Below are 132168 nucleotides of genomic sequence, written 5' to 3' on the forward strand. Positions count from 1 at the left end.
CGAAACCTGAAGAGCCAATCAAGAGGCCAGCAGGAAAACTCCATTGGAACCATATCGATTGAGAAGGTTGGATAGAACCTTAATGGTGGGAAAGTCATGAGAGTCGACACGGCTAAAGCTCAAGACAAGAAGAAGCGAGCAGACCGCTACCTAATGGCTTTGCAACTCTGCAGAGGAATCACGGGTGCAAGGGACCCGACAAGCACACCAACGGTGGGGTCTTGTAAAAAGCAGGGAGAGTGGAGAGACGGGAAGAGCAATACGACATCTGCACTCGGGGCGGGTTCTTGCAAAAAGAAGGGAGAAGGGAGAGACGGGAAGAGCAATAGAGACATCTGTACCCAAGGCGTGGTCTTGCGAAAAGCAGGGAGAGTGGAGAGACGGGAAGAGCAATGCAGACATCTGCGCCAAGGGCGGGGTCTTGCTTAAAGCAGGGAGAGTGGAGAGACGGGAAGAACAATGCAGACATCTGCGCCAAGGGCGGGGTCTTGCTTAAAGCAGGGAGAGTGGAGAGACGGGAAGAGAAATGCAGACATCTGCGCCAAGGGCGGGGTCTTGCTTAAAGCAGGGAGAGTGGAGAGACGGGAAGAGAAATGCAGACATCTGCGCCAAGGGCGGGGTCTTGCTTAAAGCAGGGAGAGTGGAGAGACGGGAAGAGAAATGCAGACATCTGCGCCAAGGGCGGGGTCTTGCTTAAAGCAGGGAGAGTGGAGAGACGGGAAGAGCAATGCAGACATCTGCACCAAGGGCGGGGTCTTGCTTAAAGCAGGGAGAGTGGAGAGACGGGAAGAGCAATGCAGACATCTGCGCCAAGGGCAGGGTCTTGCTTAAAGCAGGGAGAGTGGAGAGACGGGAAGAGAAATGCAGACATCTGCGCCAAGGGCAGGGTCTTGCTTAAAGCAGGGAGAGTGGAGAGACGGGAAGAGCAATGCAGACATCTGCGCCAAGGGCAGGGTCTTGCTTAAAGCAGGGAGAGTGGAGAGACGGGAAGAGCAATGCAGACATCTGCGCCAAGGGCGGGGTCTTGCTTAAAGCAGGGAGAGTGGAGAGACGGGAAGAGAAATGCAGACATCTGCACCCAGGGTGTGGTCTTGCCAAAAGGAGGGAGAGTGGAGAGACGGGAAGAGCAATGCAGACATCGGCCTGCCACAGTACTTATGTTCCAAGAATTGTGTATTTGCCTACTTGAATTCCAAGAGTATTGTATGTGTGTGTGTGTGTACATATTTCAAACTCATTCTTCTGTGGGATATGTGTGTACAGAGACATGTTTAGCATGTGTGTATAAATACTCTGGCCAGAGTGAACAGGTTCCTTGTCGTTTCCTGACATTTCCTTACAAGCATTGTAGGTGCATGTGGTACTTGCTTTTTATTTCAAGCATATTACTGGTGGGGCGTTTGGAAATACAACAACACAAAAAATGCAAAACACAAACAAAAAAACAAAAAAAACAACCAAAACAAAAAACACTAAAAAGATAGAAAAAAGCAAACGTTTGTATCCTGGAATCCAAGGTACATATTCCTACAAAAGACTATAAGTGTCCTTTAGAGTGGGTGCCTCAACCCGAGTCTGGATAAGGGATCGAAGGAGGAAATGTACCCTCTCTGAACTACTCAACATGATTTTGTGAAATTAAAATAAATTAAAAAACTGAAAAATACCTGCATGAAAAGTGTGTATGGACTAGTACCAAGTAGGCATTTTATAGTATCTACTGTCCATGCACCCTCCATAAAAACTCTAGGCAGGGTGTGTGATTATATATTGTACTAGACTCTAGGACAGACTGTTTTCTGTTTTTTCTCGGAAAGCGTCCACCATAAATGGGTCCTAATGTTGGCCGTGTCTGATCTGGGAGGATAGCTCAGCGGGCGCGCGCTCGCCTTGGAAGCAAGAAGACACGGAGCCACACAGGTTCAGATCACTGGTCCGCACTTAGAAACCTCTGGGTATTAAGTGCGTTATAAGTTACCAATTACACTTGTTTCCACAGTCTGGCAAGAGGATATACATTGAGTGAAAGACTTCTTTTAACCCCCAAATGAATGTGTGTGTTCATTTTGTTTGGGGGGAGGGTGATTCTCTTTAGCACGTCCACATTTGTCGACCGGTTTCAGTGTGAATTGTATATTTTTACGCTTTCTTCAGGACGGACGGTCAAGGGTCACTTCCGAACCTCCTTGTTATTCATTCTGTTGCCAGAAGGATGTGCAGTCTTTGTGAATGTGTGCTGTTGTCAGCCCACTATTGGTAGGGACACAGGAGAAGAGAGACACACATGGGTGCGCTGGTAACATTCAATGTCTAAGGCCACGCGGGCATCTTGATCTTCTTAAAGTACATCCATCATGCTAGCGATACTGCGGGGTGTGCAATGATGGCCTGCACGCACGTCACACGCCTTCTACTGTGATGCAAGCCGCGATTCTGCCGCAAAGAACACTGGACCTGCTCACAAGCAGTCTCTTATTCTGATGCCTGTACGGTTTCGGAGAAAGAACAAAGCAGGCTGGTTTTAGGGTCGTTTAACTATTGTCCATAGCATGGCTATTAGTTTTGATAATGTTTTTTTAAAAAATTTTTATTTCACAAAATCCTTTGTGTGTGAATTGTATGACTGGCAGGCACGTGCGACCATCTCCATTTCTCTGCACCCTGGACCTATGACTGGCAGGCACGTGCGACCATCTGCATTTCTCTGCACCCTGGACTTATGACTGGCAGGCACGTGCGACCATCTGCATTTCTCTGCACCCTGGACCTATGACTGGCAGGCACGTGCGACCATCTCCATTTCTCTGCACCCTGGACCTATGACTGGCAGGCACGTGCGACCATCTGCATTTCTCTGCACCCTGGACCTATGACTGGCAGGCACGTGCGACCATCTGCATTTCTCCGCACCCTGGACCTATGACTGGCAGGCACGTGCGACCATCTCCATTTCTCCGCACCCTGGACCTATGACTGGCAGGCACGTGCGACCATCTCCATTTCTCCGCACCCTGGACCTATGACTGGCAGGCACGTGCGACCATCTGCATTTCTCCGCACCCTGGACCTAGACTGGCAGGCACGTGCCACCATCTGCATTTCTCCGCACCCTGGACCTATGACTGGCAGGCACGTGCCACCATCTGCATTTCTTCCCACCCTGGACCTATGACTGGCAGGCACGTGCGACCATCTGCATTTCTCCGCACCCTGGACCTATGACTGGCAGGCACGTGCGACCATCTCCATTTCTCCGCACCCTGGACCTATGACTGGCAGGCACGTGCGACCATCTGCATTTCTCCGCACCCTGGACCTATGACTGGCAGGCACGTGCGACCATCTCCATTTCTCCGCACCCTGGACCTATGACTGGCAGGCACGTGCGACCCTCTGCATTTCTCCGCACCCTGGACCTATGACTGGCAGGCACGTGCGACCCTCTGCATTTCTCCGTACCCTGGACCTACTCTGTAGACCCGAAACATGGACACCCTTTTTCAGCTTTTAAGAAGTTAGTTTGAGTTTTAAGGTGATGATTTGGATGAGTTTTAAGGAATTGATAAAAGTTGGCAAGAAACTATGTATTACAATAAAAATCTATCAATAGATAAGTAAAAACTGAGTTTCTCGATCTTGACTGGCCTGAATTTCATACTTTTTGTGGTAGGCACCAGTTTCAGGCAAGGGCGAGGCGTGTAGGAAAAATCCCATACCTGCAAGTGGAACCTTCCATGAGATGGGCCCCGTCTTTGGAGAACTACAGAAAACCCAGACCAAAAAACGAAATTTTCCTGTGTAAAAAGCCGGTCATGTGGCTCGCTTTGACATCCGTGCAGAGCCTGTAACGCAGGTCCGAATCCCGGCAGAGGCCAAACTCCGCCTTTCATCCCTCCGAGCTCGATAAATGAGCACCACACACCGTGGGTAATGATAAGCAGCGCTCAGATACCTGAGGGTTCCTAGCGCTATATAAACGTGAAATTAGTATTACATTGTTTTTTTACATGACGACGTTGATTAAATTGAACCGAGATTGCACAAAGAAGTGAGCAGCCTATTTTATTTTCCACGCTTGCTGCATTTAAATGGACGAGGTCAAAAATGACCGAGGAAACAGGTTGCATGAAGCCTTGACTACAGGGCCCCTGCTGCCCCACTAGGCTTCCTTTTTCACGTTCTAGCAGTGGCACTTTTACAGATGTTGACTTCTTTACATATGGCGCACTTTCTGTACACGTGTGCATTTTGTTCATCTACTGGCAGCATGCACCGATGCTGGCCCGGCTCCCTCTACACGAGGGGCATTCTGCACCTGGGGAATTCTGTGGTGGGCTGCTGTTCTTGCCAGATGTGGCCTTTCCAGACAGATGCTGCTATTCTCCACAGCTGTTCCTGTTCTGGCGATCAGAATACCTAAAAAAGACACAGGGAAGTTAACGGCTGCAGGGTTCACCCCCACACACGTTTTAAGTGTGGACTAGAAGGCAAAAGAACCCCACTGCCTTTGGACTGTCTCTTCTTGACCCCAATAGTTAACAGTGACCATTCACTAAATATAACGTGTGTCAGCCACAACATCACAAAACCTATACATAAACGATTGTCATATTTTATTCTTAAGCTTTTGCAAATAGATTAAAACCATATAAAACATGTAAACATCATACACATTACATTCATAGCACACAAAAGTGACAAGTGCAGTACAATGTAAAAAGTGCAAATATTGTAAAGAAAAAATCCAGAAGAAAATCTGGATACATTTAGCTACTTGGAGCCAGTCTGCTGTGCTTCACGAGAACATCGTTAGGAAAACAATAGAAGGCCAATACAAATGAAGGCTACTCTAACCCATCAATCACATATTGATCCTTCTTGAAAGTTCCTAAACCAATGTAATAAGCTGACATAGGACACTGTTAGATGTTACAGCGTCATCGGCAACCCAACATGTTTCGTTCTGATATCAATAACATGAATCCACTAGAACTTCATCAGGGAACCCACCGTTGTATACAAAAGTCAGCACAACCTTCAGCTACAGTACTCTGCTTCAACAAGCAATTGGCTGAAACAGATTCTCAAGTGTTCTGTTCGATACGTGAGAGTAATCCATTGCTGCATGTGACGGTCCCGTTAAAGCGTCTCATAAATAGACTGTAATCTAACGGCCTTTCACTTTTATGTGTACGTGACGTCGCCACTCGTGTTTGTCTTCAAGGGCTGCATCCGCCTCACAACTGGAGCTGCATCCTTACTATGTGATCATCAAGGACTGTGACTCGAAACACGGCAAGACTAACTCAGTCGCAGTCCGATATTTTCTACGAGCGATGTGGAACCTCGCAATGAACGGAACCTGATTGTCAAATACTGGCGATTACTGGTCAGGGCTTTTTGGTTTTTATCACTTGCCACCCTTTCCATAGAGCCACGGAGGTCATCCATCTGTCAGCCGACCTTCTTAGCACCCTGAGGTCTGTGTTTTTTTGTAACCGCTCTTACACGGTTATAAGAAGCAGCCACTGGCAAATGGGTGTCACCCAATGCACCGCATGCGATATTTGTGGAAAAACAATAGCCCCTAGGTAAATAAAAGTTGAACGTTTACATACAAACCAACTGAAATGTGTTAAATGGCTAGCAGTAAATAAGCACAGGGTGATTTAGCAGTGGGGTTTTCAGACCCCCCCCCAACCTTGGTCTGTTTTGGAGAAGTCGGACAGAAAAATTGGGATGATTTAAGAATTGGGGATTTCAGACCTCCTCACTTAGAGGCATGTGTTGGAGAAGCTGGATGGTAAACATTGGGATGATCTGAGAATGTTGTATTTCAGACCCCCTCCACTTAAAAGCCTGCGTTGGGTAAGCTGGGTGGTAAAAATTGAGATGATTTTAGAATTTCAGATTTCAGACCCCCTCCACTTAACGGCCTGTGTTGGGTAAGCTGAACACAAAGATTGTCCAATTAAATTACAGACTATAGTTTTCAGTACACCCTAGTAATGAGCTTTGTTAATTCAGAATTTTAACAAAAATCACCCGTCGTGTTCAGCCAAGAGGAATTCATTAAATGTATATTTTTGTAGTTAAATAGGCTAAGGATCTACACAGTCCCCCCCCCCTCCCCAGCCCACACCGCCGACTATAAAGGGAAAGGATTTAAGGCCAGCAGATTCCCCCACCTTTTGATTGCAGATGGTTCAATCAACTTACATAGAAAATCTCTGTTTAAAGTCCTGGAAAGCCAGCTGCATGTCAGCATCTTCTGGAAGGACAGGTCAAGCATCTGGTCACTTCAGTCTCAAGGGTGTCCCCTGCTCCCCACCGTAGGACCCAAGCAGCTTTTAGGCCTTCCCAAAAAAAGACAGCTCCACCCACATCCAGTCTCAGCCAAATGTCCTTTTGATGTTTCCTTGTGGCTGTCAGATGATAAGTTTGAGCAGCTCTCTTGATGGCAATATTAACAGCTTTTTCTCCTCTCTCATAGTGCATCCACTTTATATACAAGTGATGGCACCATCCCTTTTACAACATTGGGCAGTACCCTGCAAGAGTTCTCACAATGAGGATTGGCCAGTTACCCCTTCTCTCTCCTCCCAAATCCAGCCTCTCTCTACGGGTTGGTTTAAGAGTCTGGAACAGACATATGGCAACTTTGCTTTGAAATCACCTTTTGTTTTCATGTCAATGTTTGGGAAATGCTTAGTTGTGTAGCAAAACTTCATAATTTACCAGTAACTGCCATAATATACATATATTCCGCTTCAGCTACTCATGGGAAATTAGATAAAATGACCACCAGGTCCACACCATGTTGCACAGCTGTGTGGCAATTTTCCGTCGTTTACACAAAAAGCATAATATTTATGAACATGGAATTTACTCTCAAATACCTAATTTTACCTCCCACTCACAGTTCGCAAACTCTTAAATCTGGGACATGTTCATAGAAGCAAGAACACCTTTTACCTCGCCATTACAATTCCCTAAATCGCAGGTGGATGAATTTTATTTCAATAAAATCGCCTGGAAATTACCTTAAAAAAGGAGACATGAATCAAGGTTGTACGACCTATGGTTGCTGAGAAAAATGCTTAAATGATAAGAGTATTTTAAATTAATAGGAGATCTTTAGGTTACGCAAATTAGAGTCCATCTGTCCCCAGTGCCATTTGACTCTCTGGGACAGCCTGTGACTAGAGTTTATTTTTAATAGTCTCTTTGTTGTTTGAAGTTTGTAGCTGCTGGTCGTAAACACTTGGGTGGTCTTGGCAACTCAGAGATCCCCCCTCCCCACTTTCAGTCATGGACCGACTTGAGCCATTTGCTCTGCACAGAAATTAGCTTTCATAGACACCAAGTCTGGGGAAAGTCTGTTTTCAACACCTCTTAGCAGCCTCACTTTATTGCAGTTGTAAACAGCTGGGATGCCAGGCAATCTTTCATTGGTGGAGTACTTTGTGAAGTGTGCCCAACCACAAGCAAACGGGTCTGCCTCGGGCCTACAGGAACTTTTCATGGAAACTAAGTAGCGTTGTCTTTTCAAATGCTTGCCGGTTTGTTGCATGTGAAGCATAATATACATTACTTTTTGTCAACATACACCATGTCTTTTCCCTGACCTCTTTATGTTGGCAGGGGAAAATGTTTCTCTTGTCTTGCTTTAAACTGCAAATGCCCATGCATAGTCGCTTTGGTGTCAGTGTTTGAAAATCCTGCTCATCATGTGAAAGGGGCCTTTGGATTTCTTCTGCCACTGTGAATTAAAAAGGCTGCTTTTCCTTTTGTAATGACAGGTAAGCCTTTTCACATAGTGAATCCTTGTGTTACATGCAGAAACCCCCACAGTCTGCCTTAATAGGCCTGGTTTCTGTGTGAAGGTGTTTCTTATTTTCTTTGATGAAAGCTGGCAGGCATGCTTCCTGAGGCCCTTCAGTTTTGTTTATTTGGGGCTTTGATTAATCCCCACACAAAGAAAGCTCTGCTAGTAAAATGGGAAAGTGATGCTGATAGATAATTAATGTAGTCTTTTTGATCTTTGTCAGACAGGAGAGGGGGAAGTATAGAGGACCCCAGGAGAGGATCTGAGCCCAGAAGAAGGGTGCTATTATCTTGGAAATGCCAGTGCTACTCTTCCTTCCGGTGACATCTCCTAACTTGCTGACACCAGAAGGCAAAACCATTGTTAAAGCAGTGAGGATTGGCTCTTTAAAGAACGCTTGGAATGGACCAATCTGCTGTGGAAATGTAGGGTTAAATATAGCCCCTGAGGCCAGAGATAAAGAGGCCAGAGTCATTTGTGGATGCTCACCAAAATGTAAGGCCGGCACAGAAATGATGCCAGACATAAGGTCTATTGAACCTAAATCTAAAGGAAAGATAGTGGGCCGAAAATTAAAAATGCGAAGATATGTGCAATGCCTTTCAGGAAGGAACAGACAGACATGTGGCTGACAAATCCATGGAGAGCTGCATTCACACATAAAGAAACAGCAATGCACACAGTAAATTCAGTGGAATACAAGATTGTGCTCCAAGCAGCTAAAGTGAGACCTTTGCATGTAAAATAAATAAAAGAATGTCATTTTTGTTTTTTCCTCGTCCAAATTAACAGCATGAAAAGAGAAATGCTTGCTGGATCTCCAAAGCTTGAATATAGTGTTCTCATATAACTGCCTTATACACATGGACAATCCAGAAGTGATAGTCATGTATTTGGAAACTGTGTGCCTTATAAGATGTCATTTAAAATTGCAATTGCATGTGAGTTTAAAAGGCCATGTGCTTTGAGGGTAAATAAACAGTCACTTCTCCCAACATGAAACTAACCTTGGGGCCCTTCCCTCTGCTGCCCTGCAGACATAGGCCTGGTTGTCACCATCAATCAGAGCCATTATTTAAATAAATATGAAAGAAATACACTGTTTTAGATCGAAACACACAGTGAAGACCCGATACGCCCATGTCTGTTCTGGCAGCAGGAGTGACCTTGAGTATAAAATGTCCATTAAGAGTTGCTATCAGGTCTCACATGCCTTGAAGGAAGAAGCAAACATAAACACAGGCTAAGCTCTGCTTAGTCACGTGTCCAAGGAGAAATGAAACTGAAAGAGCAAGGGTGGGGGAGGCAGTGAAGGAGTGTGAAAATTCAGTTTGATTAAAATAGGAGAAATACATTTTATCGCATAAATGGTGCAGTGTACATGTCACAACGGTAATGCCAGGCTTTTATTAAAGGTGACAGTCAACCCTTTCAAACATGCGGAAACGATTTTGGTGTGATAAACATAACTAAAGTCATTATTAAAAATGAGATTTAGGCCTTCCTTTGGTTCCGAGAGATGTGAAAGTTGGTATAAGCGTGCAGGTCATAATTACAGTCGGGACTGTATAGTGGCATACCTTTCACTAATATGGCTTGAGTAAATGAAGAAGAACTGTATCTCTGCATAGGAAGGGTGTGCTGACTTCAGACTGGCCTTATCTGATTCACCTCAAAATGTAGTTCTGAAAAATATATAAATATATGTAAAGATTTGAAAATGAAGGGTACTTGTCATGTTGAGAGATTTTGAGTTTAAAACATGACCGAGCCCACCTGTCAAAGTGGGATGGTCAAGCTCTCTCTTCCTACCGCTATCCCAGATCACTCTCCCATCCCCCTGTCCTATTAGCACACAGGTGGGAGGTGGGTAGTGAAAACCAGCCAATCCCTTTTGCGAGAATCATGACAAGTTTGTGATGTCATTTTCCATATAAGTAAATCAGTTTGCATTAGAACTGGACTTCTTCCACTAATTCCAAGAGGCAACCTGCTGCTAAAATCTGGCAAGAAACATCCCTGCAGATGGGCCTAAATCTGGCATTGGAGACAGGAACCAGGCGACATAGAAGCTTATTGGGACCCCTTTGAGGAGTCAGACGAGTGTCTTGACTGACCCCTTTGCTGCCCCAGCAGTGCCCTGCTGTTCCCTGATGCCCAGTTCCAGGCCTGTCCTGTAATCAAAACTATCCCAAAGCCATAGATTGTGTACGCCCTAGATTTTACCAGCATTGTTTTAGTTATTTCCTGATAGACAAATATTCTGTTTGTCTGTGCAGATCCCTAGCATTTTTAATCAAAGTAAATCAATTAATTTCCCTATTGAAATCACAGGATCTGTATTGTTGGCATTCGAAACCAACAATCTTTTCACAGTGTGTTTTAAGCCAGTATAGACATAAAGATTTGCCCAAAAGAATTAACCCCAAAACCCTGTGCCCACGTGAGTGCGTAGGGGGCAAAGCGAAATACCCAATTGATCCCTTTCATTTTAAACCAGAAGAGTGAAGTCTAGTAGTGCCTTTGCATGTGCAAAACGAAATGGACCCTTTGCATGCATTATGCTCTGACCAAAACCCCAAAGCCCTGCCTGTCTTTGTTAGATGTGGCAAAAACAAATGTCCCCATATGCTTTTCTTTCTCACATTGTATATGTGCTAAAAATCCCAAAACTATTTTCCCATTGTGCTCTGACCAAAACCACAAAGCCCTGCCTGTCCTTGTTAGGTGTGGCAAAACTAATTTCCCATTGCTTTTCTTTCTTTCATATTGTCTCTGTGATTCAAACCCCAAATCCGATATTCTTACTGTGTTCCCACTCTCTGCCACTGCCTTCCATTCAGAGGAGTCAAATCGAATTGATGTTTGGACGGTGAGGGTTGCTGGGAGAACAGAATTCACCGGCCTGGTTCCTAGTCGATTGTGGCACAGGGTACTTGTTGGGGATTGGTATGAGACGGGTTGGAGGCCTTACCACAGTGAACCAAACAAAAACTAAAAGTGCTGTATTGTGTGCCATATCATTGTGGGGAAAGCTACTGCATGAGTTGAGTGTGATCGCATAACAGTCTGCAACAACAGTTCACTGTATAAGGGCGTAAGACGCAGCCTTTATTGAATCACCTTGAAGATGCATCTTGAACAGCCTTGAAGAAGATTTCTCTGAACTTTTGGGGGGAATGTTTGCCCAAAGTCCCCAGCCATTGGGATGGAGATATAGATTTCCTTGGATGGAGAAATGCCCTCCCCTTTCCCACTCCAAGGCAATATTGGAAGTGACCGGTTATTAGAAAATAGACGCTGTTATCCAAGACTGCTTGCTGAAGTGGAAAACCCTGCAAGTGTCACTGGTAACCTTCCTTGCTGGGAAGGGCAGAGAAGGACTCATCTTTCCTCAGAGACCCTGGACAGGGCCTCAGAGCACCCAAGAAAAAATATCTGCCTTTGGCGCCTTCTGCAATTTGGAACTGCTTTGAGCGGTTGCGAGCTACGATGAGGTAAACATCCCTTGCCTGATCGAAGCTTCTTCAAGAACAGTGCCCTTCCTGCTTATTAAATTGTACAATGTTGCTGAATCCTGTCCCACTACCTTGGCCACCTCGAACAAACCTGATTAGAAGCCCCAGAAAGCACTCAGATGCCTGGCTGGATGCTGTTGACCACCAGAAAGAAGCTAATTTCTTTACATTTTATAGTCACATATTTATTTGAAATCCACACAATACAATTAACATGCGATATTACAATTCTAAATCTTATTTTCACAAACACAGATAGATAAGTTCACATGTGTGGTTAAAATATCAGCTCAGTATAATCTAGAAAATAATAATCCATTAATGTAAAAAATATCACAGCTCCAGAAGTCTACCCAGATATCTTCATATACGTCTCTTTTTTGTTTCTGCCCAAGATTAACCTTTCCAATGTTGACATTTGCTCCAAATCTCTCATCCATTCTGAAACAGAGGGAGTTTGTGCACTCTTCCAGTTCCTAAGAATAATTTTCTTAGCAGATAGCGAAGCTCTAAAAACCAACATCTCTGTGGATATGATACATCCTCTAACAGGTTTCCTTCTCCTAGAATGATACTCTCAAAATCATAATCCGCATCCAACATTAAAACTTGATTCATTGTCAGTGTTACCTCCCTCAAGAAGTCCCTCACAGAACCACATTCCCATATCATGTGCTCAAATAAACCCACCCTCACACATTAACAAGCCCCTCTTAAATCATTTCTGTGGAGTCCAATACACCCTATTCCGGATTTTAATGTGTCTTACTCTTTACCCTAGATTCAACGAGGTAAAAGACACATTCCTGCAAATATTGTTCCACCTACCCTCAGACACCTCTGAATTTATTGCCTCAGACCATTTTACTAGAAGATTTTCATTGGGAGCCTCAACTGTTCTAGGAGTTCATACACCTTGGAGGTGATGTGTCCATTCTTCTTGAACTCCAGGAGCCAATCCATCCAATCTTTGAAGACTTCCGGGATCTTATTTCCCACTGCTTTCTTTAGTTAGAATCATACTGAGGACGTAGTTAATTCGGGGGGATGACATCATCTCGATAGCGTTTACTCTACCCCAAAGGCTCAACTTCAATTCATTCCATCTACGCAGGTCCTTTTCTAAAAACTCGATAATTTGGCGCTTATTAACCTCCATCATTTGATCCGCATCCTTTATCAGCCAAATGCCCAAGTATCGCAGTTTCTCAGGACACCATTTGAAGCCAAATTTGGTCACTGTTGGGCAGTACAAGTCTTTGACGGAGGCATTGCTTCAGATTTGGACTAAAATATTTTAGATCCAGAATGCTCATGAAAGACGTTGATTTGGTTCATAGTCGCTTTGACTGATGTCTTGATTCCTTGTAGCATCAGCAACATATCATCCGCGTAAAGCCATCATTTTTACGAGGCTTCCCCAAATTGTACTCTTTGAATCAGCTCATCCCCTCTGATATTTCCTGCCAGAGGTTCCATTGCGAGAGCAAAGAGCAACGGGGATAGAGGGCACCCTTGTCGTATCCCTCTGCCCAATTCAAAACTTTCTGGGCAATAACCATTAGTAGATATAGTCGCTTTTGGTTTGGAATACAGTAGTTTGATCCATCCTAGCAGATGGTCTCCCACACCTAAGCCCTCTAAAGTAGCCATCAAATAGTCCCATTCAATGCGGTCGAACGCCTTCTCTGCATCTAACGAGAGTACTGCCACTTCACTATTTAAATGCTTACTTTCAGATAGGGTCAAAATCGGTCTGCGCATGTTTTCAGAAGCATATCTCCCTTTTACAAAACCTGCTTGTTCTTGTCCAATGATCTCTGGTAGCACATTTTCAAGTCTCATCGTGATGGCTTTGGCTAATATTTTATTGTCTGTGTTGATAAGACTTATGGGCCTATAACTGCTCATATTCAGCTTAGACTTTCCTGGTTTTAGAAATAATGAGATAGTTGCATGCCGAGTGGATGGAGGGAGCGTACCTTTCTTCTGAGAGGCTTCTAACATTGTCAATAGCAAAGTGACCACTTCATCCAGCATAACCTTGTAAAATTCAGCTGGCAATCCATCAGGCCCTGGACATTTCCCTGTGTTTAGCTGGCATGATGCTCTTTTAAGTTCTTCGATATCTAGATTCTTAGTCAAAATTGAACTAGCTTCGTGGTCTATCTTCTTAAGGTTACAGCTGCTTATATAATCTTTCAAGCGTTTCATCCCCTTTTTCCCTTCAGATGTGTACTACCTTTGGTAGTATTCTTTAAATTCTTCATTAATCCTTGACGGTTCAACAGTTATTTCCCCCCGACTGGCATTCAATGGCATTGATTGATTTTTCATTCTCCATAACCTCCTTAAGACGATGAGCTAAGAGGCGATAACATTACTCTCCCCCTTCATAGTAGCTACTTCTTGTTCTGAACAATTGTACTTCTGTTTTTTCTGTCAGAATCCTCTCTAGTTTCCTTTTTATGATGGTTAGTGCTGAGCAAGATTACGGCAAATGTTTTAACATAGTGCTTTTTTCAATTTCTTCCGTACGTTTCTTCACTTGTTGACCCCTATCCTTTCTCTTTTTACTAGAAAGACCAATTAACATGCCTCGCATGTAGCATTTGAACGCTTCCTAAACACTTTCCACCTCTACTTCTGCCGTCCCGTTTTTTCCCACAAAGAACTTCGCCTCAGTCACTGTCTTCTCCACTAATTCCACGTCCTCTAGGAAGGTAATGTTCATTTTCCAATAACACTTCTTCGGCATTGGGTACGTCAAAGACAAATCTATTGATAGCGGCGCATGTTCTGACATTAATATAGCATTCATTTTGCTCTTGGCACAGTTTTGTGTGCAAATCCCAGATGTTGGGAGCATGTCTATGCGTGGGAATGTTTTATGACGCCCAAATAGATTGTGTATCTGTCTGTCCTGTGGGTGTTGAATTCTCCACATATCTTCTCGGCCACATTCTTCCATAAAGTATATCATGGCATCCACTTCATTTTGCTTTCATTGCTGACCGTCACCATACCTCTGTCTAACAAGGAATCCAGTGTGATATTGAAATCTCCTCCCACCACAAGATTTGGTTGATTCAGATTCTGTATAAACTGTGTTCATGATACAAAAAACTTTCCATCCCCTGTATTCGGCGCATACACATTGCAGATACTGTATGTGATCATTTGCACTTCCAGATTAATACAAAGTATTCTTGATAATGATATGATATGGCATTTATAACACACCTATAGACAAGTGTTTCAAGGCACAACGAGGCAAGGGAGGGGGACAAAGGGAAGACAGAGACAACAGTCTTACTCTGCCAAGTGACATTGAGATCGCGCGTTTGTCAGTACAAACCCGCCAGCAGCACCCTCCTGTGTTATTAAAAAGAAAGATCTGACCCGCGCACTCCCCAAAGAATCTACATTTTCACTACACATCTTAGACTAATGTTTGAATACCCAAGTTTCTTAAAATCCAATCCCCCAGTTCTATTGGTCCCAATTTTATAATTACACTTAGATTCATCAATGCCATAAAACACCTCTGTAGTCCAATGTAATTTAGAGTGTTATCAATTAGACCCTCAATGAGCCTAAACAGTATCTTCTCCCATGTTTAACCAGTATTAAATCCCCCCTAAAGACTTCTGGCATCCTGAATCTGTTGGACTCTGCAAACCATTCCATTAACTAACTTGTCATTGGAACCCCAAACCTTCAAGTAGAATACAAGTAACATACGTTTAACCTCACACTCCCTTCATTCCACCCACCGCACTATATGCTATACTACCACTAACCGCAGCATAGCCATTAACTTCATTATAATGATTCTCGCTGCTTCATCGCATCGGGTACCACTGAACACATACCATCCGTGACGTTCTAATGGCCCTCTGAAAGTCCACACTTAGTGTTTGACACAAGCTCCAACTGTGTCCTATTGTGCTTCTTTATGTTCATCAATACTTCTAAGCACACATGCACGTGCTACAGCGTACTCTCGTACATGAGTTTCTCCATCAATAGGAGGCCTTACGTAACAAAGTACTGGCATGGCTCAGTTTAAGAACTGGCCCTGGTGTAGTTAGAAGCTCTGATCTTTAGTTTCTGCGCAGAGTAAAAATTGGTGACTGGTGTACTGTGAAACAGAGGGACTGTATTCTGGTGGGTTGTGGAACTAGTAATCTTCCAGAGTTTTTAAGCCGGTGTAAATATCTGCCAATGGGCTTCTCAAATTTAAGACTAATAGTGTGAATCCTTATTTTTTTTTCTGCATATGTTTGCTGTTTATAGATCTTCCACTGATGCTTGTTTTGTTGTCTGTTATTTATTTTGCTTTGTGTATATGTGTGTTTTATATATTGTATGTTTGTTCTATTTCTTTTGTGTAGCAGTCTGAGGCCTATGGGCGTGTAGCGCTTTACAAGAACTAACTAACTAACTAACTAACTAACTAACTAACCAAATAAATAAATAAATAAATAACGACTTTATCTGGACGCATGCTCTAAAATGCCCTGCATGTACAGGGTCCTTCACGCCCGCGGAGACACGTAAGAACCCATTTAAACACTGTCCTTAAGTCAGTCATACTGCACCCAATTTCTGTGCATATCTGTAGTGATTGAGGCCCAGGAAATTGAGCAGTGTTGCACTGTCAATAGAACCGGAGCGCCCACTACGACGCACTACAATGCAACTAACCAATTCATTCACTATTACTCATGTATTCCATCCCTGCACAGCCCGTCCCTAAGCAAGCCGGCCACCAAGCTTAGTCACATTAAAGCATTATATGGGGAATACCTGCTTTCCACTTTACAGTAGGCATCACACTAGGTGCCCTTTAAGCAGAGAGAGAGCTGCCTCTACAGTCACAGTCAGTCACAATCAGTCACAGTGTCCGTCACAGGCCAACACATACACACCACTAGCACATTTTCCACCCTTAGCAGCTCAACGAGAGCCCAAATGCAGGCTAAGCCTCGAAGAACCTATCAAAGAAAATGAGGTGTGCTTTAGCTGCAAAAAACGGTGCTGCACGGAATAGCCCCTGGTTTCCACTCACTGCAACCCCGGAGCAGCGCCTTGTAGTGATCTGGTGACCACATGGGTGGGTCTTCAATTGCAGTCAGCTACGGCTTTGCCCAACCTTGACCAGCAATTCAGGCGAAAAGGCGCCCTCTGCAGAGAGAAATACCAGCGATACATTTTGAAAGCCCTTTTCAAGCCGTTGGAATACTTCAATATCAGTCCCCAGCAGTGATAAGCATATATCCGCAAGTTACTTTACTTGCATAAATGTAGAGTGGAATCTAACACGCCCTGTAGGAATAATCCAGTCGCCAGAGGACACCATTTCCTTGCCCAGCACCTCTTCAAAAGGACCCCAAGGACTCGAGAATCCAAATCCTTATCCAAGTCATTTTCCGGTGCTCCCAGCAAGCGTAGATTCAAGTTCCTGCATTCAATTTCCAGGGATAAAATCTTATTTCTTAAGACAGACCTCTCAGACCTTAAGTCTTCATAGGCGCAGTGGCTTCCTGCCACTTCAGATGCCAAAGCAGAGTTACCAGATCCGACTTTTGTAACTCTGATCCCCAGATGGTTCACCTTTGAGGTCAATTCATTTAAAGAGCATTACATCTCGTCCACGCTCTGAGAGACCTTCAGGAAAAGGGAGTAGATATCACTACGCGGGGTGTCTCCTCCATCTCGCCCCCTTGCTTTGGAGTTTTGGGGATAGGATTCTCAGGAACATCAATCCTCTTCTTATTCTTTCATTCCTCAGGTTAAGTGTCCACAGGCAGGAGAGGGAGCAGGAGCTTAAGCTGCTGCTAGGTCGGCCAACATTCCAGAATCCTCCAGAAAGAAGCAATTACGGTATCTACAGTGGTTCTGCCTCCGGGCCCTTGCTCTATGGACCCTGGTGACAATGAAAACAACCCTCTTTGGCTTTTGAAATTACATATTTTACTTTCCTTTACTTTAATTAATTTGTATTGCGCAGCATTGGGCCCTGAGGCATAAGGGCGCGGACAAGACGAACAAACGAAAAAACAGACAGGACAGAGTCCCAGAAGGTCAGACTAAGCAGCGTAAGCAGGTCCCAAACAGAGGAGATCAGTAGAACAACCAGGTCTTCAGTTCCTTCTTGAAGGCCATCAGGGAGGACTGTACTCTTAGGTTCGGCGGTAGCGAGTTCCACAGCTTAGGGGCAACGAAGAAGAAGGCCCCATCTCGACCTTCTTCAATTGACAGCCTGGAAGAACCAAAAGGTTTTGATTACCAGACCTTAAAGACCCACTACTGACCTTCTCAATGATAGGATCTTGCAAGTAAAGAGCCATTAGGCCAAGTCTACATTTAAAACGAATATTTAATAATCTAAGCTTGGCTCGGGCCTCTACTGGGAGCCAGTGTAGGGCACGCCTGGCATCAAAGACATGATGGAGGCGGGCTAAACCAGCGACCACACTTACTGCTCCATTCTGTAGCACTTGCAGTCTATTAGTATCAACCTTGCAGAGACCGACCAGAAGGCTACTGCAATAGTCGATCTTTGCCCCGATGATAGCTCTGGCTATGGGTTCCGCGTTAGCCTGAGAGATAAAGGCTCTCAAGTGGGAAAGAAGTCTCACGTAGTAAACAGCCGCCGAAATATACCTAACATTGAAAGTTGCTGATATGATATATATTATGATATTTATAAGGCGCTTAATACCCAGAGGTTTCTAAGCGCGGACCCGGCGATCAAACCTATGTTGCTCTGAGCACGTTGCCGCTGAGCTATCCTCCCGAAGGCTGCTGAAAAGAAAATTGCCTCTAAACACCTGTTTTTATACCCAGAGTAGCCCTTTGAACCAAAAGTCTGCATACTCTGCGTGTTTGATTGCAGGGCTGGGTTGATACAATTTTTACTAGTTTGATTTAAATCTTGTATATTTATAGAATCGCGATTGGCCATTTCCTCTATATTAGTACGTACCGTACTATTGTTGTTTGGGCGCTCGCACACTCTTGAAGATAGTAGCGCCGCCTTGGTCCCACACTACTGTCGGGGGGGGGAAATTCTGCCGGGGTCGGCCGGGCCATCCGCAGACCTCCGAGCAGGGAGGCCCCAACTCCTCCCGTATATCCCAGAAGAGATAGAGTATGAGACACACGCAAGAAGCAAGGTGACTCTGCTGTTTATTAGACAAAAACGGCAGGGATGGGTCAAGGATCGTACGCGTCCGTCCTGACACACACACAATTGGGGGCTCGCAGGCCCTTTTTACCTTAGTATGACGCGCTACTTGCGTCACCTTAGAAAGTTAGCAAAAAACCTATCGCCACTCTTAATTGGTTGCTCGAGTGGTAGGGTTAGTATAGCATACGTATAGAGAACAATATTAGTGGACAAGGGTTAGTCAGGTGATATATCTGGGTTGTCCCTACAATTAGATACATGAGAATTGGTACATGAAGACTCCTGATGATTGGTTAATGTTAATGGCGTCAGTGATAAGAGCCCCATGTTCTGATTGGGGCGCCCGCGAGCTTCCCAGCCTGGGACCATCGCTGTTCCCAGCTCTCGGTGTACCTCTCATTTGCAACAATGTTTCACTATGAGTATGTGCAGACAATGTGAGGACTTATTCATGAGCTGGAAGGCCGACTACTCCCACTGTCGCAGATGTCCATTGAGCCTTTTAAGTGTATCTGCCTGTGTCTTGTAACGAGGGATCCAGACGCCTTCTTCCTCCTGGGCTTGGCATCCTGTCAGGTTCGGCTTTGTCACGTGAGGTGGGACCGTGTTTGAGGCAGAATTCTACACAATTAATATTGTTTTTCCACTGTGTGCCTGGTTTAATTTTCAGGTGTGATTTTAACGTTGGTGCGCGGCGTGCGAGGTTGCAACATCGTGCCCTTGATGGTCTGCTTTCGGAATGTGGGTTTGCAACATTACGACCTTGGCTGTCTGCTTTTCGCCAGGCTCATTCTGCAGGATCAGCAACCTGACTCTTGTTCTTTTAACGTCCATGGGAGCTCTTGCTTGTGGCCTACTTAGGCCTAGTGTATAGGTGGAACCGTTTGGTGCACAGGCGCTTTAGGTTATAGTATCATATTGTCTTATGACCAGTATCGTGTCTTCGTTATATTTCTCATTATGGCACCTGGGTTTAGGAGAAGCGTAAGCAAGCTCTTTAGATGAGTTCATGATGCGTCTTGCGTTTCTGCATTTTGAGAGCCTATTTGGAAAATAATAAAGATGCACGTCCGTGAGTATGTCTGTCGCCTACGTCATAGCACTGAGTATATTCTTCGTGTAGATTGGTGCGGGAGTGTCCAGTGTGTATATTTGCACAGGTGTGCTGACCGTTGGCTAGGTCGTCATGGCATCTCTAACGACGTGTAGGTTTTAGTCTAGTTGATCCGGGCCGCAGGTGTCCGCATGGGCAGGGCGGGCTGCTGGGCAGGCAGATGGACACATCTGTATGTTCCTGTACCAGGGTATTTGGTCGTCTGGTAGATAGGCAAACTCTTATCGTGGCGGGTGCCTGGGCCGTGATCCTTTAGGCCAGGCGCGAGAGGGGAAGGACGGGAGCCTGTTTTTCCATTCCACTTGTCGACCACAAACATATCCTTTTCGTTATCTCCTCTTACTCTCCATATCTTAGTTATTCCTCCTAAATGTCCATAGTGGTTAACATGATCTTCAAATGACCAATACATATATTCACAGGTTCCTCCAGGAGTACAGTATACCCATTTCCCTATGTAACTCCTGGGGTTTCTTGGGTTCTCGATCTTCACCGATGGTGGGTCCAGGTGGTTGGTGATGATCTGGTTGTGCAATTTCTCTCTCTCTTGTATGATTATGCCTGTGTGTTGGCCGTCATCTGCTGGCATCAAGGGGTGCATACTGACCATTTCAAGCAACTCGTCAGTGGTGCGTGCCTTCCGTGCCTTCCAAAATCTTATTATGATCAGTGTAGCTCCAGCCAAAATAGTACAACCAACTATAATTTTCAGTCCATCTGACAGCCAAGATGGCATCCATGACCATAATAGCGAAAACCAGCTCTCATCCTTTTTCAAACCTTTACTTTCATCCATCATTTTGGAGTGCATCTGGGCCAATTGTGAAACTGCTTCTGTCAGTGTACCGTTGTCAGCATCGTTGGCAGGAATGAACGTGCAGCATGATTGTCCTATCTTTGCGCATACTCCTCCTTCCATGGCTGTGAGGAGGTCCAATACATATCTGTTCTGAAGTGCTAACATCCGTATAGCTCGCAGCTCTTCTTTTATTGCGCTGAATCCATTTACTGTAGAATTGATGGTCATCATTAGTTCCAATCTAGTTATCTGGAGCCATTTTGCGTTTGCGTAAGCCTGCAGTCCCGGATGGATTATTGAGGAGAAGAACATTGCTGCTCTGCTGAATAGTCTGTGTTCTGGCGGAATTGAAGTGAGTGCTGTTTCCGACCTTCCCCATAGGTAATTTCCTGTCAGAGGTTCTCCTTGTCTTTTCCTTCTATTTAGGACAGTATTATTGCCGTTGGTCCTGTTTCCTGGCTCCTCCTGAGGTGGTGCAGATCTCTTCTTTCTCTTGTCCCCTTCATCCATTTTGGGAAAGTTCGCCACATTCACATGCTTCTGGGGTACCACTAGTGATGGTACATTGACGTGCACCATCGTGCATACACCATTCCACAGAGGGGGCAGTGTGTGGTATGCCTTTTCTCCACAGGCCCAGTAATGGTCCATTATCACTGCTGTTCCTGCTCCCCCCTCAGGTAACTCCATCACGCTTGCACAGTTGGTGTTGTATCCTACGTCCACCTCTCCTTTATGTTGGTAGCATACCTTAGGCGCAGTCAGCGGCAGTATTGTTATTGGTTCTTCATCCGTTTCTATCCACGTGAGCATGGGCACGTACTTGATCCAAGTCATCCAACATCTGTGGTTGTGTGCATCGATAGTTGAAATAGTTTCTTTTGTTACCATGTTGCTGCCAATCACTCCTATCTCCCATTTGTTGTCCAAGTACACCTTCCCCGTTATCGTCACCAGTGGCCTCTCCCAGCATCCTGGTTTACCAGGAACTTCAGTGGCGTACCAATCACATGGTAAATACTGCAGTGTTACTTTCTTTGTTTCCCCTTTTGCAGGACCACTTGTTATGTATCTGAATGCTTCAGCATGTAAACTGCTCTTGTGGTAACTCAAATAAGTCTTGAGGAAGTTGTTTGCGTATGGGTATGAGTCTCGTGTTTTCCACACCATATGCACCCCTGTCCCTTGAAATCTTCCTTTCGTTTGGAACAGTGCCAAGTATATTATGCATCGTGCTGTCTTTTCATCTATTTCTGTGGCAACAAATGTTCGAGAAGCGCTCATGGCGTATGGTATTAATGAGCAAACGTAGCAGCTGTCTTCTGTTGTCTGCTTACCAATGCGGGTCATGTGTTGGTACAATATGTTGTTTGAGACGTGTGCTGAATCTTGTATATAATTGTCAATACCTTTATTATCTGAGTATGTGCTGCGTTGAACTCTATTTTGTTTGTGCGCAATTTTACTAGTATCACCTGACGTAACACCTGTTGCAGCTGAGGATGGGGGTGGATTAGGTTTGGGTACAGCAATAATATTGATAGCATAGCTGTACTGCCATACAGAGGCAGCCAAGAACCCGGTGATCATCAAAATCCCTATTATTTTTATTACACATGCTAATTTCACCGGCATTTTGCTCTTACCTTGCTGCAGTCCGGCAGCGTATTCTTGTGACGTTAGAGTTGCCCGCCTGAAAATTCTCAATATGCTGGTTATTAAATGTTAGTTGTTGTTTTTTAAGCTCTCCCTATCAAATAGTCATTCAGTGCCCAGGCGAAGAGCTGTTCCCATGCTAATCTAAGCGATCTATCTCTTAGGGCAGGTAAGTATGGGTGGAGGTGGGGCATTGAATGTTCTATGGCCAAGAGGAATGCTGTGTAGTAGACATGTACCCTTCTCCTTTTCAGGTACGTTGGCCTTTTTATTTCATATACAAATTGGTGTGACAATTCTTCTGGGTAGTTATCGTCTGAGGGTACCATCTACTCCTGGGCAGTGAATTTGTTAGTTATCTATTTTCTTAGCAGTACAATAATACGCAGTTCCTGCATGTACGAGAGAAAAGAAAAGAGAGCATTCACGTGTGCAAAACAATATCCTTCAGTTCAGTTATTACTGCAGTGGGGGTAGGGGTCAGTGGGTGGTGGGCAGGGGGTTTGGGCTCAACTGGTGGAAGTATCTTTACTCCTTGAGCGCGTGACCATGGGGTGGGCTGTATGGGGATCACCCCTTTCTTCTTCAGTTATTGTCTCTGGGGAGTCTGGGGAGTGACAGGGTATGGGAACACTTGGGCCGTTGGCGGTGATAGAACTTTCTTCCTCCGTTGGTGATGTTGTTGCTGTTCTTCCAATGGACCTGTCGGTGGCGCTGGGGCGGGTCTGGAGTTTGTAGATCTTTACATCGTGTAGGTGGTTCCAGGCACGCTTGTCCTGTAGCTTTACTGCTCTCGTTGATACCTCCTCTACCAGATGGGGGCCAGTGAATCGTGGACTATTCCACTTCCTGTTGAAATTGCGAAGTAGTACGTGGTCACCTTTAGCAATTTTACACAGTCTTTCCTTTTCCAGTTCTTTATCCGCGTCTTCTTGTTGATTGCTGTTAGACCCGCCCCGTGTGCGCTCGAGCTGTTGAGACACAAACACTACACTAGTAATCAAAGAAGACACATATTGGTACATTTCATCACCAAGAACACTCGCAGTACTTTCGTGGTCGGTAAATGCTCTTGACGTTGGCGTTAGGGGAAGGTGCATTTGACGTCCGGTAACCACCTCGTGAGGGGTGAGGTGGTGGTCGGACCCTGGTCTATTCCTTAGCTCAAATAGGGCTAATGGAAGGCAATATAACCAACTCTTCTTTGTTGTTTGCTGTATCTTTGCAATTGCCTCCTTTAATAGGCCATTCAGGCGTTCACATACACCGTTGGCCTGTGGGTGGTATGCACATGCAAATTTATGCTTGATGTTCAGCAAGGATGTGATGTGCTGGAACATTTCGTTTGCGAAATGTGGGCCATTGTCTGACCTTAACACCTCACACACTCCCCACCTGGGGAAGACCTCCCTCACTAGGAATTTAGCCGCTCTAAATGCATCTGCGTGTGAACAGGGCCCTGCCTCAATCCACCTAGAGAATGGGCATACTACTACAATCATATACCTATTTCCTTGACATATGTTGATCATATCATCATAGTCAATATGGAGATGCCGGAAAGGTCCCTCTGGCCGGGTATAGTACCTCTTATCACCTTTAGAGTATGCCCGGCCGTAAACTGTTGACATGTGAGACAATTACTGATAAAATTTGACACATGAGAATTTAACTCGGGGCAGAACCAGTCTTCCCTAATTCGTGCTGCAATTACTTCCTTGCCTGTGTGGGCTGGATGATGTAGTTGGCTCAGGGCGGTGTTCAAAAGTGCCAATGGTATTACAACCTTTCCAGTGCCACCCTGGCGCCATAGTGCGTCGGTTGGTGACTTGTGCATCCTCTTTTTACCCATATTTCTTTTTCGGCCATTGGTGCAGCCGCTTGTAGCTCCATAATCTGTGTGGCTGGGAGATGGGTGTACCCTTCTCTTATCAACATCTCCTTAGCCATTCCCCTCCCTCTCCCTCTCTGTGACTCTGGGGGGTTCCATATCTCACCAAAGTATGCAGCATACTTCGCATGTGCGTCTGCTGCTGCATTCCCCTTCGAGACGTGGTCTTCACCATTGGTGTGTGCGGTGCATTTTACTAAAGCTAATTCTTGGGGGTCATTTATTACTTCAATTAGTTCAGCCAATAAGAGAGCATGTTGCACTGGAGTGCCATCAGCTCTCCTAAACCCTCTTCTTCTCCATTTCGACAACCCTGAGTGGACGGTGGATGTAACATATGCGCTGTCGGAGTATATGGTCACCCGTTTGTCAAAGCTTTCCTTCAACGCCAAGATCAGTGCAACTAATTCCGCTGCTTGGGCGGAGTAATGCTGTGGTAATTGTACACATTTCATTGCCACACACACCGGTACCTCCATCATTTTTACCACTGCTGCCCCAGTCCTCCTTATCCCATCCCTTTGATCGATAGTTGATGACCCATCAATAAACAAGAGCTCACCTCCCTCTAGTGCGTTTTCTTCAACCTTTCTAGTACATGAGTACATTTCAGTTATTTGCGTACAGTCATGGGCATAATCTCCCTCCTCAATTACTTCTGCTAGGAACCTTGCAGGGTTGACCGTGCTACATCTAACAATTGATAGTTCAGCTCTGGATAAAATGATCTCATAACTTGATGCTCTTTGCATGGTAAGGGTGGATTTAGGTTTATTCAATATTGCAAATAGTGCGTGTTCCACAAACAGTGTAGTTGGGCACCCCATGGTGATTGCTGATGCTTTTTCCACCGCAAAAGCAGCTGCGGCGAGACCTTGTTCGCAAGGGAAGTGACCTAACATCACAGGATCTAAGTGGCCGCTGTATAATGCTACTGGTTTGTAGCCCATGCTTGTTTTTTGAGCCAACATTGCTTTCATTACTGCTGAGTCGCAATGTGAAAATATAAAAAATTGTCGCTCATAGTCTGGGGATGCCAGTACCGGAGCAGTTGATATCGCATCTTTCAATTCATCAAAAGCCTCTTTCATTTCCATCGTCCACCCCAGCTTTTTCTCCCCTTTATTAGCTTCCCTTAACGCTTCAAGTAGGGGTCCTATGTACGAACTGTAATCAAATACCCATGCTCTACAGTAGTTGCACAGCCTCAGGAACTGCTGCAGTTCCCTCACAGTATGTGGCATTGGAGTTGTTTGAAATGGCCTGTGCTCTTTGTGGTGCAATCTTTCTTCCATGTTGGGATATAAGTTGGCCAATGTAAAGTACCTGTTCTTGACAGTACTGTATCTTTTCCATGTCTACCTTGTAACCTTTTTCAGCCAATATTGTCAACATCTTTAAGGAGTCCTCTCTGCATGTTCTTTCGTTTGTACTGCAAATTATTATGTCATCCACATACTGCAACACTGTGCTTTCCACTTCAATGTTACCCAAATCCATCTGTATTACTCTATTGAAAATCGAGGGTGATTCGCAATACCCTTGTGGCAATCTAGTGTGCTTCCACTTTGTGTTTCTGTAAGTGAAGCTCGTCAGATCTTGTGAGTCTGGGTGTAATGGTATTGAGAAAAAAGAATTTTTAAGGTCGATCACTGTAAATCGTGATGCTTATGCTGGAATGCCACACAGTATTGTGGCCGGGTTTGCTGCTACGGGATATTCTGCTTCTACTTTGTTGTTCAATGGCCTGAGATCCTGTATGAAGCGCCAAGACCCCCCTTTAGCCTTGCGCACTGGGTACACAGCCGTGTTACATGGTGATTCTGAGGGGACCAATATGCCATTATTTATAAGGGCTGTTATGGTTTCATATATGCCCTCATCTGCCTCTTTTGATAGTGGGTACTGTTTTACTCTGGGGAGTATTGCACCTTTTTTCGATTTTATTCTTACTCCCCCTATACTTTTTATGCACCCCACGTCATAGGGGCCAGTAGTCCACAATGATTTGGGTACCTTTGACATATCCTCCTTAAAGAAGGGGACTGGTGTGCATGCGGGTGCCTCAAGTGCCATTGCAATTTTCTGTGCTACTTGTTTGTAAGCCACTCTTAGCCATATTTCCACACTCATCATAAACACCATTTCACCTTCCTCCTTTTCATCTGAGAACAGCTCCTCATCTGACACTTGGGTGAGCCTACATCCTTCTGCTAATGCTATCACGGCCCTCCATGCTCTTCCTTCTCTGTCTTGGGCATGTACAGCAATGTAATCAGCTGTTGCAATAATGCTCTCAATGTCCATTAGAACCACCTTTCCTTCTGGTTCATTAACAGGTGTTTCTGGTCTGAACAAATAGGCTGCTGGCCTCCTCCATATTTTCCCTTCTATCCCTGGCATCCATGCAATTGCCATATCTGTTCCATACTGGAATAGTTTGCCATCTACTGGCTCCGCCCTAATCGCTGTCTGTCCGCCGTATGCTTGCATAATCTGTCGTGCTGTGAGCATGTTAATCCCTGGAGTAGAGCAAATTATCCCGTCCTCAGTAAAGGAGATCGTCATATTCAACCTGTTCATTATGTCTCTCCCCAGTATATTTACTGGTGAGGCACTATAATATAGAGGTGGAACTGACAGATCATAATCTCCAATAGATAAGGGAATGTTATCAGTAAAGGGAACCAACCCTCTAGCCCCAGAGAATCCTTGGGTGTTCATGGCTTCGCCTGACATCTTGAATTTACCTTCCCTTATGCAAGACCGGGTCGCCCAAGTGTCAACAAGAATGATAATTTTTTGTCACCTATCGTTACCTCTATGCGTGGTTCCTCCGCACTATTAGGTGTTACTGACAGGATGGGACACACCAAGGCCGTCTGTGGGCTGTCCTATTGAGGGTACAACGACTGGCCATTTCCAGTGTAAGGGTTGTGTCCCAAAACCGTCACCCTACCTAGTTGTGTTTGTTGTGCTTGGGGTTGTTGTGTCATCGCTACCTGTTGTTGTGGCAGTGAATATGTTTGTGGCTGTTGTTGTGTTATTTGTTGTTGTTCATTTCCTTGTTGCAACGTCTGCTGTTGTTGTAGGCCCTGCTGTTCCTGTGAGGGCCTTGGTTGTCCCTGTTCACTCCATGATGATGTTCCTGGTCTAGCTCTACACGTGCGTGACATGTGCCCTAATAGTCCACAAATCCAACACACCGGTGGTTCCCTACTCTGCCATGGAAAGCTCCCTGTGTTGTCCTGGTATACTGGTTGCCCTGTGGGGTAGGAATTTCTAAGTCCTCCCACCTGCTGTTGGGTGTTATATCCATATCCTCTCCCTCTCATAATTCCTCCTCTCCCCCTGTTATAATTATAATACCCAGCTCCTGCCATTGGATGTCCTCCTCCCATGTTATTCGTGTATGGTTCGATTGGCGGCGCCTGTTGTGTTATAGTCTGTGAAGGTGGTATTTGGGAGCAATCCTGTGCAGCCACTACTTGTGTGGGGCTTTGGGTCATTGTTGTAGGCGTAGTTATTAGTGCCCCTTCCATTGTGTATTTAGTAAGCTTTTTCTGTACTAGTTTAGCCTCTTCCGTTTTCCTGTCCTCTTCCTTTTGTTTCATTTTCCCTTGCCATGTCCTGCAATGATGTACTATAGTCAGTTGTATTTCTGGCCATGGTTTTGCTTCCATTCCCACTACTTTCTTTAGTTGTTTCTGAACTCCTTCTGGGAGCCCTTGTACTAGTATATGGTAAAATATTGCTGGTGTTTTATCCCATTGTTCTCTAGTTTCCATGCGCCACTTCTCTTGGATTTCCTGGATATAATCAACAGGATCTTCATTCTCACGCATTTTGCGGGAGGTAATGGCACCTATGTCTGATGTGTCTGGGTACTGTACCCTCAGTGCCTGCCATAGTGCATGTCTGCAGTTTGCGAATGGTGCCCCATCAATTGATGTGTTTGTTATTGTTACCCCATGGAATCCCGCTCTCTTCCAAATGTCATCCGCTCTATCCCCTAATATTGATATTAAAAGGCCCTTTACATCTCCTACTGCCAGTTTCTGTCCTGCGGTGTGTTTTTCCATTTCATATATCCACTTACCCGCACCTCCACTTAATGATGGGAGCCTGCATTTTATATTTTCTTTATCGGTATGCTTCCAAGGGACATACTGTGGTCTAACCCCTCCTCTCTCCAAAAGTGGCATTAAGTTATGTCTCATTTCACCCTTTGTGTTCCATAATATCGAGTCCTCACACCCTTCCTCCTCTTCCCTTTCTTCTACATCTTCAATTTCGTCCGTATTTCCCCTGCTCGTAACTCTTTCTTCTCCATCTTTTCCCCTTCTTCATTCATTTCCTGTATTTAATGTGGGCATGTGTATTCGTCTTTCCTGCCTGCGACTAGGGAGGTCTCTAAGCCGACATGCATAGGGTGTCAGTTCGTCTGTGAAGGGCGCGAGTTTTATTTTGCGTAACGAGCGTGAGGTGGTTGAGCATGTAGGGTGCGATGGGGAGGGCGTGATGGGGATGGGGATGGTGCGGCCTCATGTGTCTGTCTTTCCGCTATTCCTTGCTCTCCCTCCTCACTTCTCTCCAGCTCATCCTTTCTCCTACTGATCCATGGTGAGTCTGTGTTGGTCCGGGTGATGTACAGTTTATTTAAGCTTTCCCTTTCACTGTTTCTTCCTTCCTTCTCCACTCCTTCTTCTTCCTCACTACAAAAGCCAGTCATAAACGACACCCCCCACTCGGTCTTTTTCCCCTTGATCGTTACTGTTTGTAAGTCTATTAGGTCCAGTTCTCCTTTTTCTCCTTTAATAACCGCTCCCCTTTGTGCTGATGTTGTTGCTACTTCTGTGTTTCTATATACATCCCCCCATGCTCCACTTTCCCTTCTCCTATCTTCTCTTTCTCCTTCATTTCTCTCCTCCATCTCCCTACTATTTTCCTCCCTTTTCCTTTTTAATTCCTCCATCACTTCACTGCTCATCTGTTCCAAAATTCTTTCATTCTCTTTCTTTCTTTCCCATTTCACCCTTTCTCTTTCTACTATACTCTCTATCACCCTCCCTTCTTCGTATTTCTTAGTTGTTTCTGATAGTAGCCTCCTCTTCCATATTGCCATTTCTTTTTCTTTTTCTTCTTCTTCCCTTTTCTTTTCTCGCAGCACTACTCTTGATACCCTTTCTGCTGCGGCTTTTACCCTTTCAGCTTCTCTCCTTTGCTCCTCAGTTCGTTCCCTTATTTTTTCCAATTCGATCTTACCTTCTTTCCTTTTCCTCGCTCTCTCTCTCTCCTCCCTCTCGAGCTGCTTGATCAATTCATTCTGCTCATCCCTTAATTTTGCTAGTCGTTCCTCCAAAATCTCTTCCTTTTGTCGTAACAGCTCTTCCCCCCTCATTTCACTCTCCCTGGCATTATCCTCGTCTGTTTTCTTTACTACCTCCTTCTCTTCTCCTGTTAATGAACCTCGTAATTTTAATAATATCTGTGCAGCTACCCACTCATCATTTCCTATTTCCACAGTCTGGTCTTCTCCAGTCCTCCCCTCCCCTACTGGCATCTTCCTATGAGCCACATATGGTGGAGGGCTGTATGCTGGGTTCGAGTATCCCTCAGCCGCCCTTAACTGTCCTCTTTCTATTTCTCCTAGTTCTCTTAAAGGGTACAACCCCCTCCCTCTGTTTTCACTCCCTTTGCTAGGGGTATATCGTTGCTCGGTTCCTTTTTTATTTCATCTGATGTATTATTATTTTCTCCTCCCTCTCCTCTGTTCCCCGTGTTCTTTGGGTCCTCACTCCCCCTTTTCACATCCTCTCCTTCCTCCTTAATCTCTTTTTCTTCCGGTATTTCCCCCATAGTGAACATTCCATTTGGTCCTGGTCGGGACCCTTGGAACATCCTCCATAAGTTAAACACCTCCACGTGGTTTGCCAACTTCTTCCCTTTATATGTATTGTGCAGATGGTTTAATAGTGAATGTTGGACATATGGATCAAAGCTACCATTAGGCGGCCACGGTGTTAGCATTTTGTTATCCGTCCCCTGGGTCCATTCTATGCTGTACTTAATCAGTTTCTCCCTATGGGGTGGCAGTGTTGTGCATATGTGTTGTAGTAGGGTAGTGAGGGTGTTCCCCCACCCTCCCGATCCTGTCCCGTATGACATAGTAGCGCTCCACTTGTTACCCTTCCCCTATCTGGTAGCAGTTTTATCTCACTAGCAGTTTACAATATACAGCCTTATATCGTTACCTGGCCCCGTAAGTTTGGGGATTTACGATAGTCCGCTAAGAAAAATTATAAAAAAATATAGTATTTTTACATTTGTATATTTTCTTCTGTCTTTCCTCGTTTATACAACACCCTTACGGCCCCCTGCGGCTGAGGCGCACGTAGTCCCCTGCGGCTGCGTACCCCTTATGACGTTCTTATACAGTCGTCCTATTTTCATGTGCTCCTCCCCCTTCTACACTTGCCGTGGCCGGCGTTCTCCGTGCGCAGCCACGTTCCCTGTTTCGCCTTTCCCCCATCAACTCATTTACCGCTTATCTCCATTTCCACTCCCTTACCACACTTCTCTTCCCCACCACTCTCAAAACGAAGATTCCTTGTGCTCGCGATATCCTATGAAAGCCCTACTGGTGACGTCACCGATCTCTTCGAGCTACTGGTAAGTTCTTCATATATTCTTTAAGTTCAAAATACACTTGCAATCTACCCCCGTTAACCTTACAGCTGTCTTCCTGTCACTCCTGGAACAAGGTAATCAAATCAATAATATAATCAGACTGCGCATGCTGCGTCGCCTCGCGTGTGATACGCCCCTCGACAGGAGGGCTTAACCTGCCAATTATCTTCCGTATTGGGCAACTAACTAGCTACCGCCTACAGGGAAACGTCATCTATCTATCGAGTGTCTTGCTCGAACAATAGGGATCCTCATCTACTCATTGATCAATAAATGCCAAATGGTAGGAAACCACACACACCCACCCTTGCACGTAGTCGCGACCTAGGCCAATCAGTGTCTACGAGCGGCCGCACGTGATGTTTTCGTGCTCCGCCCCCCTCTCTCGCGTCACATAGCCGACTGCTCTCGCACTTGTTCGGCTACCATTCATTCTATTTCCAACACTAAATTGTCAAACCTTCGCCGCGCACCTGTGCAACACCTCCCACCTCCCGTATTTAATTCCTCCCCCCTCCCTCACAATTTCACATTGCTTGTTGTGCGTGGCATGCTCACCAAGTTTTCTTGATGCGGGGCCGCTCGACTGCGTGCACCCCTCCAAGCGGCTCGTCACCTCCCCTCGTCTGGACCACGTCTGGACACTCGCCAACCGCGGGCGGGATACTTCTCAACCGGCTCCCGAGGGCCAATATCCGGATTGCGCTGTCCGGTCTTCTCGCAGCTCCGCGATGGTCCTGTAGTCCTCAGAAGGGGGCAACGGCAGAGGGGGCCGCGCCGCCGGGCCTCCTCGCAACTGGAGTGCCTGGAAAAAGTAAAAATAAAAAGGTGGATCTTAAACAGATCTCAGCATTGCCTCCAACTTGTCGGGGGGGGAAATTCTGCCGGGGTCGGCCGGGCCGTCCACAGACCTCCGAGCAGGGAGGCCCCAACTCCTCCCGTATATCCCAGAAGAGATACAGTATGAGACACACGCAAGAAGCAAGGTGACTCTGCTGTTTATTAGACAAAAACGGCAGGGATGGGTCAAGGATCGTACGCGTCCGTCCTGACACACACACAATCGTGGGGCTCGCAGGCCCTTTTTACCTTAGTATGACGCGCTACTTGCGTCACCTTAGAAAGTTAGCAAAAAACCTATCGCCACTCTTAATTGGTTGCTCGAGTGGTAGGGTTAGTATAGCATACGTATAGAGAACAATATTAGTGGACAAGGGTTAGTCAGGTGATATATCTGGGTTGTCCCTACAATTAGATACATGAGAATTGTTACATGAAGACTCCTGATGATTGGTTAATGTTAATGGCGTCAGTGATAAGAGCCCCATGTTCTGATTGGTCCGCCCGCGAGCTTCCCAGCCTGGGACCTTCGCTGTTCCCAGCTCTCGGTGTACCTATCATTTGCAACAATGTTTCACTATGAGTACATGCAGACAATGTGAGGACTTATTCATGAGCTGGAAGGCCGACTACTCCCATTGTCGCAGATGTCCATTGAGCCTTTTAAGTGTATCTGCCTGTGTCTTGTAACGAGGGATCCAGACGCCTTCTTCCTCCTGGGCTTGGCATCCTGTCAGGTTCGGCTTGGTCACGTGAGGTGGGACCGTGTTTGAGGCAGAATTCTGCACAATTAATATTGTTTTTCCACTGTGTGCCTGGTTTAATTTGCAGGTGTGATTTTAACGTTGGTGCGCGGCGTGCGAGGTTGCAACATCGTGCCCTTGATGGTCTGCTTTCGGAATGTGGGTTTGCAACATTACGACCTTGGCTGTCTGCTTTTCGCCAGGCTCATTCTGCAGGATCAGCAACGTGACTCTTGTTCTTTTAACGTCCATGGGAGCTCTTGCTTGTGGCCTACTTAGGCCTAGTGTATAGGTGGAACCGTTTGGTGCACAGGCGCTTTAGGTTATAGTATCATATTGTCTTATGACCAGTATCGTGTCTTCGTTATATTTCTCATTATGGCACCTGGGTTTAGGAGAAGCGTAAGCAAGCTCTTTAGATGAGTTCATGATGCGTCTTGCGTTTCTGGATTTTCAGAGCCTATGTGGAAAATAATAAAGATGCACGTCCGTGAGTATGTCTGTCGCTACGTCATAGCACTGAGTATATTCTTCGTGTAGATTGGTGCGGGAGTGTCCAGTGTGTATATTTGCACAGGTGTGCTGACCGTTGGCTAGGTCGTCATGGCATCTCTAACGACGTGTAGGTTTTAGTCTAGTTGATCCGGGCCGCAGGTGTCGGCATGGGCAGGGCGGGCTGCTGGGCAGGCAGATGGACACATCCGTATGTTCCTGTACCAGGGTATTTGGTCGTCTGGTAGATGGGCAAACTCTTCTCGTGGCGGGTGCCTGGGCCGTGATCCTTTAGGCCAGGCGCGAGAGGGGAAGGACGGGAGCCTGTTTTTCCATTCTCCCACTTCACTACATTAAGAGGCAAAGGAACTATACCATTCATACTCTGTCTGCGTCACCCTTATGGGTGAGATCATGGCGGGTTTGGCAGTAGTGTAGTGTTGAGTAGGAATTTAGAAACCACTACTCTTCCCTGTGCTCCTGCAGAGCAGTAGCTGTTTTCTCACTGCCTCCATACGCGAACGCGCCTAGTGGCAGTGCTTGTATGGGGCAGTAGTGGGCATGTGATAGGATAGGTCATTTATAACACGCTTAATACCCAGAGGTCTCTAAGCATGGACCCGGGGATCGAACCTGTGATGTTCAGCATCGTCTTGCTTCCAAGGCGAGCACGTTGCCCCTGAGCTATCCTCCCGCGACATATGCTGTGTGTAGCTTGCAACATAAGGCATGCTAGCTTTGCCAATGCTTTCTTCTTTTTAAGTGGCCTTTTGTGTCGTCATTAGAGGAACAGAGCTTAAAACATCTCAAAATGTGGATTAATTTCAGTATGTCTGCATATGGCTGGGGAGGGCTGCTAATGCACACGAAGTCCTCACCTCACCGTGAAATATCCATCGAGGTTATAAATCGGAGTTAATTGCGCACAGGAAACCGGCAAACCCGGATTCTCCTGCGGTTTTACACTGGTTGTAAATGCCACCCGCCGTGTCGTGCATTTACATGACTCCCTGAGGGCTCCCCCTGGGATTTCATCCCGATCCCCACTGCTCCACCTGCATTCAAATCAATTTGCTTGGAGCTGCGTGCACACTTGCTTCCTGGAGCAGCTGGGGGAGGCGTTTGCCCCAGCCCCGCGCAGAACCTGCATGAAAATTGCAGGTATTGTCATTTCCTCATTAACAAAAAAAAAAACATTCCGATCTGGGATCAAAAAGACGCCCACACTCTCGGAAGGATAGCTCAGGGGCAACACGCTCGCCTTGGAAGCAAGAGGACATGGAACCGCCGCCACAGGTCCGATCCCTGGGTTCGCGCTTAGAAACCTCTGGGTATTAAGCGCCTTCCAAATAACCAATTGCACAGTGTTGGAAGAGCCAGGGGGACAACACCCCTAATTTACAGAGAATTATAAATCCACTTTGTGAAGAAAACTGTGAGTTGGGGCAATGCCCCCATATTAAAAGTACACTGGCGAGTGTGAAGCCTGGAGACAGACTTCTGTTGTATCATTCCTACTTTGTAAATGAAAGTGCCAACATTGCACCCCCCCATTTCATGTAAAACAGAAACAGGCAGCAGGCTTCTTCTTTGACGCTCCTACTCTCTTGTCCCCAGCACACTTTACCCATACCTGCCTAAACTCCGGGTTTTCCCTGGAGACTCCGGGTTTTTAGCCGCTTCTCCGGAAGACCCTGAAGTCTCTGGGTTTTCGCAGAAGTTTCTGGGTCCGTCGAATCCTCCATCCGACTGGCTGCAAAAGACCAAAAATAATGCAGACTGGAGCAAAATATACATGGAATGCTGCTTTCGATGTGGTGTCATTAAAGACACGCCGTATTCTGCATTTATTCTTTTTGGCCAGTTTGCCAGGGCTCATGCGGGTGGACAGAGTTCACCCACTTTTTTCAGAGGGTGGACTTCGTCCCCACAAGTAAAGTGAGAACCATTGAAGGCCCTCTTTGAATTCATGAATTAAAGCCAACTTCATGGATTTAACCACAGCCACCAGGTTTGCAGGCTGGACACCTCACCACTGCACTATACAACCTGATGCAAAACAACAAACGACTAGGGTGAAATGTCCAATTTAGGTACTGCAAGTTCCAGGGAAAACCTTTGTACTCGTTCTTGGAGTTTAAAACATGCACACATTTTAACGTTTTCAAAAATACTTATTGAACAAAATATCCTCTCTTGGTTTTTTGTGTGTATTGCTTTTATGGAATGCATATGTCATTCGTCCTATGCAATTTGGGCGGTTATGACTATCCACTTTCATGAAATGTATTGCATTCCACTGTAAAGTGCAAACTGCACATGTTGAAATGTGGGAGGGGCGGGTGGGCGGAGCCGCATGAAAAGGGCGTTACATCTCAGAACTTTTGATTTTCAAATGTACGCAAGGTATGACTTTACCTGGCGGCAGCGGAGTTGCTAGGTCTGGAAAAGACCCGGGGCTAAGCTGATGTCGGAACTGTCGGGACTGGGGGCTAGCTAGTCTTTTGGTTGTAGCTCCTGAGATTCTACCCGGGGCTACAACCAAAAGATCAGGGGCTATAGCCCTCTTAGCCCCCCCCCTAGCAAAGCCTCTGCCTGGCGGCCATCTTGCACTAACCCATTGCCTGGAAACAAAAGTCGAAGCACAGAGCTGCTAATGGCACTACTGCCTGCAGTGGCAGCCTGTCTCGAGCGGGTAGTACCCCCACCCGTCCAAGTTAAAGGTGGGGGCAACCTGAGGTGACAGGTCATCACTGACCAGGGCAGCCTACCATGGGCATAATTATTGCTAAATTATTGCTGCTATTCACAGAGATGTTAGGCATATATTTCCCGCCAGCAGGTCATCCTAAATGCATCCAATTGGACTGTTTTGCCAAGAATCATTAATATATGTTATGTTATTGTGACTTATACAGCGCATCACTGCCATTTGCATAGTCTGCAGGCGCTCTGGCGGATCTGAAAAGCAAGGCAGGTTCAGAAGGGTTATTTAGTGGAATCGGCAAGGAGAGCGCAGAAGAGGTTTGATGTGCTGTGGTAGGTCCAGTTGGGAAAAACTGTCACTGTGTGCTGGGCTTGTTTTTTAGTCAGTGATGGTGTGGTGATGTTCTGTTAAGTGTGTATGGGGTGACTCGGGTTTGGGTTTCTGTAGTGTGTTTGCAATTGGAGCGGGATTGCAGAGTGTGAGCGTGTTGTGGTGGTTGCGGGGTTCTGCACCGGTAGAGGTATATTTGTGTTATGTTTTGATGTTGAGGGTGAGTAGGCAGGATATTGGAAAGTTGTTAGTAGGGTTAGTGAAGAGGATGGTCTCTGCCCTTCTCTTTGAGGCTTATGTTGGCTTTGCAGGGCTACAAGTTTTCTATGGTAGCCTGCGTAAAAGTGCCTGGTTTCCTTGGGTATCCAGGTTTCCGTTCATTAGGTTTCGGTTGTTTTTTGGTGTTTCTCTTGTATTGTGATGGCTGTTTCCCTCCAAGGGAGTCTCCTGTTTAACTCAGTGAGTTAAAGAGACATGTTTTTAGTCATTTTCTGAATGTTAGCTGTTCTTCTGTTTTTCGTATTTCCTTCGGGAGTGAGTTGCAAAATTTTGCTGACATGCTGGAAAATGCTGATACACCAAATTTCAAACTCGATTATTGTTTTGGTTCGAAGCAAATGGAATTGCTGGATCTCAATGTTCGATTTGGTTTGTAAATTTTGATTTTTTCCTGTATAAATTCCACTCATTGGCCGTGGATTACCTTGTGTGTTTTGCAGAATATCTTGAAGGAAATCATTTTTCTGACTGGAAACCAGTGTAGGGTTCTCGGTGCGGGTGTCCAGTGCAGGGTTCTCGGCGCTGGTGTCCAGTGTAGGGTTCTCAGTGCTGGTGTCCAGTGTTGGGTTCTCGATGCTGGTGCCCAGTGTAGGGTTCTCGGCGCTGGTGTCCAGTGTAGGATTATCAGTGCTGGTGGGTGTCCAGTGTAGGGTTCTCAGTGCTGGTGTCCAGTGTGGGGTTCTCTGTGCTGGTGTCCAGTGTAGGATTATCAGTGCTGGTGTCCAGTGTAGGATTATCAGTGCTGGTATCCGGTGTAGGGTTCTCGGTGCTGGTGTCCAGTGTAGGGTTCTCGGTGCTGGTGTCCGGTGTAGGGTTCTTGGTGCTGGTGTCCGGTGTAGGGTTCTCGGGGCTGGTGTCGAGTTTAGGGTTCTCGGTGCTGGTGCCCAGTGTAGGGTTCTCGGTGCTGGTTTCAAGTGTAGGGTTCTCCGTGCTGGTGTCCAGATTAGGATTATCAGTGCTGGTGTCTAGTGTAGGGTTCTCGGCGCTGGTTTCTAGTGTAGGATTATCGGTGCTGGAGTCCAGTGTAGGGTTCTCATTGCTGGTGTCCAGTGTAGGGTTCTCAGTGCTGGTGTCCAGTGTTGGGTTCTCAGTGCTGGTGTCCAGTGTAGGATTATCAGTGCTGGTGTCTAGTGTAGGGTTCTCGGCGCTGGTGTCCAGTGTAGGATTATCAGTGCTGGTGTCCAGTGTAGGGTTCTCGGTGCGGGTGTCCAGTGCAGGGTTCTCGGCGCTGGTGTCCAGTGTAGGGTTCTCAGTGCTGGTGTCCAGTGTTGGGTTCTCGGTGCTGGTGCCCAGTGTAGGGTTCTCGGCGCTGGTGTCCAGTGTAGGATTATCAGTGCTGGTGGGTGTCCAGTGTAGGGTTCTCAGTGCTGGTGTCCAGTGTGGGGTTCTCTGTGCTGGTGTCCAGTGTAGGATTATCAGTGCTGGTGTCCAGTGTAGGATTATCAGTGCTGGTGTCCAGTGTAGGGTTCTCGGTGCTGGTGTCCAGTGTAGGGTTCTCAGTGCTGATGTCCGGTGTAGGGTTCTTGGTGCTGGTGTCCGGTGTAGGGTTCTCGGGGCTGGTGTCGAGTTTAGGGTTCTCGGTGCTGGTGCCCAGTGTAGGGTTCTCAGTGCTGGTTTCCAGTGTAGGGTTCTCCGTGCTGGTGTCCAGTGTAGGATTATCAGTGCTGGTGTCTAGTGTAGGGTTCTCTGCCCTGGATTCTAGTGTAGGATTATCGGTGCTGGAGTCCAGTGTAGGGTTCTCATTGCTGGTGTCCAGTGTAGGGTTCTCAGTGCTGGTGTCCAGTGTTGGGTTCTCAGTGCTGGTGTCCAGTGTAGGATTATCAGTGCTGGTGTCTAGTGTAGGGGTCTCGGCGCTGGTGTCCAGTGTAGGATTATCAGTGCTGGAGTCCAGTGTAGGGTTCTCATTGCTGGTGTCCAGTGTAGGGTTCTCAGTGCTGGTGTCCAGTGTTGGGTTCTCGGTGCTGGTGTCCAGTGTAGTGTTCTCAGGGCTGGTGCCCAGTGTAGGGTTCTCAGTGCTGGTGTCCAATGTAGGATTATCAATGCTGGTGTCCAGTGTAGGGTTCTCGGTGCTGGTGTCCAGTGTAGGGTTCTCGGTGCTGGTGTTCAGTGTAGGGTTCTCAGTGCTGGTGTCCAGTGTAGGGTTCTCGGTGCTGGTGCCCAGTGTAGGATTCTCGGTGCTGGTGTCCAGTGTAGGATTATCAGTGCTGGTGGGTGTCCAGTGTAGGGGTCTCAGTGCTGGTGTCCAGTGTGGGGTTCTCGGTGCTGGTGTCCAGTGTAGGATTATCAGTGCTGTTGGACAGTGTAGGATTATCAGTTCTGGTGTCCGGTGTAGGGTTCTTGGTGCTGGTGTCCAGTGTAGGGTTCTCAGTGCTGATGTCCAGTGTAGGGTTCTCGGTGCTGGTGTCCAGTGTAGGGCTCTCAGGGCTGGTGTCGAGTGTAGGGTTCTCGGTGCTGGTGCCCAGTGTAGGATTCTCGGTGCTGGTGTCCAGTGTAGGGTTCTCCGCGCTGGTGTCCAGTGTAGGATTATCAGAGCTGGTGTCGAGTGTAGGGTTCTCCGCACTGATGTCCAGTTTAGGATTATCAGTGTTGGTGTCCAGTGTTGGGTTCTCAGTGCTGGTGTCCAGTGTAGGGTTCTCAGTGCTGGTGTCCAGTGTTGGGTTCTCGGTGCTGGTGTCCAGTGTAGGGTTCTCAGTGCTGGTGTCCAGTGTTGGGTTCTCGGTGCTGGTGTCCAGTGTTGGGTTCTCGGTGCTGGTGTCCAGTGTAGGGTTCTCTGTGCTGGTGACCAGTGTAGGGTTCTCGGTGCTGGTGTCCAGTGTAGGGTTCTCGGTGCTGGTGACCAGTGTAGTGTTCTTGGTGCTGGTGTCCAGTGTAGGGTTCTCAGTGCTGGTGTCCAGTGTAGGGTTCTCAGTGCTGGTGTCCAGTGTTGGGTTCTCGGTGCTGGTGTCCAGTTTAGGGTTCTCTGTGCTGGTGTCCAGTGTAGGGTTCTCTGTGCTGGTGTCCAGTGTAGGGTTCTCAGTGCTGGTGTGATGTGTTCTCTCTTGGTGAGTCTGAGCAATAGTCTTGTGCTGCGTTCTGGATTCACTGTAGTTTTTGGGGGTTCTTTATGGGGTTCTATATCATTTCATAAATGGATGAAATTTCAATGTTTTTTTTTCAGAGTATTTGTTACCGAAAATACTCATTGAAATTGATTTGTTTTAATTTGGGGGGAGGGGGCCCTCACATCCCCTAATATTTCTAAATATTCCCAACCACCCCCACCCCATATATATACTTTTATACTCCCCTAAACCTTTTGATGATTTTTTTCGGTAAAATGTACTCGGCAAAAACCCATTGAAATGTCACCCATCAATGAAAGAACACTGTACCTTTTTGGGGGGGTGGTACAGCATTCTGAGATAGATGCTGTTTGCGCATCCTATTCTTGACATGATGAGGGAGATGACGGGGAGGTGATGGCGTGTGTTCTATCTTGGAAGATGAGGATGGGTAATGTCAGTTTGATTGTGTGTAGGTGGTAGAAACACTTCTTTACTACTGGTTGGACCTGTGCACACGTGTGTATGTGGCTTGTGACTATTTGCTGAATAACACCTTTCCCAAACGGCACAGTTTTATGGCAAGCCCACAGCATTTGAAACAGAGTTCCTGCTGCTGTTACATAGTTTCTTCTTACCACAGTGTTGGCAATGTCAGAAATAAGCACTAACCTCGGGGTTGTTCCCTTTCTTTCTAGGGTGCGGGAAGCTGCGCTGTGGGAACGAGGTTGAAGCCCTAACTGGAGCAGAGCATTGAGGCAGCGCTAGGAATGCCAGATTAGCTTAGCAGCTGAAACTCCCGCCAAGTGTCATTATTTAAGCAGGATCTCCCAAAATGGCCTCCAGATGGCCACCGGATTGCCGGGAATCTGGGATGTGCAGTGCAATGTATCCTGGATGTTCCTTGAGGCCTAATAAGTTCACTCTTTGGGCCCAATCTCCATGATGGTTCTCCTGCTGCACCTGGAGGCCTAGAAGCCCCCCCTCCACCCCTGGATGTGTGTTGAACAACAAGTCTGAAGTCCCTTTATTAGGACCTACCATGTTGCAACGGATAGTAGAGGAAAGGCCTGTGGTAATGATATTCACTCTCTCCCCTTGGCGTAGGGGATATGAATGAGCTGTGGCGGGCACAACTGCAGTGGCAACTTTGTCAACAACAATGTGCAGCATGAAATGTTTCTCTTAGGCTGAATCTCTCCAGAGGTTTACCCAACTATGGGCCTCATTACAAGTCTGGCGGTAACCCTGCTGGTGCTACCGGCGGGTGGCCGCCGGACTTGCAATATTTACTGGCGCCTGGCTAGCCAGTAACACTGGGGGATTACAACCCTGGCGTCAGGTACCGGTCACGTGTAAATCCCCATTCCCATTTGAGTCCAATAGGACTCAATGAGCATGGTGACCACGGAAGCACTGGCACTGTTAATAACAGTGCCAGTGTTTCTGTGAAGCTCTGTGGGCGGGTGCCGTTCTGCCCGCCAGGTCTGACCCTGGCGGGCAGAACGGCACCCGCCCGCAGACTCGTAGTTTGCTGGTCCGGAAATAACTGTGCGGGCAAGCTTACCGGCCCCGTTGTTTCCAGACTGGCAAACTCGTAATGATGCCCCATGTGTCTTATAACAGGGTATTCAACCTTGCAACAGTTTCATCTTTAAGATTCCATTCCTTGGATGAAAGTTGACATTTCAACAAGAAATTGTGTAAAGATAGCAAGGGCCGCCCCTAAGCAAGAGGCCTTTAGACTTTTCAATGATTGTATGGTGTGCCAGGGCCCCCCTGTGTGCTCTGTCCGCTTCTTCCCTCAAGACTTTCTCTTTGACCAGAGACCCTTCTCCTTTCCTATCTTCTTGCTATTCCTTGGCGTAACTTTGCTGGCTCGAACCTCCTCCCGCTTCTACGCTCTCCCCTGGACCATCAAGGCCTTTCTCAAACACCCTGATGATCAAGCGTTACACCCCGCCCCCGGTAGCCTTTTTACTCCTTTCCCACTCTTCCACCAATAACTCTCCCTCTCCTTGGGCTAAATTCCTTGTGTCTACTGATGGGCTCTCTGGTTCGTTTTGTATCCACAATTCGCTCCCTCTCCATGGTCTTCTCTCTATCTCTCTCACCAGTAATCCTTTCCTCTCCCATCTCGCTCCTCAACACTACTCTGTCTTGCTCTATCTCCTTCACACGAACACTGCTGAGTACTTCCCAGCTGGTATTGCTCACTCCCTTCTCTAAAATGGTGACCATTGCAACTCCTTCACTGACAATACCTGTCTTTCCCTCTAATTCCTGAAAGCCCTTCTTCTGTCCCACTCTCTCTCTTACTTCTCTGATGATACCCCTCTCTTTCCCTATAATTCTTCTAAGCCTTCCGTTGGTTCCATTCTCTCTTCTCTGATGGTACCCCTCTCTTTCTCTCTAATTCCTGTAAGCCATCCTTCTGTTCCATTCTCTCTCTCACTTCTGCGGTGGAACTCCACTCTTTCTCTTGAAAGCTGTCCTTCTTTCCCACTCCCTCTCTCTTACTTCTCTGATGATACCCCTCTCTTTCTCTCTAATTCCACAAAGCCTTCCTTCTGCCCCGCCTCCCACTTACTTCTCTGATGGTACCCCTCTCTTACTCTCTAATTCTTATAAGCCTTTCTTTTGTCCCACTCTCTCCCTTACTTCCCTAATGGTTTCCCATTCTTGCGCTCTAATTCCTGTAAGCCGTCATTCTGTTCCACCCTGTCCCTTACTGCTCTGATGGTACCCCTCTCTCTCTAATTCCTGAAAGCCTTCTGTCTGTCCCACTCTCTCTCTTACATCTCTGATGGTAGCCCTCTCTTTCTCTCTAATTCCAAAAAGCCTTCCTTCTGCCCCCGCCTTCCAATTACTTCTCTGATGGCACCCCTCTCTTTCTCATTCATTCATGTAAGCCTTCCTTCTGGCCCACTCTCTCTCTCTTCTCTGATGGTACCCCTCTCTTTCTCTCTAATTCTTGTAAGCATTCCGTCAGTCCAACTCTCTCTCTTACTTCTCTGATAGTACCACTCTCTTTCTCTCTAATTCCTGTAAGCCTTCCTTCTTTCCCACCCCCTCTCTCTTACTTCTCTGATGATACCCCCTCTTCCTCTCTAGTTCTTGTAAGCCTTCCTTCGGTTCCACCCTCTCTTACTTCTCTGATGGTACCCCTCCCTTTCTCTCTAATTCTTGTAAGACTTCCTGCGGTTCCATTCTCTCTCTCACTTCTCAGGTGGAACCCCACTCTTTCTCCTGAAAGCCGTCCTTATTTCCCACTCCCTATCTCTTACTCTCTGATGGTACACTTCTCTTTCTCTCTAATTCCACAAAGCCTTCCTTCTGCCCCGCCTCCCACTTACTTCTCTGATGGCACCCCTCTCTTTCTCACTGATTCATGTAAGCCTTCCTTCTGGCCCACTCTCTGTCTTCTCTGATGGCAACCCTCTCTTTCTCACTGATTCATGTAAGCCTTCCTTCTGGCCCACTCTCTGTCTTCTCTGATGGCAACCCTCTCTTTCTCACTGATTCATGTAAGCCTTCCTTCTGGGCCACTCTCTCTCTTCTCTGATGGCACCCCTCTCTTTCTCTCTAATTCCTGTAAGCCTTCCGTCTGTTCCCCGCTCTCTCTCTCTTACTTCTCTAATGATTCCCCTCTCTCTCTCTAATTCCCCTAAGCCTTCCTTCTGTTACACTCTCTTATACTTCTCTGATGGTACCCATCTCTTTCTCACTTATTCCTGTAAGCCTTCCTTCTGCCCCATCTCCCCCTTTCTTCTCTGATGGTACCCGTCTCTTTCTCACTAATTCCTGTAAGCCTTCCTTCTGCCCTAATCACTCTCTTCTCTGATGGTAACCCTCTCTTTCTGTCTAATTTCTGTAAGCCTTCCTTCTGGCCCACTCTCTCTCTTCTCTGATGGCACCCCTCTCTTTCTCACTGATTCATGTAAGCCTTCCTTCTGGCCCACTCTCTCTCTTCTCTGATGGTAACCCTCTCTTTCTGTCTAATTTCTGTAAGCCTTCCTTCTGTCCCACTCTCTCTCTTACTTCTCTGATGGTAACTCTCGACTCTCTCTCCAAAGGGTACCATTCTTCACTAGTGGCTTCCTCTCTTTTAGTCCCTAAGCTTCTCTACTTGAAACAAGCTTCTGCAATCTCACCTCTCAGTGGGGTTCCTCCCTGCAGCACTTCAGTGCTGCACTTCCTCATTGATACTTTGTAACCTTGTCTAGGAATTACACACTTGTTTTCCCTGATTAAAACAACCATGGTGTTGATACATTGGGCCTCATTACAAGTTTGGCGGTAGCGTTGCCGGTAAAATTCCAGCCCCGCTGGACCCAGTAATTGCCCATTCCCGGGTACTGGAAAAAAATGCTCCCCATTTCCATTTGAGCCCCATAGGGCGCAATGGGAATGGGGAGGTCGGATGCACCGGCACCATTCGTGAATGGTGCCGGTGCATCCGAGATGGTCTGCTCGCAGGTGCAGGTACGCCCGCCATTTCAGACCTGCCGGGCGGGAAGGCACCCGTGAGCAGAAATCGTAGTTTGCCGGTCCGGTAACAACGGTACCAGCAAGCTTACCGGTACTGTCGTTACCGGACCGGCAAACTTGTAATGAGGCCCATTGTATGTATGTGAATCTCAAGAGTCACACAATCCCACTGTCTTGATTGCTACTTTGCTTCTCCTTAATGCGAACACGTTTAATTTCTGAGGCACAAAACTGGGTCTGGAGAGAGAACTTCCAGCTCTCGCAAACCTACGGGCATGATATGATATGATAAGTCATTTATAATGCGCCTGTACACAAGTGTTTCTAGGCCCGGGAAGACAGAAGCAGGACAAAACAACAAACTTACTAGGCCCTGTGTCATTCAGATCGCCCTCATGCGGGGTAGAGGAGGTGGAGAAGTGCCAGGGGGGAGGAGGAAGAGAGAGTGCAAAGGAATTTATAAGAGCTGCCAGGTAGGTGGCTCATAAGTGCAGAGGGTCAAGGGACTGTAGGGTTGCAGATCCAGGGCCTAAGCGGTTGGGAGGCCCTGTGGCAGTGCATGGGCAACTATTTGTGCAGGAGACTAGTCCCGTAAGTTCAGTGGGTGGCCAGGTAACCAGAATGCGGAGCAGACACGGACATCAGCCAGGGAGAGGGAAAGAGAAAGCGAGTGAAAAGGAAGGTCTTCAGCTGCTTCCGGAACCTGAGGTGATCCTGTTCAATTTTGAGGGTGGCAGGGAGGCTGTTCCAGAGGGAGCCCCCAGCCCAGGACAGAGATCTCCCCCCACTCTCTGCCTGGAGAAGCGCCTGACCCTCAGAGAGTTGAAGGTAGATGAGCAGAGGGCTCGAGAAGGAAGATGCTAAGGAAGAGGAAGTTGGATGTAGTGTAGTCCCCGCCTCCCAGAAAGCCTTGTGGACGATCAGAGGGTCTTGAACTTCATCATTGCAGCCACTGGGAGCCAGTGGAGAGATTACAGGGCTAGAGAGATGCGATCCCTGGACTTGAGGCCAAGGACAAGTCTTGCGGTCCTGTTCTGGATGAGGTGAAGAGGGCAAAGAGTAGAGTTAGGCAGATTTAGAAAGAGGCTGTTGCAGTAGTCCTGCCTAGAGATAACCAGAGCTCTGGAGACAGTGAGCTTCTGGGAAAGTGAGAAATGGCAGAATACCTCAGAGGAGGTGCAGCTGATAGTGTGAATTCTTAGAGACATCAGAGATGTGAGGAGAGAAGGAGAGGGTGAAGTAGAAGGTTCTTAGCCTCACAGGAAGGTGCAGGTAGAGGGCCCAGTGTGGGCAGCCAGAGTGAGACAGGGAAGGCGGGAGCAGGTGTCCCAGTGAGGAGGATCTCAGTCTTACTGGCATTAAAACAGAGATCATTGGAGGCACCATTCCTGAATTGTGGAAAGTCAGGTATGAGAGAAGGAGCAGAGGAGGCTGAGGGGAGCCTGAAGAGGAGCTGGGTGCCATCTGCATAACACTGAAAGTTAGAACAGAAGGTAGTGATGCAGTGGGCCAGTGGTCCCAGGTAGTGGTTAAAGAGCCAGGGAGAGAGGTTAGGCCCCTGGGGGACACTACATGTAGAGAGAGAGAAGAGACAAAAGACCCAAGTTGGACCTGGGAGGGTCGATCTGAGAGAAAGGAGGTCAACCAGGAGACCCAGGTTGTCACAGAGACAATTGAGCATGGGTTCAAAAGGAGCTCCCTGCCTTTTTGACTTTTGTCGTTCCCCAATGGGGCTGCTGAAGGACCAATGTGATAGGCAGCTGCCCTCAGAAGGGCTGTCTCATCCCAATGGTTGAGAAAGACTTTAGTGAGGGAGTAGTGCATAGGAAGGTAGACAGGAGGTATTGATTATGGAACAAACATACATTTTACAGACATTCAGACCTTTGGCCAGAATTTGCACAGGTGGATTTTAATTGATCATATACATGTATGATAATTCCAGGAAAGGCAGGCTGGGTGGTCAGCACAGGAGGGGAATTAAGAGGTGGGGGTTACGTGGTGCACCTTCCATGGAGCACAGATGGATTTTGAGCCAGGTTTGAAACTGTTCTCTGGATTCTGTTCTTTCATGGCTGCGGGGGGAGCATTCCAATATAGGGGGGCATTGGGGAAGCATCAAGGAGGAGGTGCAGCGGAGGGAGCAGTCTTATGGGATCTAGAGGCCAGAGGACCACGGGGTTGAAAAGGGAGATAAGAGGGAGATGCAGTCCGTGAGGCAGTGAGAGGAAAGGTGATTTCAAGATGAGGATCAGGAACTTGAAGAGAGAGACAATTTTGCATAGGAATCCCTCTAACATGACAATGGTATGATGAGGTGGGATAGGGTCTGGATAATTTATTGGACGTGCATGTATCAAGCATGACAACTTGGCAGAAGGGTTAAAAAGTATAAGTGCTGTCCTCGGAGCAGGCTGGGACATTTATGATGGAGAAGTATGATAACAAGAAAAAGCACCATAACGCCCAAAACTCACACGCATCCTGCCCTGCCACAACATGTCACGCAACATCAGATACTGCAACCTCATCCACATGGGCATTGTGGCTGCATTCAAAGACCCGAAACTAAAGGCCCCTTTCACATAAAAGTCAAAAACGGCTTTGCGTGTCTATTTTTCAAGTTAAAACTGAAGGGCCATGTGGAAAAGGCCTACCAGTCCTTACCAAAGGAAAATCAGCATTTTAAGTCACGAAGCAAGAAGAAAATTCCAGGTCCTGTTCACATGAAAAGCAGGATTTTGAAACACCCTGTAGAGGAGGTCCCAAATAAAACCTGCACTCCAGTCGCCCATTTTGAAGTACCAGGAACGTTCACACCAAAATATGTGACGTATGATGAGCAAATAAACCAGCAGAGAGCTGCAGTAGGGCTCTGCCCAGTGCCTATCAGAAGAGAGACGCCTATTGAAGTACCGATACCCAGAAAACCATGGACAGTAAGGTATCCATTAAGAAAACCCTACCAGCAAATGAAACGAAATGAAGATTGCCTAAGTATTGTCCCGGAAGAAACCAAAAGGTCTTAATGCAAGATGAATGGTGACGTCACGAGGACCTGGACAGACTAACAGATAGAAGAAATGATGACCTGAGAATGACACAAAGAGAAGAAACGCCATGAATAAGGATATTGTGAACTTAAAACTAAAGAATGATGTCCATATGTAGGAGAATTACAGTCGACCAGTTTACACCTATAAATATGCTTGCAACCGCAAGAAAGCTAAGAAAACAGTGTGGCTTGCTATGCTAAGTAGAAGAGTAGTGCGGCAAGCGCCATTATACATAAATCGACCTCAAACGAAGTAACTCTAGGTCTTCGGCAATATCAGAAGTCCTTTGTCATTCGGCCGAGTAGACCGTGAAGCTCCCCGTAGACAGTGGTAGTGAAAGAAATAAACCTGCAGGACAAGGTCTGAAGGGACCTGTGTTTCCGCACCTAATCCCTTCCCATTCCTACGGGCAGCTGAGCGGGAGAAAAGCCAAAGAAGGCGGTGATCCCGAGGGTCCAGAGAGGAAAAATGCGAACAGTGAGTGAAAAAGACTGAGTGTTTTGGCAAAAGTGCATGCTTTAGAACAAGTAAAGGGAAAAGGTAACGGAGGGAGGAGGGAAAAACAAAATATATTATATGATATGATATGATACGCAATTTATAACACGCCTATAAACAGGTGTTTCAAGGCGCAACGAGGCAAGGGGGGGAACAAAGGGAATACAGAAAAACGATCCTACTAGGCCAGGTATCATTCAGATCATGCAAGTGCATGAGGAGGGGGAGAGGGAAAAGTGCGAGGGGAAAGGAGAGGGGAGAAGTGCAGTACAAGGGATAGGATACAATAAGATAAAGAAAAAAGAAAAATAAGGCCGTTAGTGGCAAGTGCATGGTAAGCGCAGACATAAGTGCGGGTAGGGGGACTGTACGGATACAGAAAACAGTCCCCGGGTGCCGGGGTAGCAAGAGAGGCAGTGCAGTGCAGTATAGTTAGAAGTAGAGAAGAATGTATACATCTAAGGCGAAGGGAATAATGACTCGAGAATAATTAAACAAATAGAGAAAAGATACTGGGGAGGACACCCGAGAAGAGAGAGGTTACGGGGGGGGGACACCCGAGAAGTGAGAGGATTCGCCCTATCCCTACGCTTTTAATACAAGCGGCTAGAAGAAACATGTATCCATAGTCCCAACTAAAGGAGAACAAATAGACTACCATGGCAATTAAAGTCCCCGTGAAAGGGATACGTTTAAACTCCATGTCGGGGTAATATTTAGAGGCAGAGATACATATGACCAGCTGGTGTTCGTCTAGTCTGTTAAATGTCTGTCTTACATGTTGTTTGTTGTGACATCACAAGTTGAACATTTTCCTTAGGAAAACTGTTTTAAATTTTACACGCTTGAATAGCGGAGATAATATTGCATGTAAAATAGAAGATATAAAATTTTGTGGAAAAAATCGGGATTGGAGCTTGCAGTGATTGGTGCTCGCTCATATTGTTGGAACTGTTTACGTCACGTGAAGCTTTGACAAGTGTTATATAAAGGGAAAGGGAACAGATTTAATCATGGAGGACATAACTCCATTGGCACACCTATTCAAGCAATTGACGAAACATGCACCTAAGCTAAAAAAATACAGCACAGAGTGGGTTAAAGGGACCGCCCACAAAATGTTTATGCCATGGCCACAGGATGGGTCCTTATCTTAAGCTCTCTTGCAACACACAACGACATATTTGCACGCCGCATATACTGGCAAGAAGTTAGACAAACGCCTAGCTGTTTTAGAACTTTGGAAGATGTATGAACAGGGAAAGGAAGAGGAACCGCCAATAGATTGGATACTTAATGTATGCACAGAGGGGGGTGAGATGCCTAACGCACCACCCGCACTAGCTGAAACGAAGATTGAAGAAAATAAAGACATGGGGTTATACCCACTGAGTGAATTTAAAGCAGCTACAGGGAATAGCAACCCAGCATATAATTCACCTAAGCAAAGTAGTGACAAAATCAAGGTAAAGAAAAAGACAAGGATATCACCACCACGTTCCGAAGGGACAAGGAGAGACGTGATGACGAAAGAAGGGATCAGGCACAGACAAGTGCATCTCTTGACAAGGAGAGAGAAGGAAAAAGATGGAAGGGAAACGCAAAAAGAAATGGATGGTAGGGCAAATTCTATTGAAGCTCGATGGCAAAGGCATAGATGATGCGAAACAAAAGGAAAGGCTAGATGATGTACAAAGAAAGGAGAAAGAGAAAGAATTAAGAGACGAAAGAATAAGAAAGTAAGATAGACAAAGGCGAGAACAGCTATATCGCGAAGAGCAAGAAAGACAGTTCGACCGCAAACAGAGAGCCGCCAACAATCAAGACAGACAGAAGCAGCAAAGGTCAGAGGAAGAGCAAAGAATACAAGAGAAGAGTATAAAGAGACATAGGTACAGGGAAATTCGAAGGGCAGATGAATGTAGAAATGAAAAGAAAAAGGAAGAATATAGGGTCAGAGAAGAGACAAGGAAGCGCAGAGAATTCGATGATGATGTAGAACGCAAGCGAAGACAGAGAGAATGCGATCTTGAATATCTAGAGAGCGAGGTTAAAAAAAAAACACTCCAGTGGTAGATTGGGAAGAAATTGAAGAATTCTTCCCTGGGTACGATTCAGTACAAGGCACATCTAGGTCGAATATCGAGGATGACTTTGACACCAGAAGCATTGGAGAAACGATCGATAGAATATATGATGAAATGGGGCTAGAACAAACACCCCAAGGGGAAGGGGAAGGCGAGCGCCTGGAGAGCACCCAACTTCACGACACTAAGGATGTCTCCAGAAGTAGTGGGAATAGAGAACTTTCCCTGGATAGACTTCAAATAAGCAGGAACAAAGACGACACAAGAAGTGGCACAAGTTGGGCACAGACAATGTCTGACTCAGAAAGGGAAGAGTGCGAGGAAAAAGAGGAAGAAAGAAGGCGTTAAAGATGACTCCCAATGGAGAAAGGGATACGGTGGTCAGACACTAGGGAGTCTCCACCAAGGGCATCAGAGTCAAACACACAGTCAGACCGACATGAAGAAGTATCTCATGGTCAGAGGGGGGTGTCATCACCACCCTATGTGGACAGGCTAAGGACATTGGAAGGCAGGCAGCGATGTGGGAATATTACCCCTGCAACAGACAGGAGAAAAATGAGACAAGAGAGAGAGAGCTATACATCCCAATTTCCGTTACTCAAGAAAGGGGGAGCAAGACCACAATATATTCCATGGCCACACATGGATCGGGAGAATTTGAAAAACAAACTTTCAATGCTGACTTCGGGAGCTGGAAAATGGATACACGAGTTAGAAAAAATGACAGGAGGGAACACGTTAGCTATAGGGGATATCAAGTGTCTCCTAATCGCCATACTTGGTGAGAGAGCAGACGATGTGTGGACACGGGCAGGCTACCCAGGTGTGACCACAATTAACACTGCACATGATGGAGCTCCTTTTAACAATTGCAGAGCTGCGGTATAGAAAGCACTATGAGTGCTTTACCTGGACACTTCTTATCTGGGAGCTATAATAACACGTAGAATTTTCAAGACGCATGGGTGCTCGAGACTCATGAATCATGGATGAAATCTATACCTGTGTTCTACCATAGATTGTGCCAAGGGCTGCCAGAGCCGGTGCAGAAACAGCTCAAGAAATTGGTAGGAATAGAGGCTAAACCGTTCCCAGAAATACAACTGACCATCGCACACTATTGCAGGCTATTACAAGAGAAGAATCACAAAAGGGAAGCTGCACAAAAGGGTGAGGAAGCCAAATTAGTGCAGAAGAAATTGTCAAAATATGCTCTTGAGGGAGCCATGATAACTAGCACAGCTGAATCGAGCATGCAGCAGCTCAATAATTTGCAGCAGTATAATCAGGACAGTACTGGGTTTTACCCCAGTGGAAGAGGATTTAGAGGCAGAGGATGGCAGAGCAATCAGAGAGGTTTCCAGAATAATCAAGTAGGTTTCCAAAACATGCAAAATGGCAATCAAGATATGTCAAATGGGCAAATGATCCGACTACCGCCAGTATGTTGGTTGTGTGGGATGACAGGGTATTTAGCGCGCACATGCAGAAACCAAGGCATGGTGCAGAACGGCCAAGTTATGGGAGCAGGCATGATGAATCCACCTGCAGTTTTACAGCAGGGTGTTGCACAAAATCACACAGTGCAACAACAAGCACCAGGAGTGCAACAAGGCCTGCCACCTCAGAATATAGTGAGTTTTCCACAAGGGCAGTCGAAACAGTCACCGCTGCAATTGTCACAAATGATGAGCTCAGGGCAGACCAAAAACCATGGAATATGAAGTAAAAATGGGAATGGGAGAAATCCACCAGTACACGGTGGGCCAAAATTGTATATGGACTAGGCCAGCTCACTGGGAGCCCTCATGTGTTCTATCCTATCAGTAACTTCAGACCCTCATCGGGAATCTAGGGTTCATGTCATTATAGGGGATAAAGAAAATTCCTTCGTAGTTGACACGGGTGCAACACGCTTGTGTATAAGTGAAGGCAGGTTTTCCTTGTCCGGCGAGGCCATTGATACTCAGAGTTTCACAGGAGCTACAAGTCGTGTTCCCTTCACAAACACACTTCTAGTCTCTATAGGAGAATGTGAAATAAATGTGAAATGAATGTGCCTTTATTATATTCACCACAGACCCCAGCAAACATTTTGGGTCCAGATCTAATGAAAAAGTTAAATATGACGATCTCATTCACGGAAGAGGGCATAGTATGTTCAACTCCAGGAATGCACTATTCAAACGTATGCAAAAGGATTAGAGCATATGCAGGACACAGAGCCATGAGGGCTATACCATTAGAGCCAGAAATATTCACGTATGGCATGCGCATACTAATGACGGGGCTGCCAGGCCTTGTAGACAGAAGCATGAGAACCCCAGATGAATTTCTATTTAGACCAAGAATACCGATACACGAGGAGAAGGGACAGGTCTTTCCCTTGATGAGTCACACAGCTGCAGTACGAGGGAGAATGGCTTTGATTGACGTTTATGACGAAGAAGGCCGACAATGGTGCGCAGTAATCTCCATTGAAGAAGGATATCGATTGGCTGACGTCACCGATGGCGATCTGTTTGAAAAGCAAGTAGATATGGGAGAGACAATGGTGGATGCTAGTCTTACTTTTTGGGTAAGAATGATAAAAAGAGAAGTACCTCAGAGAATGATGTTGGCACGAAACCGTCCAGAGTATTTTGATGACGACATGGCCAATGTGCCTGTCTCAGTATGGACTACAGGTCCCTATGACGTAGGCCTCTTGAAAGGGGTTAGAGAAGTGAAAATTAAACTGAAACCAGGAGCAATTTGAAAATTAAACTGAAACCAGGAGCAATTCTACCAAAAGCCTGACAATATCCCATGTCCAGAGAGGCAGATGAGGGGATTTTTAAGACAATTTCGGCTATGATGGAGCAAGGCATCTTAGTGACGTCAGAGTCGTCATGCAATACCGTGGTTTATCCAATCAAAAAATCAAAGGGAGGGTCTTGGAGGCTAATTCAGGATTTACGCCCAATAAATGATATTGTTAAGGCTGAGTTCCCTTTAGTTCCTAACCCGGCTACAGTCCTATGTAATATACCTGTTGAGGCAAAATATTTCACGGTAATTGGCATTTTTCTCAATCCGGTTGCACCGTGACTCACAAGATCTAATGTCATTCACATTCAGACAGATGCGTCTGAAAAGCACAAGGCTACCCCAGGGGTATTGAGTCTCCATCTATTTTTAACACAGTCCTGCAGATGGACTTAAGCAATATTGAATTAAAAAGTGTTGTCCTGCAATATGTGGATGACATCTTAATTTGCAGCATGACAGAGGAGCAATGCAGGCACGATTCTATTCAGCTATTGACTATACTAGCTGAGAAGGGATATAAAATTGACAAGGAAAAGTTACAATATTGTCAACAAGAAGTGCTGTACATAGGCCAGCTGATCTCATATGAGGGGAAAAGAGTGACTCCAGAAAGGGCTGAAGCCATATTGAGCATGGCTAAGCCACACACGATAAAACAGATGCAGAACCTTTTAGGCCTATGCAACTATGTCAGAGCATGGGTCTTTGACGATAGCTCGTACACTAAGCCTTTACTTCAGGCCCTAAAGAAGGCCCAAGTGACGAAAGGAAAAATTGAATGGTCTGAGACCATGGAGGAAGGATTTGATGAACTCAGGAAAGCTATTTGCACAGCACCAGTTCTAGGGATTCCCAATTATGCAGAGGAATCTTACCTGTTTTCATACACAAATGGCAGCGTTATGACGGCAGTGCTCACACAAAGAACCACATTGGGGTACAAGCCCCTGGCATACTATAGTGGACATTTAGACCCAGTAATGAGAGGTAATTTCCCGTGCGAATAGAGTTTAGCTGCTGCACAGTTCGGCATAGAGAAGGCTACAACCATTGTAATGGGTGGCTCAATGATGTGTACGTCGAGCACTCGCTTTTTGCCATTCTAGAGAAACCGAAGGGCACATTGACATCTCTGAGAGCTTCTGCTTATGAAGTGATCATATCAAAACCATTGATTAAGGTAGTCCGATGTAAGATAGTGAACCCAGCTACGTTTATAGCAGATCCAGTCACTGAAGGAGAGCCAATACATGGCTCTGCAAACTTTGAAGAATTCTAAGACGAAATTCCCAGGGTGAAAGAAAATGCCTTGGCAGAAGGAGAAAGTGTCTTTGTTGACGGTTCTTCGAGAATCGATCAAAATTATGGGCAAAGATATGCAGGCGTTGCTGTGATGAAGTACACAGCAAATAGAGAATTCTGAGTACTTATTAGTGCGCAATTACCATCTAATTATTCAGCACAGGCTGCAGAATTATTGGCGTTGATACTCGCTATTGAGAACCACGCAGACCAGGAAGTAACGGTTTACAGTGATTCCGCCTATGTGACATCGACAGTGCACGCAGGCCTAGCGGGCTGGAAAAGGAGGGGCTACCTCCGAGCAGATGGCACGCCAGTGCAGCACGCAGCGTTATTGGACAGGCTGATTAAGGCACTACAGCTCCCAGTGGGCATAGCGGTCATGAAATGCACAGCCCACACGAAAGGGACAGATTTTATCTCATGCGGAAACCAAGCAGCAGACACGAAAGCCAAATGTATGGCATCCAAAATTGAGACGATCATTGAAGTTGAAGTCATCCATATCAATGAGAGAATGATGGTTGCACGAATGACACCTGAAGGCTATAACAATCTTGGGCAAACACAGTTGATGGAACTCCAAGGGGAGGCACCACAGGAAGAGAAGAATCTTTGGAAACGACAAGGGTGTTCTTTAAACCCCTCTGACAGCTTGTGTCGACAAGACAGCACTGGTAAACCGGTGATGACTGTAGCCCTATTAAAAATAGCACTGGAGCAGTTACATTACCCGGCACACATGACAAAAGAGAATTTAGCTGCAACACTCACAGAAGACTGGTTCATACCGAATTTAACCGAGCATGTTGCATTTTTTATAGTAAACTGTATAATCTGCCAACAATTCACAGCTGGGCACACATTAAAAGTAATGAGAGGAGTCATCCCCAGGGTAAAGGGCCTTTTCAGCACTTGCATGTCGATTACGTCGACATGATTTAAGTATATAACGGGTACAGATACTTAATTGTTGTGGTGTATCCATTCTCTAGATGGATTGAGGCAGGTCCCTGTACAAACCCAGACTCTACCTGTGTGGCCAAAGTTTTAGTGAGAGAAGTGTTCACCAGGTGGGCGGTGTGCGAGGTCATGCGAACAGATAACAGAGCTCACTTTGTAAATGAGACATTTGAACAGATTAGCTTGCTGCTTGGTAAAAAGCACAGGTTCTCATCGGTGTATCATCCAAAAGGTAACGAATCTGTGAGAAGCTCAACGGCTTATTAAAGGAGAGGATAGTCAATTTGAAGCTTACTCTAAGAAAGGGATGGTTGCACTGCCTTCCTTTGCATTGTATGCACTTCGGAACCAACACGGTTCTGACCATCATCTTACACCACACGAGATAGCCACAGGAAGAAGAATTTGTACTCCTCTGACACTCCGAGATAGAGCTAGATGTGATGCCCAGTCAACAGGAGAAATGTTAGGGTCTGAAATGCAAAATTACCTGAACTGCATGACATCTTGCCTTACTGTAATTTCAGACCAGCTGCAGCAATGACGAAAGGGGTGCAGGGCAACACGGAACACCGAAGGAGATACTACTACCGACACAGCTCAAGGACGTTGTGTACCATCTGTTTTCCCTGGAGACACCATCCTTGTAAGGAACCATACGAGGAAAAAGTGGGATGAGCCAAGATTAAACGATCCCTTCACAGTGGAGGACTGCACTCCATCCGCAATAAAACTACAAGGCAGGAGAGCTTGGATTTTTCTGGGCGATATCAAACCCTACATCAGAGAAAGCCCCCTGCCTGCACCCCAGTGAGAGGAGTCTACGGGCGATGGGGAAGAACCACAGCCTGTTCATACGAGATCCATGATGAGGAAGAAGGACGCATGACCAGCCAGACAAAGATAAAGAACCTTTTGTAAATTGTGGCTTAAAGTGGACACTTCCTCCAAGGAAAAAAGGGGATAAGAACATAAACGAAGAACACTCTGTTCGTCCTAGTTGCAGGGTGAAGAAGAGAATTGCATGTATAAGCCACAACATAGTCTGTTCAACTTGAACTTTAGATTCAGACACATTAAAACTGTGATGAGGAAATAACATGCCAATTTGTGATCGAGGACACATAAATTGGAAGAAAATACAGTACCCGGACTCATTCCACACTGAGACCGTATTCGGAATCACTTATGGTGTCCCACAGTAGCAGCATCACCGAAGAGGTGGTGGCATACTTTAATCTTAATCTAGTCCTAAGATTGTACCAGTCATTGCTGGGGAGACTCACCAATGTCACCGACTTTCTTCAAGATCCCGAAAACGAAAAGACAATAAGAAGGCTGCTTACTGTAATTGCCTTACAATTTCTCCTACTTTCTGAGTACAGTGAGGAGAAACCAAATGTCTCAAGCAGAGAAGGAAATAAATTAGCTTGTCAATACATTATTATTTCGCATAATCGAAGCCTGTCCAAATCTTGTTGGAAGAACGACAGAAACACTCACGTTTCTTCGAGACCCAGCTAATACAGAACATCTAAGCCAACTCCTAAATAACCTTGTGATCTTAGTTGCACTCCATGCGAACGGACAGTGCAGACAATGTTTACATTATAAAGAAATCATACAATCCTGAAACTCAGCAAGACCTGACGGATGTCCCTGTTGCTAGAAGACAGCAGGTTGCCCACAACGTCCTCTTTCGTCTAGTCACTGACTTTCCAGAGCTAGTAGGGTGACTGATCGATGTTGACATCCTCACATTCATCAGAGATCCAGCCAATATTGCACAAATGGGCATGCTCTTACATGGAATAGTGCTACAAGTGGAACTCTCTAACCATCAGCAGAACTATTTGAGAAGATTCTAAAAGCCTTCCGCTGAGGGAAAGATCGAGGGAGCAGTGCCAAGAATTTTATTTTGATTATATTTGTTGTTATTTTTCTCCCTTTTTCATATTGACCAGGACACAGCATGTCTTCGGCACTGAAGCAGATCAGGGGCACGGACTGGGAGCTGACATACTTTGAACATGCACAGTAAAAGAGACTTGCTGAATTATTGCTTGATGTTGACACTTCCCATAGCCTAATAAAAGAACTGTATTCCAAGATAATAGACAAGTCATTATTCACAAGAGGGGGGACAATTGTGTAACACCTGAAACTCACAACAAAGAATCCGAAAGACAATATTATCAAACAAATTAACATTTGGCGAATGATCGAGATGTGGATCCAGAGCCGCAACCTTGTCCTCCTGCAGGAGGAAAGACGTCCACGTTTCTCTTAAAGTAAATGCTGCCACCTGACATACAGGGGCATAATGTATTTGTGTATTATATTCATAATTGTTTTACTGTCATTAACGGTCCGAACTGCATTTTTTATTGGTGCACAAAGCATCCCAATTCCAGTGCACCCGCCTAATGATGCACGCATGAAGCCTACAAAGGCACCCAGACCTTACATAGTCATTCAGGTCCCTAGAAGATCTGATGGTGGAATGAATGAACTTGAAATCAATGTGATTAGCAATGACACACACACACTTGTGGTAACAGATGAATTGAAAAGCCGGACACAGGGTCATAAAACAAGAATGTCAGACAACCACACGCATTTAAACACAGAATGCACACACAACAGGCCTAGTGTCAACGACTACAGAACCACAATCCGAATGCATGCTTGAAGAAGAGACTACCTACTATGAAGAGTCCCACTACAAGTGAGGTGAAAAGACAATCAGGAAAAGCTGAACTCCTGAAGAGACAAGAGGAATTGGAAAGAAAGCCCACAGAGACAACATTGCCGAGCATATATGTTCCAGTGAAAGGGACAAGTGCAAGTTCTACAACACAGCCATATACCGGACCAATGTCAGGGCGGATGAGATGGGCATTTATAACCAGCAGGAAAAATATGTATGAGGACAAAGAAAGAGCTGCCAGACAGTTGTCTACTCAAATGGCACAGATGAGGAGGCCTGCACCATGGACCAGGATACCTGAGAACCCTCCAATAAGAACGAGCCATACAGATGCATTCACGGATGTAGTCATAGCAAACTACAGGAAAACATTAAGAATCTAGGGAAGCATGCATGGAGATGATGGTGAATTAAACGATTACTTGGACAGCACAGCACATTTGGGAAACAACATTTGGTACCAGCACATGAAGGAAGTTGGAAGACAAAGTTCAGAGGGGGAATGCTTTGTTTGTGCACTCCTACCATGCAGTATGGGGAAGTACAAGATCTTCGTAGCTGTAGAAATTGATGTCCAGACAGCACACTGTCTTTCACACGTAGCCATGTGCATAACCAGAGGCCATTTCATGAGTAGTGATGCCTCACTGAAATGGGCAACTGAAGTAACCTATCCAAATGAACACGATTATGTCCAGGACATAAAGACATGAAACAATGGAAATACGAAACACATTGTGATCAGATACGAGAAGCCAGGAGTTAAAGGAGCAGAAATCAGAAGAGAAGCAAACCAGAAGCTAAATGTCCAAGGAAAACCCCCAGAAGAAGCTTGGAGATGGAAGAATTGCGGCCAAATGCAAATTTGGGAACAGTGCTTTCACCAGACGGATGGGAGAAAGGAGTACTGAAATGCCGAGCATAGATGGTCTTCGGTCACTACGAGCCTACCATCAACATTGTGCAAAATGGATGCAAGCCATTATGGCCAAAGCTTGCAAAACTGCTGACATGGGTCGAAGACAGAGGAGGACCCTTGCAAATTTTGCCACTGGAAAGCCCAAAATTCTGTTTCAGGACTAATGGCACAAGAAAGATGGGAGACAATCAGAACTGTGGATGAGGTTTTGATGCTCCGGGAATGGTGCATGGTACTGCAGTAATTAAGGATCATTACTGGGCATGTGGCCTGAAGCATACATCAGACTGCCAAGAAACTGGGGAGGGATATGCACATTCTGTGGAACTGATGACTCAATTGAAAAGGGAAAACTACTTCTCTGCCAAATCAGAAGAAGCCTTTCATGTAATCCCATAGGAACACAGGCTGCTCAGCCTCACCTCATCAGTGTTCGCGACAATCCTCATGCCAAGATTGCAAGTTGGAGCAAATACTAAATGGTTGCAGATAACCAGATGGGAGTTACTGCAGACCATCAACACAATAAAATGATTCAATGCAATCAAGGAAGAGTTAAGAGCCATCCAACTGATGACTCTCCAGAACAGATATGTCCTTGACATGATCACAGCTATGGATGGAGGAGTTTGTGCAAAAATTGGAGAATCATGTTGCACATTTATACCTTCTCAACATGAGGAAAATGGAACTCTAACAGAAGCCATAGGTATGCTGACAAAACTACAGAACCAGGTGATCGATGAGACTGACGAAGTTGATGATGACAGCTGGTTTGGATCACTGTTTTCATGGGTCCCACAATGGATGGCAGATGCATTCAAATACTCGGGAGCCCTGCTAGTGATGATATTACTAGGATTTTGTGTTAACAAGATAATAATCTCTCAATGCAAGAAAACTGCAGAGGAAGCCATAGGAATGAAGATCATGATTGATGTCAAGCCAGGATGGAAGCCCGAAGACCTGACTGATGAAGAAATAAGAAACTTTGTGAAGGAAAGCATTCATGCACCAGAAGGAACAAAGTTTCTCTATCCCAGGAAACACAGAAATTATGTGGGAAGATGGGTTTATTGCAGCCCAAATGGACAATGTCAACGAATGACATGGAATAAAGACGAACATGTAAAGACTGCAGGAAGCCTGAAAAGATATGAAAAATATGGACTCCAAAGAGACCCTTCTTCAAACCATCATGTATAGATCCGGAGGATGAAGAAGGAATTAACCCAGACGATGGAGTGAAGAAGAATACAGAAGAACAAAGTAAGATGAATCCAAAGATGGAGGTGAAAGTGGTTGATGAATCACCCAGAGGGGGGAGTGTAGAGGAGTTCCACATAAAACCTGCACTCCAGTGGCCCATTTTGAAGTACCAGGAACGTTCACACCAAAATAAGTGACGTATGATGAGCAAATAAACCAGCAGAGAGTCGCAGTAGGGCTTTGCCTAGTGCCTATCAGAAGAGCAACGACTATTGAAGTACTGATACCCAGAAAAGCATGGACAGTAAGGTATCCATTAAGAAAACCCTACCAGCAAATGAAACGAAATGAAGATTGCCTAAGTACTGTCCCGGAAGAAACCAAAAAGATCTTAATGGAAGACGAATGGTGATGTCACAAGGACCCGGACAGACTCACAGATAGAAGAAATGAAGACCCAAGAATGACACAAAGAGACAAAATGCTAAGAATAAGGATATCGTGAACTTAAAACAAAAGAATGATATCCAATTGTAAGATGATTAAGCTGTAAGCAATACGAAGATAGTCGACCAGTTCACACCTGTAAATATGCTTCGAACCATATGAAAGGTAAGAAAACAGTGCAGCTTGCTATGCTAAGTAGAAGAATAGTGCGGCAAGCGCCATTATACATAAATCTACCTCAAATGAAGTACCTTATTATAAGTATATTTCCACTTTGTAAATGAAGCAGAATCAACTCAGGTTACTAAAGGCCAAATGAGCAGAGATTCATATTTAGCAAAACGAGAAGAGACGGTTGAATTGAAACTCGGTAGAAGCAACTTGTGCCAGGAGAGCCAAGGTCATACCAATAGACAGTAGCAACATTTAATTGAATTAAGAACAGAATATCCTGCCTCTGAAAGGTCAAGATAAGAAGACGTAGGCAGGTGGCGGGCTAAATAAGTATCAAATACACAAATTGAGAGAAACAAGACAAATTCACGGTGTGGGAAGCACATGACCAGCCATGCAAGAAGAAGCGGGGGTTCACACCTATGCTTGGCACTGGACCAAGCAGAGGTATCAGAACCCTTTCCAGACAGAAGATGCAGTTTCGAGGCCAACCGCAGACAACTAATTGACACATGGCTACTAAAGTGATGATTGATCGTAACCATAATCAGAGGAAGGCCAGGTAACTAAGTGGCACCCCGCACCTGACCGAACATTCTGCGTGGTGTTAAGCGAAGTGGAAAAGTATGCATGTGGTTGGTGCCAACCCAATTACAATGGACCAAATAATCTAGGTTCCTATAGTTAGTAGAAACAATGAGATGTCGTAATTTTAGTGACGTCTACAGTAGTCATTTTTGAAGCAAGGGCTTAGACGCACACCTGACAGTATTTACCCTATCCCCTCACTCTGTTATCATATACAGATATAGTACCTATAGTAAAGTTACCTTTTCCTAACCAATAGAATTGCATGTTAACTTTTGAGTATTACATGTCAATTATGAGGAGTGTTGAGTATAAATGTTACAACTTGTATGAAGTTCATTGGAGTATGGAGCGAGAAAGACGATCGCATCACTGCTGATAGCCATGACTCCCCATTTTTTGTACTTGTCATTAAACTGGCTCCCTTTGCTAAACCATTGAGTTGTCCTTATTGATTGGTGTTGGAGTAAGGAATGTGCACCCCCATCCATCTCAAGGGTGCAGCTATCTCATCTTAAAGTACTTCTTAGCAAGCCTTGGCTCTATGGGCCGGCCGGGGATCTCGGAGTACAACCCACAGAAGTACGGCTTTGCATTTGTGTGTGCAGTTTAAATGTTAAAACTTACCACTGCTAACAGAAAAATGTCAGGGAAAAAGACATGGTGCTTGTTGACAAAGGTAATGTATATTATTTTTCACATGAAACATATCAGCAGACATTTAAAAAGAAAAGCCCACATTGTTTTCCATGTAAAAGTTTCTGTAGGCCAGAGGCAAACTCTTTTGTTGGCTGTGGGACACATGTGACAAAGAACTCCCCACTGGAAGGCTGGTATCCTAGTGTTTAATGTGGCCTTCCTGAAAGGTGTTATCCCTTATGGCTGGCTCTGTGCAGAGACAACTGTCTTTTGCTGGAGAATGAGCAGAATAGATGTATATACATATTATTGTGCATTTAGCTTAGTTAGTTAACGTTAAGCACATATCTATATCATAATAATGACAACAATTTAAATTTAAAAAAGAAAAACTTTTACAGGGAAATAATTAAAGCAAAATTCGAGCAACATAGGTATATAGAAGGTATTATTATCTCATAAACTCTGTTTTCTTTATCACAATATTCCATATTGAGAAAGCAGCAACAGTAATCACAACCGATTGAGCCCCAATCAGAGATGACCAAGATTGCTCTTCACAAATGTTATCAATGCAGCTAACATACCCCCCCCCCCGTGTTCCCTCAAATAACAATCTGTCAATACAGGACAAGCAGTAAGCACATGTCGACTAGTTTCAATATCTAATGGGCAAAGCCTACGAAGAAGGACTTCTTGTTCCCCCCAAAACTTTGATGGGAGAATTCTCTATATCCTTTGAGGTCATTTAGTTTTTCAATGTGTGAGGCAAGGTCCCACTGCTGGGTTCTACGTTTGATTATCTTTTCATAATCAGGACTTTCACCGAAAATACTTGATTCAAGACCCAAATTGGTCAGATTATTTACAGTAAAACTGTCTAAGTACACTATGAAGGGGTAATTTCCTTCAACACCCAGTCGTTCTCCAAATAGTTGTAACTGCGGATTACAGTTTGGGTCGAGTTTACGCAGTTTCGCAAAAAGTAAAACTTTCCGAATGCACCATAAAGAGTAAAGTGTAGATAATCCATATTCAAGCCTTAGTGCCTCAACTGGTACAGCTTTGGGGAGATTGATTATAGATCGTAGTAGTCTTGCCTCAAATCTTCTTAACCATCCTACTTGTGAACCCCGGAGTACTTCCAATGAGTATAAAATTGAAGGAATGATACTCAGTGTGTAGTCCTACAAAGCCCTCGATGTTATATCCCTCGCGATACTCGACGTAGCTTTTTATCACTAGCCATTTATTCTAAATTATTTCTGTTACAAGAGACTCATAATAGGTAGAGGATGGACAAGTTTGAATCGGAAAGCCCAAGTGTCTTATTTCCTGTGTGTCTTCCAACATAGTATGATCAATGCTCCATTTAAAGTGCTTAGTAGTAGAAGGGACCCGACCAAGACACATCCTCTTTGCTTTTGAGGTATTTATTATCATGTCATTTTCTTTTGCATATTCTCCTATTGCAACCAATATGCAGCCCTGCTTCAAGCCCCTATTAGTTTGGCAAAGGTCTGAGTTAACACCTTCTGTGCTAAACCATATAGATATGGAGGTATTGCAATATAATTGCCGGATGTAATGTATTTCAGCTCAGCCCAGAGTTTAGGTCTTGAAACAAAGTCGAAGGCCTTTGAGAAGTCCACAAAACAACAGAATAAGTTTAGACCCTTCTTTATCACATATTCTGCATAGAGAAATTGGAACGCACGAATGTTTGTGATTGTGCTATAAGATTTTCTAAATCCCATTTGGAAAACGCTAAGGAGTTTTCTATCCTCTCGCCAAAAGGTACGGTTCTCTACAATGATGTTGGCAAATATCTTTCATCATTGTCACAGTCCATCATTGTCAATAGACGATAATTAGATGGGTCCAGTCTGTTGCTTTTCTTAAATATTGGGACCAACATAGATTGCTGCCAATACGCTGGAATAATTCCAGTCTGCTCTATATGTAGAGAAAGAGGACTCAGTGACTTAGTCCATAGTTCCGGACAGTCTTTAAGGACTATGTTTGGAATGCTGTCTGGACCTGGTGCTCGAGAGACTTTCATTTTACCTATTAATCTAAGAAGAATGTCTTTAAAAAAATCAGTGACGTAGGGGCTTCATTGGTTACATAAGAGTACTCATGTTTTGAGTAACTCATCCGGGTTAAAATAAAGTTTCTGGATGTGTGTGTACCAAACCTCTTGTGACATTAGATTTAATTCACATTGCTTTACGACAAATGTTATATCGAGACCAAAAGTTACTTGCGTTGTTAGTATTTAACCGGTGAAACAGTCTCAACCAGTTTCAGTTTCTAGTAGAGTGCTTATGTTGTCTGAGCCAATTTCTATATTTGGAAGTTGAAATCTTAAGGACTTTTTGATTTCCCTGTTGGTTCTGCCCAAAATTGGCTCTAATAAATGCACGTTTCTTTCTAAACGACTTTTTCTTGTCCTCTATAATAGAATCAAAAGGAGCAGTGTATTTAGAAATATTATTACTGCTACATTTCAAATTTCTTTTTGGGAGCGGTTGCATTATGGTAGTAATCATTTTACCAAGGTCCCAATCAGCAAGGGTCAAAGCTTCAGTAAGGCTCAACTGGTCTTCTGGCAGAAAATTATGAATGAATTGAGAATTCTTGGCCGACCAATGTAAACGGTTGCTTGAAAATTCGTAGTCAACTCCAATGTTCTAATATTTTGTTTAGTTTGGCCCTTTGCATCCATAAACCAGCCTAGGACCGCATGATCGCTCAAACTATTATGTGATACCACAATCGGACCACAGCTAAGCTTCGTGGCAGACTGTGTCATGACATAATTGATGTGCGATCTGACAATTCCATTTGACCAAGTAAAATTGCCCGATTGTGGGCCAGAAAAAGAAGGGTCAAGGAATAACAATCAAAGGAAAAACCGCCTTACTCCTCCTACTGGATCCCTCAGCGGCATTTGACTTGGTACATCATGATGTGCTCTGTACCCATCTGGAATCTCCTGCCCACTTCTCCATACATGCCATTGCGTGGATCAAGTCGTTCTTAAGTGGCAGAACTATGAGGGTTTTCTCTGCCTCTGCAGCGGCTGACCCAGTACCTATCACATGTGGCATTCCCCAGGGCTCCTGCGTCTCTCCTACCATGTATAACATTTTCACGAAGCCCCTGTTCGATGATCTGGACGTTCTGGGTGTCACCTACACGAACTATGCAGATGACACTCAGATCCTCATCCCACTTTCGGGGGATTATGAACAGGATTTGGCCTTGGTGAACAAGATATACCTCATCATTCAGGCATGGATGGCCCATCACGGTCTATGTCTGGAAGATGACAAAACGGAACTCATCATTCTGGGGAATACACAAAATATACAAAAACTGAACAATGACTATTCATCATTTGTTATAGATGGCAATACCATTGAAGTAGCAAAATAGGTAAAAACATTAGGTTTTTACCTCGACTCTTGCCTCTCTCTAACAAAGCGGGTGAGTTTGATGGCCTCTAGCACTGCATACACCTGTAAACTGATTAGAGCAGCAAAACCATTCCGGTCCACTACCAGCTGCCTCACCGTATCAAGAGCTCTGGTATTATCTAAATTGGACTATTGTAACACACTTTATATAGGGTCTAATAAATACACATTGCAAAAATCCAAAACTTGCAGAATAATGCCCTCAGAGCCGCCTTAGGATTCTCACAAAGAGAGCATATCTCAGATGTCAGAAGACAATCTAATTGGCTCTCTACAGCAGACAAAATTAAACTTAAAACAGTATCACTAACATTCAAAGGTATTAATGATTTAGCCCCCAGATACCTAACAGAAAGGTTCAAAAGAAGAACTTCCACTAGACCCACCAGAGAAGCATATACTAACCAGCTAGTTGTGCCCCCATTTAAACTGAGCACTGCCGGAGGGAACAGTTTCTGTGTCAAAGCAGCCCAGTTGTGGAACTCCCTCCCATCTTCTTTATGGTCTGACCAATCCTATCCACACTTCAGACTTCACTGTATTAAATGGCTCAAAGAAAACAACCTTTAACTGACCGACACCAGGACTACTCCATCTGTTAATCTGTAGTTGAACGCATACTTACATGCTCCTCCACTAGCCTATTCCATCCTGCTTTTGTCTCTCAATGTATATTGCGTATACATCTCTTTGTACAAATACCTGTGTATATAACCCTGTATATTACCCCGTGTACAAACTTTTTAGGGTAATCATTTTTCCTGCTGTCAATGTATCCTGTATTTGCTTGAAATGTGTAACTGCAACTTGTAAGCTTAAAGTATTCTTGCACTCGTGCCCGGATACATTCAGGTCTGGCATGCGCTATAAATAAAATAAACAAACAAACAAACAAAGTGGTCCATTAATTTGTACCATGAGCTAGAGCCTGGTAAGCCTGACGAGATCTCCAAGTGTAGGTCTCTTTTAGTGAAATCTCCAGCAATAACTGTATGGGCAGTAGGAAAGGATTCACACCACCTGAATATCCTGATTTCCATCAGTGGGGTTAGGAAGGTTAATAATTAACGTCCTGTCTGATAAAATGTTAGACAAACCTAAAACACCCATCATCACATATGGTGAGATTGGGAAGTACGGATAGGGTGATAGTTTTAAATATGACTTAGCCCCTATTGCCAGACCCCCACTAGTGCAACCCTTTTTTAGAGGGAATTGCTTTGTGCATGAGAAACTGATACCCAGCAATAAAAAATGGTTTGGTACACCAAGTCTCTTGCAAAATAAATACGTCGGCAGATTCTAATCAGTTCTTGCCACCCGGATGTGTTAAGAATGAGTTAAAACCCTGAGTATTCTATGAGATTCAATTGTGTTGTTTAGGCAAGACAATAGGTTAATTTGCCCCATTGGAAGAGCGTTCTGTCAGCCAGTATTCTACTGCTGGAACAAGCTCAATGGCTTTAACACATTGGGCTTGAATGAGCAGAATATAGACAGAAGGCGTGAAGACGGGGGGACTACAATTAAGAGAAGCTGAATCTCCAACTTCAAAGAGCAAGCTTCCAACACAAAGAGACTGATAACAAAAAACTCTGGTTACAGGCGGGCCCAGTGAGAACAAATGGTCTAGGGGCAGGAGAATTGCCATTTGTCCCACATGAAGATTTACTATTAATTGTAAAGGATTATCGTCATTAAGGCCTTTTTTCCAGCAACCATAAGCCGGATTTTGTTTATTTATGTGGCAGTTTTTAGGCAATTTTGGGGATATAAAATTCCTCCACCTGCAACTCAGGTAACTGTAATGGCCATCTAAAATGGGTTTCTGGCTCATCTGAAAATATTCCAAATATGGGAGTTGGTGAACGGGTGGAGGGTAAAATTAGGAATATGGGGAATAAACAGAATTTTTCTAACAATTATGCATTAGTTGAAAACAGCAGAAAAATGCCACATGGCCGTGCAAAATGGTGAGGACCTGGCTATTGTCTTATTTAAATACCCATGATTAGCTGAATTGCGAGTACAAATATGATGTTTTGCCATATAACTAGATTTGTGCCAGATTTTGACATGAGAACAAATGTGGATTTCAAATGGGAATCGCCATATGTTGCCCCAGACCCCTAAGCCAAGCCTGAGAGGAAGGGAGGATGTGGGAGTAGAGAGAAGGGTAACTGTCCAGTCCCAGTTGGGAGACCTCTCGCAGAGTACTTCCCCAAGATTGTAAACTTGATGATGTCATCACTGCTATATAAGGGGGGCTGCACTAGGAGGAAGGAACTAAGCTGTGGAAATGTACCATCAGGAGGGCTGCTGAAACGTACCATCTGACAACTGCAAGGAAACACCTGAGGAAAAAATCTGACTGGGTCCTATGGTGGAGAGCGGGAGGCCATCAATTGTGAGTGGAGTGTCCAGCCCTCTGCCCTATCATCCCAGTGGGTCCTGACATGCAGCCGACTGTCCTGAACTTTAAAAAGAGTCTTTTTATGTAATTAGACTGAGCCCTGGGAAACCAGAAGATAGGGGAATCTGCTTGCCTTAAATATTTTCCCTTTAGAGTGGGCAGAGGTGGGGGCAAAACTATGTAGGTCCTTAGCCTACCTAACCAAAAATGATTTATTTAATTAATTCTCCATTAAGTGGAACACTACGTGTGATTTCTGTTAAAATGCCCAGTGTGTGCAGAACAACTATTGCCTATACATTAATTGGGTAATCCTTTTTGTTCTGTTGACCCCGAATTCTTTAAGGAAGAGGGGTGTTTTTGTTTTTACATCAGTCCATCTTTTTTGTCCCACTTTCCCCTAACACATGCCTTTAAGTAGGCAGGGGGGGGATAAAATCCTAAATTCTCAAATCATCCTAATTTTTATCATCCAGCTTCCCCAACACAGGCCTTTCAGTGGAGGGGGGTTGAAAATCCAAAATTCCCAGATCATTCCAATTTTTCTTTCAGACTTCTCCAACCGAGACCCCAGACCACAGTAGGGGGCGGTCTGAAAAACAAACCGCTAAATCACCCTGTGTTTATTTTAAAGCAAAGGTGTGGGTGGAATAATAATTGCCATCTGCATTTGCACAAATTTGTGAAAATAAACTGCTAGCTGTTAAATGCGCAGGAGAATCGAAATTGCACAGCATGACAGCAATCAATGTGTTGACTGACCAGCACTAATTATTTATTGAAGTGTAATTTGTAGAAAGTAAAGAATTTTGGTTTGTGTTCTTTTCAACTCATTTTTGTGATTTATTTATGCTGCGAGAAGTTTATTGTGTTGTCGTAACATCCAATCTAAATAAACCTAAAACTATTTCCTTACACCGGCCTGGTGCTTGGCTCATTGGTAGCTCAGGGGGAGGGATCCAAGGGGTATTGAATAAATTGGAGATAGGGTTGAATAAAAGAATCCGTTAAACAGTTTGTTGTGTGACATCTTGAGTGGGGAGGAAAGGAACTCCCCGTGTTGAGGGTGGCCTCTCAATAAAGCATTACAGCATCCCCAAAGGACTGCACCACCAAATGCCACTCATTCAGTAAACAGCCGCTAGGCGCATCCTCACAAGGCCAGCACATCAGTCCAGCCTTCAAACCCCTCCACTGGTGCCTTGTGAGTCATAGAACTGATTTCCACATTCTCTGCATTGTAAAATGGCATGCTTGGGAAAAGAGTCTGGCACACTTGAAACAGTATCTCAAACAAGCATTGGCAAAGCCAACAGTTTGGGCTTTTCTGTAGACATGGTATAGGCATGTGCAAGCCCCTGCTGTAATGGTACTAATTGGTCATTAATGGTAGCAGCTACAAAATGGTGCAAATACTTGGCCATGTTATAGTAGTGCCTGGCAAGTGCCTAGCTAATACCTAAACACAAGCCAAAAGTCTTGGCATTGCCTATACTATTTTTAAAAGGACTTCTGTGATGGACACGCATGCTGCTAATAAATCGAGGTGCCAAAGACACACTTGGTTAAGACATTTTTATCACAACAGGAGCACATTTACAGATCCAATTAAGCCATTAACTGTCAGAAGACTGCTTTCAATTAATGCTGACAGGCACTTCAAGCACACTGTTTAGTTGTATTGCTTGATAAGATTAGCTCAAAGAGATCCCAGGAGGATGTGTTTAGGACGGGGAGTGGCAGGAATTGGGCAGGAATGGCCATAGTGATTAGTATGCCCATGGACAGTCAATGAGTAGCTATATAAACCAGCCAACACCTACAAGCTGTGTGTCCCTCTTCATAACCCTCCTCCCTTATAGCCGTACTCTAATGCACCACCTAATGGCCACGACCGAAAAGACCTCTTAGATCTAGCAGCATGTAGAAACCCTCCAGAAGGAAGAGCTATCGGAGCCTCAGACATTTCTCTCTGGAGTAACATGCCTCCACACCTTAGGACCCAGGAGAAGGAGCACAGTTCCAGGAAACAATAACCATTCACATGACCAAAGGTGTTTTTGATGATTAACTTCACCTGCTTCTATGTCTTTGCTCCCTCATTGTTAATGACTCCAACTCCTAATAAATCTACAGGAGCCCCAATGGCCCCTGACACAAGGATCGTTATCTTCGAGGACCTCTGCACTTCACAGTGGATTGCATGTTTTTCTGGACTGGGAACCAAAAGAGGCTCTGGAAATAATGTTCAAAAGTGGCCCCATATTGCACTTTTTCAGCAAGTCCAAGCCTTTTCCTGTGGAATCAGAAACAAAATACAATATTACGGCTGTTACACCAGGCAAAGGAAAATACACCGACACAGGCTTGTAAAGATTCCCAGAATCTTTATTACAAAACTGAACAGTATTCAACAAAGTACACAAATAGCTATTTGGCCGTCAATACATCACAGAGACCACCAGCAGGGTTCAATGTGAGCAGTGAGCAGAATTTCCTAGCTGGACATCAGAGTATTTATACAATTTGTTATAATGATGTCCAGCCTCTCACAAGTTAATAATACATTGGGCTAGGGTCGCGCCAGGTTCACTTTCCTAATTTACATATCTAGTGCATGCAGTTTACTTTTGAATACATTTACTAACACACTCCATTATTCTTTAATTTAACGTTACACTCTTTACGTATTGTTTTAATACAGATCAAACAAATGTTTCACATATCGTATTTGGATAGCTTTACTGTTCTTATATACTTGTAGTTTAACATTGCTAATTCAAGTAATCCCCTGCTCCCGAGGTCAAAAAAGGACAAGGTCTACATGACCCTAACATGTAGCCTGAAGGCAGGTTGTACATTAACTCTCCTACAGAGGTTGAAGAGGTTAAGGCAAGAGCACACGAGACGGTCATTTTAGATTACAGGGTGAATTTGTACAAAACCCCAAAATGGCGGTTCTAACCTAAAATGGAGGCTTGATTCAAGATGGCGGCTTACATCAAGTTCTAAGGTCAGGACCTTGCCATAGAGAGTTATTCGCGTACAATTTTAAGCAACTTGGCGTAGGCCAATATACATACAATTGTTACAATAGGAGGCATAATTTAATATCCAGTTCGACAAACCCTCCTTTTGGCCTATGCCAAGTGCTAACACTGCTTCTGATCTTCTTGCAAGTAACTCCATACGTCATCGTCCATACACCCTGAATCACTGTCTGACATATCTATTGCCATTAGGTCTGACACCAGAGTTTCTTTTAACACATGCTCTTTGGAAACCTTCTCTGGGGCGTATATTTTATGCCCTAGTACACTTGTTGCTTGCGCGCAACATCCCGCTAATACTGAGCATATATCAGGTAGACACTGTATACAACAGCAAAGAAACAGAAAACTTCCCAAGATAATCAGCAGGGCCGAGAACAACTTCCATCCCCATGACCGTAGGAGGTCCCAAAACCATGTACTAAGTTCCCAGTTTCCCTCAGGAACATGTACTTCTGAACTAAGAACGTAGATTTTGGATAGCCCTAAAAATCATCAGAGAGGAGTCTGGTAGGTAAAGGCAGCAAGCGGACCCCACTAATTTACATACTCCTCCTCGCTCTGCCAGGATGACAACTAATGCCATCTGGTTCTGAAGAGCCACTAATCTTATCGCTCTCTGCTCTAACGTCATATTATAGAGTATGTCAGTGGTCCGGTTGATGGTTCTCTCCAATACTCTCGCTAGTCCCCTGATATCTTCTGAATCCATAATTTTCCCAAAAAATTGCACAAAGGATTTCATGATATCTCCTAGAGTTTGTGCTGAGTACCCCCTTTCACACCTCGTCGTGGACGAGTCTTTGAAATTTCTACAGTACTGGCAATAAATACCCCAGGTAATAGAATCCCTAAATAACAGGTTCCTTGCCAATCCCAGGGCAACCATGGAAATGCCACATTACCGCAAACAAAATAGACAGGTTCGCCTACGTACAGAGGTTTGTTTTCACTAGTCAAATTCGCAACGTTGGCGCACTTTCTAAAATTACCCATTGACCGTGTTCCATTCCTCTGTATGCAGAAGGATACTGAATCGGGGCTATGATTAACAGAATAAGATGGAGGCGTGGCATCCTTATTGCCTATAGGAGCCATTTTGAAAGAGATTAAAGACTGAAAGGGACGAGACAATCTATCAGAGGGCCTAACAGAAGCAACGTTTGGCTTACTTCTATTTGCAAAAAGCAAGCATCCCAGGGGCATCAAAACATTCTTTTCAAAACTATTTAAATTTGTACCATCAAAGTTCCCTGAGATGCTGTCATTCCATGGACCAAAAAATAGTGCTCTAAGAGAACCGTAACAGGCAGTTGTCAAAGGTAAGGGATAAATATACCAACCTCGCCCCTTATCCCCATGTTTTGGTAGATGTGAGCAGATCCAGCAATTGGTCTTATTAAAAATTGCGTGAGTGGCATTCATTGTTAACAAAAGAGTGTTATTCTGATAGTTCTGTCTATGCAAAGAATCTCTAGGTGACAAGGTATGCAATTGCACGGAAGGAGTGGGAATGACAGATACATTTTCAATAGGTAAAAAGTCCTCTAACGGATATGCTTCCTCCAGATACCATAACCCAAACCCAACAGTTACTAAAAATCCAGTAATTATCACAAAAAGGCAACAATACACTTTGGGGGTCCCCTTACATGCTTGATCATTGTCTCTTCTAGTCAAATGTTTATCTAAAAGTTCGGTACGAGCGGTAGCGGGTGCAGGCATTGTCGTCTTCAACCGAAAAAACACCAATTGTTTGTTTGCTGGCGACTCCAGTCGCGCGTCTTCTTAATGTCTTTCCCACAGCCCTTAGCCAACAGAATCTTCCCGTACAGTCGGGCCAAAAGGCAAGCCCTCAAATGATTTTCTCAATCGCACAGTCAGACCATGCTGTACGTTTACTTCCTTGGGCGCAAATTATATTTTGCAGTTTCTGGTGAGAACAAAGTGTCGTCACTTCCTCCTGGAAGTGGCGAAATGGGATCAGAAAAGGATTGATCCGGAAGTTCCACTGTTGGGGAGTGCAGAGACAAGATGGCAGCCTTGCGGATTCTGAAACGGTCTCCGATTCTCCCTTGTTGGTTGTTGCTGTTTCAGGCACGCTAGTTACAGCAGTGGGAAGGGATTCTGTGTCTTCTGTATCGTATGTCACGGGCTGTGGGATCCGTTTGGTGTGCATCGCATGGATCCAGTTCTTACGACCCGCTACCCGCACAGCAGTCTGGGTGAATAGCAGGACTTGGTAGGGACCCCTCCATCGACGTGCAAGGCAAGACGACCTCTCAAAAACCTTTGTGAGGATCCAGTCCCCCGGTCGTAGACTGTGACCAGGACCCTCGTAGCGCACAGGTAATGCCTCTCGCACCTGATGATAAATTGAAAACAGATTTTTAGTCAACTGGTTACAGTAATCTGAAAAAAGCACATTTTCTATGTCCCGCAATAAGCAACTTTTTGGCATACCCCAAATATTAGCAGGTCACCCCATTACCACCTCAAAGGGAGAGAGCCCAGTCTTAGTTTGAGGGGTTGTTCTCATTAATAGCAACACGATTGGTAAGGCGTCCGGCCATTTTAGCTTGGTGCCAGCACACGTCTTAGCGAGTTTGTTCTTTATAATGCCGTTGTGCCTTTCCACTAATCCGGCACTTTCGGCATGTCTAGCTGAATGGAACTGCTTGTCAATCTGTAATCCTTTGCAAATTTGTAGGATTACAGTGGCAATAAAGTGTGGGCTATTATCTGACCAGATGACTCTCGGCAGCTCGAACCTAGGAAAGAACTCTTTCAACAGAGTTTTTGCCGTGATTATGGCTGTTGCATCTCTAACCGGGAAGGCCTCAACCCACTTACTAAAGGCACAAATAACAACCAATACATATTTAAGATTGTTACAACGTTCCATTTCAATAAAATCTAAGTGAATAACCTCAAACGGGACAGAAGGTGGAACAAAACTTCCTCTAGGAGTCGAGGTACCTTTTCCTACATTGTGCTGCAAGCAAACCATGCAGCTTTGGACAAAACGCTACGCAGTTTTGAAAATCTAATCATTGGCCCATACGCTGTGTAACATTTTAGTCAATTTTCGCGCACAAACATGTGTCGGACCATGAGCCATAATAACCATCATTGTAATGAAGATGTCAGGGAGTAACCATTTCCCCTCAATATTGTCTACCCAACACCCATCGTCATCAAATCTCCCTGCACCCTCAATCCATCTCTTAGTTTCCTCTATGGTAGCATCTGCTTGAATATCTTTTACAGAATTGATACTTTCACCCAAAGTGCAAACCTTTCTGAACTGAAATCAGTGCCAGTTTGTTTAGCTATCTGATCGGCAAAAGCATTCCCTTTTCCTACATCATCTGTAACCTTTTGATGGGCTGAACATTTTATGATAGCTAACTGAACAGGGAGTGCGAGTGCTGAAAGTAATCGCACTATTAAAGTGCCGTGCTGGATTTTCGTTCCGTGCGAGGTCAAGAGACCTCGTTCTATCGAAAGTCTACCGAAATTGTGGCCCACCCCAAAAGCATACTGACTATCAGTATATATATTCACTGTAAGCCCTTCAGAAAGTTCACAAGCTCGAGTTAACGCTATAATTTCTGCGGCCTGCGCAGAGTTATGCATAATTCTTTTAGTTTCCACAATTGTGTTTAAAGTAGTAACAGCATAAGAAGCCATGTACCGTCTGGAAGTTTAAAACAAGAGCCATCACAAAATAGCTCTCCTTGTGGGCTATTCAAAGGCGTGTCTTTCAGATCGATTCTGCCTTTAGTATCTTGTTCTGTCATATAAAGGCAATCGTGTGACGTATTGTCACCATCAACAGTATCTTGCGAGACAGGTAAAAGTTAGGCCGGATTTAATACACAACACCTCTGAATTTGAATGTGGGGGGCAAACAAGATTAGTTCATATCTTGTCAATCGTGCAGAAGTGAGGTGTTGCGTTTGAGTTCTATTCAAAAGAATATCTACATAGTGAGGTACCATTAGGGTTAATGCATGACCCAGGACCATTCCCTCACTCTGTTTTACAGAGGCAGCAGCAGCAGCAACAGCGCGCAAACATCTTGGCAAAGCGCATGTTACAGGATCAAGGGCGGAGGAATAGTAGCCGCACAGCCTATTCTTCCCTCCATGCTCCTGCATTAATACAGCCAAAGCACATCCATCACGTTCATGCACAAACAATACAAAGGTCTTGTCATAATTCAGAGTTCCTAAAACCGGCGCTGAACACAGCGCGGATTTGAGCAAATCAAATGCTGTCTGGTGTTCCAAAGCCCATGGCAATGGCAAAGAAATGCCCTTCTTTGTCAAAGCCAGCATTGGTTTAATCGTTAACGAAAAGTTAGGGATCCACAATCTACAATAAGAAGCCATACCTATCAAGGCTCTAACTTCCTTCTGCGTATTTGGGACAGACATGCCAGAAATAGTCTTTATTCGTTCAGGTGTCAACCGTCTTCCCTCCTTTGACAGGAGGGAGCCTAAATAGGTGACCTACTGACAACAATGTTGGAATTTTTTAAGTGAAGCTTTGTGGCCATGTTTTGCTAGATGACAAAGCAACAACACGGTGCCTTCTTTACAGGCGCTCTCAAAATCAGCAGCCAAGAGGAGGTCATCTACATACTGCAGTAATGTGCAAGTAGTAGGCAACTCGAGAGTATCGAGCTGCTCTTTCAATGCCCTACTATAAATACTTGGACTCTCAGTGTACCCTTTTGGTGCACGAGTGAATGTAAACGAGCGTCCACCTAGGGTAAACGCAAACAAATACCTGATATCCTTGTGTATGGGAATACTGAAAAATACGCGTTTTTAAGATCAACAATGCTAAAATGAGTGGCAGAAACCGTAATCATGGTTAGTATTGTTGTAACATCACGTACAATAGGAAATTGAGGAGCCAAAGAGCCAACATTTTGTTAATAGCGTGTAAATCAATTATAAAACGAAAGGGAATTGCATTATCACCTTTTTTTGTATACTGGCAAAATGGGGCTGTTACATATGCTACCCGTAATCTCCTCAATTACCCCGCAATGTACAAAATCAGAAACTATTCATTTCAAAGCCCGTTCGCCTTCAACTGAGATCTTATATTGCGGGATGAGAGGCAATTTCACTCCATGTTTCAAAATAATTTTAACAGGTTCAATTTGAAGAATGCCCACATCATTATCATCAATTGCCCATAAGCATTCTGGAACATTACTAAATTCTGGCGGTAAAGGTCGAGTCACAAACTGAGAGGTGAGTGATTGCTGAGGTGAAATCAAAACCGAACCCCGTCCTGAGAACAATGTATTACTGTACTGCATGCAATGCCTTCAACAAATTTAGCCCCAGCAAGTTCTCCCCACAGTTTGTGGTAAGTAGAAATGGACACTGTTCCGTGAAGGGACCCAGTGTTATCAGTACCGGCAAAGAGACCGGACAAACTACAGGTGTTCCTGAAAACCCTACGGAAACGTTGGACTGCCCTGACAGGGGAATATTTGGAACCCGTGAATGATCAATGGAACATTTCTGTGCTCCCGTATCTACTAAAAATAGATGATTCCTATTTCCCACCGCCATCTCAACGTAGGGGCCTTTCTGATGAACGGGAATAGGCGTAGGTTCCAAATCCTGCTTCGGGCAATCCTAGCGAAACAGAATATTATCAAAAGGAAGCTCTTCAGAGAGGTACGCGGCAGAAGGGTGATCAAAATTTTTTCTATTATTCACATTCAAAACTTGCTTATCTTGTGAAGGAGGTTGCTGTGATTCTGGTGCAAACTGACCTCTGCCAGGGCCCCCTGGACCTGGGCGACCTCTGGATCATCTACCCATGTTCCCAAATGACCTTTGCTGCAAGGTCGGACATTGTGCGCACCAGTGGCCTTCCTGCCGGCAGTAGGCACACTGGTTAATGGTTATCGGAGACAAGGGCGCACTTCCCTGTGGAATGTACTGACATCTAAATTGATTACCCCCTCTAGGGCTTCCAACAATCTGCTGTAATAAAACTTTAGTTTTCAGGTCACCCTTTTTTTTCTCAAGTTTTTCCTTTTCAGTATTTACACGATTTTCATAGTACTGAGCCATATTCAATACTTCTGATTGAGACTTCGCCTGCCAAGCGCTTTCAGAAGACATAATCTGTAACTGGATGTCAGGCAGCAACCCACGTACAAATTTGTCGACAAACAGCCTTCTCCCTGACTCTGTGCCTAAATCTTGTCCTCTGAAATCTGAGAATACCTGCTTGAACCGATTGAAGAAATCGGTAGCACCCTCAGACTTTCCTTGGACACAGGCCGTAAGCTTGTCCCAAATGATTCTTTTTTCTGGAACCATAGTTTTAAATTTTACCATAATTCTATCAGGCAAGGTTAGTATCACTTGAGGTGGTCGTTCGCCAGCTGGCCTTTCTCTATCTAGCCTAACCATGTTATCCCATGTATCTCCCAACCCAGGTATGTCATCTATAGTCCTAATCTGTTTCCACAAATCAACTGGCAGGAGTACGGGAAATAATAGGTCAATATCACTTAAGGTGAATACCGACGACTGTAAGACCGACTCTATTTCTTTATAGAATCCGGTCGGATTCTTTCTTATATCGGGAATAGATTGCTTTATGGTGTTCACTTCCTGTCTTGAAAACGGGACGTGAACAAACTGTGAAACGTAATGTGCAGGAATTTCTCCGGCGACTATACCTCGTGCAGCATCAGCCGCAATCTCAACTTTCGGGACAAATGCCGGAGGGACCTCTCTCATAGGCAACTGAGAAGTAGGCAGCTCCAAACGCTTACTGAGCAACAGAGCCAAATCAAGCGCTAAGGCAGTCGAAGAAGTATCAATAGAAAAGGCTCTCTTATAAACACTCAACAATTCTGCGGGACAACAAATCTTTCGCTTACACACTCATTCTGCAGGTGCTCTACCATCACCGGTATCACTTTCTTTTGCATTTCTAACGTATACTGACTATATGTGTCATATACTTCAACTGGAGTTATCGACATATCCGAAATCCATCTTATCACATCCTTTATACAAATTCGCGCTTCCTCTCCTTTTAATTCTCGGCGAGGAGAAAACCGTTTCTGTAAGTACATAATACCTAAACTATCACCATCTACTTCCTCGTTCTGTAACTCTTCCAACTCCTTCCTATACTCAAAAATCCTCTCAACATGCTCATATACCTTCTCCGCAGTATCTCTGGACAACGCTAAGGCGTTCAAATCCCATAACCCTTGTGGGAAATTTACATCATTTAGTCTATTCCACATTATACTCAAATGAGTCCCTAACCTTTCAATAAAAACATTTTTCTCAGGAATATTTTTTACATTTTCGAGTGTGGAAAGAACATCGGCTTATTCACCCTTCTCCATACAATGTTTAGCCCAAGCAATCAATTCACTCTTCTTGTCTGGGGACACAGTATTACGAGTCACAACCCTTGGTCTCGCTCCCTGGTCTACTACAAACGATGCAGAATCACTTGCAAGAAGAAGAGTAGGCACATGCTGAATATCAACAGGTGAAGGCAAGGGGGCAGGCAAAGGAGCGACGGCTGGAAGAACAACAGGAAGAACAGCAGTGAGGACCGGAGGAACTATAGGAGGGGGAACAACAACGGGAAGGGGCAAAGCGCCAGGAGGAGGGACGTACAGAGGTGGCGCAGAGGCATCGGGCCTTCGTTCATGCAAAAGTTTACTAATCAATTCAACTGACGTATGAAAATCTGTTGAAGGGTAGATTTTCTGAATGCCTAATTGAAACGCCTTGTCCGTGTTCCTAACTGACTCCAATTGTTTATTTTGATCATATAACCGTGCCTTTTCGACACTTGTCATATGTCTACGCATATGTTTCTCTCTACTCTTTTGTTGCTGCAAAGCTTCTGTTTTCCAGCTGTGCAACGCGTCAAATGCTGCAGGTCTAGCCATGTTTCACATATCGTATTTGGATAGCTTTACTGTTCTTATATACTTGTAGTTTAACATTGCTAATTCAAGTAATTCCCTGCTCCCGAGGTCAACAAAGGACAAGGTCTACATGACCCTAACATGTAGCCTGAAGGCAGGTTGGACATTAACTCTCCTACAGAGGTTGAGGAGGTAAAGGCAAGAACAAGAGCACACGAGACGGTTATTTTAGATTACAGGGTGACTTTGTACAAAACCCCAAAATAGCGGTTCTAACCTAAAATGGAGGCTTGATTCAAGATGGCGGCTTACATCAAGTTCTAAGGTCAGGACCTTGCCGTAGAGAGTTATTCGCATGCAATTTTAAGCAACTTGGCGTAGGCCAATATACATACCTTCGTTACAATAGGAGGCATAATTCAATATCCAGTTCGACATTCCGATGAGAAAATGTGGAAATAAAACATGAAAGAGACCTAGGGTGAAGAGGCCTACTGGGAAATCTCCAGATGTCCCTAGGGGTCAGCACACCCGGGTCTACGCTAGCATTACATTGCTCCTGGAAAAGCAGCGGTTGGCTGCCATCTTATCTCCCTGAAAAGAGCACCATCATTTATGAATGGCAATCCCCGAACCTCTGATCCTCAAATGGATGCACATGCCCCTCATTAAAGGTCCCACCCACCAAATCACAAGGACATGGTAATCACGAAGATCTCAGCACTTGGTATAAAGATCCTGAAGTCTACAGGGTAAACACAGATCCTTGCAGCAGCCAATCAACCAGGTCAGCTATCCTATTAGTTTCTATAGCCAGAGCTGCATGACTCGGATGAAAGCTGGGATGCGATGGATCAGGGCTGACTACTTTATAGTTAATGTGCTGACTCCCTAACACTGATTTACTGTATATTGATGTGTTTTCCAGTCTGCACACCACATATGGAAATAGCAGGTCTGCATCTTCTCCCAGAAACTTGGCCACTGCCTCCATTTTTTATTTATTTTTTTGTAGGCTGTTTTCACACATTCCATGCACACTGCTGATGGCTCACTATGTTGCACATTTCATGCCCACTTCTAATGGCTCCATATTTTGCGCACTGCATGTACACTGCTGAGGGCTCACTATTTTCCGTTTCCGTACTGAGGGCAGTCCTAGTTCGTGCTAATACATGAGAGGTAATACATGAGAGAACATCACTGACCGGTGTAATTGAAAATGATGAGCGTTTCCTGTTTCGATGAATCCATGGTGCCACAGGTAGAGGTACAATCTATGTGAGAGCACGATCCCTGGACAGTAGGCAGCGAATGCCATCCTTGTGCATAATGCGTGCAGCCACCCCAACACTGCTTTCGGGAAGAGGACGGTGTGTTTTCAGAGTCTAGTGGTGCTGGGGCTCTCGTGATCCAGCGATTTCAATTCCTCACAAGGGAGGCCACCTCATGCAACCAGAGAGCCGCCTTCACAAGCCACCTCATGCAACCAGAGAGCCGCCTTCACAGGGGAGGCCACCTCTTATCCCCCGCGAGACATGCAACCAGAGAGCCATGCAACCAGAGACCCGCCTTCACAGGGGAGGCCACCTCATGCAACCAGAGAGCCGCCTTCACAAGGGAGGCCATCTCATGCAACCAGAGAGCCGCCTTCACAAGGGAGGCCACCTCATGCAACCGCCAGAGAGCCGCCTTCACAGGGGAGGCCACCTCTTATCACCGGGGAGCCATGCAACCAGAGACCCGCCTTCACAGGGGAGGCCACCTCATGCAACCAGAGAGCCGCCTTCACAAGGGAGGCCATCTCATGCAACCAGAGAGCCGCCTTCACAAGGGAGGCCACCTCATGCAACCAGAGAGCCGCCTTCACAAGGGAGGCCATCTCATGCAACCAGAGACCCGCCTTCACAGGGGAGGCCACCTCATGCAACCAGAGAGCCGCCTTCACAAGGGAGGCCATCTCATGCAACCAGAGAGCCGCCTTCACAAGGGAGGCCACCTCATGCAACCAGAGAGCCGCCTTCACAAGGGAGGCCATCTCATGCAACCAGAGAGCCGCCTTCACAAGGGAGGCCACCTCATGCAACCAGAGAGCCGCCTTCACAAGGGAGGCCACCTCATGCAACCAGAGAGCCGCCTTCACAGGGGAGGCCACCTCTTATCCCCGGCGAGACATGCAACCAGAGAGCCGCCTTCACAGGGGAGGCCACCTCTTATCCCCGGCGAGACATGCAGCCAGAGAGACGCCTTCACAGGGGAGGCCACCTCTTATCCCCGGCGAGACATGCAGCCAGAGAGCTGCCTTCACAGGGGAGGCCACCTCTTATCCCCGGCGAGACATGCAACCAGAGAGCCGCCTTCACATGGGAGGCCACCTCTTATCCCCGGCAAGACATGCAGCCAGAGAGCCGCCTTCACAGGGGAGGCCACCTCTTATCCCGGCGAGACATGCAACCAGAGAGCCGCCTTCACAGGGGAGGCCACCTCTTATCCCCGGCGAGACATGCAACCAGAGAGCCGCCTTCACAGGGGAAGCCACCTCTTAGAGCCGCCTTCACAAGGGAGGCCACCTCTTATCCCCGGCGAGACATGCAACCAGAGAGCCGCCTTAACAGGGGAGGCCACCTCTTATCCCCGACGAGACATGCAACCAGAGAGCCGCCTTCACAGGGGAGGCCACCTCTTATCCCCGGCGAGACATGAAACCAGAGAGCCGCCTTCACAGGGGAGGCCACCTCTTATCCCTGGCGAGACATGCAACCCAAGAGCTGCCTTCACAGGGGAGGCCACCTCTTATCCCCGGCGAGACATGCAGCCAGAGAGCCGCCTTCACAGGGGAGGCCACCTCTTATCCCCGGCGAGACATGCAGCCAGAGAGCCGCCTTCACAGGGGAGGCCACCTCTTATCCCCAGCGAGACATGCAGCCAGAGAGCCCCCTTCACAGGGGAGGCCACCTCTTATCCCCGGCGAGACATGCAGCCAGAGAGCCGCCTTCACAGGGGAGGCCACCTCTTATCCCCGGCGAGACATGCAACCAGAGAGCCGCCTTCACAAGGGAGGCCACCTCTTATCCCCCGCGAGACATGCAACCAGAGAGCCGCCTTCACAAGGGAGGCCACCTCTTATCCCCGGCGAGACATGCAACCAGAGAGCCGCCTTCCCAGGGGAGGCCACCTCTTATCCCCGGCGAGACATGCAACCAGAGAGCCGCCTTCACAGGGGAGGCCACCTCTTAGAGCCGCCTTCACAAGGGAGGCCACCTCTTATCCCCGGCGAGGCATGCAACCAGAGAGCCTCCTTCACAGGGGAGGCCACCTCTTATCCCCGGCGAGGCATGCAACCAGAGAGCCGCCTTCACAGGGGAGGCCACCTCTTATCCCCGGCGAGGCATGCAACCAGAGAGCCGCCTTCACAGGGGAGGCCACCTCTTATCCCCGGCGAGACATGCAACCAGAGAGCCGCCTTCACAGGGGAGGCCACCTCTTATCCCCGGCGAGACATGCAGCCAGAGAGCCGCCTTCACAGGGGAGGCCACCTCTTATCCCCGGCGAGCCATGCAGCCAGAGAGCCGCCTTCACAGGGGAGGCCACCTCTTATCCCCGGCGAGACATGCAACCAGAGAGCCGCCTTCACAAGGGAGGCCACCTCATGCAACCAGAGAGCCGCCTTCACAAGGGAGGCCATCTCATGCAACCAGAGAGCCGCCTTCACAGGGGAGGCCACCTCTTATCCCCGGCGAGACATGCAACCAGAGAGCCGCCTTCACAGGGGAGGCCACCTCTTATCCCCGGCGAGACATGCAGCCAGAGAGACGCCTTCACAGGGGAGGCCACCTCTTATCCCCGGCGAGACATGCAGCCAGAGAGCTGCCTTCACAGGGGAGGCCACCTCTTATCCCCGGCGAGACATGCAACCAGAGAGCCGCCTTCACATGGGAGGCCACCTCTTATCCCCGGCAAGACATGCAGCCAGAGAGCCGCCTTCACAGGGGAGGCCACCTCTTATCCCCGGCGAGACATGCAACCAGAGAGCCGCCTTCACATGGGAGGCCACCTCTTATCCCCGGCAAGACATGCAGCCAGAGAGCCGCCTTCACAGGGGAGGCCACCTCTTATCCCCGGCGAGACATGCAACCAGAGAGCCGCCTTCACAGGGGAAGCCACCTCTTAGAGCCGCCTTCACAAGGGAGGCCACCTCTTATCCCCGGCGAGACATGCAACCAGAGAGCCGCCTTAACAGGGGAGGCCACCTCTTATCCCCGACGAGACATGCAACCAGAGAGCCGCCTTCACAGGGGAGGCCACCTCTTATCCCCGGCGAGACATGAAACCAGAGAGCCGCCTTCACAGGGGAGGCCACCTCTTATCCCTGGCGAGACATGCAACCAGAGAGCTGCCTTCACAGGGGAGGCCACCTCTTATCCCCGGCGAGACATGCAGCCAGAGAGCCGCCTTCACAGGGGAGGCCACCTCTTATCCCCGGCGAGACATGCAGCCAGAGAGCCGCCTTCACAGGGGAGGCCACCTCTTATCCCCAGCGAGACATGCAGCCAGAGAGCCCCCTTCACAGGGGAGGCCACCTCTTATCCCCGGCGAGACATGCAGCCAGAGAGCCGCCTTCACAGGGGAGGCCACCTCTTATCCCCGGCGAGACATGCAACCAGAGAGCCGCCTTCACAAGGGAGGCCACCTCTTATCCCCCGCGAGACATGCAACCAGAGAGCCGCCTTCACAAGGGAGGCCACCTCTTATCCCCGGCGAGACATGCAACCAGAGAGCCGCCTTCCCAGGGGAGGCCACCTCTTATCCCCGGCGAGACATGCAACCAGAGAGCTGCCTTCACAGGGGAGGCCACCTCTTAGAGCCGCCTTCACAAGGGAGGCCACCTCTTATCCCCGGCGAGGCATGCAACTAGAGAGCCGCCTTCACAGGGGAGGCCACCTCTTATCCCCGGTGTCATGTCCTCAGATCATTCCATAGGCCATGTCCCGTCACCCACTCAGTTAACCACTTTCTCCCAGTCACCTGTTTCCCGGGGCTCACGCAGGCAACCCAGTTTGGCTCGCGCGCTGGCGAAGCAATCGCCATACACCCTGCAGTCGCGCTTGCGGCCGTTTCTCCATTGGCAGTTGCCATGGAGATTAGGCAGCCGCCCGAGCAAGAAAAGCAGCCGCTCGAGCAGGAAGACAAGTGCTCGTTCCATTGCAACCCGATCACGTGACGTTATGCGGTCATGTGCCCCAGGCTCACGGTCACGTGATTCCATTCCACGTCATGTGACCAGGAAGTAATTGTATTTAAACCGGGCAGTGCTAGTATTCCGTGCTTCACAGCTGTTTTCCTCGGAGACTCTGTTTTGGCTGAATAATCCCGTACTGCTTACCTGGCTTCCTTGAATCTGGCTCTTGTTATTGGACTTCTTGTGGATCACGTTTGGCTACGGCGACTTCGGCTCTCCTGTTTCTCACGGCTTCTGACCTCGGATTGAATCACGGACTTCTTCTGGATCTCGATCTTTGCTCCTCCACTGGATTCGGACTGCTTTTCCTGGCCTCCTACCTTGCTTTTGCTCGACGGACACCTTGTGGATTTCCCAGACTACATCCTTGTACAATAAATTATACTTCCCAGGTGGTAGTTGTCACCCAACTATCTGGGGACCACAACACTCTCCAGGTGGAGATTGGCTGAAAACATCCTGACCTACCCTTTTGGCTGGGTTCCTTGTCTACGTGAGTCCCGGAACCATCTCTCAGGTCCAACTCCCCTTTCATCGGATCTCCGGTAAGACCCTGGCCGTTTTTTGGTTATATGCATATAGTACCCTGCTTGCTTGGTATTTAATCATTGCATTTCTTTACAGCTGCCTTGGGGTTCCTAGTACTTCGGTTCCGGCCTCTGATTTCTCCACCTGTGGCCTCAAAGGTTGCACAGGGAGTGATTGGTGATTCTCCCTGTGCGGCACTTGGGGACGGAGGTCTCTTATATCTTCATGACTGTCAACGTATAACAGACTGTGAAGCCTGTCGTGTAAGATATGGAGGGTGCCGCCGAAGACCCCCTGGCCGCTGTCATCCAAGCACTTACGGTACTACGGGCCGACATGGTGGCTGCTAATACTGCAGTTCATCAGCGTCTCGACCTGTTACAGAGCGCCCAACACCCCTTACCCGCAGATCCGGAACTTGGTGACGCCAATCCAGCACCAGTACCCCTTGTACAACCACTCCCGGCTCCCCTAGCTCCCGTTCCGGTGGTTCTTCCCTCTCCCTTTCCTTTGGCTGCCCCTGAAAAGTTCCATGGGGACCCGAGGAAGTTTAGGACGTTTCTCAATCAGTGCAAACTGCACTTCTTGTGCCGGCCTCTTGTTTTCCCGGATCCTACCACCAAAGCGGCGTTTACTCTGTCCCACCTAGCCGGTACGGCTGCTGCTTGGGCAAACCCCCTGTTAGAAACAGATCATCCGGCCCTCTATGATTTTGACCAGCTAGTTTCAGAAATGTCCAGAGTATTCGACACCAGATATAAAGCTCAATCACATGATCTAGAATTGCTGGACTTGTCCCAGGGTAAGGGCTCCCTCATTGAGTTTATCACACGATTTAATCAACTGGCCGCTGAGACCTCATGGCCTGAAAGCAAAAAAGCAGTTGTATTCTACAGAGGGCTAAGCGGCCCTATGAAAGACGCTCTAGCTATGGTACCATCCCTACCTGTTCAGTTTCCAGCTTTGGTGGATTTAGCTCTCCAAGTGGACGCACGGCGTTCTGAACGCAGGGCTGAGGCCGGGTTTTCCCAGTCTACCAACTCTGCTGTTACTTCATCTTACAATGAGTCCGGTGAACCTATGCAAATAGGGGGTGTTAGGAGTCCCATCACCTCAAGAGAAAGGGAGCGCAGAAGGGCTGAGAATGCCTGCTTTTATTGCGGCTTGGGAGGTCATTTAGTAAAGGAATGTCCCCGAAAGCCCAAATCCAAGAAGCAGGATTTTCGCCCAGCTCGATCCTAGATGCGGGGGTAGGATCGAGTTCTCCATACCCTTCCCCGAATATCACCCCGTCATTTGGTCTAGTCAGGCCTATACAAGTAGAAGCCACCATACAGCCTGCCCCTGGTATCATTCATCCAGTACAGATCACTATCGACTCCGGGGCCTCTGGTAACTATATCGACATTACTCTAGCCCACACATTAAACCTACCTTTGATCAACAAATCCCGACCCGAACCTGTTCAAGCAGTCGACGGGACAGAGCTGGTCTCTGGCCCCGTCAAGCAGCAGACCGCCCCTCTCACTCTGACTATCCAATCAGTCCATAAAGAAACCCTCCACTTCGATCTGATATCCATGCCTCAGTTTGGCATCATCGTAGGAATACCCTGGTTACGGGAACATAACCCACACATCGATTGGGGAACAGGACACGTACATTTTGAATCCGAGCTCTGTCAGACCTTTTGCCTACCTATGGACAGAGAAACGGACACCCCAGCATTGGCCCTTGGTGTTGTTGCCCAACTGTCAATACGGGGCGACGAAATTCCCCCTATCACACACATAGTGGGTTTAGTCACCAGTCACATACCTATAGACTATCAGGATTACAGTATGCTATTCGATCAGGGCTCCTCCGAAACACTCCCTCCTCACCGCCCATATGACTGCCCGATTGATTTGGTTCCCGGGGCGGTGATACCTTCAGGCCGCCTCTATTCCTTATCCCTGTCGGAGGATCTGACCCTCAAGGATTACATCGATAAAGCGCTGCGTCTGGGCCACATACGACCGTCTAAATCATCTGCAGCGAGCCCTATATTCTTCGTGCCCAAAAAGGAGGGCGACCTCCGTCCTTGTGTTGACTATCGTCGGCTCAATGCCGTCACTGTAAAGAACCGTTACCCAATTCCACTCATCTCTCCTCTTTTGGATCGGTTGACCCATGCCTCCGTTTACACCAAGTTGGATTTGCGGGGGGCTTATAACCTCGTCCGCATCCGAAAGGGAGATGAATGGAAGACCGCCTTTTGTACGCGGTATGGCCTTTATGAGTATATGGTCATGCCTTTTGGTCTATGCAACGCCCCGGCCACTTTTCAACATTTCATGAATGACATCTTCTCGGATATATTAGACATGTTTGTAGTGGTGTATCTTGACGATATACTCATTTTCTCTCACACTCTGAAAGAACATATACAACATGTACGAGAAGTGTTGTCCCGGCTGCATAAGCATTCATTGTTCGTAAAACCCGAGAAATGTTTGTTCCATGTATCCAACGTGGAGTTTTTGGGGTTTAACATTACACCTGGTGGCCTGGCCATGAATCTCACTAAAGTCCGAGCAGTCCTCGAATGGCCAACACCTAAAACCCTAAAGTCCTTGCAATCCTTTTTAGGTTTCGCTAATTTCTATCGGCGTTTTATCTCTGGGTTTTCCTCTCTTGTATCGCCTCTCACATCCCTTACCAGTCCTCTTGTCCCGTTCGAGTGGCAGGAAATACACCAGCAGGCCTTTGAGGCATTAAAAAACGCCTTTACCACAGCCCCGGTGCTCCAACACCCCGACCCTGACCAACCGTACGTTGTCGAGGCGGACGCCTCTTCTTTCGCATTAGGTGCGATCCTGTCACAAGCCTGTCCTACTACAGGGCGGCTTCATCCTGTAGCTTTCCATTCACGCAAGTTCAACCCTGCAGAAACCCATTATACCGTCACCGAAAAAGAGTTACTGGCGGTAATGGACGCTTTTCGTACCTGGCGTCATCACCTGTTAGGGGCCAAACACAAAGTTACGGTTTATACCGACCACAGAAACCTGCAAGATCTGGCGGCATTGAAATGCGTAAACAGCAGACAGGTCAGATGGCACCTGTTCTTCGCCGCTTTTGACTTCCAGATTAAACATCGTTCTGGCTCTGAGCATAGCAAGGCCGACGCTCTGTCCCGCTCCCCCGGAGGGGTTTCGTTACCAGTGTTCCCAGACACACTCCTTCCTCGGGGACATGTCGTCTGCACTTGTACACCCCCTATGACGCTATTGGAGGAGATCCGTTCGTGGGTCAAGAAACACCCCGACCATCTGTCGGAATGGGACCCCTCCTATCACGACGGTTTACCATATGTACAGGACCGTCTAGTTCTCCCTACCACTGACACCAGAAACCTAGCCCTGGAGGGGTCTCATGATGCCCCGATCAATGGACACCCGGGCCAGGCTCGTACTCTGGACCTCTTGAAACGATGGTGTTGGTGGCCTTCCATGAGACGTGACGTGGCTTGTTACGTGGACTCGTGCTCAGTCTGTGCTCAGGGCAAACATCGTAGGGGTCGCCCATTGGGTCTTTTGCGCCCCTTGCCTTTGCCACCAAAGCCCTGGCACACCCTGAGCATGGACTTCGTGACCGATTTACCCAAAATCCATGGTTATGACACTATATGGGTGGTGGTCGATGTTTTCACCAAGATGGCCCGTTTTGTCCCCTGCCGAGGGATTCCTTCTGCCCCTACCTTGGCCAAGCTGTTCTTTGACTCTGTTTTTTGTCTTTATGGCCTTCCATCTGTCCTGGTGTCCGATCGTGGCTCTCAGTTCACTTCCCGTTTCTGGCGTGCCTTGGTCACTCTGCTAGGCATCGATGCACGGTTCTCCTCCGCTTACCATCCGGAAACCGATGGTCAGACGGAGCGAACAAATCAATCCATGGAACAGTATCTGCGTTGTTTTTTGTTACAGCAGCAATCATCCTGGTTGCAGAACATCCGGTATGCTGAGTTTGCCTATAACAACGCTACGCATTCTTCCACGGGTTTCTCTCCATTCTACACCATGTATGGCCAGCATCCCCGAATCCTTCCTGTTCCCGATGTTTCTCCCTCCGATAACCCCGCCGCAGCAACTTGCGTTAGGGATATGGTGTCCCTCCATGCCCAGGTCCTCCTTCATCTGCAGGAAGCGCAGGCTACCATGAAGGCCTCCTCAGACGCTAGGCGCACCATGGCCCCTTTGTATTCTGTTGGTTCCCGAGTTTGGTTGTCCTCCCGGCACCTCCACTTGAAGGGGTGTCGAAAACTGTTGCCCCGTTTTGTGGGTCCCTATGTTGTTTCCCGGGTCATCAATCCGGTGGCCTATCGCCTGGTTCTCCCTTCATCCTGGCGGGTTCATCCTGTGTTCCATACTTCTCTCCTCAAGCCCTGTCCCTCCTCGACTCGTCTTCGCCCTTCTCCTGCCCCTGTTTCCCTGGATTCTCCTGATGTTTTCGAGGTCTCGGATATTCTGGGTTCACGTTTCCATAGGGGTCGACTGCAGTACCTGGTCGATTGGTTAGGTTATGGTCCGGAGGAGCGTTCTTGGGTCCCTGCCTCAGATGTCCAGGCCCCCCGATTGGTTTCTCGTTTCCATCGGGAGCATCCTTCGTGCCCACGGGGTCGTGGGCCTTTAGGGGGGGGCTCTGTCATGTCCTCAGATCATTCCATAGGCCATGTCCCGTCACCCACTCAGTTAACCACTTTCTCCCAGTCACCTGTTTCCCGGGGCTCACGCAGGCAACCCAGTTTGGCTCGCGCGCTGGCGAAGCAATCGCCATACACCCTGCAGTCGCGCTTGCGGCCGTTTCTCCATTGGCAGTTGCCATGGAGATTAGGCAGCCGCCCGAGCAAGAAAAGCAGCCGCTCGAGCAGGAAGACAAGTGCTCGTTCCATTGCAACCCGATCACGTGACGTTATGCGGTCATGTGCCCCAGGCTCACGGTCACGTGATTCCATTCCACGTCATGTGACCAGGAAGTAATTGTATTTAAACCGGGCAGTGCTAGTATTCCGTGCTTCACAGCTGTTTTCCTCGGAGACTCTGTTTTGGCTGAATAATCCCGTACTGCTTACCTGGCTTCCTTGAATCTGGCTCTTGTTATTGGACTTCTTGTGGATCACGTTTGGCTACGGCGACTTCGGCTCTCCTGTTTCTCACGGCTTCTGACCTCGGATTGAATCACGGACTTCTTCTGGATCTCGATCTTTGCTCCTCCACTGGATTCGGACTGCTTTTCCTGGCCTCCTACCTTGCTTTTGCTCGACGGACACCTTGTGGATTTCCCAGACTACATCCTTGTACAATAAATTATACTTCCCAGGTGGTAGTTGTCACCCAACTATCTGGGGACCACAACACTCTCCAGGTGGAGATTGGCTGAAAACATCCTGACCTACCCTTTTGGCTGGGTTCCTTGTCTACGTGAGTCCCGGAACCATCTCTCAGGTCCAACTCCCCTTTCATCGGATCTCCGGTAAGACCCTGGCCGTTTTTTGGTTATATGCATATAGTACCCTGCTTGCTTGGTATTTAATCATTGCATTTCTTTACAGCTGCCTTGGGGTTCCTAGTACTTCGGTTCCGGCCTCGGATTTCTCCACCTGTGGCCTCAAAGGTTGCACAGGGAGTGATTGGTGATTCTCCCTGTGCGGCACTTGGGGACGGAGGTCTCTTATATCTTCACGACTGTCAACGTATAACACCCGGCGAGACATGCAGCCAGAGAGCCGCCTTCACAGGGGAGGCCACCTCTTATCCCCGGCGAGACATGCAACCAGAGAGCCGCCTTCACAGGGGAGGCCACCTCTTATCCCCGGCGAGACATGCAGCCAGAGAGCCGCCTTCACAGGGGAGGCCACCTCTTATCCCCGGCGAGACATGCAACCAGAGAGCCGCCTTCACAGGGGATGCCACCTCTTATCCCCGGCGAGACATGCAACCAGAGAGCCGCCTTCACAGGGGAGGCCACCTCTTATCCCCGGCGAGACATGCAACCAGAGAGCCGCCTTCACAAGGGAGGCCACCTCTTATCCCCGGCGAGGCATGCAACCAGAGAGCCGCCTTCACAGGGGAGGCCACCTCTTATCCCCGGCGAGACATGCAGCCAGAGAGCCGCCTTCACAGGGGAGGCCACCTCTTATCCCCGGCGAGACATGCAACCAGAGAGCCTCCTTCACAGGGGAGGCCACCTCTTATCCCCGGCGAGGCATGCAACCAGAGAGCCGCCTTCACAGGGGAGGCCACCTCTTATCCCCGGCGAGGCATGCAACCAGAGAGCCGCCTTCACAGGGGAGGCCACCTCTTATCCCCGGCGAGACATGCAACCAGAGAGCCGCCTTCACAGGGGAGGCCACCTCTTATCCCCGGCGAGACATGCAGCCAGAGAGCCGCCTTCACAGGGGAGGCCACCTCTTATCCCCGGCGAGACATGCAGCCAGAGAGCCGCCTTCACAGGGGAGGCCACCTCTTATCCCCGGCGAGACATGCAACCAGAGAGCCGCCTTCACAGGGGAGGCCACCTCTTATCCCCGGCGAGACATGCAACCAGAGAGCCGCCTTCACAGGGGAGGCCACCTCTTATCCCGGCGAGACATGCAGCCAGAGAGCCGCCTTCACAGGGGAGGCCACCTCTTATCCCCGGCGAGGCATGCAACCAGAGAGCCGCCTTCACAGGGGAGGCCACGGTGAGACATGCAACCAGAGAGCCATGTAACCAGAGACCCGCCTTCACAGGGGAGGCCACCTCTTAACCCCGGCGAGACATGCAACCAGAGAGCCGCCTTCACAGGGGAGGCCACCTCTTATCCCCGGCGAGACATGCAGCCAGAGAGACGCCTTCACAGGGGAGGCCACCTCTTATCCCCGGCGAGACATGCAGCCAGAGAGCTGCCTTCACAGGGGAGGCCACCTCTTATCCCCGGCGAGACATGCAACCAGAGAGCCGCCTTCACATGGGAGGCCACCTCTTATCCCCGGCAAGACATGCAGCCAGAGAGCCGCCTTCACAGGGGAGGCCACCTCTTATCCCCGGCGAGACATGCAACCAGAGAGCCGCCTTCACAGGGGAAGCCACCTCTTAGAGCCGCCTTCACAAGGGAGGCCACCTCTTATCCCCGGCGAGACATGCAACCAGAGAGCCGCCTTAACAGGGGAGGCCACCTCTTATCCCCGACGAGACATGCAACCAGAGAGCCGCCTTCACAGGGGAGGCCACCTCTTATCCCCGGCGAGACATGAAACCAGAGAGCCGCCTTCACAGGGGAGGCCACCTCTTATCCCTGGCGAGACATGCAACCAGAGAGCCGCCTTCACAGGGGAGGCCACCTCTTATCCCTGGCGAGACATGCAGCCAGAGAGCCGCCTTCACAGGGGAGGCCACCTCTTATCCCCGGCGAGACATGCAGCCAGAGAGCCGCCTTCACAGTGGAGGCCACCTCTTATCCCCAGCGAGACATGCAGCCAGAGAGCCCCCTTCACAGGGGAGGCCACCTCTTATCCCCGGCGAGACATGCAGCCAGAGAGCCGCCTTCACAGGGGAGGCCACCTCTTATCCCCGGCGAGACATGCAACCAGAGAGCCGCCTTCACAAGGGAGGCCACCTCTTATCCCCCGCGAGACATGCAACCAGAGAGCCGCCTTCACAAGGGAGGCCACCTCTTATCCCCGGCGAGACATGCAACCAGAGAGCCGCCTTCCCAGGGGAGGCCACCTCTTATCCCCGGCGAGACATGCAACCAGAGAGCTGCCTTCACAGGGGAGGCCACCTCTTAGAGCCGCCTTCACAAGGGAGGCCACCTCTTATCCCCGGCGAGGCATGCAACTAGAGAGCCGCCTTCACAGGGGAGGCCACCTCTTATCCCCGGTGTCATGTCCTCAGATCATTCCATAGGCCATGTCCCGTCACCCACTCAGTTAACCACTTTCTCCCAGTCACCTGTTTCCCGGGGCTCACGCAGGCAACCCAGTTTGGCTCGCGCGCTGGCGAAGCAATCGCCATACACCCTGCAGTCGCGCTTGCGGCCGTTTCTCCATTGGCAGTTGCCATGGAGATTAGGCAGCCGCCGAGCAAGAAAAGCAGCCGCTCGAGCAGGAAGACAAGTGCTCGTTCCATTGCAACCCGATCACGTGACGTTATGCGGTCATGTGCCCCAGGCTCACGGTCACGTGATTCCATTCCACGTCATGTGACCAGGAAGTAATTGTATTTAAACCGGGCAGTGCTAGTATTCCGTGCTTCACAGCTGTTTTCCTCGGAGACTCTGTTTTGGCTGAATAATCCCGTACTGCTTACCTGGCTTCCTTGAATCTGGCTCTTGTTATTGGACTTCTTGTGGATCACGTTTGGCTACGGCGACTTCGGCTCTCCTGTTTCTCACGGCTTCTGACCTCGGATTGAATCACGGACTTCTTCTGGATCTCGATCTTTGCTCCTCCACTGGATTCGGACTGCTTTTCCTGGCCTCCTACCTTGCTTTTGCTCGACGGACACCTTGTGGATTTCCCAGACTACATCCTTGTACAATAAATTATACTTCCCAGGTGGTAGTTGTCACCCAACTATCTGGGGACCACAACACTCTCCAGGTGGAGATTGGCTGAAAACATCCTGACCTACCCTTTTGGCTGGGTTCCTTGTCTACGTGAGTCCCGGAACCATCTCTCAGGTCCAACTCCCCTTTCATCGGATCTCCGGTAAGACCCTGGCCGTTTTTTGGTTATATGCATATAGTACCCTGCTTGCTTGGTATTTAATCATTGCATTTCTTTACAGCTGCCTTGGGGTTCCTAGTACTTCGGTTCCGGCCTCTGATTTCTCCACCTGTGGCCTCAAAGGTTGCACAGGGAGTGATTGGTGATTCTCCCTGTGCGGCACTTGGGGACGGAGGTCTCTTATATCTTCATGACTGTCAACGTATAACAGACTGTGAAGCCTGTCGTGTAAGATATGGAGGGTGCCGCCGAAGACCCCCTGGCCGCTGTCATCCAAGCACTTACGGTACTACGGGCCGACATGGTGGCTGCTAATACTGCAGTTCATCAGCGTCTCGACCTGTTACAGAGCGCCCAACACCCCTTACCCGCAGATCCGGAACTTGGTGACGCCAATCCAGCACCAGTACCCCTTGTACAACCACTCCCGGCTCCCCTAGCTCCCGTTCCGGTGGTTCTTCCCTCTCCCTTTCCTTTGGCTGCCCCTGAAAAGTTCCATGGGGACCCGAGGAAGTTTAGGACGTTTCTCAATCAGTGCAAACTGCACTTCTTGTGCCGGCCTCTTGTTTTCCCGGATCCTACCACCAAAGCGGCGTTTACTCTGTCCCACCTAGCCGGTACGGCTGCTGCTTGGGCAAACCCCCTGTTAGAAACAGATCATCCGGCCCTCTATGATTTTGACCAGCTAGTTTCAGAAATGTCCAGAGTATTCGACACCAGATATAAAGCTCAATCACATGATCTAGAATTGCTGGACTTGTCCCAGGGTAAGGGCTCCCTCATTGAGTTTATCACACGATTTAATCAACTGGCCGCTGAGACCTCATGGCCTGAAAGCAAAAAAGCAGTTGTATTCTACAGAGGGCTAAGCGGCCCTATGAAAGACGCTCTAGCTATGGTACCATCCCTACCTGTTCAGTTTCCAGCTTTGGTGGATTTAGCTCTCCAAGTGGACGCACGGCGTTCTGAACGCAGGGCTGAGGCCGGGTTTTCCCAGTCTACCAACTCTGCTGTTACTTCATCTTACAATGAGTCCGGTGAACCTATGCAAATAGGGGGTGTTAGGAGTCCCATCACCTCAAGAGAAAGGGAGCGCAGAAGGGCTGAGAATGCCTGCTTTTATTGCGGCTTGGGAGGTCATTTAGTAAAGGAATGTCCCCGAAAGCCCAAATCCAAGAAGCAGGATTTTCGCCCAGCTCGATCCTAGATGCGGGGGTAGGATCGAGTTCTCCATACCCTTCCCCGAATATCACCCCGTCATTTGGTCTAGTCAGGCCTATACAAGTAGAAGCCACCATACAGCCTGCCCCTGGTATCATTCATCCAGTACAGATCACTATCGACTCCGGGGCCTCTGGTAACTATATCGACATTACTCTAGCCCACACATTAAACCTACCTTTGATCAACAAATCCCGACCCGAACCTGTTCAAGCAGTCGACGGGACAGAGCTGGTCTCTGGCCCCGTCAAGCAGCAGACCGCCCCTCTCACTCTGACTATCCAATCAGTCCATAAAGAAACCCTCCACTTCGATCTGATATCCATGCCTCAGTTTGGCATCATCGTAGGAATACCCTGGTTACGGGAACATAACCCACACATCGATTGGGGAACAGGACACGTACATTTTGAATCCGAGCTCTGTCAGACCTTTTGCCTACCTATGGACAGAGAAACGGACACCCCAGCATTGGCCCTTGGTGTTGTTGCCCAACTGTCAATACGGGGCGACGAAATTCCCCCTATCACACACATAGTGGGTTTAGTCACCAGTCACATACCTATAGACTATCAGGATTACGGTATGCTATTCGATCAGGGCTCCTCCGAAACACTCCCTCCTCACCGCCCATATGACTGCCCGATTGATTTGGTTCCCGGGGCGGTGATACCTTCAGGCCGCCTCTATTCCTTATCCCTGTCGGAGGATCTGACCCTCAAGGATTAAATCGATAAAGCGCTGCGTCTGGGCCACATACGACCGTCTAAATCATCTGCAGCGAGCCCTATATTCTTCGTGCCCAAAAAGGAGGGCGACCTCCGTCCTTGTGTTGACTATCGTCGGCTCAATGCCGTCACTGTAAAGAACCGTTACCCAATTCCACTCATCTCTCCTCTTTTGGATCGGTTGACCCATGCCTCCGTTTACACCAAGTTGGATTTGCGGGGGGCTTATAACCTCGTCCGCATCCGAAAGGGAGATGAATGGAAGACCGCCTTTTGTACGCGGTATGGCCTTTATGAGTATATGGTCATGCCTTTTGGTCTATGCAACGCCCCGGCCACTTTTCAACATTTCATGAATGACATCTTCTCGGATATATTAGACATGTTTGTAGTGGTGTATCTTGACGATATACTCATTTTCTCTCACACTCTGAAAGAACATATACAACATGTACGAGAAGTGTTGTCCCGGCTGCATAAGCATTCATTGTTCGTAAAACCCGAGAAATGTTTGTTCCATGTATCCAACGTGGAGTTTTTGGGGTTTAACATTACACCTGGTGGCCTGGCCATGAATCTCACTAAAGTCCGAGCAGTCCTCGAATGGCCAACACCTAAAACCCTAAAGTCCTTGCAATCCTTTTTAGGTTTCGCTAATTTCTATCGGCGTTTTATCTCTGGGTTTTCCTCTCTTGTATCGCCTCTCACATCCCTTACCAGTCCTCTTGTCCCGTTCGAGTGGCAGGAAATACACCAGCAGGCCTTTGAGGCATTAAAAAACGCCTTTACCACAGCCCCGGTGCTCCAACACCCCGACCCTGACCAACCGTACGTTGTCGAGGCGGACGCCTCTTCTTTCGCATTAGGTGCGATCCTGTCACAAGCCTGTCCTACTACAGGGCGGCTTCATCCTGTAGCTTTCCATTCACGCAAGTTCAACCCTGCAGAAACCCATTATACCGTCACCGAAAAAGAGTTACTGGCGGTAATGGACGCTTTTCGTACCTGGCGTCATCACCTGTTAGGGGCCAAACACAAAGTTACGGTTTATACCGACCACAGAAACCTGCAAGATCTGGCGGCATTGAAATGCGTAAACAGCAGACAGGTCAGATGGCACCTGTTCTTCGCCGCTTTTGACTTCCAGATTAAACATCGTTCTGGCTCTGAGCATAGCAAGGCCGACGCTCTGTCCCGCTCCCCCGGAGGGGTTTCGTTACCAGTGTTCCCAGACACACTCCTTCCTCGGGGACATGTCGTCTGCACTTGTACACCCCCTATGACGCTATTGGAGGAGATCCGTTCGTGGGTCAAGAAACACCCCGACCATCTGTCGGAATGGGACCCCTCCTATCACGACGGTTTACCATATGTACAGGACCGTCTAGTTCTCCCTACCACTGACACCAGAAACCTAGCCCTGGAGGGGTCTCATGATGCCCCGATCAATGGACACCCGGGCCAGGCTCGTACTCTGGACCTCTTGAAACGATGGTGTTGGTGGCCTTCCATGAGACGTGACGTGGCTTGTTACGTGGACTCGTGCTCAGTCTGTGCTCAGGGCAAACATCGTAGGGGTCGCCCATTGGGTCTTTTGCGCCCCTTGCCTTTGCCACCAAAGCCCTGGCACACCCTGAGCATGGACTTCGTGACCGATTTACCCAAAATCCATGGTTATGACACTATATGGGTGGTGGTCGATGTTTTCACCAAGATGGCCCGTTTTGTCCCCTGCCGAGGGATTCCTTCTGCCCCTACCTTGGCCAAGCTGTTCTTTGACTCTGTTTTTTGTCTTTATGGCCTTCCATCTGTCCTGGTGTCCGATCGTGGCTCTCAGTTCACTTCCCGTTTCTGGCGTGCCTTGGTCACTCTGCTAGGCATCGATGCACGGTTCTCCTCCGCTTACCATCCGGAAACCGATGGTCAGACGGAGCGAACAAATCAATCCATGGAACAGTATCTGCGTTGTTTTTTGTTACAGCAGCAATCATCCTGGTTGCAGAACATCCGGTATGCTGAGTTTGCCTATAACAACGCTACGCATTCTTCCACGGGTTTCTCTCCATTCTACACCATGTATGGCCAGCATCCCCGAATCCTTCCTGTTCCCGATGTTTCTCCCTCCGATAACCCCGCCGCAGCAACTTGCGTTAGGGATATGGTGTCCCTCCATGCCCAGGTCCTCCTTCATCTGCAGGAAGCGCAGGCTACCATGAAGGCCTCCTCAGACGCTAGGCGCACCATGGCCCCTTTGTATTCTGTTGGTTCCCGAGTTTGGTTGTCCTCCCGGCACCTCCACTTGAAGGGGTGTCGAAAACTGTTGCCCCGTTTTGTGGGTCCCTATGTTGTTTCCCGGGTCATCAATCCGGTGGCCTATCGCCTGGTTCTCCCTTCATCCTGGCGGGTTCATCCTGTGTTCCATACTTCTCTCCTCAAGCCCTGTCCCTCCTCGACTCGTCTTCGCCCTTCTCCTGCCCCTGTTTCCCTGGATTCTCCTGATGTTTTCGAGGTCTCGGATATTCTGGGTTCACGTTTCCATAGGGGTCGACTGCAGTACCTGGTCGATTGGTTAGGTTATGGTCCGGAGGAGCGTTCTTGGGTCCCTGCCTCAGATGTCCAGGCCCCCCGATTGGTTTCTCGTTTCCATCGGGAGCATCCTTCGTGCCCACGGGGTCGTGGGCCTTTAGGGGGGGGCTCTGTCATGTCCTCAGATCATTCCATAGGCCATGTCCCGTCACCCACTCAGTTAACCACTTTCTCCCAGTCACCTGTTTCCCGGGGCTCACGCAGGCAACCCAGTTTGGCTCGCGCGCTGGCGAAGCAATCGCCATACACCCTGCAGTCGCGCTTGCGGCCGTTTCTCCATTGGCAGTTGCCATGGAGATTAGGCAGCCGCCCGAGCAAGAAAAGCAGCCGCTCGAGCAGGAAGACAAGTGCTCGTTCCATTGCAACCCGATCACGTGACGTTATGCGGTCATGTGCCCCAGGCTCACGGTCACGTGATTCCATTCCACGTCATGTGACCAGGAAGTAATTGTATTTAAACCGGGCAGTGCTAGTATTCCGTGCTTCACAGCTGTTTTCCTCGGAGACTCTGTTTTGGCTGAATAATCCCGTACTGCTTACCTGGCTTCCTTGAATCTGGCTCTTGTTATTGGACTTCTTGTGGATCACGTTTGGCTACGGCGACTTCGGCTCTCCTGTTTCTCACGGCTTCTGACCTCGGATTGAATCACGGACTTCTTCTGGATCTCGATCTTTGCTCCTCCACTGGATTCGGACTGCTTTTCCTGGCCTCCTACCTTGCTTTTGCTCGACGGACACCTTGTGGATTTCCCAGACTACATCCTTGTACAATAAATTATACTTCCCAGGTGGTAGTTGTCACCCAACTATCTGGGGACCACAACACTCTCCAGGTGGAGATTGGCTGAAAACATCCTGACCTACCCTTTTGGCTGGGTTCCTTGTCTACGTGAGTCCCGGAACCATCTCTCAGGTCCAACTCCCCTTTCATCGGATCTCCGGTAAGACCCTGGCCGTTTTTTGGTTATATGCATATAGTACCCTGCTTGCTTGGTATTTAATCATTGCATTTCTTTACAGCTGCCTTGGGGTTCCTAGTACTTCGGTTCCGGCCTCGGATTTCTCCACCTGTGGCCTCAAAGGTTGCACAGGGAGTGATTGGTGATTCTCCCTGTGCGGCACTTGGGGACGGAGGTCTCTTATATCTTCACGACTGTCAACGTATAACACCCGGCGAGACATGCAGCCAGAGAGCCGCCTTCACAGGGGAGGCCACCTCTTATCCCCGGCGAGACATGCAACCAGAGAGCCGCCTTCACAGGGGAGGCCACCTCTTATCCCCGGCGAGACATGCAGCCAGAGAGCCGCCTTCACAGGGGAGGCCACCTCTTATCCCCGGCGAGACATGCAACCAGAGAGCCGCCTTCACAGGGGATGCCACCTCTTATCCCCGGCGAGACATGCAACCAGAGAGCCGCCTTCACAGGGGAGGCCACCTCTTATCCCCGGCGAGACATGCAACCAGAGAGCCGCCTTCACAAGGGAGGCCACCTCTTATCCCCGGCGAGGCATGCAACCAGAGAGCCGCCTTCACAGGGGAGGCCACCTCTTATCCCCGGCGAGACATGCAGCCAGAGAGCCGCCTTCACAGGGGAGGCCACCTCTTATCCCCGGCGAGACATGCAACCAGAGAGCCTCCTTCACAGGGGAGGCCACCTCTTATCCCCGGCGAGGCATGCAACCAGAGAGCCGCCTTCACAGGGGAGGCCACCTCTTATCCCCGGCGAGGCATGCAACCAGAGAGCCGCCTTCACAGGGGAGGCCACCTCTTATCCCCGGCGAGACATGCAACCAGAGAGCCGCCTTCACAGGGGAGGCCACCTCTTATCCCCGGCGAGACATGCAGCCAGAGAGCCGCCTTCACAGGGGAGGCCACCTCTTATCCCCGGCGAGACATGCAGCCAGAGAGCCGCCTTCACAGGGGAGGCCACCTCTTATCCCCGGCGAGACATGCAACCAGAGAGCCGCCTTCACAGGGGAGGCCACCTCTTATCCCCGGCGAGACATGCAACCAGAGAGCCGCCTTCACAGGGGAGGCCACCTCTTATCCCGGCGAGACATGCAGCCAGAGAGCCGCCTTCACAGGGGAGGCCACCTCTTATCCCCGGCGAGGCATGCAACCAGAGAGCCGCCTTCACAGGGGAGGCCACGGTGAGACATGCAACCAGAGAGCCATGTAACCAGAGACCCGCCTTCACAGGGGAGGCCACCTCTTAACCCCGGCGAGACATGCAACCAGAGAGCCGCCTTCACAGGGGAGGCCACCTCTTATCCCCGGCGAGACATGCAACCAGAGAGCCGCCTTCACAGGGGAGGCCACCTCTTATCCCCGGCGAGACATGCAACCAGAGAGCCGCCTTCACTGGGGAGGCCACCTCTTATCTCCGGCGAGACATGCAACCAGAGAGCCGCCTTCACAGGGGAGGCCACCTCTTATCCCCGGCGAGACATGCAACCAGAGAGCCGCCTTCACAGGGGAGGCCACCTCTTATCCCCGGCGAGACATGCAACCAGAGAGCCGCCTTCACAGGGGAGGCCACCTCTTATCCCCGGCGAGACATGCAACCAGAGAGCCGCCTTCACAGGGGAGGCCACCTCTTATCCCCGGCGAGACATGCAACCAGAGAGCCGCCTTCACAGGGGAGGCCACCTCTTATCCCCGGCGAGACATGCAACCAGAGAGCCGCCTTCACAGGGGAGGCCACCTCTTATCCCCGGCGAGACATGCAACCAGAGAGCCGCCTTCACAGGGGAGGCCACCTCTTATCCCCGGCGAGACATGCAACCAGAGAGCCGCCTTCACAGGGGAGGCCACCTCTTATCCCCGGCGAGACATGCAACCAGAGAGCCGCCTTCACAGGGGAGGCCACCTCTTATCCCCGGCGAGACATGCAACCAGAGAGCCGCCTTCACAGGGGAGGCCACCTCTTATCTCCGGCGAGACATGCAGCCAGAGAGCCGCCTTCACAGGGGAGGCCACCTCTTATCCCCGGCGAGACATGCAACCAGAGAATCGCCTTCACAGGGGAGGCCAACTCTTATCCCCGGCGAGACATGCAACCAGAGAGCCGCCTTCACAGGGGAGGCCACCTCTTAACCCCCGCGAGACATGCAACCAGAGAACCGCCTTCACAGGGGAGGCCACCTCTTATCCCCCGCGAGACATGCAACCAGAGAGCCGCCTTCACAGGGGAGGCCACCTCTTATCCCCGGCGAGACATGCAACCAGAGAGCCGCCTTCACAGGAGAGGCCACCTCTTATCCCCGGCGAGACATGCAACCAGAGAGCCGCCTTCACAGGGGAGGCCACCTCTTATCCCCGGCGAGACATGCAACCAGAGAGCCGCCTTCACAGGAGAGGCCACCTCTTATCCCCGGCGAGACATGCAACCAGAGAGCCGCCTTCACAGGAGAGGCCACCTCTTATCCCCGGCGAGACATGCAACCAGAGAACCGCCTTCACAGGGGAGGCCACCTCTTAACCCTGCCGAGACATGCAACCAGAGAGCCATGCAACCAGAGACCCGCCTTCACAGGGGAGGCCACCTCTTTCCCCGGTGAGACATGCAACCAGAGAGCCGCCTTCACAGGGGAGGCCACCTCTTATCCCCTGCGAGACATGCAACCAGAGAGCCGCCTTCACAGGGGAGGCCACCTCTTATCCCCGGCGAGACATGCAACCAGAGAGCCGCCTTCACAGGGGAGGCCACCTCTTATCCCCGGCGAGACATGCAACCAGAGAGCCGCCTTCACAGGGGAGGCCACCTCTTATCCCCGGCGAGACATGCAACCAGAGAGCCGCCTTCACAGGGGAGGCCACCTCTTATCTCCGGCGAGACATGCAGCCAGAGAGCCGCCTTCACAGGGGAGGCCACCTCTTATCCCCGGCGAGACATGCAACCAGAGAATCGCCTTCACAGGGGAGGCCAACTCTTATCCCCGGCGAGACATGCAACCAGAGAGCCGCCTTCACAGGGGAGGCCACCTCTTAACCCCCGCGAGACATGCAACCAGAGAACCGCCTTCACAGGGGAGGCCACCTCTTATCCCCCGCGAGACATGCAACCAGAGAGCCACCTTCACAGGGGAGGCCACCTCTTATCCCCGGCGAGACATGCAACCAGAGAGCCGCCTTCACAGGAGAGGCCACCTCTTATCCCCGGCGAGACATGCAACCAGAGAGCCGCCTTCACAGGGGAGGCCACCTCTTATCCCCGGCGAGACATGCAACCAGAGAGCCGCCTTCACAGGAGAGGCCACCTCTTATCCCCGGCGAGACATGCAACCAGAGAGCCGCCTTCACAGGAGAGGCCACCTCTTATCCCCGGCGAGACATGCAACCAGAGAACCGCCTTCACAGGGGAGGCCACCTCTTAACCCTGCCGAGACATGCAACCAGAGAGCCATGCAACCAGAGAATCGCCTTCACAGGGGAGGCACCTCTTATCCCCGGCGAGACATGCAACCAGAGAGCCGCCTTCACAAGGGAGGCCACCTCTTATCCCCGGCGAGACATGCAACCAGAGAGCCGCCTTCACAGGGGAGGCCACCTCTTATCCCCGGCGAGACATGCAACCAGAGAGCCGCCTTCACAGGGGAGGCCACCTCTTATCCCCGGCGAGACATGCAGCCAGAGAGTCGCCTTCACAGGGGAGGCCACCTCTTATCCCCGGCGAGACATGCAACCAGAGAATCGCCTTCACAGGGGAGGCCAACTCTTATCCCCGGCGAGACATGCAACCAGAGAGCCGCCTTCACAGGGGAGGCCACCTCTTAACCCCGGCGAGACATGCAACCAGAGAATCGCCTTCACAGGGGAGGCCACCTCTTATCCCCGGCGAGACATGCAACCAGAGAATCGCCTTCACAGGGGAGGCCACACAGGGAGGCCACCTCTTAACCCCGGCGAGACATGCAACCAGAGAGCCGCCTTCACAGGGCAGGCCACCTCTTATCCCCGGCGAGACATGCAACCAGAGAGCCGCCATCCCCGGCGAGACATGCAACCAGAGAGCTGCCTTCATAGGGAAGGCCACCTCTTATCAGTCCTTCTTTGGTATTAACGCCCATGTTCCGTCACCTTGCATCAGGGAATTCCAAGGACGTACTTTAGTTCAACATGGGGTCTATTCACTGTAGTTGCAGGAGCGGCCCACTTCGCGCAGCCCGTGGTAAGATGCAGGTTCTGCAGGGACCACATTTGAACCTTTTACGCTGCCTGCTGGCATGCTCCGAGCTCTGGGGTGACCTGGCTGCCGTGGCAGCACATGCCCACATACCTTTTTGAGATTTTGTGGTTGCTCTGGAAGGAATCCGGATGCAGGCGGCAGATGAGCTTGCCTCGCGGTCGACTCGTTGCTGGAGCAAGGTCGGCATGGGCGGCCATGGCTGCACTTGCACAAGTGTACATGAGAGCACAGTCACGCGGACACTAAGGCACGTGCAGTTTATTTGATTCCCCGCCCTGGGTGGTGCCCCCACAAACGTGGAGGCGCGAACCAGGGGCTGGCATTGCCCGGGTGGGCAGAAATGCAGCAGGCAGCGAAGAGCAAACCGCTCCGGCTGACTCAGGCAGGGCCGAATCACGGATGATGTTCCCATTATGTATCCTTCCCCCAAGCAAGAAAAGAGGCCCTATGCCCATGAGGCCTACCGGGGAAAGTGCCGGTGTCCCGGTGGGCCATCCAGCACTGTGTTTTTGCATAGCTCTCAACCATTTGTGTTGCAAAGGCGGGTGAAATCACCCGATTTTGTTTTTGGCAGGTGAGACGGCCATTGGAATGAATGGGCGTGCAGGAGGCTTGGCGGGTGAGTCAGCCCTTTACAAGGCGGGTGACACCCGCCAAAAGCGCGTGAGTTGAGAGCTATGGTTTTTGTGACCCACATCCCCTCATCTCCAGTTCTCGGATATGCTTCGGCCTTCCCAACCAGTGCCCTTCAGAACTATCCCACCCACCCTGGCCTGGATAGGACCTGTCTCCTAACCTGTGCCCTTCAGAACTATCCCACCCACCCTGGCCTGGATAGCACCTGTCTCCTAACCTGTGCCCTTCAGAACTATCCCACCCACCCTGGCCTGGATAGCACCTGTCTCCTGACCTGTGCCCATGCCACCCACCCTGGCCTGAATAGCACGTGTCTCCTGACCTGTGCCCATGCCACCCACCCTGGCCTCAATAGCACTTGTCTTCTGACCTGTGCCCTTCAGAACTATCCCACCCACCCTGGCCTGGATAGCACCTGTCTCCTGACCTGTGCCCATGCCACCCACCCTGGCCTCAATAGCACTTGTCTCCTGACCTGTGCCCTTCAGAACTATCCCACCCACCCTAGCCTGGATAGCACCTGTCTCCTGACCTGTGCCCATGCCACCCATCCTGGCCTGAATAGCACCTCTCCTGACCTGTGCCCATGCCACCCACCCTGGCCTGAATAGCACTTGTCTCCTGACCTGTGCCCATGCCACCCACCCTGGCCTGAATAGCACTTGTCTACTGACCTGTGCCCATGCCACCCACCCTGGCCTGAATAGCACTTGTCTCTGACCTGTGCCCTTCAGAACTATCCCACCCACCCTGGTCTGGATAGCACCTGTCTCCTGACCTGTGCCCATGCCACCCACCCTGGCCTCAATAGCACTTGTCTCCTGACCTGTGCCCTTCAGAACTATCCCACCCACCCTGGCCTGGATAGCACCTGTCTCCTGACCTGTGCCCATGCCACCCACCCTGGCCTGAAAAGCACTTGTCTCCTGACCTGTGCCCTTCAGAACTATCCCACCCACCCTAGCCTGGATAGCACCTGTCTCCTGACCTGTGCCCATGCCACCCACCCTGGCCTGAATAGCACTTGTCTCCTGACCTGTGCCCATGCCACCCACCCTGGCCTGAATAGCACTTGTCTCCTGACCTGTGCCCATGCCACCCACCCTGGCCTGAATAGCACTTGTCTCCTGACCTGTGCCCATGCCACCCACCCTGGCCTGAATAGCACTTGTCTCTGACCTGTGCCCTTCAGAACGATCCCACCCACCCTGGTCTGGATAGCACCTGTCTCCTGACCTGTGCCCATGCCACCCACCCTGGCCTCAATAGCACTTGTCTCCTGACCTGTGCCCTTCAGAACTATCCCACCCACCCTGGCCTGGATAGCACCTGTCTCCTGACCTGTGCCCATGCCACCCACCCTGGCCTGCATAGCACTTGTCTCCTGACCTGTGCCCTTCAGAACTATCCCACCCACCCTGGTCTGGATAGCACCTGTCTCCTGACCTGTGCCCATGCCACCCACCCTGGCCTGAATAGCACTTGTCTTCTGATCTGTGCCCTTCAGAACTATCCCACCCACCCTGGTCTGGATAGCACCTGTCTCCTGACATGTGCCCATGCCACCCACCCTGGCCTGAATAGCACTTGTCTCCTGACATGTGCCCTTCAGAACTATCCCACCCACCCTGGCCTGGATAGCACTTGTCTCCTGACCTGTGCCCTTCAGAACTATCCCACCCACCCTGGCCTGGATAGCACCTGTCTCCTGACCTGTGCCCATGCCACCCACCCTGGCCTGGATAGCACTTGTCTTCTGACCTGTGCCCTTCAGATCTATCCCACCCCCCCTGAACTGGATAGCACTTGTCTCCTGACCTGTGCCCATGCCACCCACCCTGGCCTGGATAGCACTTGTCTCCTGACCTGTGCCCGTCAGAACTATCCCACCCACCCTGGCCTCGATAGCACTTGTCTCCTGACTATTGTCCTTCAGAACTATCCCACCCACCCTGGCCTGGATAGCACTTGTCTCCTGACCTGTGCCCGTCAGAACTATCCCACCCACCCTGGCCTCGATAGCACTTGTCTCCTGACCATTGTCCTTCAGAACTATCCCACCCACCCCGGCCTGGATAGCACTTGTCTCCTGACCTGTGCCCGTCAGAACTATCCCACCCACCTAGGCCATGGTTTGCACTTGTATCCTCACCTGGGCCCGTCACATCTATCCCACCCACCCTGGCCTGGATAGCACCTGTCTCCTGACCAGTTCTTGAAATGGAAGCACGGAAGTGCAGGGTCTTACTAACTGAAGTACCTGCTTACTGTTAAGAAGTGTCAGCACTCCTCCATCAAAAGTACTGGCTTCCTGCTGAGAAGTGCCAGTACTATGTCTTTCAAATATAATAAGTGCTGGCACTCAAGGCCTGACAGTGCCTGTCCATGTAAAACACTGCTTGTAAGTGTGTTCAGGCCAGGGCTTTGAGGACCCTAGGACCACCATAGTTACTCTAGTGACGCTCTCATGCTACAACGAGAACTCAAACCCCCTTAATACTTGTTGACTGCATCTCACCCTCACATCACTGCCTGTTTAGCCCCCCCAGATGGCAAGTAGACTTTTAACGTGCTTGCCCCCACCCTGCCTTAACTACCTACCTGAAACGGAATGAACCAAGGAATGCAAATGATCAGAGCTGATTAGCCACCTACAACCTCCCCCTGTCTCCCCTTCGGCTTGCCTTCTTTCCCTCTCTCTTTCTCACTCCAGCATGTCTGGCAGCAGGCACCTTACAAATCCCCCAAACATTAATAAATGTCACCGACAGCCCCGTGTTCCAGTCCTGGCCAAGGAGTTGGCCACAGATGCAGCACCAGTTTGAGGAGTGAGTATCTGAGGGCACAGGGGGGATGGGCCATTGAGTGAGGATGACGTGGTCTACACAGCCAGTGGCCCAGTGAGCAGGATCTTACATGCAGCAGCTAAGGCTCTGCCCATCCACGTTACTAGCAGGAGCGTGGGTGGGGCTGGTTGGTACCACTGGGGCCATCCTTTCCAACACATAACTCCACCTTTTTTACCTTTATTTAACATGTTTTCAAGGAACTTGGGGTTGGTCACCCTGAGGTACCTGGGGGCAACCAGACGTGGTCCCCCTGCTCACTGTGCTTAGAGAGGCTCAGCCTCACCTCACTGATGATGCCCAACAAGGCTGAAACACGTGTATGGGGTTGCTGTTGGTGCTGTTGTTCAGAGAGGAATTGCCATAGCATTTCGGTGCTGGACTGCCCTTGTGGGCGGGACAAAGACTGATATGCAAATGGATATTTCTCATCTGTGAAAGGTACAGTGAGCAAAAAGCACGTGCTGCAAACTCTCACCTCAGAACAGGTTATCATGCCATGTTCTTTCTGGAGAGGGGCGCCTGCTACCTTTTTTGAAACATGACTCCATAGCACTGGACTGCAATGAAAGCTCCCTGTTGACTCCCCTGTGCCCAGACCTTCTCCAGCAGAAGCCCTGTGGCTTTGCCTGCGACTGAGTGCCCCTGTCATTTCAGCTGTTTGTGCTCAGTTACCCATCTCTCCCTGTGTCACTCTCTCTGCCAGTCCAATTATCCATCGATGTAATTAATTGTGTTGTTCTTATTTGATAAAGGTCAATCCCTTCTAATTGTGCCCACCTGCTGGCCGTACCTGCTGTAAAGGTCTCCTGTTCACGGGCTGCCTGCTCAGCACTCGCCAGAACCCACCAATGAATAGATAGAGGCGAAATGGCTCTCTCAGGCAATGCTGCTCCACGCGCCCCCGCATGGTATTCAGAGTCCCCACTGGGCCGCACGGTGTTGGATTAAGTCCCAAGGGCCATCAAGGAAACGCCAAGCCGCTGCAGCCAGAACTGAGCTACCCCTCCCAGGATCCAGCATTTCCCTGGTTAAAAACACTGCAGCAAAAGATGCCTAACCCTCTAACACTCTAATCGGCAATGTCTAAGGGAGGGAAAAGGCAGCCACGCGTTTAAAGGCCCATGAAGTGAGCTCTGTCACTGCAAACCTCTCTGCAATGAGCTAGGGGGCCACCAGGAAGCCATAAGCATGGGTGCAATTACCGGTGCCATAGACATTAGGTAACTATTTACTCACTTTCATATCATTCGATTGTACTCTAGGCAATATAAGAACACACGGGTTCAGCTTTCTTGTGTGGGAGGGTGCAGTGCTTAGTTCGTGGGGTGGGGGGCATGCCAGGGCTCGTGGGGGTTTGCCAGGGCTCACTTATTTCTAAGCCCCAGCACTTATTTTTAAGCTCAGCTTGATTATGTTGTGGTGTTTTGGCAATTTTATTATTTGACCTCTGTCAGTCAGTCATAGTAACATAACAATCCACAACAGTGTGCACTGGCAGGGTCTCTGCATCCTGGACTGGCTCATTGCAATTCACAAACCTGATGACCCAGTTGGGAGGGCAGGACTATTTATCAACTTTTATGAAAAGCAATGAGATGCGAGGTGACAATCCTGGGCTCGGATGCTGCCATGTCCACCCACTGCTCCACCCAGCCTGCATGGCATCGCTGCAAATTCTCTAGTGTAATAACCAACAGGGTGGGTTGACAACAATGGGGCAGTCACCAGCCAACAGCCCCTGTACAGGGGCAAAGGCCGTGATAAGAGGCCGTGATAAGACCCATATCTTACAGAGAACCAGTCTTGAGCGCCAACCTATGCAAGACGATCTTGCTGCCGTGTCTGACAGGCAACTCATCACTTCAGTAAAGGTTTTGCCTCCATTCGTCCACCAGTTTACCATGGGAGGAAAGCATTTTTGCCCTTTTTTCCTGTGGTTAGATGGTTAACATTCTCCACTTGACACCGACAGGATTAGAGGAACATGTTAACAGTGATGTGTTTTAAAGAAACCCCAAATATGTTGACACTGTGTGGAGAAGCCGCGTGACACTGCATGGAGCAGCTGTGTGACACTGCATGGAGCAGCTGTGTGACACTGCATGGAGCAGCCGCGTGACACTGCATGGAGCAGCTGTGTGACACTGCATGGAGCAGCCGCGTGACACTGCATGGAGCAGCTGTGTGACACTGCATGGAGCAGCTGTGTGACACTGCATGGAGCAGCCGCGTGACACTGCATGGAGCAGCTGTGTGACACTGCATGGAGCAGCCGCGTGACACTGCATGGAGCAGCTGTGTGACACTGCATGGAGCAGCTGTGTGACACTGTATGGAGCAACAGTAGTTGGTGTCAACAGTAGACGGGAAGCTACCACTCCCCCCATGCAAGAAAATATTTGGGCCCCGGCACTTATTTTGGTACAAATTAAGCACTGGGTGTGTACCTTGTACGCATACCTCCATGGGGCACTATACTTAGCTGCCTGCCACCCACTGCGCCAGTTGGCATCCTGTTCTGTTGGGGTGTGCTGCAGTGCAGATGGGAGTATGCGCAGACGAGGCGACGGACAGGAGTCACGAGGCTGGCTAAAGCCACAGGCTGGTTGCAGAAGAAAAGGGGTGAGCATAAGTGCCCACCCTCACATGCACAGCCCGCTGCACTGCACCCCTGCCCTGGCAAAAACTGAGAGGCACTGTCAAGAACCTCCCTGACACTCGGCTGGCTCTATGGGTGAAGGAGAGATGTCCCGATGTGCCCCAAGCACGCATTGTAGGGGGAAGCATGCATCATGCAGCTTTCTCCAGAGATAAGGGGTGCCCGGCTGTCTTAGTTGCCCCCCCTCCTCCGTCACAGTGACCTCCACCTACAGCCGGCCCACCCATTCTGGCACTCCTCCTTGCTGGAATGGCGCTCATTTGAGTCTTTGTGCCTGACACTGTGCTTGGTGGCTGGTCCTCACGCTCATTTGAGGCTTTGCGCCTGACACTGTGCTTGGTGGCTGGTCCTCACGCTCATTTGAGGCTTTGCGCCTGACACTGTGCTTGGTGGCTGGAACTCACGCTCATTTGAGGCTTTGCGCCTGACACCGTGCTTGGTGGCTGGTCCTCACGCTCATTTGAGGCTTTGCGCCTGACACTGTGCTTGGTGGCTGGTCCTCACGCTCATTTGAGGCTTTGCGCCTGACACTGTGCTTGGTGGCTGGTCCTCACGCTCATTTGAGGCTTTGCGCCTGACACTATGCTTGGTGGCTGAGCCTCAAGCTCATTTGAGGCTTTGCGCCTGACACTATGCTTTCTGGCTGATCCTCAAGATACCATCCCGCTGTCCTCCTGGGATTCAGCCCCATGCTTGCTGTTCCTGCCACTATTCCCTCCCAGAGAGCTGGTGGGATGTGTTGCCTCTTGCCTCTGTGGCATGCCCCCTATGCCTCCAGGAGGCTGGTATCCTTAAAGGGGTAGATGTGGCAGAGTCACAAATGGGGCAGACCCCTGTCACGTGCCCCAGTGTCATGGATCCTCCCAAGAGCACTCCTGGTCCCCATCCCATAGTGGCTAGTGCGTAGCAGCCCCTGTCCAAACACATGCTAGCGTTCAGGAAGGGGGCGTCATCATAGATGGGTTAGGTTGAAGTTGGTTGGGAATTTTGGGAGAAGAGCAGCCCTGTAGTGTGGGGATGCGCGGTGTAAATCAGAGGCGAGGGCGAGCTTCCACATGCTTTGGGCGATGCTGATACTTGAGACCTGGCTTGGGCCTACCTACAGAAGAGATTGGTCTCAGGTGTGAGTTTGTGGGGTGACCCCTTCCAGTTGTTGGATGCAGGTCACCTGCTTTCATAGGGTGGTAATGGCTGTTTGGTATGGAGTCTTTCAGTGCTATGATGGTGTTAAGGCTGCTGCGTCAGTTAGATTGGGAGGCTGGGAGCTTGCCTTGCCTTTGGGAATAACGATGCCACAATGTGCATCGATCAGGTTTATTGATTGGACTAAGTGTGCTTTGATGCTCCTGCAGACAGACCTGGATGTTGCATCTCTTGTTCACATGGTGTTTGCTTTTGTTTGGCCATAAATGGGTCACCTGTCCTTTCGGCTGGTCGTTCTCTTGCATGGTTCTTCCCGGCACTTTCTGCTGGCATCTTCATCTGCCTGAGGGTATATTGGCCTTCCCAGGATTTCTGGTATCTGTGTAGTAGGTTCATGAGGTCCACCGGTAGCTTTTTCGTCGACGCTTGTCTGCTGGAGCCTTATAATGTCATGAGCTTCAGGGCTGTCTATGGTCGGTTGGAGAGCCTGGTCTTGAGTGATTTCTAGGGATAAGGGAGAGGGGGAACTGCAGTGGGCAGCTCTCCTGTCAAGGAGATCCAAAGTAGGAGTGTGTGAACTCCACCGAAACTGACCCGTGACATTTCACGTGTCACTGGTGCAGAGGTTTAGTGACCTGTGGAATTTCACAGGTCACTTTTGGGGGAGGAACCCACAGTGATTGATTGAGGTGTAGTGTATCTATACCCAAAGGGGTCTCAGGCGCTGGTCATCTGAGAGCCTAGGAGAACAACAACGGGTTAATTAGCAGTCTAAATTATGTCAGAATTAACAAACCAAAGGTAAAGCAGTGGGGGATATCAGGTGTCTCTGCCTGCACCCCAACATGTTGACCACCTTTAGAGGACCGCTGAAGGATAGAGAGGTAACCAGTCAAAGTGTGGAACTATGCACAGAATGAGGAGGAGAATAGTGCTCCAGTTTGTAAATGAGCAGCAGCCATCCCATCCAAGCATTTGAACATCAGACACATGATTTTAAATTGATCTCTCCTCTGCATGTTAAGTCAAAAGCAAGGAGGTTCTTGCTGCAGAAACATGGCTATATTTACAGGGGCCACACGCTAAGCGGACGGCCGCACACTGGGCCCGTTGGAGTTTTGGCAAAGAGGTACTTATCAAGACCTATATAGAGTGGGTTACAACAATTTAGACTCACATTTATCTGTGGCCCCCACCACCAGAGGTCTATGTAACAGGAAGAGAAGATGAACTCTCTTTCTAAGGAGATTAAAGTGAAAGAAACAGCTGCCGTCCACAGAATTCACTTAATCCACTAGTGTCAACTCTTCATCGACATGGAAGCTGAAGTTCTTCACCTTACTGCTCCTAGAAATTCAAAGGCCAAGGAGAGGAGGGATGACAATCTTTTATAGAAACACCCTGTTTTTGGTACCAAAATGAATTATTATAATTTTTGCATTATTTCATTATAGACGGTGAGGGTCAATCCATTCTTTATGAAATGGCAGAAAAATCTGGCGTTCTGAGACGTACCTTCACTTCCTGCTACTTCGATGTAAATGTGAGCATCGTAAGATTGTCCGCTGATGATCCAAGACGTTAAAAGGTGGAAAAGAGGAAATAAATAGATATTAAAGAAGATCTGAGACAGCAGGGATCCTTGAGAGAGTCCACATGTAACCAGAGATCTATCAGATTCAAATGTTATTAAAGAGGATCTGAGACATCACGGACCCCTGAGGGACTCCATATGTAACCAGAGATCTATCAGATGTAAATGTTATAAAAGAGGATCTGAGACAGCAAGGACCCTTGAGGGACTCCATATGTAAGCAGAGATCTATCAGGTGTAAATGTTATGAAAAAGGATCTGAGACATCACAGACCCCTGAGGGACTCCATATGTAACCAGAGATCTAACAGATGTAAATGTTATTGAAGAGGATCTGAGAAAACAGGGACCCTTGTGGGACTCCACGTGTAACCAGGGATCTATCAGATGTAAATGTTATTAAAGAGGGTCTTAGACAGCAAGGACCCTTGAGGGACTTCACATGTAAGCAGAGATCTATCAGATTTAAAGGTTCTCATTTGAACCTTCTGAACATGTCCCTCTAGAAAGGCTTGGAACCACTAAAGGGAACGTGTGGTCATTGCAAACACTGAGGCCGTTGTAACGATTAAGATAGTATGCTCGACCGTAATTAAAGGCTGTGTTGAAGTCTAACATGAGCAGCAACACCCCCATTACTTTTGACTATCGGATCTAGTGTATCAGCCCAAAAGTGACCCAGGCGAAATCCAGCTTCAATTGGTGAGCTACATTCATTGGATGCCAGAAATGTGTGCAATTGCAAAACCACATATTTTTCAATAACACTGAAGACTACTGGCAAATTATATATTGGGTGAAAGTTGTCTATTATCAAGAGGTCTAACCCTCTTTTTTCAGTAATGGGGATGCAATTTCTCCCTTAAGAGCAGATGTTACACAGTCAGATGAAACATTCAAGTTGAAAAGTGGGGTAAGGCATTCAGCAAAAATTCCAGGATGTGGGCCAATTAGCCAAGCTGGAGAAGGAGTTATTTCAAAAATTATAGGCTTGAGTTTACCTAAGATGGCCAAAGCATCAGTAGTTTCAACTGCCTGCAGTACAGAAAGGGTTCCTCTAAAAGCCTGACAGAAACCTGGAGTCGATATCGAATCTACAGCAATTTCATCAGAGAAAAATAAGCAAGGTTCATCTCAGGGTTTTTGAGATATCTGATTGGTTAGCGCAGGTAATTTAGAAGCACAAATGAGACTGATTTATTTTTCCAATGTACGGAAATGAAAAATGATCGTATTCTATTACTTGGACAATTTATAAATACTGCTGTCAGTTTAATCACAGATCAATTTTGGATCCAGTGCCTGAAAGGGAACCAATTGTCTTTAATAATAGCTATTAGGACATTTTGGATTGTTATTATTAAAAAAACTAAATGTATCAATTTATTGGGTAAATGACACAGTGTGTATGTAATTATGTATTTTTTATTTGTGTGTAAGGTTTATTTATCTGTAACACACATTTAATCATACAAAATAAAAATAGAATTGATTGGAATTAGCTTAGATCTTAAACTCCTAGTGCTCTTTTATCGCGGACGTAAGGGCTCTTTTGTAAATCTGAAGGTACTGGCCCTTATCACTCTCCTGCTGAAATGTGTAGAATGCTTGCTCAGATTACATTTAGATAGCTATCTCAGGGTGCCCCACCCAGGAGCAAGGCAAATTCTCTTCATTGCAAAAAAGGACTCACTCAATTTGAGACCACTAGCCCTGGGAAGGGCCAGTACTGTCAGGGTACAACTTTGCCTTAGCTCTAACCATACATACAACCCTAATTTCTCCCCTTATCTCAGCCAACTCACGGTTCAATCATGGTAAACCTCTGGTTTGATCAATCAACCACACGTTGTTCTTTTGCCAGTAATGGGGCCCAGGACAATAGGTGGTGAGAATCGTAGCTCTGAGTAGCTACAAACTCAGGCTCTAGCCTTCCCTTCTCAACCCAGAAGCAGTTCCTGTCAATGACCTTATCTTGGTTTTATATTTGTTTAAGAACTGCAACATTCTAATTGGCACATTTCATGAAGGCAAGTTGAAGGGCCTTTAGGGCAGTGGTTTCCAAACGTTTACTTGCTGATCTGCTCTTGACTAACAATAATGTTGGCTGAACCCCTAATATTGGCAGGGCCCTGTCAGCGTCTTGCAATTTAACTGTGTTTCCTCTAGAAGAGGGGCACGCGGCAGCCCCACAGTTTGAAGACCACTGCTTTAGGGTGTCCTCCATCTTGCTTTTAGGACCACTTCTTCAGCAAATGTGATACTCCTCTAGAGTGTGGTTACAGTGGACTCTCCTCTCATCATGTAGGGGGAGGTCAGAGAGCAGTACGGACGATGAAGTAACTTCTCCCACTTGTGAGGAATTCGACCATCTGCACGGTGGGTGTTGGCTCACCTGGGCTTGTTTGAGATTTTTAATGTTATTGAATGGTGGTAGTTCAACCTCTGGAAAATGTGTGGGGCTAATCTGCGCACATTTTCCTATGCTCACCACACGACATACACATAGACCTGTGTACTCTGGGTGGACACAGCCTACAGGTGCAGTCCTCCCTGTCGAATTTAGTTGACATGTAACACCCAGGAGTACATCAAGGCATCTCAAATGGGGGGAGGGCAAAACCTTGCCCCTGCCATGTCCAGCCTAATGGATCCGCCATATCCTTTGTTGGCTCAGCAGAATGGTAGCAGCAATTAAACATAATTAGCATACTAATAGAGTATACTTCAAGCAGGCCAACATGGGGCCTAGCCGAAGAGGCTGAAAAAAGACAGGAACACCCCAACACCTTTGATATGCATCTGTGTCAACGTAAAGCCAGCTCTGTCTGATACACGTGTTTACAGTAGGCAACCCACACAGGGGGACCCCATTCAGAGGGTAAGAGTATGTGATTTGATGGAGACAGAAGGTTTGTTCTCAGCACAACTTCAAGGGAGACCTGCCTTTAATCAGGAACCACAGAGAGCTCAATTAACCAGAGAGACCTTTTGATCCACAACAGACAGGAAGATGGGCGGGACTTAGTAGTACGTGTTTTCACCCCTTTAACTTTCCTGTTGCACACATAACAGAAATGTGTTGGTGAGGACCCAGGATTGGTTCATTAAGGTAGGTTTCGTCTACACCAATCACTGGGGTCCATTTGGGCCTAAAAGAGGGTTGAGCTACTTTTTTGGCAGATCGTCTGAAGCCTTTGCAAGGAGTAACAAGAAGAACTCCTTTAGATCCTGGGTGAAGGTAGAATCTGCCATACAGCTTCCGCCAGTAAAGGAAGGCCAGGATTTCCAAAAAGGGAAGCAAGATCCCTCCCAAAAACATCTCCCAGGGAACAGAGGGAGATACCAATCTCAGGGAATCCATCCAGAAGTTCTAGAACCGGTACCAGCCAGTACACAGCATGCCCTGCTAGGTTCTGCAAGCAAGCTTCCTAGGTTGGTAGTGCCAGAGAGTCTCTGAACCAAACCAAGGACAAATACAATGCCTTCACGACCCTCCTCAGCTTTGGGCCATCCGCCTTAAAGGGCAACACAAGCCCAGCAAAGAAGCTAGGAGGAGAACACTGACAAGCATCAACCAGCATCCGCCTTAAAGGACATTTTCAAGGCAGTCGAACCCCTAGAGCTGCAACTGACTGCACCGCTGACTGTTCTCACACCGCATTCGCTCACGCTTCAGACCCACCAACCAGCACTGAGACAACGATTCCTGACCCTGAGCCGCCTTGTAGGCCAGCCTGCAGCTGCCCTTCCAGCCTCGCTCACTGAACTTCCTGCCACCGAATACCCGCAGCTGTTTGCCATCTTGAACTCTGTTGCAGAAGCTGAAAAGCGCCCTGAAACCGACTCAACCCTCTCGAACACCAAACACTTCTACAAGCACAAGGTACGTTGCGGTTCTGACCCACTGCTCCTTTTCTGAAGGCCCCTAGTGACATTTATTGACCCATTGCTCCCTTTGTGCTATTGCAATTAATTACTTTACCGACTACCCTCCTGTCCGTACCCAGAGTACATCCCTTTTCCTTCTAAGAACATGTCTGTCCTCTGCATTCCTTTAAAGGGTGGGTTGTATTTTGTAGTGTGCTATAACTGTCTGTTGTGATAATAATCAAGTTGGTATTTTTATACGACTTTGAGGGGACAGTCCATTTTATCATTGGGTAATAATTGTATTTTTGCTGTGTTGCAACTAACCAACGATCCACGACCCTGCGAAGATCAGCCTGCTGTTCCGCTCACGTTACCAAAATTGGACAAGGAGGTTTATAATTTGCTTGTTTCCAATTTGTTTGGATCCCTTCTGGTGTACTAGAGGTGTGGGGCTGATTGATGCTTTAGGAACCGATATTCACCCCTGGAGCACTGGTGCCCCGGAAGTTGATTTGTCACACCCACGGTCCCTAACACGGCATGGCACCGTGAACTGAGAACACGTTCTGTTGATTTGCTGATGAGTGTCAACAGAGTATGCGCCACACCTACTTCCTGTGCATGTACAGCACGTGGCCGGGTTACTTTGTCGAGCATGATTGCCAGGTCACCAAAAGCCAGATGCCAGTTCCTCTATTTTACCATCACGTATTTTGCAATCGCCAGCGTGAGACTGTAGTTGTTAGCAATCTTGCCGCTTTGACTTGAAACTAGCCTGATGTGTAGAGGTCCCTCTCTCCAATCAGTCCCCACAACTAGTCTGGGAGCAACACTTGGTACGCAATATTTGGGGCAGACCCCTCCATCTTCATGGCTGACCAGGTGCCGTATGTGCTTGCTTCATACGCGCCTAGTGATTCGATTTTTTTATTTAAACACGCATTGACAAAGCCAACATTTTTGGATTTTGTGTAGGCATTGGGTAAGCAATGCCACAATGACAATAACTTGCCATAGGATGGCAACAGTTGGAACATTCTGTGAGTACCTGGGCATATGCAATCAGTGCCAGGTAAATAGCTAGCTAACGACAATGTACAAGGTACAACTTTTGGCCTTGCCAATGCTTGCTTTAATATTACTTCAGTGCAAAGAAAAGCTGAAGGGACATACATATTGTTTATAAATCAAGTGGCCGAAGGCGCACTTAAAAAAATGTATTAAGTGCCACCTACTACTAGCCAAAACTACAAGAGTAAGTCCTCCTCTCTTAGAAAAAGCATTCGGCTTAAATGGACCTGCTGATAATACTTCAGAGCTAGGAGAAAAATAAAAAGATGTGAAAATCAGCGACAAACATCTGCATATACCATTGCATAAGGCATCCAGGCCAGGTATCTTCTACCACGTATCCAGAATGTTCACATCCTACACTCTCATGATATGATATGATATGACATAATAGGTTATTTATAACGTGCTTAATACCCAGGGGTTTCTAACGCGGACCGAGGATCGAACCTGTGATGCTTCGTGTCGTCTTGCTTCCAAGGCAAGCACGTTGCCCCTGAGCTATCCTCCCGAGGCGAGCACTCACTAAATACAGCCATGTTTGAAGCTCTTGCTTCCAAGGCAAGCACGTTGCCCCTGAGCTATCCTCCCGAGGCGAGCACTCACTAAATACAGCCATGTTTGAAGCTCTTGCTTCCAAGGCAAGCACGTTGCCCCTGAGCCATCCTCCCGAGGCAGCACTCACTAAATACAGCCATGTTTGAAGCGGATGCTCGCCTGCTCCTTTACCTTCTGGTGTTGCCTGGCTGGTGTACCACCACTAACATTGGTACATATGTCTCCTTAATAAGGTGATATAACCGGAAGGGGTGGGCCGACCGTGACGGAAATGGCCCATCGCCCAAATTAAGGGTCCAAGCGAAGCAAGGATCCCTTAACAGGGGAGTCGGTCCGTTACCGGCGGCGGTCGGCTGAGCCCTGAAGGTTATATCACCATTAGCACCCAAGTAGTTTATACACAGGTGTTTGCCTTAAAAACATACCTCATGGCATTGTTCAGTACTAATAACACGTATTGGCATTTATATAGCGCTAGGAACCCTCAGGCATCTGAGCGCTGCTTATCATTACCCACGGTGTGTGGTGCTCATTTATCTACCTCGGAGGGTGAAAGGCTGATTTAGGCCTGCCAGGATTCAAACCTGCATCAGCAGGCTTTGCACAGATGTCAAAGCGAGCGCTCTACTTGCTGCCCTATTGGACCTGACTGCTGAAGTCTGTTTTCTAATTTGATGACCGTGACATCATCAACATGGAAACCTACTTCAGACACTAAGACCCGCGCCGCAAGGTACGTTTTCATTTTTTCTTAAGCTAAACACATCCTTAGCACCCATGTATGAATGACACAGGTGCTAAGAGGAGAGGGAGGACAAGCAAAGGGAAGGATGAGCCTGGAAAGGGAAGGGGGTGCTCTCCAGCAGCAGTCAGGCGACTCGAAATGGGGTGGACTGGCCTAGCCTATAGGGAAGACTGGAGATTTCCTGTTAGGCCTCTGACCCTGGGCCTCATTTGTGTGGTAACCTATTTTATTTACACATTTTCTCATAGGAAAAGCGATGGGCTGGCTGAAAATGTGTTATTTGGGGCCATTTTGAACATTATCTCAAGTGCCTCGTGTGGTTCCCAATCCAGCCCTGCGTGGGTTTATACCAGAGAATACAGCCCGCGTTCCGAGCTTCCTGATTTGTCAATGCCCCCTTACAGGGTGCCAATTAGCATTACAACGTTTCACTTTGGCTGCAGCGTTCAATCACAAAACCCTGGTGAGTTTTCTGGTTCTCCACTTTGCACTGCGGTTGGACAACATTTTCTCAAATGTCTTTGACATATCCTCGTGTACTGCGATCAATCCTTCTGGGTAGTGTAGTTTGGTGTGGGAATGCTGCAACCTCAAAGAGTTTTCCATCTGTACCTTCTTCAGACCCTACTCATCTAATTTCGTTCATCTTCAGAGCTTGCAGGTGGGTGCCGTCGCTCTCTGCGCTGCTGCTTCTGCTCTTGGCGGGCACGCATTGAGGGCGAGGTGGTGGGCAATGGCACCCGGCGCTCATCGCAGCCTGGAGATTGGGTAATTTCCACAAGCACTTAAGATCAGTAATGGGGTAGCCGGTCATACTGGGATGTTCCTCCAGGAGAAGCTCGGCCCGGCTCTCTGATTAGCCAAAGTTGCCTAACATTAAAGCATTATTGGTCCCTCAGAGGAGCGCCATACTTCTGAGAGCAGAACTCCCAGTCTCTCGATCGGGCATTTCCCTTCATGGATGACATGGCCCGCAGTGAGAAGAAGAGACTGCTGGACCAACGAACTTGCACAGGTCCAGTGCCCACGGAGGCAGACAGCACCAGCACTCGGCACAGGAGATGTATCGAGGTGAAAGAGACAATTAGGTTTAAGTGACCCGTGCACTGGTCAGAACACCAGACGAACTGACCAGAGCAGTTTCATTACAAGGAGGCAGTGAAAAGACTGCCTTTCATGAGCCGGAAGCCCCGCCCCCCTGAAAAGACTACTAATCACCAATCCCAGGATGAGTGCTGCAGCTGAAGTGGACCTACAGCTGGGGTCTCCATAAGAAAGGGTGATATGTTCATTTCATGGGAGTCCTTTCTTGTGGGTGCTGCCGTGGACCAAGTAGACGTTTGAGCTTTTAATTGAAAGCTGCTCACTTGCACCCTCTGTGTGAAGCAGAAAGGACCATGTAAAGAATTGACACATCTGCAGCAGGTTCCTCAAATATCTGTCATGATGTGGCCCAATAGGCTGAACCCTCCTACAGATATATGAATGTGGCCTAACAGGCTGAACCCTCCTACAGATATATGAATGTGGCCCAACAGGCTAAACCTTGGTAATATGCGTCTCCTCCCCTGGCTCTCCCCGTCATTCTCTATAGGTCCCATTTTCTGTTACTTGCTAGCTAGCTTCACACTCTAGACACCCACACACAGACATGTGTGTATGCATGGGGAGCAACAGTGTGCTGCAGGTAGGGGACACACTCAGGAGATTACAAGTAGGATGCAGGAGTAGCAGAGGGGCTGCGAGAGCGAGAGGCCAGCTCCAGAGGAGGAGAATTTGAGTTGAGTTGAGTGGAGCCATCAGCGATGGGTGGGACGTTCTTTGGAGAGTAGGGTCTTCAGGTCCTTGCTGAAGTGTTGGATGGAGGCGTCTAGTCTTATACATGCATACATTCATCGGAAAATGCATTCTCTTCTGATGCTCAACAGCAAGTCTGAAACTAACCACTTTTATCATGGGACTACTTCACTCACACTCGTGTTTCACCACCATATGGTGGTGAAACAGAACCCTCAAAGAAAGCCCTGTATTGTTAGCACGTGCCATTTTGCATTCCCCCACAGTCTATTCACAGAAGTTTACAAGTACCTGAATGTGATAACATGTGCGCCTAAAAGCCAAGGATTTTTTGCAATGTCGGCTGTACATATGGACTATAATACAATGGAATAGGGCATAAATCAGATCGGATTGATCTCCAAGGTGGATATCGTTCTTATGCCTGGAAGAAGAGATGAATTCATCACAAAGGTTCCTAATGCTACATTGTAAAATGAAGGGCAAGTATGCTTAGTACATGGTACTTGTATATGTTCTTAATATTATCAAATAGCGTGATAAAACATCATGTAATGTAGACATTGTTTCTATATTATATTAACTGTATAGGCACATGGAAGAGCTGAACTCTGGCAATACAGTAAGCATTCTTTACTTCTTTAAGTGCGAGAAGTGTAACTGAAACAACTGCAAATAAGGTGTTTTCTATTTTGAATGTATACATGTAAATTTTATGAAGCGTAGCAAAAATCAGTTGAATGTAAATTGAATTGTTGTAAAAGTCTGTTAAGCGAACTAAATACAACAAAAAAAGCCTAACTTCATTAATGCCCCGAGACCTTGCCCAATGAGATGTACTATTTCTAAGACAAATCTGTGGAGTGTGTATGATAAGGTTACATGCTTGCAGTCATTTGCAACACAGGTTTGCAACTTGTTGTTCTGTACAAGATTAACATTTACAGTTCCTCAAAATGCTTGAGCACATTTCTGCACACAAAGCAAGCAAATATAGCCATCAGCTGTCAGGAATGGGACTTGGGGCAATGATGGAGGGCCTTGTCCTTCATGCCACTCACTGCCTATGCCACAGCCTGGGAAATAAAGGCAGCGCCTGCACAGTCCTGGTTTATACACTGACGAGCAGAGCTACAGATCATGCACAGCGGCCAGAGTCCACACTGGTGTGCACATCTTCATAAAGCTCTCACTGAGCCACGTATTATATAGTTCAGGAGGAGCAGGGTGGCCATCTTGCTTGTAGTCTGCCATATCTTATGTTATGTTACTTTGCATTTATATAGCGCCTTATGTACCGTTGGTATGATCTCAAGGCGCTGGTAGGTTGAACGCCCTCGGGAACCGTAGTTCAAGTCAGTAGAGAGAGAGAGAGAGAGAGAGTCATAAGGTGCGTGTGTGCAGCGGATATGTGTGCTGCAGGTGTGGCACTCGTATGATAGTTGCTTCTTAGCGGTAGGTGTGGTGGTTGGGAGACTAGGAGTATGTGTTTGTTCTGGCAGGTTATTATCCAGACCGATTCTGGCTGCGTTAGGCCTGAGGAGAACGCCTAGGCTGACGGGTGTGTAGCCAGCTGTGTTTAGTTAGGATGATGGGGAGTATGAGTCAGGTGTTGGTATGAGAACAGCTATACCGAATGGTGTCATAGTATTGCTGTGTTCTAGTTGAGTGGTGGTGTAAGGAAGAGAGTAAGCGTGGAGTGTGATATGGTGGTTTCAGTAGGTGCTTGAGATCGAGCGCCTTCATGCTCCAACCATTCCATGCACTCCAACCATTCCATGCACTCTAACCGTTCCATGCTCATAAACTGTTCCATGCATTCCAACCGTTCCATGCACTCCAACCGTTCCTTGCACTCCAACCGTTTCATGCACACCATCCATTCCATGCACTCCATCCATTCCATGCACCCCAACCGTTCCATGCACCCCAACCGTTCCATGCACTCCAACCGTTCCATGCACTCTAACCATTCTTGCACATTGTCCATTCCATGCCTTCTATCTGTTCCATGCATTCTATCTGTCGCATGTAGTTCAGCTCTATGTACTCCATCTGTTCAATCAGTTCCATGCATTCCTTCTGATCCATGCACTTCGTCCGATCCATGCATTCCATCCGTTTCACTTACTTCATCTGTTACACCCTCTTCATCCGTTCCACCCACTTCATCCGTTCCTCCCACTTCTACGGTTTCACCACTTCTTCCGCTCCACACACTTCATCCGCTCCGTACACTTCATCCGCTCCGCACACTTCATCCACTCCACACATTTCCTCCTTTCGGCACACTTCATCTTTTAGACACACTTCATCCTTTCAACGCACTTCATCCTTCCAACGCACTTCATCCATTCCGCGCACTTCATCCTTCTGCGCACTTCATCCTTCCCGCGCACTTCATCCTTCCCGCACACTTCATCCTTCCCACGCACATCATCCTTTCCATGCATTTCATCCATTCCACGCACTTCATCCATTCCACGCACTTCACCCTTTACACGCACTTCACCCTTTACACGCACTTCATCTTTTCCATGCACTTCATCCTTTCCACGCACGTCATCCTTTCCATGTACGTCATCCTTTCCACGCACGTCATCATTTCCAAACACGTCATCATTTGCACCACACTCTTCATCCGCACCACACTCTTCATCCGCTCCACACTCTTCATCCTCTCCAGACTCTTCATCCGTTCCACCCACTTCATCCGTTCCACCCACTTCATCCGTTCTACCCACGTTGTCCGTCCCATGCACTACATCTGTCCCATGAACTCCATCCGTCCCATGCATTCCATCCATGTCATGCACTTGATTCATCTATTCCATTCGTTCCGTTCATTCCATGCACTCTGTCATTCCATGCCATCTATCCGTTCCATGCACTCTATCTATTCTGTGCACTCCATCAATATCATGTACTCATCCTTTCCATCCTCTCGTCCACTTTATTCCTCTCGTGCACTTCGTTCCTCTCTTCCATTTCATTGATTTCATCCATTTCCTTAGTTTCATCCACTTCACTGCTTTCATCTAGTTTATTCCTTTCATCCACTTCACTACTTTCATCCACTTCACTCGTTCTATTCAGTTTATCCGTTTTAATTTACATTGGCGGTTATTAGTTTTTGATTTCTCGCTCGGATCATGATGCTGGATTGTTATTTATGATAAAGCAGCTTTGGGCTAAGGTCATTGATTGATGTTATCCAAGAGTCGATTTTAGGGGAAGAGCCATGTTTTCAGTAATTTGTGGAAAGACATGAGGTCCTCAGTGAGTCGGATGTTGGGTGAAAGTGCGTTCCACAGAGTGAGGGCCAGGGCTGAGAATGATGATCCACCTAACCCGACTGAGTTTGTTTTTGGTATGACTAGGAGGCCGGCAGAGCTTGATCTTAGAGTGCATGGAGGATGGTAGGGTTTTAGTTTGTCTTGAAGATATTGAGGTCCGGTTTTATGCATTGCTCGGTGGGAGATGCATAAGGTTTTGAAGGTCACCCTTTGGGCAACCGGAAGCCAGTGCAGAGTTTTGAGGGCTGGGGAGATGTGATCTCTTGGGCCAAGTGCTAGTAGCAGTTTGGCTGCAGCGTTTTGTGCTCTTTGTAGTTTAGTAAGTTGGTACGCATGGACTCCTAGGTGGAGGGGGTTAGCATAGTCAAGTCTTGACATAACAATTGATTGGACCGCGGAGAGTCTGTTGGGAAAGGAGAGGTATGGAAAAATGTGCCTAAGAGTTTTAAGGTGGTAGTGGCAGGACTTGGAGACGTTGTTGACTTGGAGAGAGAGGGTTAGGCCTGAGTCTAGGGTGCATCCAAGGTGTTTTACTGAATTTGAGGGTGTCAGGGAATTGCCCATGGCAGATGGCCAGGGTAGCGGGTGCGGAAGAAGTTCGGTGTTGCCACATACCATGATTTCAGTTTTGGAGGGGTTTAGCAAGAGGTAGTTTGTGGCCATCCAGTGATCCATGTCGAGGAGGCAAGCAGCGAGGTCGGGTTTTTGAATTGAATTCAGGAGTTTTAGGATTAGTTGTGTGTCATTGGTGTAGTTATAGCACAGGATATTGTGCGAGCTGATTATTCGTGGGAGGGTGGACATATAGAGGTTAAACAGGAGGGCTGATAGGCATGCTCCTTGTGGAACTCCAGTGTTGACTGGTCGGGCGTGGGAAGCATAGGTGGAGAGTAGGGTTATTTGGTTCCTATTGTCGAGGAAGGATGCTATCCATTTGAGAGCGATTCCACGGATTCCCAGGGAGTGGAGGTGGTCAAGGAGGATTGAGTGGTTGATTGTGTCAAAGGCGGCGGATAGGTCAAGAAGGATTAGTGTGGCGCATCCTGCAGAATCAGCAGTGTTTTTAAGGTCATCCTAGATTGAGGTTAGGGTGGTTTCGGTTCTGTGTCGGGCTCTGAAACCTGATTGAGCGGGGTCAAGGAGATTGTTGGCTTCGACAAAGGCATTTAGTTGGGAGTAGGCGGTTCGGTCAATGAGTTTGGCAAGGAACCTGGTATTTGAGATGGGGCGGTAGTTTTTGGGCTCGAGAGGGTTGAGGGAAGTTTTCTTTAGAAGAGGCTTGACATGAGCAGTTTTGAACACGTAGGGAAAAATTCCTGAGGAGAGGGATTAATTTATGATGGTTCTTGCGTGTTCTCCTGCGTAGGTAGATGCAAACATTTCTTTGAGGGTTGTGGCGAGGCAGGGGTCGAGCGGGGAGCCGGATGGTTTGCGGGCAGAGAGATGTTTGAGAAATTGGTCAGTTGATATTGGAGTGAAGGAATCGAAAGTCAGTTGGGTAGCGGTCGCAGGCGGTGGGATGGCAGGTAGGGTGGGTGGATTGCGTGGTGGGTGGATTGCGTGGTGGGTGTAAGAGAGCTAGTTTGTTGGTTAGAGAGTTTGTTCTTTCGGGATCTGTGGTGTAAAAGTGTAGAGAGAGTGAGTCGCACAGTGATTGTGAGGGGGTGGGAAGGGTGGTGGTGCATGATGGTTTGGTGAATTCAGCGATGATTTTGTGAAGTTCTTTGCTGGGGTTTTTACAGTTTAGGATTCGGACTTGTAATGGGCTTTTTTAACCGGATTTCGGTCTTGTAGTGGTGATGATGCCGGGCCAAGGAGGATCTGCTCATGGCTGTTTTGTCTTTCCGCCATTTGCGTTCTAGGGATTTATATAGCTGTTTAGTGGTCTTCAGTTCAGGTGTGAACCATCTAGGAAAAAGGCCATGGCGAGCTGATGGTTTGCAAGCGGGGGTGAGCGGGATTAGTGAGGTGTTGAGCCATGAGTCAAAGGTGTCGGAGGTTAGGAGTTCATTGGGTAGGCGGGTAGGGGGAGGAGACTGAAGGAGTGCATCTGTTAGGTCGGGAAGGATTTTTAGTTTCTTCCAGCATTTGCATAGATTCGGAGGTTCAGGTTCGGGTAATGGGAGCGGGTTGGGTGAACGAATGGCGAAAGAAACAATGAAGTGATCGGACCAGATGATAGGGGTGGGGGGGTTTAGATGTATTAGGTTGTGGGATGGCATCAAGTGTGTGTCCTTTATAGTGAGTCGGCCCGTTCATGTGGGTATGGAGGTTAATCGCGTGTAGGCCGTTGACCAGAGAGTGGGCCATAGGGTTGATGGGGATATCAAGCCATATGTTGAAGTCTCCTAGAAGGGTGAGGGTGGGATGGTTTAGTTGGAGGGTGGCAATAGAGTTGCAGAGGTTGTTTGAGAATTGTCTATCATAGCCAGGGTGTCTGTAGATGATTAGGAAGCTGTGGGAGAACAAAGGGGGGAGGGATAGTTTTACGAGGAGTGATTCGCAGGAAGGAATGGATGGCTGGTTGTCGATGATTGAGGCGTGGAAGTGAGACTTGAAGGCGATTGCTATTCCTCCTCCTCTAAAGGGATGGTTCAGTGGGATGAGGAAGTAGTCTGGGGGGAAGGCTTCATTGGCGATAGGGGCGAAGTTGTCTGAGAACCAGGTTTCCGTGATAAAGACCAGGTCCGGTTTGTCAGAGGTGAGTAGGTCAAAGATGCTGTGTCTGTTTTTTGCTACATATCGGGCATTAAAAAGGATGCAATTTATTTCGGTACAGGAGGATGATGAGGGAGTTGCAGAGGTAGGGGGTGGGAGTGAGGTGAGAGGGTGGGAAATGGGGAGCTAGAGGGGGGGTGCTTGGTGGTCGATGGGAAGAGTAGGCGGGCAGTTGAGTTGGTGGGTTTGGGGGGCGGGGTTGGACTGGTGTGATGGGTTGATTGGATTCGGGTCGCAGGATTTGAAGGTGGGGTGTGGGGGGTTAGGAGTTTCAAATGTGGTGGGTGAGAATTCGAGGGAGAGGGGTTTCAGGTAGGGTGAGGAAGGGGGGAGGGTGGTGAGGGTGGTGATCGAGATTGGGAGGATGAGGAGGTGGGTCGTGACAGGAGTGGGGATGAGTACTGAGAGATTGAGGGAGACCAAGTACGTTTTCTCTTCAGTGTTTTTGTTGCGGTTGGTGTGTGAAAGAGGGTAGGGGGGTTGGAGGGGGAAAGGGAAGCGGCTACTGTTCTTGCCAGGGTGAGGCGTGCAAATTTTAGGAAGGAGTGGGGTCGGGGGATGATGGTGGGAGTTGATGAGGGGAGTGGGGGGGGGTGGATGGTAGCGGGGCTGGGTGTGCGTGGGAGGCTAGGCTGGCCATTAGTCGGGGGATTGGGTATGATAGTAGGTGGGTCAGAGGAGGGGATGGGAGGAGCAGAGATCTTAGGAAGGTTGGCTTGCCATCGTGCCCCTCTGGCTTGGTGTTTGTATAGGGGATGGGTAGGGGATGGGGTGGAGGGCAGGATGGTTTGGGGAAGGGGGATGGGAGGTAGGGCGGGTGGGAAGGGAGGCAGGCGCGAAGGGGTCATTTTCAGCAGACCTTGGTGAGTTGGGTGGATTCATGGTTTGGATTAGTTTGAGCTGTGTTATAGTTGGCGTTGGATGATTTCGTTTGCACTTTCCCACTTCAACTATACCACCGGATGTTAGTGTTACACCCTCTCTATGATTAACTGTACTACCGCTGTACCACAGCGATAATTCGCACTTTCTAAGTTCAACTTTACCACCTGGTGAGATTGTTCACGGTTTCTAAATTCAACTAAACTACAGGGTGATATTATTCATATATTCTAAGTTCAACTATACCATAGGGTGATATTATTCACATTTCTAAGTTCAACTATACCATGGGGTGAGATTAGTCGCAGTTTTAAAATTCAACTATACTATTGGGTGAGATTATTCACAGTTTCTAAATTCAGCTATACCATCGGGTCAGATTATTCACAGATTCTCAATTCACCTATAACACAGAGTGAGATTATTCAAAGTTTCTAAATTCAACTATATCACAGGGTTATATTATTCACATTTCTAGGTACAACTATACCACAGGGTGAGATTATTCACAGTTTCTAAGTACAACTATATCACCGTTTCTATTTAGACTTTCAGAATGCAACTAGAACCCAGATATGCTAATAGACCGATTTACTAAATGCAACTAAACCACGGATATGCTATTAAGCAGATTTCTGAGTGCAACTAAACCACAGATATGCTATTGGTAGACTTTCTAAATGCAACTAAACTATTGATGTGTTTTTAGGCAGATGTTCTAAATGCAAATAGACACAGATATGCTATTGGGTAGAGTTTCTAAATGCAATTACACCACAGATATGCTATTAGGCAGACTTTCTAAATGCAAACTAGACCACAGATATGCTATTAGGCAGACTTTCTAAATGCAACTAGACCACAGATATGCTATTAGTCAGACTTTCTAAATGCAATTACACCACAGATATGCTATTAGGCAGACTTTCTAAATGCAAACTAGACCATAGATAGGCTATTAGGCAGACTTTCTAAATGCAACTAGACCACAGATATGCTATTAGGCAGACTTTCTAAATGCAAACTAGACCACAGATATGCTATTAGGCGGACCTTCTAAATGCAACTAGACCACATATGCTATTAGGTGGACATTCTGAATGCAAACTAGACCACAGATATTCTATTAGGCAGACTTTCTAGATGCAAACTAGATCACAGATATGCTATAAGCAGACTTTCTAAATGCAACCAGACCACAGATATGAAATTAGGCAGACTTTCTAAATGCAATTACACCACAGATATGCTATTAGGCAGACTTTCTAAATTCAAACTAGACCACAGATATACTATTAGGCAGACTTTCTAAATGCAACTAGGCCACATATGCTATTAGGTGGACATTCTGAATGCAAACTAGACCACAGATATTCTATTAGACAGACTTTCTAGATGCAACTTCACCACGGATATGCTATTAGGCAGACTTTCTAGATGCAAACTAGATCACAGATATGCTATTAGGCGGACTTTCTAAATGCATCTACACCACAGATATGCTATTAGGCGGACTTTCTAAATGCAAACTACACCACAGATATGCTATTAGGCAGACTTTCTAAATGCAATTACACCACAGATATGCTATTAGGCAGACTTTCTAAATGCAATTACACCACAGATATGCTATTAGGCAGACTTTCTAAATGCAATTACACCACATATATGCTATTAGGTGGACTTTCTAAATGCATCTACACCACAGATATGCTATTAGGCAGACTTTCTAAATGCAATTACACCACAGATATGCTATTAGGCAGACTTTCTAAATGCAACTACACCACAGATATGCTATTAGGTGGACTTTCTAAATGCAATTACACCACTGATATGCTATTAGGTGGACTTTCTAAATGCAGCTAAACCACAGATATGCTATTAGGCAGACTTTCTAAATGCAAACTAGACCACAGATATGCTATTAGGCAGACTTTCGAAATGCAATTACACCACTGATATGCTATTAGGTGGACTTTCTAAATGCAGCTAAACCACAGATATGCTATTAGGTGGACTTTCTAAATGCAGCTACACCACAGATATGCTATTAGGCAGACTTTCTAAATGCAACTACACCACAGATATGCTATTAGGTGGACTTTCTAAATGCAAACTAGACCACAGATATGCTATTAGGCAGACTTTCTAAATGCAAACTAGACCACAGATATGCTATTAGGCAGACTTTCTAAATGCAAACTACACCACAGATATGCTATTAGGCAGACTTTCTAAATGCAAACTAGACCACAGATATGCTATTAGGCAGACTTTCTAAATGCAACTACACCACAGATATGCTATTAGGTGGACTTTCTAAATGCATCTACACCACAGATATGCTATTAGGCAGACTTTCTAAATGCAACTACACCACAGATATGCTATTAGGTGGACTTTCTAAATGCAATTACACCACTGATATGCTATTAGGCAGACTTTCTAAATGCAAACTAGACCACAGATATGCTATTAGGTGGACTTTCTAAATGCAAACTAGACCACAGATATGCTATTAGGCAGACTTTCTAAATGCAAACTAGACCACAGATATGCTATTAAGTGGACTTTCTAAATGCAGCTACACCACTGATATGCTATTAGGTGGACTTTCTAAATGCAACTACACCACAGATATGCTATTAGGCAGACTTTCTAAATGCAACTACACCACAGATATGCTATTAGGCAGACTTTCTAAATGCAACTACACCACAGATATGCTATTAGGCGGACTTTCTAAATGCAATTACACCACAGATATGCTATTAGGCGGACTTTCTAAATGCAATTAAACCACAGATATGCTATTAGGCAGACTTTCTAAATGCAAACTAGACCACAGATATGCTATTAAGCAGATTTTCTAAATGCAATTTCACCACAGATATGCTATTAGGTGGATTTTCTAAATGTAAACTTGACCACAGATTGCTATTAGGTGGACTTTCTAAATGCGATTACACCACAGATATGTTATTAGGCAGACCTTCTAAATGCAAACTAGACCACAGATATGCTATTGGGCGGACTTTCTAAATGCAATTACACCACAGATATGCTATTAGGCAGACTCTCTAAATGCAACTACATCACAGATATGCTATTAGGTGAACTATCTAAATGCAACTAGACCACAGATATGCTATTGGGCGGACTTTCTAAATGCAATTACACCACAGATATGCTATTAGGCAGACTCTCTAAATGCAACTACATCACAGATATGCTATTAGGTGAACTATCTAAATGCAACTAGACCACAGATATGCTATTAGGCGGACTTTCTAAATGCAATTACACCACAGATATGCTATTAGGCAGACTCTCTAAATGCAACTACATCACAGATATGCTATTAGGCAGACTCTCTAAATGCAACTAGACCACAGATATGCTATTAGGTGCACATTCTGAATGCAAACTAGACCACAGATATGCTATTAGGCAGACTTTCTAAATGCAACTACACCAGAGATATGCTATTAGGTGGACTTTCTTAATGCAAACTAGACCACAGATATGCTATTAGGCAGACTTTCTAAATGCAACTACACCACAGATATGCTATTAGGCAGACTTTCTAAATGCAACTACACCACAGATATGCTATTAGGCAGACTTTCTAAATTCAATTACGCCACAGATATGCTATTAGCTGGACTTTCTAAATGCAACTAGACCACATATATGCTATTAAGCAGACTTTCTAAATGCAAACTAGACCACAGATATGCTATTAAGCAGACTTTCTAAATGCAAACTAGACCACAGATATGCTATTAGGCAGACTTTCTAAATGCAAACTAGACCACAGATATGCTATTAAGCAGACTTTCTAAATGCAATTTCACCACAGATATGCTATTAGGTGGATTTTCTAAATGTAAACTTGACCACAGATTGCTATTAGGTGGACTTTCTAAATGCGATTACACCACAGATATGTTATTAGGCAGACCTTCTAAATGCAACTACATCACAGATATGCTATTAGGTGGACTTTCTAAATGCAATTACACCACAGATATGCTATTAGGCAGACTCTCTAAATGCAACTACATCACAGATATGCTATTAGGCGGACTTTCTAAATGCAAACTAGACCACAGATATGCTATTAGGTGGACTTTCTAAATGCAACTAGACCACGGATATGCTATTAGGCGTACGTTCTAAAAGTGATTACAACACAGATATGCTATTAGGCAGACCTTCTAAATGCAACTAGACCACAGATATGCTATTAGGCGGACGTTCTAAAAGTGATTACACCACAGATATGCTATTAGGCAGACCTTCCAAATGCAACTAGACCACAGATATGCTATTAGGTGGAGTTTCTAAACGTGATTACACCACAGATATGCTATTAGGCAGACCTTCTAAATGCAACTAGACCACAGATATGCTATTAGGTGGACTTACTAAAGGCAACTACACCACAGATATGCTATTAGGTGGACTTTCTAAATGCAATTAAACCACAGATATGCTATTAGGTGGACTTTCTAAATGCAACTAGACCACAGATATGCTATTAGGCAGACTTTCTAAATGCAATTACACCACATATATGCTATTAGGTGGATTTTCTAAATGTAAACATGACCACAGATTGCTATTAGGTGGACTTTCTAAATGCGATTACACCACAGATATGTTATTAGGCAGACCTTCTAAATGCAAACTAGACCACAGATATGCTATTAGGTGGACTTTATAAATGCAACTAGACCACAGATATGCTATTAGGTGGACTTTCTAAATGCAATTACACCACATATATGCTATTAGGTGGACTTTCTAAATGCAAACTAGACCACAGATATGCTATTAGGTGGACTTTCTAAACCAATTACACCACAGATATGCTATTAGGCGGACTTTCTAAATGCAAACTAGATCACAAATATGCTATTAGGTGGACTTTCTAAATGCAACTAGACCACGGATATGCTATCAGGCGGACGTTCTAAAAGTGATTACAACACAGATATGCTATTAGGCAGACCTTCTAAATGCAACTGGACCACAGATATGCTATTAGGCAGACCTTCTAAATTCACCTAGACCACAGATATGCTATTAGGCGGACGTTCTAAAAGTGATTACACCAGATATGCTATTAGGCAGACCTTCTAAATGCAACTAGACCACAGATATGCTATTAGGCAGACCTTCTAAATGCAACTAGACCACAGATATGCTATTAGGCAGACCTTCTAAATGCAACTAGACCACAGATATGCTATTAGGTGGACTTTCTAAATGCGATTACACCACAGATATGCTATTAGGCAGACTTACTAAATGCAACTACACCACAGATATGCTATTAGGTAGACTTTTTAAATGCAATTAAACCACAGATATTCTATTAGGTGGACTTTCTAAATGCAACTAGACCACAGATATGCTATTAAGCAGACTTTCTACATGCTATTACACCACATATATGCTATTAGGTGGATTTTCTAAATGTAAACATGACCACAGATTGCTATTAGGTGGACTTTCTAAATGCGATTACACCACAGATATGTTATTAGGCAGACCTTCTAAATGCAAACTAGACCACAGATTTGCTATTAGGTGGACTTTCTAAATGCAACTAGACCACAGATATGCTATTAGGTGGACTTTCTAAATGCAATTACACCACATATATGCTATTAGGTGGACTTTCTAAATGCAAACTAGACCACAGATATGCTATTAGGTGGACTTTCTAAACCAATTACACCACAGATATGCTATTAGGCAGACTCTCTAAATGCAACTACATCACAGATATGCTATTAGGCGGACTTTCTAAATGCAAACTAGACCACAGATATGCTATTAGGTGGACTTTCTAAATGCAACTAGACCACGGATATGCTATTAGGCGGACGTTCTAAAAGTGATTACAACACAGATATGCTATTAGGCAGACCTTCTAAATGCAACTAGACCACAGATATGCTATTAGGTGGACTTTCTAAATGCAATTACACCACAGATATGCTATTAGGTGGACTTTCTAAATGCAACTAGACCACAGATATGTTATTTGGTGGACTTTCTAAATGCGATTACACCACAGATATGCTATTAGGCAGACCTTCTAAATGCAAACTAGACCACAGATATGCTATTAAGTGGACTTTCTAAATGCAATTACACCACAGATATGCTATTAGGC

General features: G+C 47.5%; 1 protein-coding gene across 1 annotated transcript; it reads right to left on the reverse strand.

Annotated features, from left to right (window-relative positions):
* Positions 1-36709: 36709 nt before the first annotated feature.
* Positions 36710-120958, reverse strand: LOC138487513 (paternally-expressed gene 3 protein-like). Its single transcript, XM_069614017.1, has 4 exons — positions 120870-120958; positions 38384-39166; positions 37423-38289; positions 36710-37367 (listed from the first exon to the last, which is right to left on the reverse strand). The coding sequence occupies exons 1-4, from the start codon at positions 120956-120958 to the stop codon at positions 36710-36712; spliced, it is 2397 nt and encodes a 798-aa protein (XP_069470118.1).
* Positions 120959-132168: the final 11210 nt, after the last annotated feature.

Source organism: Ambystoma mexicanum, chromosome 9 (assembly GCF_040938575.1).
Source record: "Ambystoma mexicanum isolate Mex_15411 chromosome 9, UKY_AmexF1_1, whole genome shotgun sequence".
Taxonomy (NCBI): Eukaryota; Metazoa; Chordata; class Amphibia; order Caudata; family Ambystomatidae; genus Ambystoma; species Ambystoma mexicanum.

Coding starts and splice junctions, on each gene's coding strand:
- LOC138487513 (XM_069614017.1), bottom strand. CDS start 120,958: ATGGTGTGCATGAAACGGTTGGAGTGCAAGGAACGGTTGGAGTGCATG. Junction 38,290..38,383: donor AGAACTGATAATCCTACACT/GTCCAACAGCAC, acceptor GACACCCACCAG/CACTGATAATCCTACACTGG. Junction 37,368..37,422: donor CCTACACTGGACACCCACCA/GCACTGATAATC, acceptor ACTGGGCACCAG/CACCGAGAACCCAACACTGG.